This window comes from Thunnus maccoyii, chromosome 23, assembly GCF_910596095.1.
Source record: "Thunnus maccoyii chromosome 23, fThuMac1.1, whole genome shotgun sequence".
Lineage (NCBI taxonomy): Eukaryota > Metazoa > Chordata > Actinopteri > Scombriformes > Scombridae > Thunnus > Thunnus maccoyii.
In genome coordinates, this window is record NC_056555.1 from 5,060,562 (window position 1) to 5,168,524 (window position 107,963).

The following is a 107,963-nucleotide window of genomic DNA, read 5'->3' on the forward strand; positions in this document are numbered from 1 at the left end:
GGAATTCACTATTTCATGTATGTTTTTTGTTACTCCAATTAGATGAATTCATACTATGCCACAGGTATGGTTATAATCATCTTCAATGAACAAGGTAAGCAAGGTAAGATATTCTGTTGTTATTAGGCTACTAAATAGACCTATCAAATTGTTCTGTTTTTTTTTATAAGAAACTCTTGTTATGACAACATATCACTGTATGTCATCACACAGTGTTGTCATTATTTCACAAAATGTACTTACTTCATTATGATGACATAATCACTTATCTTACTTAAACAAGAAACTTTTCTTGTTTTACATGATTGGTTTGTTGTTATACTCAAAGACATGGTAGCCCAGCAGCCATATGCTATAATATGATTGATCAATCATAACATGATTGATCTATCTGGCAGGATGTTTCCATATAGCTGCGAGCTGCTTTCTTGCTGTTCTATGTGTCTGAGCGTAATTATGAGTGGATTTGGTGTCAAATTAAATAAGTGATTGTCACCGACCGGGCTCAGTACCGGTCTGTGCAGTGTTATCTACCGGACCACAGATATTATCCTCCTGACAGCACACAGATGATTGGATATTTATGATGTGTGCTCAGTGGTGGAAGAACTACTCAGATCCTTTACTGAACTAAAAGTATCAATACAGCAATGTAAAAATACTCCATTACAAGTAAAAGTCCTGCATGAAAAATTCTACATAAGTATTATGAGTTTGATGTAGTTAAAGTATTGCAGTAAAAGTAGTGGTTTGGTCCCTCTGACTGATATATTATTACATATGACATCATTAGATTATTAATACTGGAGCATCAGTGTTAGAGCAGCATGTTAATGTTGTAGCTGCTGGAGGTGGAGCTAGTTTCAACTACTTTATATACAGTTGGCTAGTTTAGTTCAGTGGTTCCCAACCTAGGGGCCGGGCCCCTCCAAAGGGTCACCAGATAAATCTGAGGGGTCGTGAGATGATTAATGGGAGAGGAAAGAAGAAAAAACAAAGTTCTGATACACAAATCTGTTTTCAGTTTTTGCACTTTTTCTCTAATCTTTGATTTTTGGTGAAATATTGGATCACTCGAACATTTATTGAAATGAAAACATGTGAGAAGTTTAGAGGGAAAAATCACTATTTGGTGGAGCTGTTAACAACTCATAGACATCTGAAATGTGACCCTGACTACACACTGCTTTATGTAAGATGTCAAAAGCCAAAAAGGTTGGAAAACACTGGTTTCATGTTTAACAATGTTTTGTTGAAATTCCCCTCTATATGTGTATTTTGCACCAACAATTCTATAATGAAGATTTTAAAGATTAAAATAACTGAATAATACAAAAAGAGCTTTGCTAATATTTCACCAGTAAAATTGTAATATAAACTTACAAAAACTAAGGAAATTTGTGTTTGGTAGATTATTTCTTTGTTGTAACAATGCTTCTTGGCAATAAATCTTATACCGTTGGAAAGCCTGTTTATTTCCCTTTTAAATGGTGCCACATTTGTAAGGAACATGCATTTGTGGGATGAGCAGCAGAGCTGAGTATGTGGGTTGCACCCATGAAAAAATTGCCAAATCTTCTCTGCCAATGCCAAACAGCTTATTTTGCTGTTGTTATTGACTCTTGTTTTGAGCTTCTGGTACCCCCAGGTGCTGCCAATCAGGTGCCTGATTGACACCTGATTGGCAGCACCTGGGAGCATGGGTTCTGCTACAGTGGTCAGCGGGTGTCTGCTCCAAGAATTGGCATGTCACGTTCAACTGATCTGGATAGGGCCCGTGAGATAGGGCAACTTAAAACTGGTGTTCCACAAAACCAAGTTGCGGCATTATTTGGAGAGGCGAACCATCTAATTTGTGGAGGAGGATTAGGAAGGAGGTAAAGGCTCAGTGTTTACCACCGGTGTTGAGCTCTCTGAAGTACAATTTGTGGGCGTTGAAGGAACTGGCCCCTTAATTGGGACACAGCTTGGAAGTGAACTTGCCTTTCATTTCTACAGTGTAAATGCAAGCCAAACTGGTAGTTTAAGACAGTAAAATGGAAGTGAGATCATCTTCAGCCTCAGTAACAATGTATTTCCGAGTGAAACAGATCCTCAGATGTGATTGGGTCGCTCAAACGAGAGCATGGCTTAGTGAATAGAGCGCAACAAGGAGCAGCAAAGGGACATGGAGCTGTAGGACTGTTCAACTCCACCCACACTTCCCTCATCCATGTTGTAAGATCAGGAGGGCGAGGATGGGGGTTAAACAAATCAATTATACCTCAACCACATTCTTTGGCGATGTATACAAAGTTTTTGCCAGCTGGAAACCAAACACACCTCCTACTATGATATATTGAGTTAGCTAGTTACACCAAACCACATTTGATTGCTTCTCTGTAACCGCCCCTGAGTTCAAGATGAGTCATAATCTTATATTTCTCATGAAGAAAAGAGGGGTTTTGATATTAAAAAATATACAAAATTAGTTTTTTAAACACTTATTTAGCATGTAACAGCAGATAAATAAAAGAATGACACAACCACACAGGATTAGAATGAGCATGTCAGCTATTTTTTTTATGTTTAAATAATTTGGTTGATTGATAAAGAAAACATTGAGATATATTACTTTCAAGTTAGTGTGATGCAGAAAATGTAAAAAATTATGTCCATTCAGGAAAACTGCCTGAGGTAGTGTTTTCTTTTCATATCAGGGCCAGTTTCAAACAGCCATGAATCCAGCTCTCCCTCACTTATCTCCTCATCTGACTCCCTACTCTCCTTTCCTGCTTGTAATCCTGTTTGTTCCCTTTTTCCCCTTCTACCCTGCTTCCAATTTTTGTCTCTTCCTGCTTTTTTGCCTTCCATCCTTCTCTTTACCTCTAACTACTCCTTTCACTGCCACAAAATCTCATCCACCCCCGTATTCCATACTATATACCCTTTTTCTCTCCCTGCCTCCTTTCCTGCCCTCCCTCCTGCTCTATCTCCCAAAATGTCTTCCTTCCTCCTTCCTCTCCCCCTCACTCCATCCTCCATTCCCAGTCCCACATCTGCTTCTTTTGCCTACTCTGCCTTTTTTCCTTCCTTATCAGTCACCTTCTTTCCCTGCCAAACTCTTCATTCCTCCTTCCAGATTTTCCTCTCTTCCCACATTCCTTCTTTCTCCATCCCTGCATGGGCAGACCTAGCAGTACCAGGGCATTGATGCAAAGCCAAGTAGGAAAGGGACAGAGTGGGGATTGATATCAGATGTTTTGTTATCTGAGAGGGACAGGGAGGACTGTTCTGCTCGCTCGACCTTCGTCAATGTCCTTGGCTCAGGAAATGACACCAAGCCAACAAAATCAAACAACTGTTTGGACAGATCCATGCTTCTCAAGCTTACTTGGACATCACTTTCAAAGACTTTCTAGGTGCAGTTTTGGCGAAATTCAAGGACACTGGTTGGGTGTTTTTTTAATTTTTTTTTTTTAATTTAAGAATTAAGGATTTCAGAAGTTGGTTTCTCCCCAGGAGGTACTTTGAAATGAGTATATTTCTTTACCAGTACTTTTAAGGTTTAATGTTAACACTCTTATATCCCTCATGTGAAGATTTGAAGTGTGTAGGAACATGTGACAGATGTTGTGTCCCTACTATTCTGCCTCCTGTAATTGTCTCATCAGTGCATTTTTATTGTTTCTTGTCCTTTAAACTAACCGATAATGAATCAATGAATTAAGAGAGGTGAAAATATTTCATAAGTTTTCTGGTAAATCCTTGTTTTACATGCTCACCTTTCAGTGCTGCAGTCCCAGTCTTTTACCTCTGGTTGCTGGAAAAAAAAACTGGGGGTTAGCTACTGTATGTACAATTTTAAGGTAGTTGTACTTGTGTTCTTTTTATGTTTATACTTCTAATGTACTACATTTAAGAGGGAAATATTGTACTTTTTACGTCACTACATGTATTTGACAAACAAAAACCTATGGTGGGTTTACAAAGTGATACATTGTTAAGTACCTACCAAACAGTAACTAATATAAAGTGCTTTAGTTAAAATGGGCCCAACCTCAACCAGCTACATTAAAATGCTGCTTACATGTTAATAGCAATAGTAATCTGATAATATATGACGTGGTCACATTGCAGTGACAGAGGCCATTCTGCTGTCTAATGAGTACTTTTGTCAATACATGTGTTTTGTTGCTAATCCTGGAAAGACTCTACATCCCCATCTAATGGTGACCAACCTCTCCTACGATCAACTGAATGCTTTCAAACAAGGATGAGGAAGCTTTTATCTTTCTTGCCTATTATCACAAGTTCATTTGGTGTTTTAAAATTTAAATACAAACGTGGGACTCATTTACTGATAGTCTAAAAGCTTATATTTCAGATTTAAAAGCTTGCTGCATAAAGGTACCAAATGCACTTGCATGAGAGGAGAGAAGAGAGATTCTTTATTTTTCCTGTTATAATTGTCATAAATGTGAAATATCATAATTACTATTATTACTGGGTATTAATAAAGGGAATTTTTGAAATTGGAAGGGGCTTTTTATTTAATAAGATGGCAACCTAGTAAACAATTACTAATCCATCTGAAGTAAATCTGATTTAAATCTATGAAATTCATTTTTCTCTATCTGCCACACACACACACACACACACACACACACACTCATTCCATGCATCCATTTTCATTTTATGGATCTTATTGGTATTCATTTATTTCTTATTTCCATTTTGTTTTGCTGATGTTATTTAGATTCTTCTCTCCAATCCAGCCAAGTCTTGCTCTGCATTTGGACTTCTGTTTTATTTGTTAGGGTGAAATGTCTCCATAAGCATGACTTCACTTAAACTTCTTAGTCATCTGCATAATGATATAAATGATGTTCATGTGTTTTAATTGTATCACTGTTGCACCTCGCTGCAGTTACAAAATGAAACTTAAAATTGTAACGGACTATTTTTTTAACAGATAAACTAAACACTAGCGATAACCAACACCCCTTCATATAAAATCAATAAGCACAGAAGAAGTAATAAATGCAATATACAGTTGCTTTGGACAATGATGTGTCCGTACACCAAACACAGACAAAAGACGCAGGATGTCATTTGTTTTTATTCTGTGTTATGTTACATGTGACCATAAACTTCCAGGAAGTTATAGTTGCCATGGGGATACAGTAAATATATTCATGTACTCTGATAGGAAAAAGTGTATTTTGTGTTTGTGTATGTGTGTGTGTGTGTGTTAGGGTAGGAGGGGGCAGTGGCAAGAGTGCACGAGTTGAGGAAAGTCGCTTGTGTGTGCCATCGAGTGACGAGGAGTGGAATAAAACCAACTGTTTTAAAAATTTTTCAATCAGTTTTGAAAAACAAACAAGAAAAGAAAAAAAGTGGTCTAATGCTACAAGCAGAAAAAAACAACCCACATACAAAAGAGGAATAAATAAAATGTATTATCTTACAGAAACAGCAACAACAGACAGCAGAGATGTTTATTTCCCTCTGAATTTGGTGTGAGAGAGAGTGAGAGAGAGACAAAGACGACAACGGACAGTGGAGTTATCTCTCGTTCCCTCTCTCTCCTGTGGCAGGAATCAGCATCCGGAAATCTACGGGTGCGTTACTATGGCGACGCTTTTGGGTGGGGAGGCAGGAGCTGGGTGGGGCTGCGAGCTGTGGAGCTGGAGTCAGATTCTTTTCTAAGGCTTCGTATGGCACGTCCGCTCTAAAACACTACAGTGACTACAGCTGCAGCCAGTCCCAACAACGCCTTTCATCCAGATCATTCCCCTCGCCTTAAGACTGGGACTCAGGCTACATCTGTATGCTCCACACCACATCCCCCCACATCCCTGCCACCCTCCTATCACCTCCCCATAACCCCTAATCTACACCCCATCCCCAGTCCAACTCTAGAAGGCACTGGTATATACTTATTTCTCCACATTCTAACATCTGGATTCTATATTAAGATGAGCGATCGAGGCAATGAGGATACACGAAAATACACGTACAGATACACACGGGCCAGCCGGGTAACTTATGGGGGTGCAGCTGGCTCCCGACAATGCTACCAGTCTTTCTTTATAACTGTGTTAGAGTTTTCATCGCTTAACAGTCTGCTGACGGCGGAGGCAACCGGATATGTAAACATCGACAAGGCTAACATCATGACAGGCGAAGAGAGATACAAAATCAATGTTCAGATATTGTCCATAAGTGGTTTGTAACTTTTTAAATGGCCTCAAATTGTTTCACTTACTTGCATCTTGGGGAAAAATCCTGACAGACTGTGTGGAAGAAGGGTCAGGGTCTAATATGTTGCCTTCATCCTTGAAAATGGATACACCTTTAGCTCAGTTTCACTTTCCAAACTAACTTTTTAATATACAAATGAGACTGCTGGGACCAGAGTTTGTTTTTCTATGTAATAGTGCTAAAGTTACTCTGTCCTCATAAGCCATGGTCCTCATAAGTCATGGTCCTCATAAGCCATGGTCCTCATAAGCCTGTCAATTATTCAAGCTATTATGTCTGCCATTTAGTACCATATTTCCAAAGAGGAAGGCGACAGATAGGAACCACAATGTACGCTGACAAATTTCAAAAAATTCCCAATTACGTTTGGACTAAAGCTGCGAAATGAATAAATACTGCTAAATAACTGCAACTTCTTCTTGAGGCCATGTGGACACATTTCTGATGGGAGTCTAAGTGTGCACCCCATTTAACTGTTTTTCATCCATGTGTATCTACAGAGCAGTGGACAGAAGGACACACTGGGTTCAAGAGACTGGCTTGTGCACGGAGCGCGGGAGTGTCTATATTGCCAACCTTGGTGTTGAAACGCCACGCGCTTCTTGCGAGGAACGAGTCGTCCCGTTGGATATATACACAGTGAACAGGAGCGACTACTACTCTACACACTGAGTTTGGCTGGTACTTGCGTACATTTGGAATGATTTACTATGGTGATAGTAGTTAATTAGAAAAAGTCTATCGCCTCCTCTCACTAGTAGCTTACTAAAGTGTCTACTCTACATTTCCTGGTTTACATCTGAGGCGCAAAAGCACTGGAAGCTATGATCGATGCTCTGAATTATCTTTGCCAAGAAGAAGAGTTTCTGCTCTCACGGCTTGGTCTGGTGTCTGTTTTGAAATTTGGAGACCATCCTGTAGACCAGCTAGTCTAAACACCTTTCGTATTATGAACATATAGCAGCTAACTTACCTCTAAATGCACTTTTAGTTTTCTTGCTGAGAGTGAGATGAGAGGATTGATACCACTCTGAGATAATAGAGTGGTATTGATCTTCTCATCTAATAATGCGGCAAGAAATTGAATGAGGGTATTTCCCAAATCTCAAACTACTCCTTCAACTTGTCATTACCTCCAAGAGGGCAGTTTTCTGACTGCGTCACTCAGAATCCATGTTTTGCCATCTTCTCACTAAGAACACTTTGATTAAAATGATTCATCAAGTCCCTTTACCTGAATCTACGGCAGTGGTCACTAGCTGATGAAATATCATAAAAATCATCTTCTTTGGCCATCTGTTGACCCTCCAAACTTCCTCAGAGCAGAAATGTTGAATCAGTGTGACGTCCACTGTAAGCGCACAATGTTAGTAAAAACATTGGACATTTCCAGTGCGTTTGTGCCTTAAAACAGAATACTGTACATAGGGCTAATGTCCTAACCACGCTCCTCTAGCTGTACATGCTACCTATACAATGACATTGTGTCAAATATCTGACTTTTTTTTTTTAAAACATTGACTTTGTATGAAAAAGATGGAGTTATAATATACAGCAGAAATTATAGCTTCTGTTCCTTTTGACAATATCACGTGTTGTTTGTCTTCCTCATCCATTTCCACTTGTGGGAACCCCAGCTGATATGAAAGTGTCTGATAAAAAAATAAAATAAAAAATAAAAGTCACACAGATTGGACCACTTTGTTTTTCTCTCCCTTATCAACGCTTTTTGTCCCGGGCAGACCTCTATTCACAAAGGACACACCAAGCAAAGAAACAAAACAATTTAAAAACAAAACATTAAAACATTAAAGATTTCTTTTTTTTAAAACCTGTGTTACCATCTGAGTCGTGGTTCTCGTATCCGTGTTAAAAGGTTCCCTGTTGTTTGAGGTGAAATGTGAATCAACAGAGTGGTTTCACTCCATCAGAAAAGAACACAAACAGCAGCTGAAACGGCTGCTGTTTCCTTTGCCTCTTACGTCGAGGCAAGTCGATAACCTCCAGAGTGGCAGTCGAGACTTCATCACACCAAACTCCAACAACTTCTCCTCATCAGCTCGCTCTCCGCTTTGAAATCTGTGGATCTCTCCAAAGTTTTGGAATGGACTGGTTAAAAATAAATAAGAGTTTGTTTTTTTTTTAAAGTCTCTTTTTCTGTGGAAGTCTTTGCTTTTTTGGACGTGTGTAGTCGGATTTAATAAAGACAGAGAAGACGAGAACTGCGGGAGCCCGTCATCGCTGTCCTCCGCTTTAACACCCAATGTTCAGAGAGTGTGTCTGTGTGTGTGTGTGTGTGTGTGTGTGAGTGCATCACTCTCTCTGTGGGGGTTATGGCTGCTACTTGAAGACATAGTTGATCAGGACCTGAAGGAGGATGAGGAAAATGATGATGACGTAGTCGCGCTGCTGGAGGAAGGAGCCGCCCTCCACCCGGCCTGCCGCACGACTCCGCAGCACGCTGATGCTCCTACAAACACACAGGAGTTATGAGCAGCTGCTCTACAGATGTACATCACATCACGCTGAAGATACAGTGTGAATGATGTTCTTCTCACCTGTTAATGTCCTCCTGCGTCTGCTTTATAGATTCAATGGCACTTTGAAGTTCACTGAGGTCTGCTCCTTTTTTCCTCAGCCGACTGTTATGCTTGCTTTTGTGTCCTGTAACAAAGTATGTTTGAGTGGATGTGAAAGAAACTCTCAAGAGGGTTTTTATGACAAAAAATGCAATAGAAACTTGGGGATCACACAGACTCTAAGGTTGTTGGACACTTGAACTGAAGCGTATAAGCAAAGAGTCGAGTCCCTTCACCACCACCTCCAGAAGAAATCACTAATGACCACCAGAGTGTGCTGTTTATTCACTTTCATAGCCTCTAACATCAGAAGTTGTCCATTGAAAACTCCCACTGAGCAATGATCTGGTGTTTTTGCAGGTTAAAGACTTGTAGGTTTTAACACGGCTATATTTGGTTGAAAAGTTAACGATTTTTAGATATCTAGATAACATATAATTGTCATTTCAACAGAATTTTATAATATTTCAATATGTAGTGAGGACCTGCTTCACACTGAAACATAGTGAGTTAAAGAACTAACTGATATTTGTAAAACAAAACCTTCAATTTTCAGATTTTACCAGTTTTTTGGGCTATTAACTTGAATTGTCTATTTGTACTAGTAACATTGTACAACATGTGTAAAATTTAGACTATATGCTGTAGTTCAGTACACCCAAATGTTGACTTTTACCATTAAATATACAGTTAATAGCCAGTTTTATTCATGTGTGTGTGGTTTGTGACTCACGTTCGCTGCCAGATGAGTCTTGGCGGTCGGGTTCGGGTGACGAGCAGCCACTCTCTGGGCTCTTGGGCTTGTCGCTCTTGTGTTTCCTCTTTGGCACCGTTACCTACACACGCCCACACAAACAGTCACACACAAACACACAGAGAGAAACAGGTCAACAAATATGCCGCAAACACCAGCTACAACAAAATAAAATTACATACTTACTGTATATACAAAGGATACAAAACAGAAATACATACAAGTGTTCAAACACACACGGCCAGAACAAAATGGTGCTTGATGCACACGCACTCTACCTTCACACACACACACACACACACACACATTCCCTCACAAACATGGTAGTCAGTGTTGGTGCAGTAATGACAGCAGTAGCAGTACAAGGCATGCTGGTGCATCAGTGAGTCACATCCATTTAAAGCACTCAGGCAAATGACACAAGCTGCGCCTGACATGAACCAAACCTGCCAAGACCCTTTAGTTTACTTCTGATTTAGTTGAAAGGGATTAAATTCTGACTGGATTGCAGCTCTTTTTCTAAAAGCTTCATTTAATGTGATGCGGTTTTGCAGCACTGAGGTCTTAGTCGGCCAAAAGAGGTTAAACGGTTGATTTAATGTTGGTAGCGTGTGAACATTTCAGGTTTGGCCTGACAAAGACCACAGAACGAAAATGTCCTTTTCAACTATTTTTATCACTCTGGATGATGTTTTAAAAGAATATTCCTCCCAAGAATGATTTTTCCTTTGTCTACTGTAATAACTCCACTGCTTCAATTTCTTGCAAATTCAAGAGTTGATTTTGTTTAAGCAGGAATGGATGTTAATGCTGTGTAGAGTCATGAAACCAGCAGCTGATCAGAAACTGATACAGAGGCACTGTTTTACTTCTCAGTGCATCGTAGTTGTTTTACAAAAGCTAAACCAAACATTTTTGACGGTGACAGTTACTGATATGAAGAGGAAGAGGCCTGGGGCGCTTGGCAGGTGGTTACTTTGAACACACACACTCCCAAAAAAAACAAACAAAAAAAAAATACATCGACAGACCATTACATGGACTGCACCACAGCAGCCTTCAGCTACTCAACATTACATGAACCAGGAGCAGCACAGTAGAAGTTTAGACTCAGTGAATGAACACAAGACACATAGAAACAAATCAAATGGAGATGAGAACAGACACAGGTGAAGGGTGAAGCGACCAGGTGTTGATGGCTGGTGGTTGGTCTGTTGATGTAATGGATGGAGCTGTTCTCTGTTTTGTACTTTGTATGGGAGAAAACTGAGGTGCAAAAATATATATATATATGTATACTGTGTGTATATATATATACATATCAAAAATGCGAAGCTCACTCCATACTGATATCAGTCTTAGAAGAAGAATACCAATTAAACACTCACAAGGGTTTATTACAGTATCATTTCATTTCACATTGGGCATTTCATTTGCAGCTAGAGATGCTACCTCCACTTTTATTGTAAGGAGATTGTTGGAACACAGTTTAAAAAAGGCAACTTTTTATTGAGTAACATGACAAAAAAAAGTGTCTGCTGGGTTAAATAATGTGTGTTTAAAAATCAAGATTGTTCCAATCCGTTTTCTAAAAGGTGTAAATAAGTGGTAAATGACAGTAAATTGAGTTTTAACATCCTTTGCAGACACTCTACCAAGTACTGGGAAAGTGCCTGACAACATTGTGTAGCAGTACGGATACTTGCTGCAGCCTTAATTACTCAGAAACTGACTTGTCCGGAGCCTCCAGGGACAGACTGTCTCAAAATACTGCTGGTGTGGCACATGTAGTCCTTCGTGATGAATTATCAGAGGGAGAAGTGTATTATCTTGTTATCCGCTTACTTCAGCATGCAGTTGGACATAACCTTCCCTCCCATACAGAGAGAACGGCAGGCAAGAAAAGAGCAAAACAGAAGCAGAGAGACAAAGAAACACGGAGCGGAGGCGACGACGGCGGTGGCAGCACAGAGATGTGGACACACAGAGAAGAAGCGACAATGAAGACGGTGCACCGGGTGCTGCGCAGAAGGTGGCTGAGGCGGCGAGATGCTTTTTAAAAAATGTTTTGATCGGGACGACCTACCTGGCACTTGCAATTGTCCCTCCGCGGCCCCTGGTTACTCAGACTAATAAGACTGCCAGAACGTACCATAGGGGTGCGGTGTCGGACCTTGGTCTGGATGCAGCCGTCTTTCTCAAACTGGATCAGGTCATTGAGTGGATCCCATGGCCTCGTGCTGTGGAGGGAGGAGAGACACAGAGACAGAGATGAGAAGACAAGACAGAAAGAACAAAATGGTGAAAATAGTGAGACAGACATAGGTGAAGTATAGGAGAGATGACAGAGACAAACATATACATTAATGCAAGTATCGAATGCAGGAAGAGAGAAAGAGAAAATACGAGATAAAGAAACAAAGAATGAGAGTAAAGAAAGGCAGTAGATTGACAGTAAATAAAAATATCACAGGGATCACATTATTTCATCTGATATGACTGCATAACATTGACACTATTAAAAAATGTGGTTGTCTTATCCAACATACAATAAAAACTATTTACAGAATCCATTGACTCTCCTGCTGTTATAATAAATCACCACCAGATGGCGCCCTGTCACACTGGTCAATCCAACATGGAAGACTGGGGTAGCAGCTTTGCTTTGAACTAAAGCATCTTATGTTAGAGCTTTGTTATAAGACTTTGTTTTTGAGTCCTGAGGTGGTCTTGGATGTCACTGAATTTAATGCAAGTTCTATAATTCTAATTATAGCGACCGCAGCTTTATTAAAATTACAACTGCAACATTTTTGTATTGCAAGTTTTGCTTTTTGTTTTCTTTAAAAGTACAATGTTTTCAATCCAGTGTTTGACAGAAAGCTGAGCATGGATGTCTCTCTATAGGTTTGGTGAACTGAATATGTTGTTTCAGTTTCTGTGTGTTACAAGATATCCAGGATTTTTATATTGAGTACCCAAGTGTCTTCATGTAATATCAGCTTGACCTTTTTATGGTAATTTCATTGTCAAATGTTTATGAGTTTCTTATTTGTAAGCAGAGCACATTATACTGATATTATTGGCCGACATTACCTCCTCGTAGATATGTTGTATTGGCACATACTGTATGTCTGCCAACAAGAGCAAGAAGTTACAGCACATTAATGCCAAAGATATGTTTGTGGTATTTAGAGACAGTGTGTCAATGACACAGTTTGTCCACCACAGAAGAGTGACAAGTTGATTTTTACACTGTAAAATGTGCTACTCAGTACAAATTGAATATTGGTCACAATTTTCTTTATTTAAGAGATCTTTTTCAAAAATGTGTTTAAAAAACTATTACAGGCCAAAAATGCAGTTGGTTCTATTAATCAGGTATACTGTAGGACATTCTGCTTTAGCATAGAAAACCTATCAAATGTATTCATAAGTGAAACGATTTGGTACTAAGGTATGACTTGATTTTTCATTATAACTCTTTGATTTGCAACACTCATTGACTAATAACTGCTGCTGAACCCGTTTCACCTGTTAAAATTCTGTTTGTTTCACCAGATATGAAGTAGTCACCTTTTATTGCCTGTACTTTACTCTATTCTGACTCCAAACCTCATGAGCTCACAGGCAGCAGGAGAACAATCACTCACTCGGCATATCTGTAATGCCACTCTCCAGTGACGGGGTCCTGCTCGAACAGGGCCGGGATCCACTCCTCGCATTTGGCTTTCCGCTCGCGGGCTGATTTCCTCTGAACTTCCTCCAGCATGAACTTCTCGTTGGTGGCCTCAGTCTGGTCCTTGTTGTTGATGGCGCGGGTCACATGCTGCCACAGTCTGACAGATGGAGAGAGAACAGGGCCAATAAGTTTAGATTATCAGAAGGAGAGACGATGAATGGGTGCAACAAAAAAGAGAAATCTGAAAATGAATCAATATGCCAAAAAGTGGCAGACGGTAAATCAGAAGTTACAGCAGATACTGTGATCACAGTCTAGTCACCTTTCTGATTCAAACTCTCCCTGCTCCTCTGGGGGGACAGTGCAGCGGGTCAGACGGCTCTGCCTCAGCTCCGGTGTCGGGTCCCAGAACGTGTCCATCGTCCCAGTCTTCTTATCGTTGATGAAGATCTCGCTGTCCTGTGAATCAGAAAGTCAAAATGTTCCAAATGATTCTACATCTGCCATGAGGTAACTAAGGAAACAGATGAAAGTGAGGCTGAACCCGAAAGTGAGCACCAGGGTAAAAATAACATTTTTCACAGTGTATTTGAGACACAGACGTACCTCATTTTCACTCTACATCCCCTTGTCTTCTATTTTAATAACATTTTTTTTACTAAAGACTGTAGAGTAACCATAAAGAGCAATGATAAATCGATCAACAGAAAATTAATTGGCAATTTTTTTGATAGTCAATTGATCATTTCACTTATTTTTCAAGCAAAAATGCCAAATATTCTCTCTTTTCAGCTTTTAAAATGAGGGGATTTACTTCTTTTCTTTGTCATATGACCATAAACTGTATATCTTTGGGTTCTGGACTATTCATCAGACTAAACCACCATCACAGGTGCCAAGAAATTGTGATTGTACTTTTTCCCTAAAAATATTACAACTTTATTTTCAAAATATTAGACTTTTTTCTGTCAGCATGGCTGCAGACTTTTAGTCTTTTTATTCCTGCAGTAACAAGCAAACAGTCAGTCAGTAGAGGACCTTACCCAGTGTCCTTCCAGTGTAGCCAACACCTCCTTTCCCAGTTTGATCTTTCCAGAGATCTGATTGACACTGTCACTGCTGCCCAGGAATGGCTGGAGGAGAGAGAGAGAGAGGGAGAGGAGAGACAGGAGGAACAGGAGAGGAAAGAGTAGGATATGGTAGGAAAGGAAATAAAGAGGAGCAAGAGAAGAAGGATATGACAGCGAGCGAAAAACAAAGAAAAGCGTAGAAGTAGAGAAGCGAAGGAAGGGAGAGAGAGGGAATGGACAAAGCAAGTGAAGGATTTAAAGGAGGGGAAGGCAAGGAGAGATACACGTTCATGAAGTTTACTTGCTCCAATTACTGCTGCACAAAAAAAAAGCACTGAGCTTTATTACGTGTCATTCTGTCTCCATTTATGGAGACAGCACAATCTTTCCCTTTCAAACAGGGAAAGCTTTCTTCTGCTGATGCAGCAGAATAAATGTGTCATAAGGACAAGATTTCAACTGTAGTTTCCAACTTTTAAAAGATCTTTCTAATGCCACCATATTTTAATTTACGAACATTTTAACAACAAAAGAAAGCTACAACCATCAACTTCCAATTAAGCTTAGATAATTCAAGTTCTTAATCTAAATGGTTCAAACAGGTAAATACTGCAGTACTGCAGCAAAAAGATGTGTCAATGTAGGCTGAAAATAACAATAATTGTAAGAACTGGATTTATTGTTTTGAATTATTGAGATAATGATTCACCCATCACTACTTCAGACTAGTTAAGGACCCAAACATATCCAGATTAGTATTTTAAATGGAAATGTACTGATTGCACTGCTCGTTCTCTCTGACATGTACCTGTCGCTAGGTCATGATGGGATAGCGCAGCATGTGAATCATGGTATGGAGGATGGGATGTTTTTCAGGGCAGGGTGAGGGAGTGGATTGGTGGTGATGGCGCGGGGGAGTGAGACATTCAGAAAAGTCACGTGAGAAACTGGTTTTTTTTTTAATTAAAAAAAATAGTCTTAACAGTATTGTATCTCTAAAGGATTTGAGGAGCTCACGTCTAAGAAGTGTAAAGCCAACAAAGGAGTGTAGTTATCTCTATTAATTAAATAAACACACTTATTTTAAACCACAAAACACAGTCATACCTTGAGTTTAAACTCCAGCTGAGCGCTGTAGCCTGTTTTCTCACATGCAATGGTGATCTGACCACCCAGCTCCAGGGTCATGGTGCCGTACAGGATCCCTAGCAGAGTGAAAAAAAGAGAAACGCCAGTCAGCACAAACAACTGGAAACTCCAACACATACTCAAAATTTATGACTGGGTTGTATGATATTCTGTCTTTTTCCAACAGAGCTGACACTCCAAAGAAAAAAGTATCAACTAGATTAAAAGTAAATCAAAATGCGGACTCTGAATACTCAGAAAAAGTCAAGTATTGGACTAAGTGGACACAAAACTTTCCAAGTAAGCAGCATTAATGTAAAATCTATATCATCTATTATTTCACTGCTGCAATGCAGTTGTTGTTTTAACTCTGCATTCCTCTACTCCGCTTTTAAGTTCTCTGTGAGGCTGTCAGGATGAAAACATCTCAGCAGCGGATCAAACTTGCGATGGAAATTGATGATGCGGCACTAATGCCGACATAGTGGTGCAATCGGTTTCATCTCGGTGAATCTGAGCAACAACACGCAGTTCACATATTGTACAGATTTTACAGCAACATAAACACAAAGCATCCTGACCTTTGCAGTGAGCGTAGGGCATGTTCATCACGTAGTCTTCTCCTCGGTTGAGGAAAGTGAGCCGAGCCTCTCCGTCTAATATGGCTGACAGTGAGTTTCCTACAATGTGGAGGATCATTAGTAGTCAGTGGACAGAAATAATAAAAACCCTCAGCTGGGTACTTTTTAATTAATTTTTTATTAGAGTTTTAAGGTGCCTGGGGGTGACATTAATTGGATTTTAATAATTTGTGTGCGTGTGTGTGTGTGTGCGTGTCCGTACCATAGAACTTGGACTTGGCAAGGATGCTGCCACTGAGGCAGAAACCATCCTTCCTGTTGCTGACATAAAAGGCTGATACTGGAGGATGATGGGATACCTAAAGGAAAACGCACAGTGAATGAGTCAGCTTGAATTTGGCAGAAATGTCAGATCCTTTCACCCTGTACTTGTCCTATGGCTCCAACCCAATACAATATGCTTTATGAGATGTATCTGATACTTTTGGAAAGAGCTGTTCAGATTGCTTTTGCTGAAATCAAAATTATTACCTGTTCTGCGATGTAGAACGTCTTACTGTTGGTCTTTTGGTGGAGCCACATGCAGCGGTATGTCTCTCCAATAATGGGGTTGTAAGGCTTCTTCAACCCCTGTGGTATAAAAAGCAACATTAAACATGGTTTTAGTGAGATTGTACATGTAAAGCATGTGTACTGTAACATTAGGTATGTCGTGGCTTTGGGGATCATGTTCAGCATCCTGACCTTTGGCTTTTTGTAAAACCCGGAGATGTACCACTTCACCACTTTCTTCATCCGGTTGTAAGCGTTCTCTTCAACTGCAGCCCTGAGAGTGAAATATACAAATTTAGACTGGTGCTGCTGTGTAACACAAGCTGTTTAACTCAGCGGGTAGATGATAGTACCATCTGCTATTACAGCATTATCTTGATTATTTTAGCAGCTTTTCTATAGTTTTCATCCTGCGGTAAAGTATCCACAGAACATCTTTACAGTAAAGACATCCTGAATGTGTCTTACATTCTTCAGTGAAAGCATCCATGTGTCACATTATATATAGGACAGTCAGTCATTGAACTTAAAAGTATAAATACCGACTGCACACACAAGAAACCACTGATTCATTATTGAAATAAAATAAAATATGAATATGGAGGTTGAATACAGAGTAAAAAAGTGATGGGAACAAATGGGAAAACACTTATATACCTTATTGCTGAAAAAGAATAAGACCACATCATGACCACCTAAACATTACTAAAACTGTCTGCATGGATTTCTCTAAGAAGACTGACTCTTGTCAACCTGGAGAAAAACTAAAAATTGTTTTAAATTTGACTTGAAAGCCCAATTGTTATCACCATTGTCATATTATTGAGATACAATTTATGCAGTATGTTTTAGACGTTATATGGACTTGTGTCTCATATTTAAGAGTCTGCATGAACGGCACCTCCTCCTTTAAACCACTTCATTAAACTCATGGACAGTAGTTGCCGGAGGTGACTGTATTGTCCCATATACAGTAGATGCAGCAAACTTGAACAATCAGCTTTTTCTGTGAGAGCCGCAATACGGTAATTAGGAGCTGTGCTGCATACAACATTACACAACATACACAAAATCAAACTTTAAATATGTCTAAAATCTACTCAGATATGAATTCATGAATTCCGTTTTTAAAGATTGACTCTAACTTATTAACAAAGTTTTGATACATTTGCTCCAGTTTTTGCTGTTGCAACTGCACTGTATATAAAGTTATTATCTGTTTTATAATGTTGTCCAAATGAGCTGATGAGCTAATCCCAGCACATTTACATTGATGTTGTAAAAATATAAATATGCACTGGTGTGCATTATCACATAAATGAACACAATGTTTCTTTAACATGACAGTTTCTAAAAAAAAAAACCCTTAAGTTGCAACATTTTTGCACTTACCTATTTTTTTCTCATTTTCAAGTCAGACAATCTCAAAATAGAAATATATTTGTCCTATATATATATATATATATATATAAGGTGCTATCTCAGCACTGCAACATCATGTCCTTACCATCAAGAGCCTGGTGCCTTAAGTCAGCAGTTTAGAGACTCTTTATTCAGTTTTAAAGGACTTTCAAGCAATTTCATACTAATGTAGCACCCCTTCGGAGGGTAAAAATGACCTTAGTTTAGGAAGTCTGTTAAATGACAGTGAGTTCAATCTAAAAAGGACAAACAGGAAATGGAAGGTTCTTACTCTGACAGGAAGTCTGCATGGTAGTAGTAGTCAGAGAGTTTGTCCAGAAAGGACCTTGGCTCCAGGATGAATGTGGGCAGCACCACCTTGGACAGATCCATGCCGGGCCGCACCTGCTTCAGCAGAGTCCATATCAGAGATTTATTCTCCTCTGACACCGTCTCTGTCTGGGCAGCCTCACCAGCCTGGAGAAGGAGACATGTACAATGGTAGAGAGGTTATATCATTTTCTTATTCATGTACCAGTGTCCACATGCTCCAATTTAACGTGGCTGTTTGTGCAAAAGGACGTTTTAAAGGACGACTCCATCTGCATTTTTTCCTGTGTTGTTCAAATGGAAACGCCCAGTTAGAGTGCTGATGCCCCCACAACTTACACACACAAGCAGTTCGCAGTGTCTTCCTAACATACTCACTTGCTGTAAGAGCATGAAAAATTGTCCAGATATACTACGAGTGATGTCGCAGCACTGAGTGTTTAATTAGTGAGCTGTCAAACTCAGATTTCATCAGTATGGAAAAGCACATTAGCACTTTAACACTAGTCATCACACCGTTGCAGTCCCTTACAGATACCCATGCACACCAACCCACACAGAAAGTGATCAAAGCCTGTCCACATTACAGCTTTCTTAATAGCCCCAGCAGAGGAACATGCTAATTTGTCCTCATTATGCAGAAAACCTTAAGCTGAGAAGTTTTTATTCAAGCCAAAGATGAAAATGGTTGCAAGAAAACCCATGAAATTATGGCATACTGCTGCAATCACACTTCATCTACAATGTTTTTTTATTAAAAGGTCTTTGTTCCCTACCTCTCCCAGTTCCTCGTGGGACTGTTCCAGGTACGGGGTTTCCCGCAGATGTTCGTTAGGGTCCAGGTCGATGTATGAGTCGTCTTGGCGCTCTGATGTGTCGCTGTCGCTCTCCTCACTCTTCTCCAGGCCTTCTGGGTCTGACTCCTCGTGGTCCTGCTCTCCCTCTCTGTCTGACTTGTCAGAGTACAGGTCCGGGTCTTTCAAATGATCACTGTCATTGAACCTGGAGGAAGGGAGGATTGGCTGGTAAGATGTTTACTACACCAAATAATGACAAAGAGCAAGAAGCTTGACTTTAACAAAGATGGAGCATATTTTCTACTCACTGGAAACCGTGTATGTTATGGGCTCGGAGGAGGCTGTAGAAATTAATGGAGTGTTCTCCTCCAGTGGCTACGGTGCTCATGTCCTCCTTCCCCTCACGGATCATGGTCCTCTTCAGCAGGCTGGAGCACTTCAGGGCCAGCTCTAAGGCGTCCATCCAGCATCGGCCTGGAGAGGAGATTTAGATTCAATACTTGGCTAAAGACAGCTAAAGGGCTGGAAATTCATATTGACCATTAGTTTATTAATCATTCTTTCATAATGAACAAAAACTGTTCAGGTTGTTTAAGTGTTTTTTGAAAATGATTTTGGTTCTGGGCCCCATGATCCTGGTACGATTCCTGGACTAGTTCTGAATGATCCTTTAATTTGACAATTACAATGAAGTCTTGAAAAGTCTTTAGGATGCTTGATGCAGGAGCAAAATATTCAGAGGAGGTTTTTATTGGGCTTTTAAAGGCAATATAAAGTACTTAAAATGTACATATCAAATGAAGATAGTGGAAAAAATGAGCAGACAGTAATTATTGTGCATTACAATATGTAGAGAATAGGAAATCATTTTGGACATGGCTTCTGTTTGACTGTTCCAGCACCACGGACAGAGACTCAGAGTGGGAGAGCCTGGATCGGATGTTTCAGCACCATGGACAGAGACACATGGACAGATGGCTGTGTCATAAACCATTCACTCATTAGTTCACTTTTCACTTACTCACTATCAAGAATTGTAGAGGGCAACTATTAAACCATTTTGAATAATATATTATATTATTATATTATTATTATAGATTTTTTTGCTAGCTCTGGTTGTGAGCTGTATTTTTTTCAATTAGTACAAGACAGTAATACAATATTATTATGACCAAAAAAAGACAAATGACTGACAAGATAACAAGAAATCAGTGTACAGGAATGTATTATTACACAAATGATTAAATTATCAGTGCCAACGCTGGTGAGAAATAAGACAGAAGAAAAGAAAAAGAAAAGACATCAGTAAACTTAAGTGAAGTAACAAGTGGTTCTGGGTATAAGTTGGATGTTCTACTTTAGAGCTGCAATGAAATGAAAATAATGAACATTTGCTGGTTGCAGCTTCTCAAATGTGAAGATTTGAGGTTTTTCTGTGTCACACATGACAGTAGACTGAATATCTTTGAATTTTGGACTGATGACCAGACAAAATCAGACATTTGATCATGACATGCCATGCCATCATGACATTCACTGTTTTCTGACATTTTATAAACACAATGAGATTGAGAAAATATTCAACAGATTAATGGATAATGAAAATAATCGTTAGTTGCAGCAAAATTCTATTTGCAGTAGTGTGTGTGTGACCGCGTGTGCGTAGGGCTGTGGATCGCCATTATTCTGTGTGCTGGAGTGTTTAAGGGTTGAAGAAAGAGAGAGAAAGAGACTGTCTGTTGAAGGATTGTACTGTATATTCAAACAAGGTGTCTGCAGTGGATACTAACTTTCTTTTATACCCCTCACTGCTGTACTGTTCATGTTTATGCACCATTTATCACCATACAGACATGAGTGGTCGATTTTCTCATCTAAAACTATAAATAGAAATATAATAATAAAACGTATACCAGTGTTATGCCAATTTATGGGTTTATATCTCCCACTCAATGCAATCTGCTGCTGACAAAACAAATAGTTTAAGCGTGAATGACAGCTTGTCTCTTACCATCAGACTCAGAAGCAGCACGGAAGATGAGGTGGCTGCTGGGTAACGGCTGTGTGATGGAGCCCACTGCTTCTCCTTTAGGACCCTGTAGACGAAAGGGAGGAGACAGATGTTACACAACAGGCTCAGTGTTAAAGGCTCAGGTGGGTGTTATTTCCCAGTCAGTGTCTGGATTGCGCATTAGTCATTTTGATCTTTGTCTCTTTTCTTTTGAGATGGTTTTATGAGCTCCTTTGTGATTTCTTCATTCCACCCGCAGAGGTTGTATTCTTTTTTTTCATTTTTTAATCATTTATATTTGCAAGTAGAGGAAGTATAGACTCCCCAGTATGTTATTATGCAGATGAGCTATGAGAGAGGACAGAGGGGACGGAAACTAAATGAGTGAAGTGTTTGTTTTGATAGTGAAGAGCACGATGGAGAGAGTAAGAACGCTGTGATTGAAAACACAGACAACTAATTGTGATTTGAGTCTTTTCATAACGCTAACAAAAGGGAAAACACTTGAAATGCGAGGTCAGTGATGAATACCAAATCACAGTTGGAGTGGACTTGTGAACAAAGCTAAACAACAGGAACAAATGGACAATGTGTGCTGCCAAATACGAAAATGGCTGGCTGGACGCATTGTTTTCTGTGTGTGTCCTAAATGAAACAAGGATGAGCTCTTAATTATACAGTTTAACATCCACATCAGTTTCACCTTTTAATTTAACTGCTGGGCACAAAGGATTTGGTTTTTTCCTGGAAGATCCTCTTCCATTAAGTGTCTGTTTTTGTTCGTTTTGTTTTTGTTCATCACCGGAGAGCAAAACAGGCTGCATTCAATACACTCATCTGCTTAACAAACCACTGCTATCCACTTAACAATCCATTATGATTAAATCTGGGACGTGATTAATATAAGACAACTGAGGTCATGGGTGGCAGATTTAACACCATTATTAAAGGGTCACTTGATGTAACACATGAAGTTCAGTTTACTAATCACAAGGAGTGCTACTCTGTCTGTGAACAGATGTCTTGTGTGGCCCCAAAGGGAGCTTTCTAAAGTTTATAAAAATATATGTATATTTTTTGCATTTAAGAGGCAGATACCTAGTTTCATTATGGGAAATGTAGGATCCAGCAAATCAACTTCACTTTAAAGTGCAATACTACATTGCTGGAGTTGTTACTGTATGGAATTTTCTGTGAGAAAAGAAAAAAACTGAAGTCTTTCTGTCTGCATTTACTATTCTATTTCATCTTTTTCAAGCCTTTCATTTATTCACATTGGTACCTTTTACTCTGATGGCTTAACCCTGTGCTTTGCTTCTGTAACCAACTACAGTACCTCTTCAACTGCTCAGTCCTGAGCAGTTTCAAGTTTCCATGACGTTTCTATTCCTTTCTGTAAGTCAGCCCACTTCCATTGCCTGTAAATGTTTGTCCTTACTTGTTTGTTAATGTTAACCGGTGAACAGTCTAATTAACTAATTAAATAAATACCAGAAAAAAAGTTGAGAAACAGAATCTGTGACAATAATTATTTGTCTAAGAAATTCCTCTATTCTCTTATGTTCCCCAGTGTAGGATACACCAACTCAACGCTCCATGGTATTATTGATAATATTGTATTCCTGTATCTTAAGGTATATTCTGACCTTGACGGCCCAGATGGACTGCTCCAGCGGGTGGAAGAGCTTGAAGCAGAAGCCGTCCTTCTTGGAGGGCCTCTCGATCAGCTCGCAGGCGTTGAGCAGCACGGTTCCCACCCACTGACCGTTTTTGTGAGTTTTGTAGATGAGCAGGACACCAGGTTTCAGCACGCACCACAGCTTGGTCCAGCTCTTCAGAGTGCCACGGATCTGGAGACACCAATTACAGATTCATGTCAGAGAGCTGAAGGCTTCGTATTACTAAAATTACCTTCTGTATTATATTGTGTGAGGAGTTTGAGGATTTTGGGGTATAATATTCAAAGTGTATTGGTTTGTTTCTTTTGGCCAGGTGGAAAACAATTTAGACATGTGCATTATATAAGCACACAAGAGGAAAACGTGTGGCTGACGTTCCCACCTTTAGCCAGTCGGCCATGACGATGACAGAAGGATCAGTGATGGTGCTGAGCAGCTCCTTGGTTGCCCTCTTCTTTTCTTCCCTGTAGTTTTTCTTCTGCACCTACAGGGAGAGCACAGAGAGACGGACTATGCCTTAGAACAACTGTGAATATTAATATTCCACACTTGGTTCGTGACTGAATTACATTTGGCAGCAAATAATAAGACTGGGATCACACTCCTTAGTGTCTTTGTTAAAGCAGCACCTGGTGCCTTCTCACTGTATCTCACCACCCCGATATTTAATATATCCTGGTGACACTGATGCACGACAGTAAAATTATGACTCACAAAGTTAACACAGTGTAAAATGACAGTCCCTGACAAGCATCAGCAATTACGCTATACATGACACTCTCCATTTAAGGGTATTTTAACTTATTATGCCTGCCTTGATAATTAGTATCTGGATACATAAGACTTAAACAGACTTAAGATCACTTACCTTGAGGGACTCTTTTTTGGTGAGCTTTCCTCCAGACGCCGACACATCCTTGTCTGAGCCATTGTACAGCTTGGTTTCAGACTGTGAATACACGATAAGCAGGGGTTTAATTGCAAAAACGTTGAAGACATCAATATCCCTCAACTTGAGACAGTGAAAAATCTGAATATTTATCTGAAAAACACAACTCTTGACTCTCAGACAATACATGTCTGTTCATCATAGCCATAAATATCCTGTGTGGATTTGTGCCCGGTCTATTTAACAATAATCCGTACTAATAGTTGTCTTTATTGTTGGTGATTCAGGAATTGTGGCTTGTTTTCCTGCAGCACTCTGTGCAAGCTGTTCTGGATAAGAACATCCACTAAATGACTAAATGCAATCTAGGCTACAAAGTGTTCCCTCTTAATGACAAATCCACTTCCACTAATAGTGCAATTAACTGAGTCAACAGGAAGAAATATGACACATAACATTAGATGTTTTATAATAACATTAGCAGATTGTCATTGTTTCCATGCCTTTCCTTTTCCTCTGAAACTCAATTGCTTCTATGGTAACCCAAACTTAGCTCGTTTAGCCGAATGAAGCCTATAAATGCCAGTGCAGTTGTGTCTCTGCCAGCTTTCTGCACAAGCCAATTGGAGGGATGTATAGGGAACCTAAAGCAGGGCTACTTAAGGCCTTAAACACCCACAGGCAGGGACGGAGAAAGACTGAAGGTACATGATACTCGTTATCATGTACCTTCAGTCTTTCTCCGTTTCCATTGAAGCTAAAATCTTCTCTTCCGTGTCCTATGGCTGAGACCGCATCGAGTCAGATTAATTAAAGTCCACAGATAAGGATTCATCCAAATCTTGCTTTTGGGAAGCCTTGGTGAGAGAGAATCATATGCCTTCATACTACTACACAATCATAACAAAATATTTAATAGGATTCCTGTCCGATGCAAGCGTTTCCGCTGTGACTCAGACGCCCACGTTTGCACTGACAGACGTGTTTGATGTGGACAGATAACTAGCTGGGCCTCCTCCACACTCACTCACTTGAAAGAGGGGCTGAGTTTGATTTTTTCTTGTTAAATGTTTGATGTGTACAGTGTATATGATATGTGAGTCATCTCAATGTAGGCTATCTGACGCCTGAGGCCAGACTGGGAAAGAGAGAGAAGACATGCAGTAATTCCCATATTCTCTGGTCTCATTACAACACAGACACCAAAGCACCCAGTCAGTTCTACCCACCAATCACAGCACATAAACTGATGGGAGTGTTGTTTTTTTTTGTTGTTTTTTTTACCTTGCTCTTAGATATGGAATGTGAGTCCTCTTTCAAAGGCAGAGGCAAGAGGTCCTCCTTCCCTCTCTCGAAACCTGCAACAAAAAACACAACCGTTTAAGGAAATGCTCGGTCCATCAATGTGTCTCTCCATATCAGGAAATTATGTTTTTTTTTTATTCTCCAGGCAACCGATCTCATTCCAGTCGGTTACCAAGCTGCTGTGGATTCAGACAGACCCGGTGCCATGGGCGGCTGCCAGGGGGTCAAAACAAAACAGGACTTCATTACAAGTTTCTATCAGGCCTCGAGTTAAAAAAAAAAGAAAAAAAAAGAAAGAGTGTTTTTCACAAAAAGAATGGTAAGTGGTAAATGGGCTTTTCTAGTCTTCAGAACACTCAAAGCATTTTACACTGCATGCCAACCTTCACTCATTCACACACACACACACACATTCATACACTGATGGCAGAGGCTACCTGCTCATCAGGAGGAGTTTATAATGTACATTTACACACACACACACACACAACACACACACACACACACACACACACACACACACACACACACACACACACACACACACACACACACACACACACACACACACACACACACTCTGATGACACAGCCTAGAGGAGCAATTTGGAGTTCAGTATGTTTCCCAAGGACACTGACAGGTGGATTGGAGGAGCTGGGGATTGAACCACCAATCGATTATTGGACGACCTGCTCTACCTCTTAGCCACAGCCGCCCCCAAAGACAGTATGAACAGGCAGCACGGTGAAGAGAATGAATCACCAGGCCTCAAGAAGTTGGATTAGTGCACATCTTTTCTTTTTAAAACCAAATAGGCACACTTAAATTGTGATACAGTGCTCATTTTTCCAAGTTGATATGTGTGAGGAATGAACGGAAAACCAAGACCCAGGTCTGTAATATGGAAAATGAATAGGTTTTAATAAAGTGGTGGATGCTTTTGAGGAGAAGGAGCAGAAAAAATGACTTGGTTCAAGGTGAGACAGCTCAGTCACCTTGTAGTTTACAATAAGAAATTAAATGTACAAAACTCAGAACATGCCCTGTCTTTGCTTTTCTCTCTTTACAGCTCCACCGGGTTTGCCTTCAAATCCTAGCTCTACCAACAGGTCAGGGTGTATGTTCAGAAGTTCTAAACCAAATATATGTTGCTTACTTTATATTTTATAGTTTGCTCTAGTGCTAAAACAGAAAGTGACAGAAAGACAGCAATTTTGATAATCAACTAAAGGTCATTTATCAGCCAAAAATACCAGACATTCTCTTGTTCCAGCTTCTCCACTGAAGATTTGCTGCTTTTCTCTGTTATACATCATTGTGAATTGAAAATCATAAATTGTTAGATTGGGCTCTGGGAACTTATAGGTATTTTCCACAGTCTTTTAACATGATATATAATTAGGGATTAATCAATTAATTAATAAAACAATAAATAGATTAAATGAGAAATATGCTGATTGATGAGATCCGTAGCAACTGGATATCAGATGTGTTTGAAAACAGTTGCAGGGACATGCAAATGTCTGAGTAGGCAACTAGAATCTCATTATGTAATGTCAGTCACGGGAGCAGACTGTCCTCCTAAGCAATTGAAAACCAGCCACAGAATCTTGATGGCAACAAGCTGGCGCCTGAGCTCAAAAGTTAGATAAGTTGGCTGGTGAAAGGAGATACCTGGCTTAAATCCACAGTTTGGCAGGGACAGAGTGGGTGTGGAAGGTAATTTGGAAATAAAGAACATCATCAAAAACACCATTTAGTGAGAAATTTAACCTTAAGTGCTCCGGTGGCTGAAGGGACTGTGTATTTCTGTATATGTGAAACAGGATAATGCTGAAAATGTGCATTAACGCAGAGTCAGTTCCAACCTAAGAAGGAAGAGATTCGCTGTTCTTCATTTGAGCTCCACCTCTCCATTTCTAATCTTTATTAGTGAGCTTATTTCCGACCAATCAGTGTTGCGATTCCAGCTGCCTCGCAAGGTAAATCAGTGATAGACAGATGGTTCATCCAATCACGTGCCGAGTATTTTTTTTGATGAGTTGGCCCTTTTCCAAACAGTTTCCATGGACGACTTCTCAGATGGTTCTGTGTAACAAACCATCTGGTGCGTCAGGTTACTAGTTGCCTACCAATTAGTCTAACCTCAGCAACAGATTCCCCGCTGGGATCCTGGCGGCTGGTGACACCGGTGGTCTCAAAGTGAGAGGCAGTAAATATTTGATAGTTTCCGTCTCCTATCCACAGGCCATCAGTTTTCAGCCTTGAGAGGGAAGGAATTGCTTCTGAGGTTCATTACCAAAAGAGATATTTATCATTGCAAAAAGGATGACATCATATTTCACTGACAATTTGCTTTAGAGTTTCATTTTCTGCTGCAGACAAATCATCATGGATCATAAATTCTTAAATGACTATTGTTAAAGAAAACCCAAGTTTCAAACTCCACATTTGGATACTTCTAATAACAACAATATGATGTTCAGTGAATTCCTGGAATGACTTGTTTTATTCACTTATTATTAACCCGCCTTCATCTACCCTGCTTCTTCAATTTTCTGTTATGCATTTCAACAACCCTTCCTGTGTTGCTGCAGGTGTTTTATGTATACATAGAGAAAGCAATATTTGTGATAGCGACAGTAAAGAGCTTCCAGTGAAACACAGTTCTGTCTTGATCATTGAAAGTCTGGACAAAATGGTGACACTAGACACAATATATTACCCAAATTAAGTCAGCATACTAAAAAACACTTAGATTTTTCAACACTGTTCTGCCATTTAACTACGTTGAAGGACTGTCTATGTTTGGCTATTTATATGTGAAAAGAAGACAAGTGCAAACATTTTGCAAGTAGAAATGGAAGGTACAATAGTGTCTTTGTGCTTCATAAGTAGTATTTTCTAGCTTGTTAACAGGAACTTTTCATGGCTTGAAACATATCATTCCTCTTTTTTCCCACAAGCAATAGCTCTCAGGAATGGAACAAAGAGTGCAGAAGGTCAACAACCATGCTGTACAAGTGCTACTTGAGCAAGAGTTAAATGTATACATGCATTTTTGTTTGAGAACACTTCAGCAGGTTGAATGATTGTTGCAGTGAAAGCATACTATCTATGTTTCTTTCTTGTATCTTTCCATCCAGCTGATTGCATCCAATGCCAGAGCTACACAATATTAGCCTGAATTTGCTTAAGTTCCAATAATAAAACAGTGATATACAGCCAGAAATGATGCCATGTAATTGTTTTTTGTTGCCTTATCAGTGCTGCCTTCTGTTTAATACAGATCCAGTTTCAGTGATCCCATCGGACCATCTGCGCCCACTTGACAGACGCATCTCCATGTCAACTTCAGCAGGAAAACAACTCAAGGGCAATTCACCCACTATAGCAAGCCACAAGAGGATACATGAGTCATAATCTCCTTCCCTCAATTTCAATTTATAGGGAGGAAACTGAAGATCATAATAGAATTAATTAAAATATATATATAATTAAAATATATACATATATATATATATTATTTAAGAGAGGCAAAGCACCATCAAACCTGAAACTGAATCAAATCTATTGATAAAAGCCCAACTTGTGGGCAATGAACTTATTATTTACAATCAAGCAGTCTGACTAAATTAATGTGGTCTGTGATCAAGTGTTCCGTTTCAATTTGAGACACCTTATTGGTGTCACTCCTATGCCCTGTTAAAACCTATGTTCAGAGACCTGAACACACACACACACATACACATGTGACAGAATCATTTCATTATGGTAGAAGGAGCTAGACAGATAAGGCTTGAGGCGGCTTATTAACTCATTACAGCTAAAGTTGAGCTTTAGATGGAAAAACAAAATCACTCAAATTTAATTTGTCTATGTGTCTAAAATAAGGAAGGAAACATTATGTACAAAAGTGGTCATTGCTATCCAAAAATTTGAAAATCATGTGCAGTCAGTGTTTTCAAGTGTCAGTTTTATCAACATGTACCTTATTTTGGAAGCACACACTTAAACTGAAGTTTCTTTCATTACTAGAAAACACTTCTAAAATGGTCCAGCAGGTTATAAGGTATCGTTCATGAGTAATGTTAATCCTAATTAGCCCACATGAACCATTTTTGGATTATGCAATATGTCAACTTCAATACTTAGACTTAGAAGCGGGCTTTGTACCACAGTAAGATTTTGATAAGCCCTCTTCCTCCTAAGGACAATGGCAGACGAGGGAGGCAAATCGTCGTGTGAAACCACCAGAGGATTTAAGGTACAGAGGGTTTTAGTGGTGTGCATTTCACAGAAAAGTGTGTGAGCGGGTTGTGATTTTCAAAAAGGCAGGCATAGTACATTGTTTTTCACAAAATTATGGATTTTTCTTCACACCATTTTCGGCGCTGACGCTGTTTGACTTACTGTAAGAGGCTGATATGACTGTGAATATCTTTTAGCTGTTGAATGTGTCCAGTGAAGTCTGCTGTAGTATATTAATATGTATTTACACAGTACTTATCAAAGCAGTGTTACAAGAAGCATTCTGTGTTTTATACTGATATTAAAATTAAACGTTTTTCAGACCTACAAGAGCAAAGATCAGCTGGCAAGATTTTTTTTGGTTTTGTTTTTTGATCCTATGTCAAAGATCATGGTGACACTGTTGACAGATGCCGCAGGGGCCGGCTAAAGTCAGAGCCCAGTCTACCAAACCGAGACTTTTCACATCTGCTTTATTTTGTGGCCTGGTAGAGACAAGAGGTGGACGTGTGCTAATGAGCTAATCTAAAATCAGTATCTTCTGATGCAGTGTTATCAGATCATTATGGCATTTTGGCAGCCAACTACTTGTAATTTTTGTAACTTAGGAATTCAAGACTGATCTTTGATCTACAGTAAAATTTTACATTGTTTTGGCATGTATCTGACATTCCTATCCGCAATTACTCCCCATAAATGAGGTGACCCATAGTAGCAGTTTTATGCCCAAATTTAATATACTACAACCATCATTTGCAGCCAAAATCCCAACATGGGGCTGCAAGAGAGGAAAAAAATCACTTCTACTTCAGTTTTTATGTCATTTGTTTCCTCATTGCATATATAACTTTCTTATTTGTATCTGAAATTTCTTAACTTCACATAGGTCTTTTAGTCTGCACTGCACAATATACATTGTACATATTTTCATGACATTCTGTGTGGAAATGTGCTAAATCTAACCCTTGCTGTATGAGAATTAATGTCAGGGAGTACATGTGAGTGTGTCTGTGTGTATGGCTGAAGTAGTAGGCGGATCACGCCCCACTGCAGGCTGACTAGGGCTTTTTCCTTTGAGAAAAAAAAAATGGAGCTGCAGTGATCTCACTCTGCATCAAAGATCATAGACAGAAAGAGAGGCATAACAGTAAAGACAGAGAAAAGAGAAAGAGAGAGAGAGGAAGAGCTGTATGTTGCTACATTCAGTGTCTTTCCACATTAATGTTCTGCCTCACAAAATGAATAGAGTCTGAGTCACCAAACACCTACATCCCACCAACTGCAGACGCAAAGACAGAGGTAAGAGAAAAATCATGATAAACACACTTCACTCCTAATCAAACCGTCTGTTTTTTATTTAATTGAACAATTTTCATGATTGACTGTGTCCTCTATCAAGTCAATAAAATTCTTATAACTTTGTAATGTCACAAAATAAACAGACTGATCTATTGTGAGGCAGTTGCTGTAAGCAGCTAGCAAGGCTGGCCAGTGTATATTGTCATTGGAGGCTGATATAGGTTTGCTTCAGCTAGAAACGCTGCTTGTGTTATTGATTAATAATTTACTGCTCTATTCCTGTGGAGGTGCTGCTGGTACTTTGGGTCCTTACACAACACACATCAAACCAGTCCAGTTTATTTCATGCTTATACTGGTGCTAAACCAGATTGATTAAAAGAAAGAAACAGTGCAGGTGGGTAGAATGCTACACCTCTACTCTTCTTTAAAAACACGCCAAAAATCAATGTACAGAACCTTAAATGAAGCTGTGTTTTATAGGAAATCTAAAGGCTGCCATGGCAACAGGTGACTTAAGAAGAACAAATGGTGGGAAAAGCTGTCAGCCCTGTTACTAAGAATGCATCAATTTTAGGGAGCAAATTGCCTGTGTGTCTACTAGTGTGGGAAACTTGCCATAGCAACAGCGTCTCTACTATTTTGGTTCTAGATTTATGAAAAATGAAAGATGGCAGACCCACTGAAGGGAGAAGGAGTACAGTAATATCTGTACAAAACTGTTAGTTTTAGTGAGAGTACAGTCAGTTGTCAGGATGACATTTATCCAAGGATATATTAGATTTAGTTAACTTACAAACTAAAATGTAACAACTACAAGCTATATACATTCTTGGACATGTGTCTACTGAGTAGGACATATCGTATAAGCACAATTCATCCTTGTTGTTGCTCAGAATGAATGTTGGGTAAGTACACAGTGCTCCAAACCATCAAATGAAAATCCTGTCATATTTACCTATGCGCTGCTACATATTTTGATGTAAAATGGTGGAAAGGAATCATTTTCGCATACAAAATATCTGACTGCAACATCTGAAGGGAGCTTGGATAGTTGGGATTCAAGTCAGCATGGCAACATGGGATCACAGGGAGTGGAGAGGTATCCTTTTGGCATTTACAGAAAAGAAACAGCTTGCTGTAATGCTACAAGGTCGAATTTGACAGACTACATTTTGGACAGTAAACTTGTCACATTTTAGGGATAGTGTAGCAATTAGGTGAAAGAATGAAGTAGTTTTCCTTATTGTGTCATGCATAAAACTATGTCCAGCCTGCATGGATGTACAAGACATCACAAATTCATAAAAGCCAGATCCAGAATGCTGCATATTTTTCCAAACTTTTGAGACAAAGAAAATTTAAAACACATCAAAATCAGTATTGCACTTTGATTAAGTTTGGGGACTTGTGAGAAACAGGTTACAAAGAGAACAGACACTTTAATACCCCTTTAGATCTCTTTTCCAATTCACAGCACTTCTCTTCTTTATTACTGTAGAGCACCATTTCCTCTTGGGAATCAAAAACCCATCTTGTCTAAGACAATCTTTATGGTCCAAGACTCCACTGAATGTTCCAACATGCAGTACGCCAAGTCATGCTGACCTCAGGATGAGCCACGATTTCATCTAATCATTGACCACAAGGATACAGCTTTTTCCACTCTCTTATAGCTGCATAAAGGACCTAATTGCAACCTCCAAATCCATTTCCCTTGCAGTTAGTCCCTAGCTACGGAATAAACAACAGTAAACAACACAGCTAAAAGAGACCAGTCTACATAAAAGGGTACATCCACTAGCTTAATGGGAGATAATGGGCAGCAATTTCACAAATGACATTTTATTAATTTTTTTTATTAATCTGGGATCAAGCTTCTTTGTGTTCAAGGGTTCCTGTCCTCATTTCAGGCCTTCAAAGCTGTTCGTTATGCTGCCTGTCAGAGTAATGCACAAAACAACAAGGGAGAATATTTTTGACCAGTTACACATGTCAGTCTATAGGTTAATTTGCATACACACTCCTTTAATGGCTGGGCAATTATATGTTCACAATATCAGATATTCTTTTTGAATGGATAAAGTACCAGTGTAAAACTGACTTCTACACAGAGTGTTACATTATGGGTTGTTTGTAGCATTAATGTTGCTAGGCTAGCGAGGGTCTTAAAGTCTGTTCATGGTGAGTGTGTTACAGTCAGTCAGCCCTAAAAATGTTTCAATAGTCCAGTTTAACCTGCTGGAGTTTCTGAAGCCTCTTGTAATGTGTTTTCTGCCACAGAGGAAATAAATTCATGACAAGTGAAAATGAGTCCAAAGCGTCTTCTGACGTCTCTACTGCAGAAACAGAATATGTCAAGCTGCCAAGTACCACTGTCAAGACAAGACAAGACAAGGTTTGTCAAGACAAGACAAGGTGTGTCTTTTTGAGCTCCAAGATAAGGAGCTCAAAAAGACAAACAGGCAATCGTATAAATGCTAACTGCTGGAGAAAATCATTTTTGACTGCTTCCAAGAGCCTGGCAGGAGAGTGTATACTATGATGTAAGTTGCATTCAAAAAGTAACATTTTTCCAAAAACATCTGTTGGAGAAGGGGGGGGGGGGGGGGGTTATGCCATCATGAGCTGCTGTGACTAAATACACTTAAAAAACACTATGAGGAGAAAAAGTATGAGCTTAAAGTCAAGCTTTTATTACTTTTATTCTGTCTGCACACAGTCAGCCCGATGAGACTAAAGACCATCATCTCTTGGAAAAAGGGTGATATTTCAAACAGGATGTGTCTGGATGAGAGCGGGGGCATTAGGCTGGTTGTATTACGGTGGCCTCTGTTTTGTGTTGGTGTTCTATTTATAGTCCATTGGGGTCGAGTTCATGTGCACTGTCAGTTACTGGCCTCTTCCTTGGTCCGTAGTAAAGACTGCAGGCAATGACCTATTGTCTTGTCTTCTGATATTTTAGATGGAAGTTTAGGAGGGTCAAACTGCTATGTATTCTACGAAAAGGGTACCAGAAAAAATGAACAGTCACATTTATTGAACTTTTGACCATCAAAGCACTTTAAGTGGAATTTATATTAAATGGCTTTGAAATGAACCCCAATGTAAAGAGTCTGTAGCACCATGTCTTGAAAAACAGTCAAGTGAGATATAGTCAGTTTATCTTAAAAATGTTTTTTAGGGTGCAACTAACATTATCTTTATTACAGAGTTCAATTTGCCAATTATTTTACCAATTATTTTCTCCATTCATTAATCATTAGGTATATAAAACGTCAGAAAATAGAGAAAAACGCCCATCACAATTACCTGGTGCTAATGGTGACATCTTCAAATGAGCTGGTTTCACGTTCTCAAATGTGATGATTTAATACTTTTCTTTATCTACCATAATGGTAAAACTGAGCATCTGAGTTTTGTACTGTTAACTGGACAAAACAAGATGCTTGAAGACGTCACCTTGGACTGTGGGGATGTATAGCAAATATTTTTCACTATTTTTTCACTATTTGACAAAATAATTGGTAGTTACAGTCCAACTTCAAATAGCTTTTTTTTGTCTTACATATAGTTAAAACCCAAATATTATTTATTATAGTATTTATTATAAAGGTATGACAAAGTAAAGCAGCATATTATCATGGTTGAGAAGTTGAAACCATCAAATATTATTTTTGTTTGATTGCTTGCTTGATCACTGATGAAATTGTCAGTTAATTCTATTTTAGCCCTAAAGGGTTTTGTAGAAAAATATAAGTATATTTTTATTTTGGTACTGAAACTAAGGCATCATGCTGCAGCTGTAAGCACATTTTTAAAAAGATAACCAGCACAAGTCACAACAGTAAATAAAATGTTTAGAGACTGTCAGTGGACTGGCGAACATAACTAAAAAGAAGAGCCTTTGACAGCACCACACACATTGCCAGCATACAAATAAAAAGGACTCAAGCATCGGTGAGCAATTTTCCATGAGACACAGTCTCAAAGACTACAAATCCTGAATATGTTAAAGCTACACAAGAGTAGGCACAATCATGTCAGCAGACTCCACTGTGGAGCCTATGTGGGTGTAAAAAGCAGAGATAGACGTAGAAAGAGAAGGTAAAAAAAAATCCCAAAAACAAAGTGAGTAAGTGTAACCCGTCTGCATCAGCTGTCTCCTGCAGTGTCTCTTAAAGCCGGTGCCTGTTAGCAGAGAGTCTAAAATAATGATGAATGGAGCTAAGGCTGGAGCTGAGAGAGAAAAACACCATGACTCAGACAACGTCTCACAGCTCGAATTATTTGTACTGCTAGAGGACGTGCTGGTTTAAAGGGGAAAGAAATGGGCAGGGCTTGTGGCCAAAAGGTCACCAGCCCAAATCCCTGGACACGGAAAGGTCTGAGCAAAGAAAGACGATGACGAACATACTCCCCCAACCTCAACAACTGCTGCTGAAAAGTCCTTGAGCAAGGCATCGAACTAACAGAGCTACTCAGTGGAAAAAGAGCAAAGAACTGGGGTTGTACTGAGTGTGAGCATTTGTGCACAGTCAGCCATTCCTGGATTAATAAAAGTTAAAAACCAGTCATCAGTCAGCAAAGGTGGAACAGAGAACATCCATTCTTTCAAAGCTTCAGTGGCTGCCAGCTGTCTGCCTCCAGGTCTGTGTCCTTTTGGGCAGGACAAACAAAGGGGAAGAACACAGGGGCAGTGATTTTACGAATGAACACTAAACTGATTTAATCCTAAATGTTCTGTGGGATTAGGTGTACTTCTAGAGGATTATCACTGCACTCTCATAGAGGTATCACTCGAACCTGAGTAAAATAAGCCAGTTGAGCTAAGGCCTGAGCTCTGCTTCATTCATCAAACAGGTTGCACCAGCCTGTTTAAACTACAACAGCCCATCAATGGTTATCTGTTTTGTTCTGCAATTGTGGGGAGAGAGGACAGAGAGTTCTTGAGTTAAGAAGATATAACCATCTCACAGCTATGACCAAGTAAAATTCTTAAAAGAAAAAAAAGGCAGACATTGTGTGTTTGCTGTCTTATTCAAAGCATTTCAAACTCAACCAATATTAGGATGAATGGAGCCGCTGCTGGGTGCTGACTAAGAAAAATATTCAGTTGCTTGACCAGAACTGAAATTGAAATTCATGTTTGCTAAGAAATCAGTTTATATAAGGGTGTTTTCAAACCTCTGTTGTTTAGTCGGGTTTTCTCTGCTTGGTACGATTCATTTGGGCAGATCTTAACACTCTTAACAGTAATTGTACTCTGGTTCAGACCAAAACAACCGCACATAGACCCTTTAGATGAAGTGTTCTTGTTCTGGTCCCAAATGAATTATGGAATGGTTCCAACCTTGATCTCAGCCAACTACAAGATGCATTCAGCAAGTCTGAACTAAACAGCTCCTGTAGCCAGGTGCACTTTGCATTCTGAAATACAGATGAGCAAATCAACAGTTGCTGGCAGCTAGCTGGAAAATGAATCAAAGTCCAACCTGAACTAGCAACAAAATACATTAGATTCTTGATATTTGGGCAGATAGGAGCCTCTTCAGGACCTTCTTCTTGTATTTATGTTCTTGCTCCTGCCCCAGACACTCATCTGATCAATGAGAGGAGTGAATGTTCTCACATGGATTTTAAAGAGGCATTTTGGTTCACTCTGTGTGAAAAGAAATGAACCAAGGGGAAAATTCAACAAGTTCACCAACTGATCCACTGATTCAGTCCAGAGAAAATCGACTATTGGCTTGAAAATGCCCAAATAATAGCTAGGCCCCCTCTTTTCAGTAATGTGTGACAAACACAGCACTGAGTGTGCAGGAGCTGCTGATGATTCAGCAGGTGTTGATATAACGTGAACAAAAAGTAAAGTCTAGTAAGAATCACTGATAACATTAACAAGCTAGGCTAACAAGTTTCCACTTTCTAAGTGGAAAACAAACTGAACAGCACGACATGTCCTCTTTGTGTTGAATGTTGTAAAACATTTTATAGATAATGCTATGTGGGCTTGTTGAAAAAGACGGAAGAATGTCTTGCATCAGCGTTCACAGGATATGATTATGACATTCTTCAGTCAGTAGCACCATCATAGAAGTTGACAGCGCATATCCATGCAACAGCAGTTCTCATATGTCAGTCAACTGCTGTCATGGGAGAAGCCCACCCAGAGGATTAAACACTTAGATGCTGTTTCCATGATCAAAATCTTAACAGATCTCTAAAAAATCCTACAAAGACATATTAATCTGCAGTTACTACATTTGTGTATATAATGAATTACACTGTAATTCTAAATTTAAAATATATACAGTAAGAAAAAGTAGCCCCTCTACTGAGGTACTGCATTCAATTGTGCAGATTTTTAGGTTCCCGTGCCAACATGAACAATCGTTTTTTGTTGCAGAAACTTAAGAGCAGTGAAGTAAGATAGTCAGCAGACCCACATCAGTCCAAACCAGCAGACACTGATCACATAACTGTCAATGTTCAGTTTGAAGGAGTGATATAATGGAAGGCACTGACAGTCAACAGGTCATCTGAAACGAAACTTGGCCACAGTAGAGAATTATTTGTGATCCACTTCACGTCAGTCTGAACACTTGAAATGAGTAACAGAAGTCATTTTTCTCACTACTACTACTACTACAGCAGAGACACTAGTCAATCACAAGGTAAAACTACAGGATCTACTAATAATCCAGCAACAATTTCAGCTCCAACAAAGAGTCTCCACATCATTATACACCCACCTGGCAGCGAGATGGGTGACAGCTCATTATAGCCCCCGAAGGAGGCATTACGGATGAGTTTGCGTCCGTCCGGGTGTGGAGGTCGAAGCGACGCTGTCCCGCCGCACGTGGAGAAACGGCGGCGACTCAGCAGGCCCTCCTCTTTCATCATGGGGCCGGTGGTTTGGAAGGAGGGGTCGGGGGGTGGTAAAGAAACTCAAGGGTGGAGGGTCGAGGGAGGGGGGGTCAGGAAACAGTTCGATCCGTCCCACGCAGCTAGTGAGCCAAGCGAATACACCAACACACACACAGAGCAGAGTAGCTCAAACACCAGGCATTAAACCAGTGCAGTATGCTGCTTTCCTCTACGCTTCCACCAGTCGACTGCTCCCTTTCTCCCTCACACACCCTCTCTCTCTCTCTCTCTCTCTGTGAGTGTGTATGAAAGCAGCAGCCTGTAAGTACTTAATAACGAATAAGCCGAGCCCCTCCTACCTCCCTCTCCTCCGGATGGGTAGGAGAGCTGCATCTTAGCTTGAAAATAGCTCTAATGTTCCACATCTCATCTTTCTCTTCTCTGCTCAACCAATCTCTCGCTGCATTTTTAATTCATCATTTTACATTAAAAAAGGGACACTTCACCACTTTTCAACCTGATTTCAATAGGTTAGTCATAGAGGTGGCAGCTCTATGACGTCCACAGTACTTGATAATACTTTGTAAATATTGCTCCAGCTGAATTTAGTTGCATGTATGACATTAGTGCTTTATGGAAAAACCACAGGGAGAATTTAGCTATGATAAGTGTCATCTTCTTCTCTCTGATGGTTGCACACCACAGCTCAATCTGCCGTGAGAGTTCAAAAGTTCCAAATTTTCACATATAGAGGATGTCCTCCACATATTTTAGCATGTTTCAGAGTCAAAACAGATTTGTATAAGCTACAGATTGCAGATAACAAACTGCGACAAGCAGATGCAGAGGCTCAAGCTGCTGTCGATAAAGCTGCTTTCAAAGTTTGTGATCGTTAAGTGGACGGCCCAACCGGCAGCATTGGTGCTGCTAAGCAAGCATAACAGTAAAGCCAATGGGAGTGAAGATGCCTAGTCACCATGCTGAACAATTTTTCTACTAATTTTTCTACTTTGCTGGATGCTGCACAGTTTGAAAAATAAAAATGTACAAGAAACTACTTTAGTTTCAGTAACTTTAACTCTTGCAGAATCCCATGGTCACGATTTAATAGCATTGCATCTGAATCCAGTATTAAATTTACTTTCCAAATTCAAATCCTTATGAATCCCTTATTTAATCTATTGAAGTTTCCCTTTCAACAAATAACAAACCCTAAGAAACAAAATACTATAAATAATATTTAAAAACTAAAACTCAAAGATTTGCATTCAAATACTCAATAGAGCTAAAACACTTAGTTAATTCACAAGAGAAAATTAACATTGGCACCCTTTAGCAACATTTTTGATAAACGACCAATCGTTTAAGTTGTTTATTCGGGGAAAAATGCCAAATATTTGCTGAGTCCAGCTTGTCAAATGTGAGGATTTACTGCTTTTCTATCATTTTAAATCTTTGAGTTATGGACTGTTGGATGGACAAAAGAAGGGCTCTAAGAACTTTTTTTTTTTTTTTTACTTCTACTGGACTGAAGGATAATTAATTAACTGAAAACGTACCTTACGTACCTAATGAAAACTACTTAAATTACAAATTTGCCATTGAGCCACAGTAAATAAATACATGAATATTTTGTACCATGAGGCCAATGAGAGATTATTTTTACACTGTTTTTGGAACCAGATATAAACTGGAACCAGCTAACAGATACTCTATGTGTTCAGCATTATAATTCCTGATAACGTGACAGCTAATGTACAGCAGGTACACACAGATAGTGTCCCACTGTTGTTTCTTTATAGAGGCACAGGCAATGCACCTGTGTTTGCAAATTTATCAGACAAGCAGCAGCAATGCTTGCTTTCTGGATAAGAAGTTAAGCATACAGTCAGACAAACAGTCAGTGTTTACCACCGTCTGACTCACATGCAATACATTCAAGTACTGCACGTGTAGGCTCTTTGTACAGAGGAACAGATTGCTTTGTCATAATGAATGACTCTTAAGAGGTTGTAGTGTTATTGGCCTACATAAACTACCAGTAGTTATTGTAATGAATATCCACAATAATAGCAGTGAAATGTCCCTTTAAGACAACTTAATGTACATCTTCTCCCTGTTTTAACCACTCTTGTCCTTTGTCTTCAATACATTTGTAACTGTGACTGCTATGTAGACCTAATTCATCAGTGTGCACACACATACACACTAGAGCACATACAATCACCAAAGACGAGCTTTACCGAGGACAGAAGGAAGATCTTTATCACACCAGTGTTTAGATGATCCTACTATATTCCGGAAAATATAAACAAAATATAACAACTGTACAATGCAGTGTTTTTTTCTTCTGACAATATTTGTTTAAATGAACAAAATCATGAAATATAAATTAGCAGTTGCATCGTTCATGTATCAATTTTTTTGTTTAAAAAAGCAATAAATCCATGTTCATATAAGCATATTTCCTATTTACTGCATTCAGCTTTTACAGCTGGAGCTTAAGAATTATGATTTACATAAAATATCAGATGAATAAGGCATTGAAACGTTTGCTTCTCCTGAATACAGTTAAAACCAAATGCTGTTGGCAGACATTAGTGACACGGTTTCCTACAAACGTTATATGAACAGTGAAAATGCAGCTAGATTTTGTGATCAAATGTGGTTCAGATCAGGATAAGGATTTAAATTCATTTGAGAAAATGAGTTTCTTCACGCTGTTAAATATCCATGCTATGCTGTTTTTGGTTTGTCCAGATTTATCCAAATAAAAACTTGTTTAGTTTCTGTGCTGAGGGCTGTGAAAGATAATAAATAAAAGTCATCAGGAGGGTTCACACCAAGTGACAAGATAGTGAGCCTTGAAAAAGGATTGTGCAAGGGCACCCATGGTTACTGTATCTGTGCAGGGATGAATAGGCTTGGCATTGGGTTTTATCTTTAAAACCCAATCTGTGAGGCACATTGTCTGCTGCTGATCCTTCCACGGTCCACTGGCATCTTCATCTGTCTTCCTGCTGACCTGCCCTTTTTACTCTTTCAATTCAGCCCCTCCAAATATTCCGCTAACTGATGAATCTACAACAGATAAATCTGCAATCCAATGTGCTTTAATTAACACAGGTAATTAGGATGTTCTGTCTGTATCATTCAGATCCCAGACCTAATTAACCTGCTTGCAGAGGAAAAGTCGATTTCTGCTAGTCCAATGGCATTTGAGAGGTGCTTGAGAAACATTTGCTAAGTATAGTCACCATCTGGGTCATTTTTCAAGTTATTTCTAGTAAATTTAGGACTAACTCCCATTAATAAAGTACTGACTGTGAGAAATATGCACTTAAAAGATTTTCAGATGTGGACAGATGCAAATAAAACATTTTAATCACTCACAAACAGCCAAGAGATTTATCTCTCCTTCTCTAAAAGCATTCCTGTCACAGAGACGTGCAGCACCATCAGTTACGCCTACAGATGCCAGCATTGTTGGGAGTATCAGGCTGGATGATGTTACTCGTGCACTGCGTCTGCCTCCTCCAATACTCTGTGTCTCATGTTTATCAGGTGGGTTGGTGTCAGGTATAGAGTGTGCTGCTAATCCAAACAGGCCAGTACAGGGGTGAGTCAAGCCAGTGAGAAGCTATTGCTGCCCTGTGGAGCAGTAACCCAACACAGATATTGATTCTCACTGGAGGGGCCAGAGTTATTGCTAGATTTGTGTTCCTAGAGGTAGACTACATCTACCCATCTTTACTTTATACTTACTCAGTATCCAATTTCAGAAACTGTACTGTATGTATTGTTTTTTTTGTTTGTATTGTATAAGTTCACTCTGAAATATGGATTCTCTTCAGAAAAATCAGCTGCGGTATGTGATGGTTGAAGAAACAACAAAGTTCTGTGAGATGATACTTATTCTTACGTTACGTTACGTTATTCTTGTGTGCTTTAAAGGGTAAGTCTGGTGAAACTATGTTTTTCTTATTGTCAACTAATTCCATATATTGACCAAAACCAACAGTGAATTGATTTAATTAACAAGAATTGTCTGTGTAGCTAATGCCTGATTTAGCTTATTCCTCTGTGCTATAGAGCTCTGTTGTTGTCCTTATATTATTAAAAACATGTCAATGAGCGACACGGTTGCACTGACATGTTCCTTCATTCCTTCACAAATATGTGCACTGTAGTTTATTTTGCCTCAACATAGCCAACATAGACCATACTGGTGCCATAACACTCAGTAGTGCACCAATTCTGCAGCTGGAAATTGTCCCTCAAAATGCACAATTTCCTCCAGTTTGAGTATTATTTTATAACATCTACAGTGTCAAGCTGTTTTGGGAAATTACTGAGCCTTTTTTAAAAATGACACTATACATGTGTGACTGGTATGTAAAGATTGACATTAGGCTGAGTGCCTGGGTGCTGGGTGTAAGTCAGGAACTTTTGTAGGATGTATTAACTCATAGTTGGTCTTGATCTTTAGTATCAAAAAGATACTTTTTCATCTTGACAGCACTGATGGGAACATAAAAGTCACCACTTGAGAATTATAATCTTGCTTCATAGTTATCATGAGATTTATAATGAATAAAATATTGTTTAAAGAACACTGAAGTTCAAAGAAACTTCCTTGAGGGTCACATGTCAGGCAAAAAAATCTCAAACTGACACACAAGCCCACAAGCTAAAATTCATCTGATACCATGCAGTGCGAGTAATACATACACTGCAGACTGTAGGTCACATGCAGACAAACATCTCTAGTCTTACATAAAGGCTACAAGGAGACCCTGTAAGCCTGGGATTAGCTTTCTAACAAAGAGGCTTTTTGAACGCTGTCCTACAGGCATCTTCTGCTGTATTCCTCTCTTTCTCTGACTGGAAGAACAGTCAGGCACTTTGAAGAAGCGCTTCTGTCCGCATGACACTTTGGCCAGTAAAAGCCATTTTACATTGGTGTGATATTCCTTCTATCCTCATAAAAGCCCCCTCACATACACAAAACGCACACTGAGGAAAGCAGCAATGAAGAAAGTCACCAGGTCAGATATCGTCAAAGGGTTGATTTCATGTGAGTAGATACAACTAAGACAAATGAGATGTCAAGCTGTTGCTCTAGCCGAAACACTAAGCGCTACCTTGTCATTGGTATTACTTCATACTGTACCTTGATTTACTTCAGGCTAAAACTTAAGGAAAAGTGCCCCAAGGTCAAGTGCTATCAGCGGTCTAATCTTCTGAATCATGCTCACACCACTCCTGCTTTAGATCTTGACTGCGTCAGTCCAGACAAGCCTTCGGCCATCCGAGCAGACTCCAGGCCCTGAGGCCAGGATATTCTCCATCATGTCGTCCCGTCTGAGGTTACTTCCACAGGCCCTTGGTCATCTATAGTACATATCTACACTGTCAAGCCTTGTCCCTCTTAGCAATCAGGCCTCCCAGGGCTCAGTCACTCATTGGATGGGAGCATAAGCGGAAGAAGGAACACTGGATTGCAAGTGGCTGAAGGTGCAGATAAGACCGGCCCCCTCCCATGTTGTTAACCCCGTCTGACAGGGCATAATCCCTGAAGCTGAGCTTAAATCCATGCTGACCCTACCTGCTCTCCCGCTCTTACACTCCTTGCTTGCTTGCTTGCTTGCCATCTCTCTCCTCAATTCAACTCACTCCCCTTCCGTATGTTTTCTTCATTTCCACATCTGCCCTCCATTTCTTTATTTCTACTGTCTGTCTCAGCTCTCTCTCATCTTATCCTCATAACACCATGACCTCGCCATGTTTCATTCTCGTTCTCCGTCTCTGTCTGACTCTCTAGCACAGGTAGACTCTCTGTTTACCTGGAGAGAGGACAGCAAGTCAGTGAAAGGCGGTTAAAGCGAGAGCAGCTTCAAAGACAACTTAAGAAGCCTTGTCAAACAACCTCCTGGGTTTATTTTTGTTCTCAGTGAGTCATAAAGAAAATAAGTCTCGCTTGGAGACCATAGACACCCTGGTTTGTCTGTGCGTATGTGATGATACAACAAAACTCAGATTCAACTAAATAATCCATAAACACCGACTACATTATGAATGGAGGCTGAATCATGAATTAATGATACACAACATTTTACTATAAATAAACAATTTTGCCACTACTGCAACTTCAACAAAAAATCTCAAAAAGCCAAACAAAAAGCAACACCTCAAGAATGATTATTTTACGAGCAGCTGCAAGCTGGAAAACCAAAACAATGAGCTGGGGCTAAAGGGCTAAATCTCTCTGAAGGGCTGAGGGGGAACTGCAGTCCATAGTAAATATAGATAGCAGCCTTCCATTTGTTTACATTGGGAATATGTACATGGAAAACCCCCATATAAGTGTGTAAGTAACAAAAATAAACTGCTATGCTCAGGTAATAGCTAACTGTGATTTAAGAACAGTGGGGAGAACATAGTCTTCACTATTTGTTTTATGCAGCCCATTTATCTTTACAGTAACATTTATAGACTGATACTAATGATGCTTTTGAATGGGTAGAGGGGAAGTTTGATCACTGACCAGCACCCATGTAAAAAAGAGTTATAGATCAACGGCATCTCAGAGTGATTGCTTGTCTGTGTGAATGAAACAAAGTGATAAGCCAGAGGTGAGGCCCTTCACTCCTTGGGTTCAATCAAACATAATTATGTTTCAACAGAACTTGTGAGAGTCATCCCCTAGAAATCATGTCTACTGAGCAATATCAAGTTACTAAAATGAGTTGTGAAAAAAAGATAGCTAACCATCTTCACACCTAAGCTGTGAATTTTCACACCACTCCAGTCATCACCATGTGACTGTGTACATCTCAGAGAGATGCAGCAGAAGCCCACATTAAACATTTCACTCATTTATGACTATAACATTCAGTGAAAGGGACAATAATCACAGTTTTTTTTAAAACATTGGTCAAGAAAAACAAATCAAAGCATACACAGGCATCACTTTGACGCAAGACCAAGGGCTAGCTGAAGTAAATTGTGTTGCCATGGATACCCATTTTGGGCTCTGGGGAGTCGTGGATCACACAATGCGTTAATGCTCTCTTATTGACCCTTGTTTCACAGATGCAGTTATGCTAAAAGAGTGAGGTTGCTGGACAGATGACAGACATGTATACTTGTATTATCATGTTGTATAGAATATTCCGCAGGATGGATGCAGAAAAACTGCTCAAAGGGGGTCTTTAGCTATGATGTACAATGCCTCAAGATGGGTTTTATTTTTGATAAACAGACATAACTACACATTCAGGCAGCAGTCTGGTCCACTTATTTGTCCTGAGACCTGAGGCAGTGAAGCCGATCAAGCTTTTATTGAAGCTATCACAAGTGATTGTAGATAAAGTTTGCATGAGTGCACACACACACACACACATGTATCACATTTACAAAACGTGTGCAAAAACTTGAATGAACCTTATCAGGATCAGTTTATTATGTGTGCTATACAGTATGTCGTGTGTAAGCCAATGACGGTGGATAGTTCTCTATGATGCTTACACCCTCTTGTGGCAGAAGCAGGCTCACACCCCTATAAAACAAATATAAAAACACACTGAACTGAACTGTTGAACATGTATTAACATCAATAGATTCAACTTTTCTTGGGGCAATAAACCATGGATTATCACATCTACCCAAAACATAAGCTGCAATCACATGTAAAATCTTACATTGAAGCATTTGAATCATCCAAAGATAACTAGTTAATGTATTTAATATCCAGTCAAGGCTGCAACATTCTCACAATTAATCAAAGAACAGAAGACATGCGCTCGGTCTTCCTTCCCAGCTTTAAATCAATCCTTAACCTGTCTTGTGGATTGGACAGACTATGCAAGTAATGTAAAGAATCATTATGAGATGTTCAATATCTCAAGTAGTATAACAGCAGCCAGCAGTGAGAAATATTCTGTGCATTATTTATTTTCAATATGGACATACTGTACTTTGCAGGTAACTAATAAACCACAATTCAGATGTTTTCTAATCTCAAATGTAATCTACCTGATCAAAAAGTAAAATTAAACAAAATCTATTTTTTATTTAAACTCCCCATTCTCACCATGCTGTGATAAAACAAGACCTAACTGCGTGAATTGTTGAAAAAGACAGATGTTGAGGACATGCACATCAAAATCTTTCTCTGACAAGCAGTTCACTAACAACACCAGAGAATCCACAAGAGGGCACTGCAACACAAGAGCAGCAGTACAGCAGTGTGAGGGGGTGATGTAAGACCCTGATCAAATCTACCCTTGAGCTTAGTTCTCCACAGATACACATCCTCTGTTTGATGTGCTGGAGACCTCCAGCATTATGACTATTAGTAATCCATAATAAGGGTCAATAATACAAAATAGGATTTCCAACCCTACAGCCGGACTCTGACGGTCTTTAGCAGTGACAGGGTAAAGGGCTTTTATAGAGCACCATCAGTGGAATGATGCCCCTGTTAATACTTACATATAAAAGTGAAAATAAACTGTGGTATCTGGTATTTATGATGTATCACAAAGTACACCTGCTGGTTTACAAGCTACTTTGATTTTTTTTATTTTCCCTCTCTAATAAGTGGAATACATCATTTTTACCTGATTTTTATTTTTTGTCCCTTTAAAATAAATGACAGAAACAGCACAATAAGGGAAAATATAAATGTGATCATCCTACAGGATCCTGGCTGTAACAATGTATCAGGAAGTAAAGACAGGCAGGATGACAAGCACTCAAGAGTGTATGAGTCACTGTTTCTCCACCAGAAGTGTCTGGGAAAGGTAAAGACCACAGCGTAACACCGACAGTCCGATGTCACCAGCTGTCTCCGAGAGTTATCGTAAACCTTCTAATGCATAAACAAAAGGCATGTAGCTGGTGCTATCATCCTGTACATTAAGTGAGGAGGGGGCTTGCTCATTCCCAGTCAGATATAAAACTGCTGCATGGATCCAGTCTGTGACCTTTCTGTTATGAGACAGCTGTTCTGATCGTTCAGCAACCAATTAATATTCATGTGTTTCCCCCAGTACAACGTCTGCACAAGAACTGGAATCCTGCCTTCAACCTCATCACATAGAACTACAATTACTAGAAAATGTGAAGTGTGAAGGGTTCATAAAAATCTGAAATCATCAGAATTCATTGACAAATTGAACCCAATATCAATCTGCCATGTATGCAATTTCTAGAAAAAAAGGGAGTATATCTCTGAAACTGCTGATTGACTTTTAATGTGAAACACTGGCAGGAAGTGTTTAGTTTCACTGAGAGAAAGAACAGCAAAGTAGAGATTATAATTATAATTATATTAATTATAATAAGTAGTACTAAGTATGGTATAAATAAGTTTTATTTCTGATGTAAAAGATGCTGTGGAAATGTACATTATGCTGTATTTTACTGTGACAACGAGAAAACATGGAGTGAGTTTGCATAATCTGCAAACTACAGCTAATTAAAAGGGCAAATGGAAGCATTCGTCATTATGAAATATGATTAATTGTACTTATAAAACATTAAAATGAGAAATGCAGGCCTGTCTCCAGTAATGGCCTGTCTGAAATAAAGACCTGGTTCTCACTGCAATCGAGGTAAATAAAATCCCCAGCCGCTATTTGTGAATTTGTATGTTTTTGCCACAATACATCATTCTCCAATCTAAATATTTAATCTCCCACTTCCACAATTGAGAAATATGGGATATACAAGACTCTTGTGGTGAGTGCTCTGAGTTTCATGAGTAGTTAATCATATGAGGTTTAAGTCCTGTTTTTTTCATCTGTAAGTAATTCAATGCTATACAAACAAAGCTGAACAATAAGTTTAACTGAGAAATTGTACAGCTTTTGCACTTGCTGTAAACTGTGGTTTGCGAAAGGAGTCTCGATCTTACCGTGGGTGTAGCTGACCCCTGGGCTGAGGGTAGAGGGGGTGGCTACGTGCTCCCTGTTGGGCGTAAGGAGGCCTGCCTCCTTCTCCCTCTCTTTGTCTCGCTCCTTCACCTGGCGCTGGCTCATCCTGCCTGGGGTCAGAAGGACGGTGTCATCCCCGCACACTACAGCAGCTACAAACACAGAGAGACACGGAGAAAAAATTACACGGGAGGTGAGAGATGAAAATGACATGAGAGAGATCAGACATGTTGTCAGAGAGCATCTACAGACAGCCCTCTTGTGGAGCATCTGCTAGGTGCAGCCCTTCTGTTTCATAACACATTTTGATATCTTATATAACATTCGTTTTTATCGACGTGTTGCGATTGGAAAAAGAAGTGCTGATAACCTCAATATGTGCACTTGTTCTCCTTATCACTCCACCTTGTTTACCTGGTGCTTATTGCTTAGCAATGGGAGCTCATTTTGGCTGACTGAGAGCTAAAATAAATGTTTGAATTTTAAACATTTATCTTTGTTTAAAGAGATACTCTTTGATTTTTTTAAAGTGCCTGACAGCCCCACATATACAGTAAAAGTCAGTTACATATGACCACAGTGAGCTGAGATGAGATTTTGCTTAAAAGCCACAATAGGGCCTCTATTGATTTTTTTATTGTTTTTTCTCCACACCTATTGACTTTTTTTTCCTAGGGAACAAACAGTATACGTTTGGAGTCCCTCTTAGGGAAAAGAATGAACTAATATCATCGATGCATTCCTCAAATGTTGTATGCTGTCCTGAACATTTCTGTCACTATATTGTCCTAGCAGCTTTTCTTCATTAACATAATTGTGTACAATAATGCAGTTGTTTATTGTTGAGGTACTCTTTAAACCAGAGGAAAGACACCTTCTAGATAAACTTGTCTACTGTTGTATAGAAAAATTGACCAATTTCGCCCAGATATGAGTACAGATATCATATCACATTAGTGGTATACTTGACATTACTCAGTATCATTCAAACATAATCATGACATTCAAAAGTGGCATTACAACAGCTGCATAATTGTTATGGTAATAATGACAAACCGCTGGTAAGTCTGCTGGTGATAGCTCTGCACTGTAACAGCTTCAGCTAATGTTAGCTTCACAGGCTGGGAGGACGAGATGTTTCACAACCCCAAATCCTAAAGATGTCTATTCAGAGCTTTTAATGTGTTAAACTAAATGATGATATGATGAGTTTAAACGCTTAAGCAGGAGACACATCTGTCAACCACCTGTCTGTCAGTTACACTTGGAAACTACCAACCTACATGTTTCCTGTCGGAAATTGACGTGGGCAACCACCTTCATCATTTACATAGATGAAGTATCACCACTCTATTAGCCGTAACAAAATATAGCTTACTCCCTATTCAAACTTCAGAAGAGATACAGAGTGGTGTTTCTCCTTCCATAAAACCATTTTTTTGCCACCAGCATGCAGAAAGCATATCAAGCAGACAAAAATGTATTGCTTTTACTGTTGCTTGCTGTAGCTTGTTAAAGGACCAGTATGTGGCATCGAGCAGAATGGACTTGGCAGCAATGGAATATCATATTCATAAGTATGTTTTAATTAGTGTATAATCACTGAAAATAAGAATCGTTGTGTTTTCGTTATCTTAGAATGAGCCCTTTATATCTACATAGGGAGCGGGTCCTCTTCCACCGAGGCCGCCATGTTGCACCGCCATGTTTCTACAGTAGCCCAGAATGGACAAACCAAACACTGGCTCTAGAGAGGGCCCTTTTGCATTTTTTGTGAGTTTCACAGCCACCGTAGTTTCTCCTACACGCTTGGGAGGGGAGGGTGAGTGAAGGGGTATTCAGTTGGTTTCAATCTGCACCCTCACCAATAGATGCTACTAAATCTTACACACTGGTCCTTTAAGACACTATTTATTAGGCAAGTCATGATGTGAATTCCAGCTCCTGCGATTTTAAATTTTCAAATCACGATTTTAATATAAAAACAATTAACTAACAAAATAAGTGAATGCTTTTAAACCCTCTGTTGTTGCAATGCATCCTTAGGGCACAAACAACATATGAATGAAGGTTATGCACACAGGTGCACAAAAACATTGCACAGTGTGTGTGCAGCTAGTGAGTCATTGTGGACATGCGGCTGCATACATGTAAAGTATTTGTGCTCTCGTGTGTGTATGTGTACACCACATATACGTGCTGACACTCTTTCCACACAGACACCACTAATTTATAACAGAGTTTAAAGGCTGTACTAAAGTGAAAAACCAGGTGGCAAAACCACATAATAGAAGCTAAAATGCATTTTTTTAAAGATACGGTTTATTTGGTTATTTTTGAGCATTTTTGTCTTTAATGGACAGCTGATGGTGGAGACAGGAAATAAGGGGAGAGAAAGGGGCATGACGTGCAACAAGGTTCCACAGCTGGAGTCGAACCAGGGAGGTTGCAGTTATGTGGCATGCACTGTAACCATCTGGCTACCATACCTTGCGAGGCAGCTGGATTCGTGAGATCACAAGATCAGACGAGAATCCACTTTTTTTTTAAGTTATGCGCTTGTGTCTGATCCGACGGTGGTTCGGACCAATCAGTGTCCTATGAAGATTCCCATGTGATCTCACGAATCCAGCTGCTTCTCAAGGTAAGACGCTGATAGATGATTCATCCGATCACCTGCCAAGTATTTTTTGACAGTGCCCTTTTCCCAAACAGTTTCCAAGGACGACTTCTCAGATGGTTCTGTCTATCAAACCATCTGGCGCGTCAGGTTATCGGCTACCAGGGCGCATGCATGCAATGCATTTTTAAGGAGGCAATGATGTTTCAGACAGTGAGCCTAAACAACTCAAAACACCTGCAAGTACAGAGACAGCCCAGAGCAAAGAAACTGTATGCAAATCCAGCTCCATGACAGAGTGCAGCTAATGGTTTATTAATGAGGGTGAACCTCTGCTGGAGAAATCAAGGTGCTGGCAGGGCAATTAAAATAACTTAAGTTTGTGTAGTTAGCAGTCTGAGAACACTTTACATACATTATACCATGGCAAAATGAAAAGTTAACACATAAAAGAACATGTCATATAATTACATCACTATGTCCCATCTACCCATAAATACCAGCCCTGGCCCTTCCCCGCCTGTGTTAACTGCCCTTAGCCCTTCCTCTAAAAGGTCACTGGCTTACCGGAGGTGGCATGATGCTCTCTCAACTCTGCATGGTGCTAACAGGGGGAGAAGAATGGAGATGGAAAAAGTACAAGAGGAAGAAAAAAAAGTAATTGTAAGGAGGAAAACAGAGAGAACATGAAAGAGAGTGAGAGATTGAAAGAGTGTGTCAGAGGTTTTGGAAAAGATTAAAGGAGGGAAGGGGAAGAGGGGGTGTCGACCATGTGTTGTTGACCAGATGTTGGCAGAGGTGGGTTTGCGTGCAGCGGGGGTTGGCCATAGTAGGCAGCATCAGCGACAGCAGGAGAAGCCGCAGCCACACAGGACGACAACCAAAAAAAAATAATGCAAAAAAAAAAAGAGGAGACAAGAGACAGAAAACAAAAGAAAAAACAGACATTAGTTTAACCAAAATGTTAACAGAGGACACAACAGACCGGGGGTAACGGGAGGGACAGAAGACAGGGGATTGGGTAATAAAAGATGAATGAATAAGCTGACACAACACTAATTGCTGCTACATCCATCCATAACAACTAAAGCAACACTTAGGGTGCTTTCCGATCGTCTGGTAGTTCCCTGTGAAGTGGACTGCACAGGGAATTCAGCCATGTTCAGTAAGATTCCAGACCGCAGGGAGCAAAAAATGCTCACTTCAAAAGGGAGCTGGGAACTGTGTAGGGAAGAACTGAACAGCGGTCTATCAGTTCGCTGAAAGTTGACAAGCAAGATTACCCATCAGTCATTGCACCTCACTGGAGCGGTGAAGTATGCCAGGGGAAAAGCAGTGAGAAGTTTTACCTTAGAAGTGTCAGGTTGAACATAGTGACAACAACAGGACGCATGAGATCTGGCATTAATTTCATGCAGTATTCATAATTATCAAGGACGACATAATATTATCATTACATAATAACAATCTGTAAATACTCTCTCTTTAGGAATAAATCTTCTACATTAATCATATCACATTTATTCACACTTACATATATTTCAATAGAATAGGTTTTGTAATGGTATCAGTTTTTGTTTCAATACAGTATATATTCAATATTTTTTTCTACAGTGGCAGCAACAGGTATCTGTGGTGTTTATGTTACCGTGGTAACGCACAGAGGAAGTGAGCAGGGTGTTCCGAATGGAGGAATTTTGTCAAGGGAAGTTCTCTTACCAGACATTCCCTGAACAGGGAGCAGGGAGTAACTGTTTATGTTCACTGTGGAACAGAATGCAGCCATTTCTTTGCTCTAACTGCTAATCTAGTCTCTAATTACTAGATGGAAGCTGCTATTGGAATAATTAAGACTTTTCCAGTGAAGTGTTTTGTCTATGAAATGTCAGAGTAGTGGAAAAATACCACTGACAATTTCCCAGAGCCCAGCGTGACATATTCAAATTGCTTGTTTCACTTGTCTAAAACCCCCCAAAATTCCATTTATTCTCATACGTGCTAAAGAAAAGCATCAAATCTTCACATCTTAAAAATATAACCAGTGAATGTTCAGTAGTTTTACTTGAAAAATGATTAAAATTATTCATTGGTGAGAGCTGTAACAATTAGTTAAAAATAGAAAATGAAACATTAACTATTTATCAGCAACTATTTTCATAATCAACTAATCATTCAAGTCATTTTCCAACTGAAAATGTATATTTCCTACATTTGTCTTATGTGATCAGAAAATGAATATCTTTGCATTTTGAACTACTGTCAGACAAACAAAGCGATTTGAAGATGTCGTCTTGGGTTTAAGGAAACTGTGGTTGTGAAAAAAAAAAAAAAATCAGTCAATGATGAAAACAACTTTTTGCCCTATACTCTATCAAAATAGTTGCCATTAATTACCCATTAATTTTCTGTCAATTCATGAATTAATTTAACAGATCATTTCAGTTTTAGCAAATTCATTAAAATAGAATTTTAAAAAGTTAGAAAATATAAAGAATATTAGATTTGTTTTTAATAAATTCTCTCTTCTTGTGTCTTTAAATTATGAATTAATAATTCAATATAATCAGCAGTATTTTTGGCATTTTTGTTTACAATTGTACTGTACAATTATAGGGGAAACACTGATCAGGGAATGTCTAAATTAATCTTTAAAATACTTTGTTATCCTATTTACTGTCTGTCAATCTAAACACATCTCACAATTAATTTTTCTCCAATCTCAACAATACCCAGTTTGTTGAGATTAGAGTTCATTATTATAAGGCTTGTATGAGTCCATTTCAACATTTCCAAGTCCAACCCACAGAGCAGCAACTGGAGGGTCTGATTGGCCAGATATTGAACTCTGGCCCCACAAATACCTCCTTCCACCTGTTCCTGTTCACAACAGCAGACAGCAGCACTGTACACCACACACACACAGCTGACCAAAAAATATCCCCTACCCCCTGCAAGTGACACCTTCACATACATTTACAGTCATCTCTCAGACTCACTAAATACAACACATTGCAGAATTTTCCCAATCTCTCCAGCAAAAGCACAACATTTAGCTCTCATAAAGGTTTAGTATGAACTGCTCATTTAACAAAATCCCAATAAACATACGATGGCGATCCGTACGGCTGCAGCAGGTAGCAGGGAAAACTGACGTAAATCGGGATTCCCTAATCCTCAGTCAGATGAAACACGACCACAGGGTTTCTCAGTAAGAAGAAAGACAAAGAAAACAATGCTACTGATTGGATATTGCTCAGTTAATCAGGAAAAGGAAATAAAGTCACTAAGTTCTGATTGGTTAGAACCCATAGAGCCGCTGGCTGAGAGGATAGACGACTCTAAGAGCTGCTTACAACAATAAGGCAAGGATTAAGAAACTGTCACTGAACGTCAGAGGCTTTGTGGGGAGGCATCAACAGAGTGGTTTTCTAATTTAATCCCGGCTGAGCTCATTGTCTCCAAGAGACAGCGCAGTTACACTTTGACCACTCCCTTCAGTGTTGCGAAACACTGACCTACAGTCACTGGGGGGGGGGGGGGGCTTGGAGGTTAGAGGAGCTTGTGATCGGAAGGCTGGGAGGATTCCTAGAGAGTTCTTCCTAGGAAGTCTAGAGAATCACACCAACAATCTCCTGTTTACATGCTCGCTTCTCCAAACTGTGCGATAAAGCTGTCTAATCCCAAAACAAGCCTCAATCATATTCTCTGTTTGTTTCAGCGACAGATCATCTGTCAAACTGACAGACTGACAGGTGAACCCGGGGTGGATGCTCTTAAAAAAGCCTGCCAGCCTCACCTGATGACTAGTGCTGATTAACTATGCAGAGAGACTGACAGAGAGACAAAGTGAAGGGCTAGGAATAATCTGAAAGTGTCACTAAGGAAAACATATAAACTGTGACAGGCAGCCTGAGGAGAACTTGGTTGGTACAGTGTAATGGAGCACACAGTTGGATCACTCCATGTGGCAAGCCTACATTAGCATCTGAAAAGCTTTCTCGACTATAAATTGATGATCAAGCAGTGGAGGCTAGTAGATGACTCGACTGCAGAGGGGTGGGAGGTAGATCTAAAAACATGACAGATCAATCCAAGGGCTTCAAACAGCTGGCTACAGTTTGACTCACAGGGAAATTAGTTTGATGTTTTGCAGAACCTGGAAGTATTAAAAGTAGTTCACAAAATTCTATGTATTGAGTGTCTGCATTTCTAATCCAACAACTACTCAAAGGCCTTTAATGGTTTTTAGGTGTTTGAGGTTCCACGGTTGATTTCCCACAAGCCTGCTGTCAGAAGATCTTGTAAATTTTAGTGAGCTTGTTTCAGTATTACTGGAGTAGTATTTAACATGTTGTAACTGAGACTGTGTTGTAATGGAAATAAAACAACATCCAGAAGTGTAAATGAGAGAATTTTACTATTTTTTCTTTAAAAAATGATGAAACGACCATTTGAATATAAAAATAGTTGGCGGTTAATTTTATGACAATCAACAATCAAATAATCGACTATAATGGTTGATGCTCTGGTACAGTTCATGCTCAGCTTAGAGGTAGCGCGCACACACACACACACACACACACACCCCAGATCTGATTACGGACAGTGGAAAAGATGACAGCTGACAATCACATTGTTTGTTCCGGATGAACTTTTCATACAGTCTCGCATATCTACATGTGAGCTTCCCATTACCACCAGATACTTTAATTAGACAGTGAGCTCACAGCTGAGTACTTTTATATCAAGGCCACCTTGACAGAAACACAAAGACAATCTTTATCATTCACTTTCCTTGCAGTTACAAGCCTTTTTCTGTATCTCACTAACAAGAGATGTGAGCATATTTATAATAATTCTGTGCTGGAATCAGTAGGAATGAATACTGGGGACTCAAGATGTTCATGAAGACATTTAAAGTCTTTGTTTGTGTCACTGTAACATAGAATTATGTTGCTGGTGATAATAGTAGTCGCAGTAAAGAAGAGTACTGTTCAAAATGAAGCTGTAGAGAAGTTCACATAGCTGGTGATGCAATCCTGGGTTATGTTGTAAGACTCTCCAGACATACTGGTTATACTATAACAGGTTAAGTATCCTTTTACTAAAATGTTTGCCAGTTTCAATTTAAGGGTCGACTAAACAGCTAATCTTAGATAAACTCGAGGAGTTGAGTTATCAGTGGCACCAGGATGTTAGTGAATAATATCACAGATGTACATGTATGATTATGAGACTCAAAGGTGATATCATCAGCTAAAAAAAACAAACTGAAAACAAGGCTGGGCATGGCAGGTGTTGGTGCAATACAAGACCGCAAGCAAACCACAGCTTGATGTGCTTGATTAGATTAAATTCCTGTGAATTCCTGAGAAGTCTGTTCTACCATGAAAACCAAAAGATGATTTAAGTCTGAAGTTTGCACTTATTGCATCACATCACTCGCAACTTTGAGGTGTGAATGAATCAAATGAATCACTGAATCATTGTATGACTGTCAGTTAATCTTCTCTGGATTAACAAAGGTAAAACATTTAGCAAAGCGGACCAACGTCATTTCTAGGAGTAGTGTCTTTCTAAAGGGATGAAACCAAGAGGGTCGCATTTTAACATGGCAAGGTGACATTTTGCTATCTGATTTTTGGGGGCTTTTTGTCTGACGTTTATCAAACCAAAGCCAGCAGCCTGCTGTGTTGATGAGGGGACACTCAAGGACAAAGGAGGAGATACGATTTTTTTTTACAGTTTGGAGAGACATTGATTTTGTGGGTCACTTGGGAGGTTTTTTTTTTTTTTTTTCATTTTATCTGTGCAAAAAGCAATTTCGTCTCCGATATCTGGGCTTTTATCATCATATTTTAAAGCTATGTTGTTGCTACTTTGCTTCTGTTTGACACCTTGTAAATCATTTAAAAAGCACATAGTCCATTTTATTCTTAAAGTGTATTTTTTTTAATATGCAGTATATTTCAGGTGGCAGTGCCTTTGTGGCAAAGGCTTCAAATTACTCAGTTAGATCAGCTTTTGACCAACAGAGGGAGACCACACCGAAACTGGAAGCAATTGATTTTGATGCATAATCTTGCCGTTTTCAATGCTGGTGTGGCCAAATAAAAAAAATAAAAATGATAACACTGTATACACATATATGAAGCTCATGAGTAAACTACGATTTCCAATAGTTCAGTTGCTTTGCATGAACTGCTATTTAATTTCCTCACCTGCACATTCTCATTGCATCCCAACTCCCATCTACACAAGTTTAGTACCGTATTTTAACAATTCACCATCTAGTCTCATTTATCATCCCACAACAAAACTATATGAAGCTATTACTACAAAAATGACAGCTGAAATATCCATGATCATGATATAAATATTTAATACTACATCACATTGTTCTGCTAAGAAGACACGCTGGAACAGAAATGACCCTCATCTTCTCCAAAGCTTCAAAAGCTCTACAGGAAACACTGCCATAAACACAGCACGCTCTCTGCCTCTGAAAAGATGAAGAGTGCTTACGCAGGATAAAATGCCATGACATATTACATAATGTTTAAACATCACTCCCAGCATATCTCTGACCTAGTTCCTTTTTAGTAGCAGGGAAGTAGGAGATAACAACAACAGCTTTTTTTTTTTTTCCTTTTTTTCCATGTATCTGAAGGGCACCTTTTGCCATTTATTCAGCAATGTTATGAACACTGTTATGAAGGCAAAAGCTAAAACAAGCCTGACACTAAATGAACTTTTCTGTGTATTCAACGATACTAATTTCTTAAGAATGTACATTCTAACTAAATTCTCCAGTCTAGTGTGTGTAAGTTGATGCTAGAGCGTGAATACATTACAGAATAGAAAAAGATCAGAGATTAAGGAGAAAAAGAAAAGATAAAAGAAAAGACAAAGAAAGAGACTTGGAGAGAGAGAGTGAGAGAGAAACATATTTCTAGGTGCTAGACTGCTGCTGAACAGCTGAGTCATCACTGGCAGCTATTAGTTCAGTTAACACTACATTCTTGGAAATACGGCGACTGTGTGGTTACAAACTTTATCACTTTATTGGTTTGTTTAGTATATTAGCTTGTTTTATATATATGTCTGAAAGTGTGAATCATATTTCTCGGTGGTTCATATGGTCCCTGTAAATACAGATGGTGGAAAAAATGACAGGACATATAGGACAAACCAACATAAAGTGTCTTAGTAAGGTGTTGGTCCACCATGAGCCTCCAGAACAGCTTCACTTCTCCCTCATCATAGATCCTCCAAATCTCACAACTCTACCAGAGGGATGAACACCATTCTTCCAAAAGATATTCCCACATTTGGTGTTTTGGTGATGGTGGTGGGGAGCGCTGTCTTAACACGTCGCTGCACAAAAAAAATCTTTAATGTGAAGTTATTTTTATATAAACATGTTGGTTTGTGCAGCGTTAACTTGAAGATTCATCCCCGGTTAAAGTTAGCCAATAAGTTCATGATGTTCAGTTGACTTGTCATGAAGAGTACTCACCGCTCAGTTTGTGAAAACAATGGTTATCTTTCATGGTTTCATGGTTATCTTGGCTTGGGCTAGAGACTTAAAAAATTCAAAGCCTGCATTACAAAACTGAGATTTGGGGTTTGAAATAGGTAGCAATGTAGGAGGCGAGGAGCTAACGAGACACTATCCAGTTGTACTTTGGGAAACGCAAGACTGGGTGTTTTTTCAGCTTGACCCGTGCCAGGAAAGACAGGATATCTCGGCCTCTGCTGCTTCGATTTTGTCACCAAACTTTATTAAAGTGCAGTTCGGAATCAGGTGTTTGTATTATTGAAAGTGTTTCCATGTATTCCAACTGGAGATCAATCAAACATTTTACAGCGTCACAAAAATGCCATTGAACTTCTCAAAGTTCAATTGTTGGATAGCAGTCTTGACTACCTGCTCACCATGTTAATGTAGAATGGTGACTTGCTATTGTGTTCTTATTGGGGTTGGGCCCTACGAGTAAATGAACCAGCACTTTCGTTAAAAGGAAAGTCACCCGCCTACCACACACTATAATGAAGTTTCTCACAGCTGCTGTTGTGACACAGGATTAATCAGCAGTGTTTGCTCACAATGACTAAGAGCTAATGAATGGTTCATATGTAATGGGATTTATCTCTTGTAGTGGTTCCATGTACTGTATGTTTAAACATTTCCAAGAGCTTTGGCGTTTCTTCTGAACGGTTTCCCTGATAAAAACACCTCATGTTCTTTACAAAATTTCAAGGACCCATCTATCCACAACACCTGACACTTGTACTCACTACCGAAACGCACGGTTTGCAAATAAACAACTCATTTTGTAGTTTCCAGGAAACCACAGCACACATGATAACACTTTGTTTCATCCTCCTGTGCTCGTCTTAATTAAGCAACCTGATAGAAGCTACATCTTGTAAGGGTGTCGTGATCAAGAGTGTTTCACCCTGATTCTAATCTTATTACTGGTGATCAACATTGACTCAAAAACAACTGCAATGTGAATTCAATTCGGTCTTATTTCCTGCAGTAAAATAATCACTAACTAAAAGCTACTGACGTCAAAACAGCTCAACAAAGAAGAAGCATTCATAATCAAGTTTATGAGAAAGCACTTTCTGATTGCTGAATAAATTGTTTCTGTAGCACAAAAATAGGTTTTGAAGATAAACAAATAAACTATTAGCAAGTTAATCAGAAATGCTATAATTTTGTGATATCAGTACCAGAACAAAAGTGTTTTGTATAGGCACCAGTTTCAGAAAATATCAAACCCAGCCTAAATGATCGCTTTGTTCAATCAAAATATGTCAAACAGGATATATTAATTGCTGTGCAAGACAGAAAGAGACGGTGTAAAAGTGATCAATCTAGCTTATTCAGACTTTCTCTTGTGGCTGCACTCATGGATAGAAAGAAAAACCAAAAGTTTTATTCTGCCAGACAAATGGCTTCATGTAGTTCAAGACTTCGCAGCCTCTCTCTAAAGTCAACCCTGCTACATGCGACACCATAGCATCAACCATTTATAGTACACCAGGGAATACAAAGCACTCATGCTGAAAGGTTGGGCTAATTATTCTACTGTGGTTAAGGTCTGGATTTGTTTATTCGCAGTGATGAAACATGGGAGCGAAGTGACGAAAAACTGATGATAAATGATAAACCAGGAAGAAAAAGTTGTGCGGATAAAATAATAGCTATAGATCTCCTATGGGCAAACAACCCAGTCAGAGAGAAACTTGTTCAATTTGGTTTCACCACATTCATTTTGCCAGATTAGCATGGCGCTACTTCCACCAAATCCTAAACCAACCTCACCATTTAGTGCTGGTTGGGTGTGAAGACAAAGTGCCACATCTGACACATCTGTCAGCAGGACGTAGGTGCACTGGCAAACCCTCAGTGTGGGCGGGCAGGGAGTTATTAGGTGCAGGTGGGTGCTACCCTTATGTTGGCTGATTTACATCTCGAGTGGAGCTGCAACAAGCACCATAAATAAAACGTCTAATCATAAGGGGGCAGGGAAAATGGCCAGAGTCAGCTCCATCGGCTGAGATACTGTACAAAGTTAAGACCTGAGCCAAGATTGTCAATACTGATCACTTTGAGACAGCTGTGCCAAATGTATTCATAAATTTCTAAATTGGAGTTACAATCTTGCAGTCTATCGGCATGAGCTGTCTTAACAGTATTCAAGTTTGTGTGTCTACTGCATAGAAAGACGGGTACATGCGGAGCAGGTGAGCACAGTTCACAGAGTTCACATTTCCTTCCTGGTTAGTGTTAAAAAAAAAAGTTATAGCCAGACTTGTCAACAGTTCGTCATCACTTGAGCAGTTTTTAGTGTATCCACAGAAATGAAGGTGTGAGCAGGAAGTGATGGATGTGTAATGACTGCTGGGACAAAGTGGCAACGGCCTCACTACTACAATCCAAAACTGGTTAAGTCAGTGCAGCTTTTTTACCCACTCTGCTAGGGATCAGGTGTGGAGAACTTGGCACCATCATTGAAGAGCTTTTTTTCTACTACACCTCATCATTTGCTTACATAAGGTCATGACCTGACTCTTTTGTTCATTACTAATGAAAAATACTGTCCACTGAGAGCAACATGTACCAGTCCATCCTTTTTTAATTCAAATATTTTTCAGTAAATGGCTTTAAAGGGTTTTTTTTTAAGGTAGTGCTTTCTAAATGAAGAAAAAAAGAGTATGTTGCCCCAAGTGTTAATGAGGCTTTAAGAAACTACCAAAAAGCAGTACTTTAGTGATTCATTGTCCCTGCATGACAGTCAATGCAGTCTTTACAGTCCAGACTCTAGGAACGGTACATTTTCTGCTACAGAACAGCTTTCTGGAGACAATTACAGTTAAGTGCTTAAGGAAATAACAATACATATAAAGATAAATGCCGAAATGTGGATGCTGAACTACAGTTAAATGTCGAGTACATAACTTCTGCTACAGTTAAGGGTGGAGGAGGACAGAAAGGAAATCGGAGGCCTTGTATGGCCCGACAGGAAATCCATAAAAAGATAATTCTCAGCAGCAGGGCAAATTCCGACAGTAAAGCAAACAGGAGCAATCCCGATGGATTTTTTTGTTTTTCATCGTCTCCATTGCTAACATAAAACCTAATGATGTCACCTCACAGGCAACCAGGGAGAAAGTAGATTAAGAAATGTTGGTTTTAGGGCATACATAGCTAGCTGATGTTTTATTTTTCATGAGGGAGCTGTGGAGGGGGACTTATACGCGACACTCAACCTCACACAGGCTGCAGACAGCATTTCATTAGACATCTCAGCGTATCTGTCTTCATATGGTGGAGGTGGGGGGGAGGGGGGGAGGGTAGCGGGTCGGGTCCATGGGCCTCACGCAGAGCGGAGTCTCGATTTCATCCCTGCAGGGGGGCTCGAGTCTCAGGGACGGCGTGGAGGTGACAGCATAGTTGTTCTTAAAAGGAAGAGTGGTTGCGATATTGAAGATCTAAAATGGTGATAAGATAGGAATCAGGTGCTATACTTCAACTAAATGAGGTCAAATGGCATTTTGTGATTGTTATCATTCAAAGGACCTTGCAATAGTGTGAGCGAATACATTTTAGTACAAACAACTGAAGTGGGAATGAGCTAGTCCTCATCATAGCCTTCATCAAAGGCAATGCCGTACGCAATTTGGCCCGGTGTCAATTTGACTCAGTTGTGAGCTAGACCGCTGTTTGACGACTCAGATAGCTGGAGTGTCCGGCAAATATGTTTACACTTTTTAGTATTTTGAGTTGTGGTTTCACATGAGACTCTTAACACAAATAGTAGGTGTTAACTCATATAGGGTGCTGTTACCTTGGAAGAACTTCTTGAGAAGTGCTGAAATACCAAGAGCTACATATGTTATCCCTTCTTATATTCAAATGCTTGTTGCAACATATACACTGGAGTCTGGTAAAAAGATTACAGTGGTTGTTCTTACTTATTTTTTTTTACCATTTACAGCTGTTTATTTATCCTGCTATAGCCATTAAATGTATTTACACTCATTTGTTTCCTCTCTACAAAGTAGTCTGCATTGTTAGTGGAGGAGGCTGCCATTCCCGGACTGAATTCAAATAACATTATCTGTAACAGCAAAAAAGGCAGTCCCAGATGTTATGAGGAGGAGACATCTGCATTAGTACAAACATTGCTACAGAATTTTATAAAGAAGACATCGGATTTTCATCATGGCCGAACGACCACAGAAAAGAAAAAAATTACCATCTGAAGGTCATGAGTTATCGGTACATTTCCTGTCCCCAGTGATTGATAAACGTGTCATTTCGAAGAAACTCTGGAACTTCTTAGTATTACCACCAGGAAGCACAGGTGTCACCAAAATAAACCAGAGTTCATATCCTACGGATTATAAATCAAATTTTATTTCCTCTCTAGATTTGAGAAGTAAATATACTTCAGTGTACTTGTGGCATTTAATATAAACATCATGACTATGACTCAAAAATCTGTCACTAAATAAAATATTTCAATACAGCTGACGTGCCTATATTATAAAACTACTATATTAAATGAAGAATGTATGATGACTATATATTATCACACAAAAGTCTTTCGGCAACTTGAATTTAAAAATCAGTTAATACTATTCTAAAGCTGTTTAAAATTACTCCTCTTGTGGGAAGGGGCATCAAGCCAATCTCCGGCCTCCAGCAGCTGTTCACAATGAATTAAAACAGGCCTAGGCTACTACTATTAATCTGATTACACTCCAACCCAGCTGTCTGCAACTCTGAGCTTTAGCAAATACTACTGCAGAGCCTCTTTTGTGGGAAAAAAAGAAAAACACAATCATCCCTGGAAAACTGCTGTTACATAACTGCATCTAACTGTAAAGGAAGGAATCTGTCTGTCTGTATGTCTGTATGTATGTATGTATGTATAAGTGGTGTAACGGATCATAGTTGATCTGTGATCCGTACGGATCACCCCCCACGGTTCTGCATGCATGTGAACCACAGATTAATTGCAAAATTTAATGTCTCATTTAAGACAAAGAAAACAAACTGCTGTAGGTACAAGTCATAGACAGACAGCACGTCGCTAACAGAGATTTTGAAGAGCAACGACTAAATCAGCATCTAATGGGTCCAAAGTGACATTTGCAGGTATGTTTACATGATGTTTAATGTGTTCCTGCTGAGCAGCTAATTAGCTATCTAGCTGCTAACTGACGTTAGCGGTGCACTTTTCCCTGGTGAATGTTTGTTTGGTGGCTCCGTTCAACAAGCTGAGCTGCGGGAGAAGACGTGTGTTCATATTTATAAATTATCATCCCAGTTTTGGTGATGTGAGCACAGGCTGTTGTTTCATTCACTACTATGTTTAAAAGAGGAAGGTATCACGCCTTATATTGCATTTTAATTTAACTACTGAGCATTGAATATTTTATATATTTTAAGATTTTATGTAAACATTGGACATCTTTTCATTTAAGACCATGGGTAAATGTTAAGTTCCATGCTGTAAGTGTTTTACAGAATATATGGAAAACAAAGTTTTATTTGTCTTTTTTTTTTTTTGCTGATCCGAAAAAAGATCTGATCCGTGACTAAAATCCGTGATACGATCTGAACCTTGAGTTCTGTGATCCGTTGCACCCCTAGCATGTATGTATGTGTGTCCTTTATGTATCTCGACTACCGTTCATCTGATTGACTTCACACTTGGCGGGTGTATTGCAGAAGACCCAAGATGAGTGTTTCATTTTGGTGCAATTTGGACACACGACACGTTCAATATCGATAAACTTTGAATAAACAAGTGATCAGCGACCTGCTCCGCTCTGCAGCAGCGGGGCAGTGCTTCTGGGCTCTGCGACTGCATGTCATGATCAGAGCTCTACAACCCTGCCATGAGAGAGAGGAGGGCACGACATCTCTCTTTGTTTGATAACATTAAAAGTAAACCTTTGTTGTGGGTTTCCTGACCCGTTTTAAAAAAGACCCAAAGAAAGAGAGAGAGAGAGGGCAGGCAAGCGGAGACATTGAGCAAGCTTTCTCTGAGAGAGAGAGAATGACAAAAATGTGTCATTTTCTGATTGTTTCACAGCGATTACGTTCTTTCGTTCTATGTTCACAAATAAACAACCATCAAACACTCAACAAGTGATTTACTGTGGAGACAGATGACTAGTTTATGTCTCATTTTCCTCCTCTGTATTTCTCCTTTTCATTCATTCATTACATCCAACAAATGCAGCAGTGAATACAAAGAACAACAGGACAAATCTGATAACATAACTGGTAGGTGAAATAAATGGTCGGCAACCACAAGTTAACTGCATTAATTAATTAATTATTTCATTAATTAGACAGCACCGTACAGTTTCCTGTCTGTATGAGAATAACAAACTGAGGGGGAGGAGGAGGAGTGCTCCGCTGTGTTGTTATTAACGTCATGTCTCCAGCAGTGGAGAGCAGCCTCTCTGCTGCGCCGTTAGCTCCGGGGAAAGCCATCGCTGTCCAACACGCTGAACGGACGCAGGGTTTCTGAGGTGAAACAGACTGAGCACTGAGTTATGTTCTTCACCTCAGAGTTGGCTCAAGATGTTTAATGCTGCAGTGTGTGTTGGTCGGCTGGTCTCGTTTGTTTCTACCGATCGCTGCTCCGCTCCGCTCCGCTAACGTTAGACTCTGAGTGACGGCATAGAAAGTTCACAGAATACTTCACGTTTGTCTCTCAAAGGTAATTATTTACTCTAATGCTTGCAACCGCTGCCTTTTTTGAAGATGAATTACAAGATAGTCGAATGTAACTCTAGCATGTGTGCGCTGTAGACAGTCTGGAGGATGCACAACTGAGTTCCGCCTTTTTCGTTCTGATAACATCACATGCCCGGGCATCGGTAAGAGGAACTGATAAGCTCGGAGGTATACGATTCTGATGGATTGGACAATTTGGAACCGGTTTTCAACTAGATCTTCTCGAGTCCCATCTCTATATAAGCACAACTGGTTTCAGCACTCGAATGATCCTAACTGAAGCCACTGAAAATAAACAATCTAAGAGCCCAATACGATCAATCCACTTTATTTTAGGATGCCAATTTTTACAAAAGCTCTCTGTTATGTATTTTATTTTAAATGCAGCCCTCTTTATACTTGAAATGAGAAAAGAATCTCTATCACAGTACTTAACATCTGTGTATTATAGAAAGTTTCTTTCATGTTGTTGGTGTATATACTCATTCACACATCACTATATTCATTTTTATATGCGTTGAAGCAGCAATACCAGAGGCCAAGCAATCAGCCCGTTTCAAACATGCACATTTTGAACGGGCACTGAACTAGTCCTAACAATAGATAATTGGTTAATTTGCCCTCATTCAAATGAGCCACACATAGTAAAACATTTAGGTAACAATTAAGAATCTTGATTCTTGCAGTTAATTTATGTGATTGCCAGATAGAAAATAAAAGCTTTTCATTGTGTTTTAACTTGAAAGCCTCATTGGGTTTTTTAATTGGGAGAGCTGCATTAAGGAGCTATCATGTTTCTATGTCTCCCTGCCTGTAGCTGTCTGACGTGGGTCCTTCTTCTGTTGCAAGCAACCAGAAACAGACCTCCCCCTCTGTCATTAGCCCTGATTAGATCCATGCTTTGACTATCAGCCTGCAGCAGCCTTCCCAGTTCAGATAAATACAAGAAGCACTGTGAAGTCACTTGAAGCATCAAATACTGAGCCATGCGACTCTCTCTCCTATGCTAATAGAAAGAGCATGATCTGCGTTAGCTGTACACGTAGCCCTTCTTCATTCAGCGGTAACATACTGAGCAAACAACAAGCTGTTAGAGTGGAAACGCAGTAGACTATGTTCAAGTGTCAAGCTTGAAAAAAAACTTTTTCTGACACCACCACATGACCACGTATTTATTTTCTACGATCAAATCAAGTCAGACTTTTAAAGATGTCTACATATTACAGCTGAAAACAATTCTTCAAATGCAACTCTACACAGTATGATCTACTTCAGACTTGCATCAGCCAGCCAGCCACTCAGACTGACATACAGTCTAATCCACCCACTCCTGTTTCCCGTTTTAAGAGCAGACAGCGTTAAGGTTGACTTACAGAGACGGAGGAAATGTGCGCCGTGTGTCAGTCGAGGGAGGTGAGCTTGTCGCTGCTACTCCGTCTTGGTCGGACTAAACCTGGTACGACAAGCCACTGAGCTCAGCCCTGTCTCTCCCCCACACACACATACACACACACACACGCACACACACACACACGCACACACACACACAGAAACACTGAAGGGAGGAGACAAGGCAGAGGGAACAAGCATGCAAGAGAATTTGAGCCTCCCTCCCTTTCTCTCTCTCTCTCTCTCTCTCTCTCTGATGAGTGCTCTTCCCTCTCTTTTACTTCTTCTGTCATCACTCGCAGCCTTCTTTAATTTTCTTCTTTTTCCTACTCTGTAAAATTTGTTACATCACCAGCATTTGTTTACTCTTCCTCAGCTCTTTCTCAGGCCTCAAAGCTTGCTGTGCTTTTCAAAGCACCAAACAATCCATCCATCCATATTTCATCCACTATTCTCCCTCTACATTAAGGAACCACCAATCAGGCATTTAAATACAAGCATACTTTTCAGACAAACATCATCTGAAACACAAACTAGCAAAACACCCCATGACCACAAAAACAAGGAAGTAGGCTGTCGCTGTTTGTAAAGGGGCTGAACTGAAAGCCACAATCAGATTTTGAGTGTACTGAAGCAGTTATTAGAGCAAGCTATAGCTCTGTGTACGCCCTGGAGGACAGCTACTGTAACCACACGGCTCTTCCTCATGCTCTTGTTGACTGAGGCCCTTCTGCACCAATACACCAAAGCGAGCGAGCCAATCTCCCCAGCCATCATGGAAAATCACCCCAGAGGACGACGTGCTCACGACACACAGCCACCCCACTACCTTATTATGGGCCCAATATCGCAAGCTTTAATGCACTCTCCTCTGCTACCGTTTCCATTAACTCAACTGTTTTCCCCACACACCACACGACTGGGGCCACTTTAAGATACAACACAGTGTTTTGTAGTTGCGGCAACACGCTAAATTGAATTTCGTTCAATAAAAGTAAAAGAAGACTCGATGCGCGCCTCGACAACAAACACATTTAGACTCCCCGGGCAAGGTGAAACGGAGGTCTGCTGTGTTTACATTTCACAACACTTTCACATTTTTGGGAGTATTCTGTACTGCAATTAGGATGAGGAGGATGGGAAATGGGGAAAACACAGAGCACAAGCAGTTCAATAGTCAACAGTGGCTGTTCTCAGCAAACAGTACTATTAGACTGCAGCCCATAGTCGTGCTCACCAAATCACCAGCTAGCTTAAGATATGATTTAGAGCTTGATAACAGTTGGCAGCAGTATAAAGTATTCTGAACACATGACCGTGTGAAAATTCAATGTTTCACATCTTTGTTTTCTAATCTCCTTGGCAAGACACTTCAAAGGCACAGTCTGCTCTGACAGATTTTGTTTTTTTTGCAGAGATATTATGTCTGTTTCCAGGTGAATTTTTAAGTGGAGTCATTCATTCTGGGACCCGACATCACTGATTAACAAAGCAAAGTGAGTTTATGACTAAAAGGGCAAAAGTTCAAACTAGGAAAAATCTCAAGGAATGAGAGTTTCTCTTCCTGTCCTCAGCTGTGATGTTAAAGGCAGCATTAATTGACTTTTAGCCACTTGGGGGCAATGGAACAAGCTGTAAAGACTACACTGACATATCATCTCCTTTTAAAGTTGTTAAGGTGAAAGTTAGCTAACAGTTGTGAAGTGAACACCCTGCAGCCATGGAGCAACATTAGCATTCATTTGGAGTCATGTTTCTGGCCACTCTTGTTTCTGGAAACCAGTGTTAATGTCGTTGATGAGTAATTTTCATCATAGTTTTCGTCAACAACATTTTTTCACTGACGAAAACAAGACAATAAGTAAATGAAGACTAATTTATGATGACAAAAACTATCTATTGACACTTTTGTCAATGAATAAAAATTAGACAAAAATGTTGGGGAGAGATGAGATGTGAAGATATCAGACATATGCATAAATTTCACATTTGATGTCAAGCAAAACAAGACCCTGAAAGACCCTTTGTAGACCGTGTGGAGCCACAATCACCGGTAAAAACACAACGATCTTGAAGTGACATTTGGAGAAGAGTCATCCTGAAAGCACCGTTGTCCTGTACTGATTAGAGAGGTGAATGACCCAGAGTTGCTAATCTTAGATTGTAAATTAAAAGATTGATTGACACACTAAAGATAATAAGTGTAAAGTTTCACTGTCCTCAAATTGAAACAAATAGAACAAACAGAAGAATGCATGTCTGAAGAAATGTTTACATTGAGCTTTCAGTACCACACCAACATGTCAAAAATATAATAATAATGTTGAACTTATTGTTATTGTTAACTTAATGTTAGACCTATGATGGGAGAAAGGAGCAGAAATGTAGTATGCTGTGTGAGAGAGGGGAGGGGAGGGGGTGAGAGAGAAAAATCACAACTGGATTTTTTTCCCCTTATTCAACCTCACGGATACTGGGATGACAGCGAAGGGCCGCAGAGTGCAAATAAAGCTAGTGTATCTCAGCAGAATATTTTAACAGCTCTTCTAAGTACAAAAGTGACTCTACAGAACAACAAGGAGGAGGGCAAAGCTAAAAGGATTGGGCGCATAGGATTACTGGTCACAACAAGTGAAGATGAGGACTTTGTTCTAATGATGGAGACAGTAGAGGTTATCTAATTATTCAGGGAGAACAGGCCTAATGCTCATTGGTGTTATTTTGTTATTGTCTGAGATGGTCTTTTGCAAAAAAGCAAGGCCATATTCTTGTTTGTTTGATATGAGACTTGGTTTTATTTGTATTTGTATATTTGTAAGACATGTTTCATATCACAACAGTTAAATATGTGTCTGTATTGCACATTCAAACCTTCATAACATTCCATAGTAACAGGTAAATAGATGTTTCCTCCAGGAGTCTATAATGAGTTTGTAGAGCAATCTGTGTATATACATAAAATTAACTGGAAATTCTAGAGAAACATTTACATAATGCATTACACTTTAACTAAACCTGTTGGATTTAAGTCAAATCTACTGTAGATTTAGTCACTAAAATCTTATGATGTTTAGTCAACTAAAACTAGACTGAACCTTAAACAATTCAGATGACTAAAATATGACTAAAACTGCATGGCATTTTAGTCAGAAGACTCTGACTAAAACCAAATTAAAATTTACTGTCAAAACAAACACTGCTGGGAACTCAAAGAATGTAAGTCCCAAAGTCCAATGCCTGCTCTGGCTGCAAACAAGGTTGATGAGTGTGCTGAGAGTAAAACAAAACAGGAAATTGCTGGTAAAACCAAAACAATGAGCTGAAAGACGCTAAAATTCTCTGTTGAGCTGAGAGGAACTGCAGAGTTGGGTGATAATTCTCAGTGGATTTGTTACTATAAGCAACAACTTTCACACTACACCTAGTCATTTAATCCACTATTAATATAAAAATATTGATTAGTGCAGCTTTAAAATGGGACAATAAAAACAAACCCAGTTTTAAAATGATGGCCTTTTATAACAGCTTTGACCATCAGGGCATGAGCAGTCAGACAATCATACAGGTTGTAAGCAAGCAAACAGTTTAAATAGATGATCTAAACCACTTGATTTGAAGATAAAACCATTAGTCAACATTTTACATGCATCATTTACATTGGCTTCTTCTTCATCTTCTTCTTCCTGTTTATTGGCACACTTCTACATTTAACAACTCGTCAAAACACATATTACCAGTGTTAACAAGGCATCAACCGTTAGAGACTGTGGTTGGATTAAGCAGCTCCTAGATGCAAATGAGTCAAGCGTAAGAGCGTGCAGATCTTGTATTTTGAAGATACTTGCTGTTTCATGTTTTGGAAACCGTCTTTCACATATGTTTAGAGGAGTGGTGCACATTGAAAAAGTTGACTGTTCTGTTCTAATTGAGGAAATGGGCTAAATGTTTCTTAACAGGCCTACAAAAGAGCAATTGTAATGGAGAAGTCTACATCTAGTCTGCTGAGAGAGATGACCATGATTCACATCATGGGGTTAGATGAGAGAAATGATTTGCTTCTGGGAAAAAAAGACCTGTTTCTCGCACTGTACTGTGGTTGCAGACTAAGTCAAACAAACTAGAACATCCTTCGGTGAGACTGAAAGTAAGAGAATCAACCAAATGAACAACATCCACCACATCCAGAAGTGTAAAGTTCATTTGCAATGGAACATTGGTTATTTTAATTAGACCAAAGAGCTCAGCTGCAGGCAGGAAACTCCTGCTGAGCGTGATTCAGTCTGACTTTGACAATGTTTTCATGAAGAAGAAGGAACAACAAAGCGCCCATTTATGGTAGTAACTGTGGGGACAGCACAAGACTAGTAACAGTAGTCCGAAGTGCAGAGAATTAGGTTTTCTGTTATTTTTTCTTGAGAAAATGTTGCAACTCAGTCATTTGGAGAAAAGCAGAACCTTCTACAACAGTATTAACAGGGTAACCTAATTTAAATATCACAAGAAAAAAAAACAAATTTCAGATTATTTTCAGCCTTTACATTTGTGTCAAACACTGCTTGGGCTTTTAACTGTTTTGTTTGTATTCGGCTCTATATGCTCTATATGTGGAAGCTCGTTCAGCACAGAAAACATCTCAACTTTAAACACAAAGAGCTGCTGTGGATAAAGCAGGTAACAAGATACTTGAGTTACTTAAAGATTAAAAAGGGGCTACTTAAAGTCTGAAATGAAACAAATAAGTTGTGTATATTGGTAAGTAAGCTGAAAACCTCTGCCAACAAGGATAGTTGTAGCAATTACACAAGCAATTTACCACATCCCCTGAAACAAACAGCACAGCACTAAGACAAACTAACAACTAACATTATCTGCTTTTAATGCTGTTAATCGACCAAACAAATCTATGACAAAACACTGCCAAACGGGTTTAAAACCTAGCGTTTGAACCAGGAAATAAACAACGTAGCAATTTACAGAAATTGGTAAGATAATACATAATTAACGGCAGTTAAGCAAATACAAATTCACAATTTTGAGTGTATCTGTAAGCTCAACAGAAATTGTGACTTATGTATATATCATCAAAAAACTGATAAAAATTGTTGATTACATTTTTTGCCATATCACTCAGCCTTATTTCATAGCATTCATTTCAATATCTGCTATATCTCACTCATACTCATAGAACAAGGGTTGTACAAGTTCTACTGTTCTTTCTCAACCATTGCCGCACTGTCTCCATCTCTAAGAGATAAACATCACAAAGAGTATATTATTCTATAGCTCCTGTAGTATATGACATTCTGTATACTTTGCAGTCAGTGGAGGATAAATGTATGCATGCTTGAATGGCTCTCAACTATGAGAACGACTGTATATAGGGGCGGTATACAGTGCCAGTGTATGTCAGCTACAGGATACATTTGTAAAAGGGGACATACATAATGGTTGCCGCTGTATTATTGTGAAGATGGTTGCCACTCCTCTCACTTCTCAGTGCTGAAGCAAGCAGAAAACATACTTTTATCATCATTGCAGCCCATGGGCTGACACACCATATAAATCACCGTCCTCCAACCAAAGGAACTGGATACTCTGAGCGGGAATGTGTGTCAGTTCATGGTTCATGTATGCACTCACTGATTTACATGTAGAGCTTCCACTGCGGTCAGAAAAATGGGTGCATTGTAATTATATGGACTAAAGATGAGAGGACAGGCGCATTCTTTAACCAGAGGTCACTTTATTTACTGAGGACAAGAAGACAAAACATTTTTGGCTATACAACCTTCATCAATGTCATCCATGGACATCAATATGCGCTCACTGATTCACAGAGAGCTTTGTGACAATTCGTATAGAGCCCTATAGTAAAAAGCAATACTTTAATGGCTGTATTTTTAAGGGGAACACACACACATCTTTCCCACAAATTATCCAATCTATGTGTTGCTACGTGTCCCTGCCTTTTTCCTTCTCAGTGTCAATAAATCCATACCGTCCTGATTACTGCCCTCAAATCAACAGCCCACCCACTACCTTGGCCCAGCAAAGAGACTGATTTCTCCATCAGGGAGAAGAACTGGACAAATCTTGGCAGGAGACACTCCATTTCTATACTGCACGAGCTCAAAACCTGAATGCTACAATTTGCAACTGCCCCCACATCATCTAAAGTACACTTTGTCAAGTCTTTTCAAAGTTAGTGCACATTTTCACTTTCATTTGCAGTTTTTCCAAGTCTGGAGCCAAGCTAAAAACCGTGGAGGATAAGCTTGCTTTTCCTGTTTATCTTAACCCATTTACTTTAGTGGTGGGAATGTGTCTCATGAGCCCAGGCTGTCAGCTCGGCTCTGTCAACAGCACCCTGAGTCCACTGATGTACAGAAGTTGATGCAGCCTCAGTTTCTCACTCCCTAAGAGCAGCCTGGAGCCAATTTTCACCTCTGGCTTCTTGCAGCCTCCTGTGGCTCATTCCTGTCACATTATGTGGTGAAACAGAGAGTGTACCTAGCTCTGACGGTTAGAAATATCTTTTAAACAGCAGAACCAAAAATAAAAAGGATGTGTTTACATTTTTCAAGTCTATCTTCATAAAATACTCCCATGCCAAGATGTACACTGGTTGCTTAACCCTGTAAAGCCCACTGTTGCAATATTACAACAATCACTTTTAGCTATCCTAAAAAAAAATCTGTAAATGTTTTTTTTTTTAAAAGACCACATTTACATAGCCTATTGTTTATCCTTGCAATGCTATTGGATACTAAATGTGTTTATAGGTCACATCATTTCTTTGATGATTCACTATAACTAAGCTCTAAATTTGTTTTCTCTGTTAAAATTTGGAGTTTAGACAAGAATTGAACAAATGAATAAACTGTTTCTGGTTGCAGTATTTGAAGCTCTATCTGTAGCAGAAACTGTATCTGTAACTTATCAGTTAAAAATAGATTTAACTGATCCTGGGCTTTTTTCTGGGCTTTGTTTGTTTGCCCAAATAGTTGCCTGTTACATTAGTTAGAAACAGGTTCTGACTGTTCTGAATGTTTTGGGGGATGGTTGTTGCATTGTTCAGGGACATGTGTGAGGATGTAAATGTTCTGGGTACTCCTTTACTCCTTTAGGTATGATAGGTAGAGAGCATAATAGGCTAGTCAGACAGTATTGTGAGAATTTAGTGGAATGTGTAAATAGGATTAGGATTAATTGGCACTGATATTATTTAGCCTGGAAAATACTTGGCTCTCAATCCTGAACACTTGGTCCACCACCCTATCTATTCCTTCAGGTTATCTAATACAATATAATACTTATATATATCATTAATACATATATTTATTATTATTTGTTTTTACTTTTTCCATTTCTGAATGCAACCAGCAAAGGCAGGTCCTCTATACAGTGTGCAGGATGTGATTGTTGCCATCCAAAATGGAAAGAGTGACTTTGAAACGGAATCAGACAACACTGACGCGAGTGATGAAGAGGCAGATGAAGATGCCAGTGAAGTGGACGAAAAAACCAACAACCCACTGACTTCCCAGCCGGTGATTATGTGGACATCGAGCCCCAATCAAACAAACACACCGTGCCCTGTGACAAGGTATCGCTCGCTGAAAAATCGAACATTTTCCAGTGAAGACGAAGAGGACGCTGCAGACCCTGCAATAAAGGATAAACCAACACGCTATGCAGCAAGTGTGATGTTCATCTTTACTTTTCAGAGGAAAAGAAGTCTTTGGGACCATCACTGCAAATGAACATGGCTGAATACTGGGACAGAGACGAAATTTACTTTTGCAAATACAATTTTGTTCTGTTTTTTTTAATTAATAAATGACTGTTCATAAAAAATATGTCTGTTGTGTAATTATTATTCATGGCATATACTGTTATGGGGCTATATAAGAAGTCAACCCTGCAAATTAACCCTTAGTTGTTCTGTGTATTTGTTCAGAGGATGTGAGTACGAATACAGAAATTCTGCTCCCAGCTAAGCCCAACGTTGTAATATTACAACATTTCCCTAAAAACTTACTAAAACGTAAAAAATTTGAAAACTCTTTAATTTCTGCATCAGAGGCCTCTTAAAACAACATCTGAAAGGTGAAAAAAAAATTTGCTAATTTTTTTCTATATTTGGGCTTCACAGGGTATAATGTGTAAGAATTGGCCTCCTGATCCAAACAAATAGGGGGCAGCATATCATCAGATATTATTTGGATAAACTGACCACATATTGGGAGTCTACAAGGTTACTTTCTCACCTGAAAAAATATTTAAACTTAATAAAGTGACATATTAACAGTCCTACAGTGAAAATTTCAACAGCATTCAGCCTGACAAGAGACAAGACAGGCTGGACGGGGGCAGGAGCTAGCTGGTTAGCATGCTAACTTAATTAGATATCTGTACAACAAAATATATATAGGTCTTTGACATAACATCAAAACTGTTATTTCTGTTGATAATTTAAGTTAATTTGGGAATGTTTTAAACTAAAATTCTGGCCAATTCTTACATGTTATATCTTACAGTATTTTGGTCACTTTGTAAAAATTATTTTTAGTGTGAAATTCCCCTTGGGTTTTGCATTTTCCCCACTGAGCCGTGAGGAAGTCAAAGGTAGAAGTTTGTCACTTCTTGTGGAGCAACCAAAACATGTGAGTACACATGTTAAAATTGACTTGACTCTTTCTCGGTACTGTAATATTAAATGTTACTGTATATTTGGATGACTTGGCACTGTGTCTTGCATTTTGGTGGCATTTTGGTTTTGTTTAATTGTGCCTCTTTGAATTGTGTTGATAACTGGGCTCAAGTAGACAATAGGATGTCATATTACAGCTATTTCTAGCATAGCTTGCGTATTTTATATCTTATCTGTAACATCATTGGGAAACATCAAGTCTTAAAGGTGCAGTGTGTAGGATTTAGTGGCATCTAGTGGTGAGGTTTCTGCCAAGTCTGTTCTGCTAGATGCCACTAAATTCTACACACTGCACCTTTAATGTCACTAACAAAGTAAATTAGTTCTTTCATGTTCAGCATGACCAGGACAAATCCATGACAGACGCGGCAAAGATATCAGCTTCTTTGCCACATTAGCTTCAAATAACTATAATGCAATGCAGACACAAGGCGTGTGATGAGCATCACATATAACCACAGCAAAATTATCACTTTCAAGATGTTTATGTGGGTATTCACCAACCCACTGAAACTAAAGTTATTACAATTCATCCTGAGGGGACCATGAGTCTCTACCAAATGTCATTGCAATCCATCATATAGTTGTGAGGACATTTCACTAAAAGCCACAAATGTTAACCTTAAATCCTCAAATTAACTCAAATTTAATGGCAATTCATCCAACAGTTCTTGAGATATTTTAGTCTGGACCAAAGTGGTGGACAGGCAGACCATATTGCTATTCTGTGGGCCACACCACTAGTGTAGCTTGAAAGTGCTCTCTGAATACACCTGACTCCATGCATATTGGGAAACTAACAACTCAGCAAATTTCATATTGATTTAGATTTTCATATTTATGATTCATTGAATAGCAAAGGGCCTCCAGACATGCATGAAAAGAGTCCATTAACAGGGTTTACACCATTTGTCGATTTTTATTATGAAAGCAATCTTGGCCTCCAGGGACTGTCGTTATAGGTATTTTTCTGCAATAAACAAGAAAAATGCACACTTCGGTCAGAATCCTTTATCTCATTCCTTTTAATAGCAGACTTTCAAACTCAAGTTCTGTACTACTTTCCTGTAGCTTCAGGGGTAGTGTATTGTATTGTATAGGACTGATTGGTGTTGAAAGAAGAGTTGGGGGCATGGGGATGATTCTGGGATATGAAGACTCGATCATGAGCCATCCAGAGGCATTATGGGCCTAACTATGTTTTATGCATACCTATTGATGGCACAGGGTGTAGTTGCACCAGAAGGAAATTGTAGATATCTTGTTCTTGAGACTGCATCGACTTTTTTTTTTTTCATAAAAAAGAATTGAGCTTATCTCTTTTCCCAGCAATATCCTGCCTTTCATTCACACCTGGAAGCTTCCCAGCACAACCAGCCTTGTACTGTTGGCAACTGTAAAGCTCCTCTGGAACAAATGGGGTTGAAGTGCCTTGCCAAAGGGCATTTCAAGTCCTAGTCACAGATCCTCTTCTCTTACCTCTAAGCTACCTCACATCCATTGTCCAAGTGCATAATGGTTGCCTATGTGCCTTTTCATTGCTGCCTATTCTGAACAGCAGGTCACCAGCACTTTCATTAAAGTATGTACAATGCAAATGACAGCAGACTGAATGGTGGTGGATGTTTGAATCAGGAAGGGGGCTGGCTGCCATCAACCTTCCTGAAGAGTCTCCTGACTGTGAGGATGTCAGAGCGAGGGGAGAAGCGGCAGACACCTGGCATGCTTCCCAGAGGCTTTCATCTCATGTTGGTAGCCATCCTCCCTACCGACGGGCCCTTTCAGCAAACAGCAGGATATGCCAGCAACACAATACGTCCCACAGTCTATGTCTCACACCATCCTGGCACAGCGATCGCTCATAATGTGTGATCCAAGTGATAACATGCTGCCCTAGAGCATCCACAAAGGAGGTTTATTGCTAAATCGCAGAGAAGTACACATTCATCAAATTCAATTCAATCCGAAAGAAAGCATTCAAAAGAAACTGTAAATACAACGACATGGCTTTCAAACCAATTTATGCATCAGCAGTTTAATTATGCAGCCACTGAAGTAGGCTCTGGAGAAGGCGGGGTGAGAAATTAGCTTGCACTAATAACGGAGATTGAGTGTTATTAAAATTCACTCCCACTCTAAGCAAGACTCAAAGAAATAGGAAAGGACTTTCAGCTCTGCTCCCATACAATCCCATTGTGTGTCATTATGTGTGGAGGCCTGTGGGAGAGATGGCCAATGCTGTTATCACCTTAAGTATCTGCAATTATAATTGCCCTCCTGCTCACTGCAAAAATGGCTACTGAGGACTATGATTACGGTGAAATGAATCAGAATTGTGGGAGTTGAGAGGAGGGAAGTGGTATTTTATGTGTGTGGGTGTGTGTGTGGGTGTGCTGACTGGACTTGCCACTGCTTCCCATCCTTGCTCTGTTATATTTGAATATGTTGAGGTTCTTGAATGAGATTATAGGTGAGGATATGGGGTGCTCTTGCTCAGAACTGGTTCCACATATTTATCTGATAGAACACAGGCGATCTGTACCGACTGTCTCAGATCAAATTCCCCTGTAAAAACTGAGGGGTACCACAAGGTTCTGTGCTTGTTCCATTATTATTTACAATCAAAACTTATAATATCCATTTTTTATGCAGATGATGCAATCTTGTATGCATGTGACTTCTCCAACTCAAGATGCGTCTAGATTACAGTCTGCCTTTAACATTCTCACGACATCTCTGCATTACCTTAACCTTGTACTGAATGCCAAGAAGACAAAATGTGTTGTATTCACAAGAATGCATAATTCCATCGTACATCCTCTTTCCATTCACACACTTAATGGTACTGAAATTGAAGTTGTTCAATCGTACAAACACCTGGGAATTTAGTTAGATAGCAGTCTTACTTTTAAACCTCATGTGGAACTGGCAGATCGTAGATACACATTAGGGCTGCAACTAATGATTATTTTCATTATCAATTAATCTCTGATTATTTTCTCGATTAATCGATCAGTTGTTTGGTCTATAAAATGGTGAAAAACATCAATCACCATCTCCCAAAGCCCAAGGTGATGTCCTCAAAGGTCTTGTTTTGTCCCGACCAACAGTCCACAACCCAAAGATATTCATTTTACTGTCATAGACTAAAGAACCCAGAAAAAGAAAATATTCACATTTTGAGAATTTTGACTTTTTTTCTTTAAAAAAAAAAAAAAAAAAGAAGATGATGCCTGATAGAAGATGATAGAAGATGCCTCACACACACACAAACACACACAAACACAGAAGTTTAATTACATGCAACAAAGTGCAGTGTCTGCCTCTGTGAGCCTGACAAGCCTGTGGCAGGTTAGCAATATTAGCACCTTAGGGTAATCATTAAGGTTCAGACAGTGTGCTTCTGGAGCGGACGTCGTGTCACTAATGCCAACGGGAAACAGGAACCCTTTCCGACTTATAGCTATACACAGTTGCTGATTAAAGACCACCGATAATTAGGGGCAATTATCAGTGCCTAACAGTTAAGGAGACAGGGTGGTTGGGTGGGTTTAAGAATACTTGCTTGCCCTTAGCTGGAGCCTACAGAATATATATTACATATGATTTACTTGTACATGTATGTTTGTGTGTATAGACAGAATATGTAGAAGATCATTCCAAAACACAAAAAAATTTACTTAAAATTCTTAAGTCCCAATTTTTTCCACTTTTCCCCTTTAAAAACCCCATAACTTTTAAAAAATGTATTCACATCCTTTATTTTGGAAGTGTGGGTGAGACTGTTTTGGAATTGAAAACTGTGCCTATAGTACATATGTGTGTGTTGACTCACCAAAGTTTTCTCAGGCTCCTGCTGGGACTCAGAGGAGGACTCCATGATAGTGTTAAACCAGAGTCTGGCCTGTCAGCGCCACTCTGACGACTGCATATCTGTCAGGAGAAAGGTAATGTGTTACCACAGCACAACAATAATGTACCATAACTTTCAATGTGCATAAAATGATGTATAAAATGGCTTTCTCTTCATCATTTGCAGGTTTTAAGTGTTCAAAATTCAGTCCTCTAAACCTTGGAGTTGGTTTGTAAGCAGTTACTTTTTGGCTTGGAATAGCACCGCATTTTTCAAAGTACCCTTTAACCTAATGTGGGATGCCCAGTTTGCAAGATTAGTTATGTGCAACATCATGCCTACTCATCTGTCGAATTTCAGAAAAACTGTATTGGCTATTTACAGTGCAGAAGCAGGGCGTCATGGTATACTAAATGCTGCAGAAACCTGCTCACCATCCCCCTACTACCTTTTTCCACCCAAACAAAGGTGGAAGCTGTAGCTTCAGGCCTTCAATAAACAGACTGTTTCTAGTTCAAGCAGAGGAGAGGATGGAGGATCAGCCAGCCTGTCAGTTGCCTTCCCCAGAGAGTGCTGAAAAATTCATTCTTTCAATCTATCTATCTGTCCGCCCTCAGCTTGTTTTCCCTATAGAAGTGCTGGAGCATGACACTGTTTTTAACCTTTATCCACCCAGGGAAAGTTTCAGATGGTTGCCACTTAGTCGCTCCACTAGACCAGACGAGGAGTTACTCAAGGGTACGTCAGAGACGGTCCCCTGGTGTAGGTTGCTTTATGAATCCACTGAAATTTGGCCAGACTGTGTTTTCTGTACTAGATTGTGTAGATCAAAAGAAAGTTCTTCTAACAAAACAGTATCACAAAGTCAAAGTGTGGTATGTGTGTGTGAGAAAAAAAAAGGATACAATAATTAAACATGAACAAACTGTACAATATGTTCTGTGACTGACTCACAGGAGCTCAGAGTGCCCTTCCATACACAACTGTAAACATGGTGAGGGATATATGATGCAATATCTAACATCACATTATTCAGGAGCATGACACCAAATGGATGAAGTGGATGTGACATCACACTCTGCACACACATGATTCGTAGGTTGCTCAGCCACACTCTACCAGATGGGAAAGAAAAAGAAAGTCCGCCAAGTGGCCACGAATGGCTCCAGGTTCATTTTTCATAAAACCAGATTTACATATGTTAAGTTTCATTGAAAGTGCTGTCAGGTGGAACAATGAAGTTGGTCCCTGGCACCTCTATACTGGTTGCCCCTATCAGAAAAAAAAAGTGGCACCATCTGTTAATTACACTATGCTTTCGGGGAGATTATTTTGGGTGGAGCAGCTGCCTGCCAACACGTGGTTGTCCTAAAAATGCTTTCAACATGATAGGAGGCAGCCACTTATGCTGATTGCTGTTTTGTGTGGGTATTTTGGATTGCATGAACTCTGTGGCCCCACCTGAGATTACACCTGATGCACCTACATGGTGATGCAGAGGCCAAGAGGCTACTTCAGAAAGGATCAGTATTATGACCCACATGTTGACAGTGTAGATCATATGAAGAAAAAAACATACCGTTCTCTCCTTAAACAAGCATATCGTGACGACCTCTATGATATTATCTGAACTGGGATTAGAGCTGTGGAAATCAGTGTAACTGAAGGTGATGCAGCTCTCTGGGTGAGAGTCAATATAGCTTAACATGCACATTATTTTTCTTTAGTACCAATCAAAAACTACCCAACCCAGATACTTCAGTTGCACCGCTGCATGACTTTGGATTTAATGGGCAATTTATGAAAACAAAGCTGTGGTGTGGTGTACGCTGTTTCCCTGCATAAATAAAGGTTTAAAATACATAATTTGATTTGCCCCTGCTTGCCTTTATGCCTTTATTACTTTAGACCAGTAATTTGATCATTAGAAGGGTAATCTCATCCAGACCAATCGGAGCTCTGAAACAGTGCCTTGGATGCTTTATGGGGACGTGGCAGGGCTCTCTCAGGTTCAAATCATGACAGCCACAGACTAGCGATAAAAGAAAATGGAGTGTAGGGATTCAAATAATTCTAGGAAATAAGAACAGGCTGAGGTTGTATTGTACTGAGAACCAGTACTAAGAAAGCGTGATCTTGTGCAGACAAGATTAATGAAAATACAGTGCAGGTTTCCTACAAGCTGCTCTCCATTTTATTGAGTTTCAAATCAATATAGCGTTTCTATGAAATTCTCCCTCATCCACACAACACCAGACCTTATAAAATTGTTTTAATACTCACAGACCATTCGAGGGAGAAACTATAATCCAGTATATTTCCCCCAAAAATCATTTGTGGTATATTTGCACTTATGGGCTTTTGTTTATAGCAGCATTTAGGGAACAGGTAGACAGCTCTTGTCAATATTAGTTCATGAGCTTCCTTAGGAAGATGCCAAAAAAAGAGCAGAAGGAAGGTAGCAGGAAGGAAGCAGCTTTAGGATACTCTTAAGAGTCAAATAATTCCTCAGACAGCGGACAGCAGACAGGAGACAGATGACGAGACAGTCTCAAAAAAACCTCCACCAGTCATCCTAGTAATGTAACGCTCCGGTGCTCCAATAGCCTCTTGGCTTCAGCCAGCACACACACACTTCATATGGCCTCCACTCTCAAGGACCCGTCATACTGAGACAGATGCTTTCCACTCTTTCTCAAAACCAGCTTTAGCAATCAGTCCATGACTCAGCCGGGATCAGTGGCCACACAGCCGAGGTGGGAAAATAACAGAAATCAAGACCTGTGACTACAGGGAATGTATGATAAACCCTTTTTTTTTTTTAAAGTGGGTGGGCAGAATGTTTGAAAATATGTGTTGATCTGAAGTGCTATCGGCCTGGTCAAAGAAAACCCTGCATTACAGACCAAGCTATTGTTTTCCAGTGTGGGACATGATGACACCCATCTCACTGCAAGGCTACCACTGGCCTTGCCATCTACATGAAAGTGCCATTGAGGTATTTCTATATAAGTTTAATTGATTTTAGCTTAAACCATTGTTTAAAAAGGTGATGTATGGCACAAAGTAGCACAATGGTGAAAAGTATTTTTCCCTTTGTCTGTGAGCAATATTAGCATTTGATACCTAATTGTTACTGTGTATAATTACGTCCATTGTGCCAAACTCTAATTACAGGTGTGTAGGAGTCTTAAGTATTTAAACAATGGGTAAGCCAATGACAGACAATCCACGCTGCTATGTTTGTATTATCTTCATTTTCTCCCACAATTTACTGACACTGCCCCTTCACACAAGTTGACACATCTGTCTCAGTCGTACCACAGCAGTCTGTGAGCTAAGAGCTATGAATCACTGCCAAAGATAAGAGGGCAAATGCGCAGGGAATCCTAAACTTGTGGCTTGGCAGTGGCCCCAAAACGAAGCAGGAAACACTGGCTGAGGGGTTTCTCCACAGAGCCAAAACAGAGCAGGGAACCTCACACACTGTTTGCATCATGCAGTAAGTCGTGCTAGTCGCCCAGCACAAGGTCAACTTATTTGTCGAATGGAAAAGAAAAACACAGAACGTATTTGTTCCCAAAACTGCTACAATAAAATTCTGTTCAGTGTACAAGTTTGACAACCTGAAGATAATTTCATAAAACTCACAAAGTATGTTTTCAGTTGACAGATTTTCCTATTTATAGTCCAGTGTAAGTGTGGGATTATGAAAATGTATCACTATCTACTTTCCACCCATTATTGGATTTTTAGATAAGCAAATGACCACATCATGTTGTGCCAAGCAAGGCATATATTAGCACATCTTTGATGCATCAGGTGATGTTTTCATCCAAAGTTTTAAGACCGCTATCGATGCTGTTACCAATTTTTATGTTCAGTAGATTCATAGTTTCACTGTATGTGATGCTATATTTACTTGCACCTCTGGAGGTAGAAGTTAAAAATAGTATTAAGAGGTTTAGATAGACACAGCAGCTATATTTCTCCTGACAGTGAATGTCAGACAAGAATGGTCTACCTTGATCCCAGTGTTGCTAAACACATACTGAAACAAATGTGTGGACCTCATTCTCTCACTACAAGCTATTACTGATGGCCACCCAAGATTAAGGCTAATGGCTAAATGGTTGTTTTGTGAGACAATACCAGTATAATAAATGCAAAAAAAGTTTCTGTTCTGAAACAAAATCACCAGCATTAAATACAACTGACCTCCATTACAGGTTATTTAGGCCAACTGCTGACTACCTTTTGTATACTTTCAGAGTAATAAATATGTAAACCATATATTTTTTACTGTCAACAGTTTTGAATAGAGTTGATTGCTTGTGTCTAATTCCAGTTATAGTAATGGTCTCATTATGATGATAATTTTCCTCTAATTCAGGCTGCACAAATACTCTGTTAGTCTGTCAAATATTACAAATATCACAAAATATGAAGCATATAAAGTTTGTTTTTAAAAAGCAGGATCTTTACCAAAAACGCGCATTACAGAAAGAGGATTAAAGCAGATTAGAAAGTTTGTTTGGCCTGCTGGTCGCTATTTTTTTTTTTCAATGTTCTGCAGTGAATATCATGATGCTGATTGTTTTTAGATTAACAGAGGAGATCTGCTGAAGGGCAGGCAAAGACAGCAACAATATCGCCTTTTGGTCCCTGATCTTTTCCCCACTTCAGTAATAGATTTCCTACATCAGACTACTGAACAGACAGTTATTTCTTTGTTTCTGTCTGATGATTCAGTCTCTCCTTCATCATCAATCCTTGAGGCAACTGCCAGCCACTCTAATATTTCTGAACAAGGCCTTGATTGTCTGCTCAGTGACGATAAAGATTTTAGGATAATCTCCATCGAGAATATCTCACAGCAAAGCCTTTTTCAATATTTTTAAAAACATGTGCTGATAAGCACTGTTTTCTCCAGAGAGCAATGGACATTTGTTGCAATATTAACAGCTAAAAGTTCTTCTTGGTTAATATTTTTTTCCATACAATATGACATATGTTATCAGCCTGAAAGCGTCATTTCATTGGCCAGTGATTAGTTAATTAAGGGCTATCACAGTGCAGCTGAATGTGAAGCTACAGTAAATGTGCTGTAGATAAGACCTTTATTAAAAAAAAAACACATTAAATATCAGCAGTGCTTTGCTGACTGTCTGCTGTTTTGACACCTGTGCTGGCTCATCTCATGCTAAACACACTCAAGCTAACTTCTGACGGTATCTGTATAAACAATGTATATATTTATGCAAATCATTTGATGACTATGCACATCAGCACAGAGCAAGTATTTTACCTCATCATTCAGCAAGTCAGGAGCAGTTTAAACTGCACTGTGCTGTTCTTGTATCCTACTCTGTGTACATTGGCTGTTTATTAAATCTTTTAAAAAGTGCGTGACATAGCAATCCCACAGTAATCCCTTATTATGTTCCTGTACTAGACGCGCCTTTTTCTGCCTGTGTCTGCCATTTGTCATTTTTCCATGTGCACACCGATTTGCAGTCTAATAATCCTAATAATGCCCACAGTCAGTTATTTCATTGTGACACCAGAGAACATAAACCCATAAGAAGCATTAAAGTGCTGCATTACCTGCTGTCAGTTGCCAGTATTTGATTTTCCCTTGTGCATCTAGCGCTGATGATGCAGGATGACAGCCATCAAATTGTCCAATCAATGAGTTACCAGTCAGTCTGTATGACATGTTTACAGCTCTTCGTTCATTTGAATAAAGCCAACATGAACTGGGCCGGAGCTAGAGGGAAAACAACTGATCATTTTCTCCCTCGGTCTGGACCAAATGAACTGAACTACAGGTGTGAAAGCGGCCCGAGTTTCATCAAGTCACATCAAGATGACTGACAAGTGATGGGGCATGAACATGATCAACTATGCGGAGGAAGGGCAGGACTAACCACATACATCTACCCTGCCTGGAGGGGAATGGCTCAACACCAAGAATCTAGAGCTGGTGCTTCAGTTGATTGTAATGGATGTGCTCTGCTGCGGCCATGCTGCGGCAGAAGTGTTGCGCCACATCTGTGCCTGGTGTGCATATGTTGCAGAGTTGTAAAATCCTGTCTCAGAGTGTTATAAACCCCTGTTCAGTGTTTCGGCATCTGATAAGCCTTCAAACCCATGATCTATTACCCTAGACTGGACAATCTGGATCAGGAAACGAGTACAAGGAGAACAGGAATACAAGAATGCGCACTAACTGATGCATCAAAGTAAGTCTCTCTGCAGAATAGGAATTTTAGCTAAATTACAAAAATTGAACCCTCATGCAGACAGTTAATAAATCTTGTTCTGAAATGAACTCAAGTGTGAATAAAGCTTTCTATTCCCTATTGTACTGTATGTAGATAAAGCACCATTTTTACTTCATTGCTTCAAGCTCATTTACACACATATTCAAACAACAGAGCTCTGAAATGTACTGAGCATCAGTTTTTAAAAGTTAAAACAGGGTCATTCCATGTCGAACCAGATAATGTTGTTGCAGCACCTTCTCAGATTCTGTTGAAACCTTGTCCATTATCAGGAATGGGTCCCAAAACCAAGGTATGTACAATTTTTCTGTTCAAATCCTATGTTTTCATATTTTGTCAGCCCTTGATATTATTTCATTTATAAATCCTCAAAAACATCTTATCTGGGAAGCCATGTTTGGGCATTAATATTAAAAAGTATTGTTCCTAGCCTCACCAGACTTTGTAGGATGGAAGACAACCATGTGTTCTGTATGCCAAAACCATTTTAAGCATAAGCAAAACCATTCTGCAAATACAATCTTTTATTAACTTTGTGCCAATATTTGAGATGTCTACCACTAATGGACATGAATAAAATAAGGTGTGGTAATATATTTTGGTCATTTTCATGGGACCAAAACGGTATGTGGGGAACTAGTGGGAACATAAAAACATACATGGAAATTGTTTGATGTATGGTTATTAAGGGTACAAAGTGCCAATGTCCTTCCGTTTCTCCTTCATACAAAAATAGACACAGATTTGAGAGATATTTTACCTATGGCAGAAAACATCCATTTCAGGATTACATATTTTTTCCCCTCAGTATCTCCATGATGATTGAATTCCTGTGTAATAGGAATTGTGAGAGATAAAGGATAAAGAGTATGCTCATTGGAATAGAGGGCATTTGAGATGGGAATGGTTTTGGGACCCAAACATTATGCAGACAAACAGACTTTGAACACAATCTGAGACAGCACTGCAACCACTTTCCTGGATTCTGTCTGATTTGACACGGAATGACCCCATAGCTCAAGCAGGCTAGGTGCAATTTCCTGTGGAGACAAATCAAACATGAGGCTAGACTAAAATGTCTTCTTGTCAGGCTGATGGTCAAACTATGTTTTCAGAAATACTCTGTGTAATATGAAAAAATGTAAATGGAAAAAAAAAAACAAGGCAAAGAAAAAGACACCAAGACAACAAGATAGTTGAAATGGGAAATGTATGTTGCTTGGTCTGATGCTTCTTCTGCCTGTCCCAGTTTGGTGCTGTGCTTGGGGGGGAAGACATCTTTAAACAGAATTAATCCATGTAGGTCAGGGAGTGAGGAATATTAATCAACCATACAAGCAGAGGCAGAGGACTGCCATGGCAGACCACTGAGTATCAAACGCTGTTTTACCAGATGAAGAATCACTTTTTATCCCACAAGTAGAGAAATGTAGCAATGTCAAAGGAAGTGTGTAGCAATCTGTAAATCTACATGTAGAAACAGTAGAACCAGTTTTAATGTGAGAAGATGATGCAAGACATAACAGTTACGAACTCATTCTATGATTGAGAAAGAAGAACTTGCAGATCTAAGAGCATTGCAACACAAGTAAATATGATCAGGCAACCATTCCTGATGCACAGATGAAGTCTTTTACATGTGGACAGGGTGTATATAACTATCCAATAAAGCAGAAACAGTTTTTATAAAGCGGGTTGACTCACTCGGGAGCCTTGCTTTGGCTTGAGTTACACCAAATCGCAGTGACCAGAAATAGCTAACAGCACTGTTGAAAATAGCCTTGGTTATTTCCCCTCTTTATGTTTAAGCACTGTTGGCCCGCCCCGTCCTTGAGGAGAGATGTTGGGTGCCCTCCAAAACCTGCCCGGTACGGTTTTGGTTTGTGCTGGATGGGACTTGACTTCTAATCCATTCAAATTCCGTACATGAAATGACACGTGTTGCTTATGCCAAATTGGTTTATAGCTGTGGCCAACTTTAACAACTGTCACAACAATAGTGAGGCCTGAATGATAGGAGTGAAGGTTGCATACACACCAACAGGCAGAAGTTTAAAGGTTAAAGCTATCATTTTGCTATATTTCCTTGTGAAATGACCAAAGTCAACAATCCATTAGTGGCGTTCTGACCAAAAACAGCCCACTGTTAAAAATTACAAGGAGCTGCATTAGTGGGAGTCAATCAGACAATGAAATACAATCCAGGAAGTCCAGTTTGAGTAATAGATTCACAAGTTTGAGGGCTTTTCACATGCCAAAACACTGCACAGAGTATGTGCACTTGCACATATTTGATTGGATTGCCCGATGATGTTGGACTGTAGCAAAAGTTGAGGCAAGTAAATTGTTTTTTGCCAGACGCCCTCTGCACCGGCACCCCTGCTGCATTGATGAGTGACCACACTGAAATGATGAGGGGACTGAGTTTTATTATGCACAACAAGTCCTTCTGAACACACCCTAAGTCTGTTTCTCAATACTTCCCCATTTCCTCAGCCTGTCTATGGCTCTCAGCCCCGAGCCTGTTTGTTCCAACTGAAGACATAAATCTTTAAAAAGTCAACACACTATTCATTGAATTGGTTTTAAAAGGCTACATAATCACTTAAAAGAGCTGGTGGGTATTTATGGCAGCAGGACGGTGAGTGTGGAACTGAGTTAAAATTAACTACATTGTGAAGACCCTGACTATAAGTTGCGCATATATATATACACCCAGCTTACTCTTGTGTTTTCTTATTCTATTGGTTTAGTAGTTCCTCAAACTTCAGTAGTGTGTGATAAAGTTGAAGCACTTTAAACAGCCATGTTCACGGTAACATGTCACCTAGTGCAACAGTGAGGCTCACTGAGGAGCTATAGTTTGTGTAGTTCTATTGCACACAGCAATAACATGATATCAGGTAATATTTGTTAAACAGGATCAGTTCATTGTTGGTTTTGGTCTTTTTATGAGAATTGATAACAATGAGGAAAAATTAAAATATCACCAGACTTCTTTTAACATGTTTATAATGGTGCTCTGCCTGATATTTATGAATTTCTAGTTCACACTGGTACAGCTCATCCTCAGTTCTTACCTGTTACAACATCAGCTGACAGTATTACAGCCGGTTACCTTGCCACTACGTAACATTCTGCACACCAGATAAGCCAAATGGATCACAGACAATAGCTCGTCAACTAAAGACAACACTATTATCATGTAAATAAACTTGATTCAGAATTACATAATGAACATCGTCCAAATGTTGAAACAGTGTTCCTGTGTTTCTTTCGCATCATCTCTGACAGCAAAATTTCCTACATCACACAGAACCTATTTTCTCTCTATAATATCTCTACTTTGATGTAGAAGAATGATGTCTGTAGCACCGGCATCAAGCGTGTCACCTTGTAAAATTAAAATCATATTACGCTTTAGAAACGCAACAAGGTGACTCAGCGTTCACTAACATCCATTTATCTGATCTACCGGAGCGACATGTGGATGAGAATGCTGATGAGGAGGAGGAGGAGGAGGAGGAGAAGGAGGAGGAGGACTGAACTCCTGTGGTGTCAAGGAGACTGTGGTGACCTCAGAGTGTTCAATCCCCTCATAGTTGAAACACTGCGGTTGCTTTTTAATTGACTGGTGGCACACGGAATAGCACGAAACCACCGGAGACCGAGTGGCGAAATCACAGGGTGAGAGCAGAGCCACAGCTACGCTACAGAGCTGAAAATGTGTGACGCACGCAGCCCGAGTTGAATAAATACATGTGTCTGTGTGATACCTCTCGCACAACAGAAAAAAGGAGAAAAGATGTGAGGCTGAGATACTGGCACATTAGGCCTAAAGATGCAACCGTTCATATGTTTTAAAAAAAAGATCTGTGGACATTCACAAGGAAGCGAAAAGAAGTGCAAAGGTCAGAATGGCAGGTGATATTCCTGTGACCCGAGAGCGACCTTTTCGTAAAAGAGCGCACGGGGAAAGCTGGAGGACAGGATCATATAGATGGTCTGTACTGAATACGATTGGAGCTGTCAGCAGCTGGACAAACATGATTCACCTCCTCATCTCAGCCTGAGATTTTGAGGGTTATCTGCAATCTTAACACCGGACACATTCTGAGCAGCTAACCCGGTATCGGGTCGCATCTAACATCTGATGTGTCCTCAATGTATTAGCATCAGTGAGCAGCCCTCCCTACACACACCCAAAACAAGCAACAAGAGTGAGACTATTCCACACACAGGTACGTAAACAGACAACATCTGTCCAGATCAAGTGCAGGTAAATTTAAACACAAGAAGCGTGAGAGGCAGCCGGACTAATGCAGCACGCGCGTGTGTGTGTGTGTTTGTGTGAGAGATCGAGGACGGGGGTGAATGAAGGACCTACCTCATGCAGCTCGGGCAGCAGAAAGCACCATTACCTTCACAGCCACTGAGAGGGAAAGAGAGGGAGGGAGAGAGACATAGAGATGACATCACCATATTTTTTTCTCCCTCCTCCTCTGAAATGTAGGCTAGTGCTGCAGGGCTGCCGGTGTCTGCGGCGGAGCAGCAGTGAGAGCTCCCTCTGTGTGTGTGCGACGACAGAGAAGAAGAGTGTGCTCTACATACTGTATAAGCCTTCGCTGCCGGTCAATACTGATGTGACCTCGATGTAGTGTGTGCTACGCCAACAGAGGCCCCAAACACACACACACATACACACACACAGTGCTAAAACACCTAACATAAAGTATTTTTATTTACAGAAATAACTTTAACGCATCTCTTTTTATCTTAAACATACGTGCAGAAGATGCACAGGCAGTAATTTAAGAGTACTAGAGAATTTCTAAAAATAGGATGTACTTGAGACCTGACAAAAGGACAGGAATGCATTGTGTGTCATGAATAGATCTACTTTGAAACAGCATACAGAGTGCCAGAGGCTTTGCAATTAGGCTTGGGGTCGGATTGCATTTTGTCCAATTTGAATCCAGTAACGAATCCTCGTACTGAATCTATTTTCAGTATTGAATCTGCTTATCAAATCTGAATCAATTCAAGCTCTTTATTGAATCCGTTTAGGTTTAAAGTTCAACTTTTGAAAGTAACTAAGCTTATAAATAACTAAAACTGAAAAGATTCAGTTGAAATCTCTAAGCTGAGAGGTCAGAAACAGATTTGAGTGTTTTAATGTTCACTCCAACTGATCCAAATACATTTTAGTGCCAAAGATGCTCAGTATACATAGTGAAATAAATATTGAACAACAACAGAAGCAACAGAAGATATCAAATGTGTGATTATGTAATTAAAGTTTAAATTAATACTATAGTATGAATGAACATGAAGCGATGAGCTAGATTCCTTGACTAAAGAAGAGGTATCACTCTGTTGGAAATGTTGAAACTACAAAAAAGCTCAGTTCACTTGTCACTCCCTCACAAACAATCTCTGGCTTAGTCCAGCGAGCACACAAACCCAACAACAGTTAAGTTTCATTTTGGCCTGTCATCAAGTTACTCACAGAATTGACGTTAATTGGTGACAGCTGATATCATAATCTGCCGCCAGCTACGTATGTCATTTTGACTGGCAAAGGAGTCAGTCAGCACAGGCTAAAAATGAAGACCTGCTAGCTGAATATTTTGTGCACTGCTGCTCTTTGCTATTATGAAAGAGATTCAGTAACAGATTTGTTAAGAGTGAATTTGTGTGTTTTGACAATCCGGGTGTATGCAACCAAGTAATTGTTCACATTTTCCCTCTCATAGGAATGCAAAATGCTCCCACTGTAGAGCCCTGGATATTATTCTACTCAGAAAAACTCTCCACACTCTCCTATGAAAGCAAGAACAGGTGAATTTGAAGAGAAACCACTTCAAATATATTCAATGCAAAGACGCTCACATACAGTTGAACCTGCGTAGATGACTGAGAATGCAGTGACAGGCAAAGCCAGAAGGCTGCTGCTGCTGCTGCTGCTGATGCTGCTGCTTCAGATGCTATTTTTCATTTCAGGAGGGAATCAAACCTGAGTACCACATCAACAAACAACCAAAAGTCCTACAATACAATAAGAAACAGCGGCCAGCACAGACTGCACTGCATCTTAACGGGCAAACATATTCAGCCACTGAAAGGCTTTTGCTTTCTCTGTCTCTTTTATTGCTTGTCCAAGGACACTCAAAGAATACTTTATGAGTTGGAGTTTATCTTTGGTGATATTTTGTCATGACTCACCAGTTGCTTTATGCTTAACTATGTATTGATTCAGTGCCTTTTGGCCCTTTGTAAACCCTATGCTACTGCTATACTTCTACATAATTCTGTTTTTATTTAAGCAAGTAGCAGTTTTTATTATACACAAGCAGCCCTTTAGGAGGAATAATGGCTAAATTTAATAACCAGTAAGAAAATCTCTCTTTCAGATGAACTTCAGTTTCAACATTATCTCTGTTATAATTCATAAGGCAGAACAAGGCTTCTTCTTTATGGGCATGTTTAGTTTGTCCTGATTTGGACAGGAAGGAGTGGAGGAAAGCATTTATATTTAATAAAAGGTCATTTTTATAATTATGACAAATGCCCAAATGGAGCCCACACTAATGTCTTTACATTCGCAATTTGTCTTCACGTCTGCTCGCTCACCACATTAAGGTTCGATGTGTCACCAGGAAGCTGCTCGTTCTAAACTCACAAATAAAACCCACATAATAGGATCTTGTGTCTCGTAACGTCCAAATGAAGCCTTTCTTCCTATCTTTTCCAAAACGTCCTATTTCTACACCGAGCTTCCATATTACTGTGGTGCATCACTGAGGGGCCTCTCAACATCATGCTCTAAACACTTTCATGTATTTTCAATAAATCTCTGTGATTAAGTCAGACAACTTTCATGAACTACCATAACTTTACTTTTTTGACTTATGGGGTTCACAAAAACCTATCAAGTTTTTTTTTCTATATTTCAGTATTAAGTAATATTTTGTAAATTCCCCAAAACTAATTCAACTTCCCTAGAAAATCTAATGCCCTTTTTGAATTTACCTCAAAACTCTATAAAACATTTGAGATATTTACTGACTGATGGGGAAGAAATCACCTAAATATATAAATATAGTCCCCTCTGTAGAAGAAATCCCCAAAACATTCTATCTCACCCTCCCCTGTTCACCCTCCATTGGCTAGATGCAATGCATTAAACTGTATTACACAGTTGCATGGAGCTTGAAGCACCACTGTGAACCGTCTCATTTGCCTGCCTATGGTAGATAGACTGTGAGGAAAAGTGCAGCAACACAGATGATCTAAGCCAGCAGCAGATGATCAAAGAACACATACATTATATAGGCCTGTAACCTCTTCAAAGAAATGACTACTTTTATCAAAAAGTGCGTAGTTAAATAAGGGATTATTACTCAAAAATGAAATAGAATAAGCAGAATGTGTGAGGTATGAGGACTGTTGATGAGTGGCTTGATTACTACGTCTGCTTCTAAGATTTCTGGCTGCAGAAACCTATTTGTCAACCAGCATTCTGTCTTGGAATTAAAACTCACTTTTCAAATGCTTGAAGATAGTGCTAAGCATGTGTTTAAATATATATAATTCTGGCTGGAAAAAATACAAATGATGAAAATGGACTATGATTCTAATCTTTAAAATAATATACTTCCTCATAATTATATTTCTTTTTATTGGATTTAATTATAAGTCCCTCCTGAGCAAAGGTGACTTTGCTGGATTGTGTCAAGTACAGGCCAGTGTAACTGAGGGAGAGATACACTGACTGTGGGTGATTCTCTAGATTATGAAGATAATGAAATGGATGAATAATGATTTCCTACTGACATGAATAGAGTGTTATTGTTGGCTCAGCATCGAGTCCCTCTTGAACCATCTCCCTCAGTACTTTCCTACATCCAACAAATGAGCTTTCGAATGAGGCTGGGGGAGCCTGTCTGACCTTGCTAGATGGTGCACACTTCCTGGCCACGGAAGGAGACTGCAGCATTGAGATAAAATGTCATCTTCAAGAGGATTCATGAGAACAAAAGTGAGTAATGTGGAGCTAATTTGCACACACTTAGTACAAGTTCTGCTAGAGTTTCGAGTCGGGTGGAGGGTAGAGCCCAGCCAAAGGCTCAATTCTCCAACAATACCTCAAAGTTAAAAATCTCTTTGTTGAAGGAGAAGGCAGGTCACACCACAAATAACTGCTATTATCAGCCCAAATCCTTGTCAAGAGACTCTGCAAAGCCTGCCCAACCTGAATAGAAGGTGGAGAGATGGGCCTGCAAAGATAACTTATCTCAACAGTGATAAAAACACAGGCCAGAGGAATTCTGAGAAAACAAAAATGGTGATAAGAACTGCACAGTTGGGAAATAAGAAAGTAATATTCAAAACATCTCATCTCAGAGGAAATTCTATTTTGATTTATGTTTAACGGAGATTGAGGATACATAGAAACATTTTGTTATCGTCTGTCTTTAAAGTTTCTTTTTTATGTGCTATCCTGACATTTCAGGAGGACGCGTTATGACTCATAATAATTCGCTGTGAATAGTCGTATCAGCTAAACGCCATCTAGTTATTCAGCCTTCCTCGTTGGTCTGTCGTGATTGGCCCGAGTCATGTGTGGCTTAAGAAGTTACTTAGATCTGCAAGTTTCCATTGCAGAGGAAGTTCTGTGTGAATTATGCAAGTGACATAGGTATGTGAGTTTGCATCACAGCCACCGTCTCTTTCCCCTCAAGCTACGGCTTAGCCCAAAGGGATTATCATAGCCGGACCTTGTGGTGATTTTTTGCCAGTTCAGAAGAGACAGCGTCTGAAATGTCCTTTCAAAAGCTCAAAGATGGCACAACTTATTGACCACAACACTGGGTGCTAGCTTTCTAGTATGATATGAAAATGTATCACTGCTCAACACTGAGCGAAGCAAAGCATCACCATCCGCCTGTATCAAACAGGCTCATCAAAAGCAATGAGTTGTGAGTCCCTCAAAGAGATGCAGCTGCACACAGGATACTGGAGTTGGCATGAGTGAATTAGGACACTAGAAAACAGAGCATGCAGGTCTGAGCTGAGTAGATACTTGTAACTTTATCCTTAATTAAATCATGCCAAGACTCATAAATTAAAGTTTTATTGCAAACAGATGCATATTCTGTCATTTTTAGCTTAAATGATCGCAAAAAAAGATCATGGAATGACTGATTAAACATTAAAGTTACTTATAAGTACTACTTTCAATATTAAAGATACATTCACACTGATGCAGAGCAAAACGATAGCTTTGTCTTTATCTCGCTTTATCTTATACACACACCCACCTACTTCCGCGGCAGTAAAACACAACTACCCACCCATACTAAGATCAATGTCTACTGAGCTGGGCAAAGAGGCTTGGTGTGCAAGCTGACACCCTTTAACACCCGCTAAGGGCAAGGCTGTAAGCTTTAATGCTGCGGTTTTCAGTGGTATAGATGTATGTCATTCACGCCTGCATTTTAAGCAACCATCTGAGTGTTTGGAGGAAAATAGCAGTCATGACTTTTTGCTAGGTCAGATTGTGGTTAACCTGTTTAAAACAAGGCCGTCTTGTTCACTTTTCATTTCGAAAACCTAAAGCGTGCTAAGCTCTCAGGGTCGTCTGATCTGCATAACTGATCCCTTGTTTTAAAATAAGGGGTGAAAGAAGCCAGGCTGGGAAAAAATGAGAATTGTATCCCCCCACTGAGAGTGTAACTAGAACATCATGAGCAGCGGGAACCAGCAAGTTACTCACACAACAAAAGCGCAGGTCCTGTGCTTCTCATCAAACACCCGTATGAGATCATTTTTCCATTCTTTTGTTTACTACAAGTGTATTCCTTTGTTCCTGCAAGAAATATTTATACTCAGCTTCAACACCTTAAAAAACAGATGCCTAAGGCACGTAAGTGGAATAATACAGCAACAGAAAAGGCAGACTCCAGTGCCTTTGTTTCCATCGTATCCAAACAACACAGGGACATATTCCACTAATCTTTTCAGAAAGCTGCACCAGAGGATTGTAGTCAATCATTTGCACCACCTGTCAAATGTTTTATTCAGGATGGAGGTTTTTTTTTTTCCTTACAGTTTTTCCTTTTTTGCGGCTTTTCTGTGGTGCAAGCCGACATGCTCAGTACAACGTTAGGTGTGGTCAATAGCTGCACCTACAGTCCCACACCTTGTGCTGAGCAAAGCTTTATTTCTGTCTGGCATTCATGAGTCAACTCATGACACAATGGTTTTTGGGGTGGACTGGCAGTGTTATCGTCTGCCAGTCTGATGCCTGGTAATGAAAGTTATGCAGCAAAGCAAGATTCCTCTGAGAGGGACTCGACATAGCAAGAAGACTCATGTCCTATTATGACAAAACAGACAATTTTGAAGGGATGTTTTATTCTACAAGGTCTTTCAAAAGGCCAATATAACTGACCTAAAAATGGCTACTTTAAGGGACTTAGAAATGTTGTTAAAAAAAAAATGGATATATCTAAAGTGGACATAGCCTTTGTTCAGGAAACACATTTAAATAAGAAAGAATTCCTTAAAGCTGAGGTGCTGTCGGGTGGGGAAGGTTTTTTCAAGCCCAGGAAATGGCAAAAGAAGAGAGGTCTCCATTTTGACTGATAAGAATTATTTTTGATGAAACAGAAGTGTTAACTGACTCAGATGGCTGCTATGTACACACCAGTTGTTCTCTAATATTTATGCACCTAATTCGGTTAGGAGTTTTTCATAACCTATCACAACTTCTCTTGGAACTAGGGATTATTCAGATAATATTAGGTGTTGATTTTAATCAAATACTGGATCAGGATCTTGATAGATCCCTGCCTAGATGTAACACAGAGAGAAGATCAGCTGTTGCTATTAGACAGTTAGCCTCTGATTTGGGTCTAAAAGACATCTGGAGATTAATGCATCCAAATAGAAGAGATTACTCGTTTTTCTCTTCCCCCCCATAATATCTACACCAGAATTGATTATTTTCTCTAATCTCTCAGTCATTAGTGGACTATTCTGTTAGCTCTAATACAGGCAATATAGTCATTTCAGACCATGCTCCAGTTTTCCAGACACCTAAAAGCTGGTGATGGCATTTTAATGTATCCTTGCTGAAAGACAGTCCATTCCCTTAAATGATTAGAAATGATTCTTTGCTTTTAGAGGAAACTAAATATAAAGCAGTGCCCTTGCCATCTGGTGGGACACTCTGAAAGCCTATTGGAGAGGAAGAATCATTTCCTATGCTTCCTTTAAGAAGATGTCAGCTAATGAGAAATTCACTGAATTAGAGAGCAAACTTAAAATACTTGGAACTCTCAAACCAAGGACAGGTCCACACTAAAGATAATTTCCACTAAATATCAATTAAACAAATTACATCATAAGAACCAACCAGACATACTGGAAAATGGGTGAAAAGCCTGGTCGGCTTCTGGCCTGCCACTTAAAACAACAAAAGTATGAACCATATACCAGTATACAGCAGCCAGATGGAAATATCTCTACCTCCTCTAAGCAGATAAATGATAGATTTAGATCTTCATTCATCACATGGTGACTTACATAAACAAAAGTTTGACAGCTTTCTTGCTGATCTTAATCTTCCACAACTCTCTGACAGTGACAGAGACTTCTTGGAGGCACCACTAAAAATAGAAGAGATCTCTCAGGCGATTAAAAGCATGTCACTAAACAAATCCCCCAGGCTAGATGGACTTCCTGCCGATTTTTACAGAGCCTTTGAAGATATTATAAGTCTTGCTTGAGGTTTATAACGATACATTTAAAGCTGGCACCTTGCCAAAATCCATGTACACCACGGTTATATCTTTCATTCACAAAAAAGGCAAAGATGCCTTAGATCCTAGTGGCTATCAGCCTAATTCTCTACTAAACTGCAATTGCCCATCTACCCTGTTCCATCAGAGGAAGTTTTGTTGGTCCTTGAAAGGTATCAAATACCTGGGCATTCAAGTAACTCCTGATTATAAAGATATGGTCTTTCAATCCATTACTTCAGAAGATGAAATCTGATTTTGGTAGATGGACTAAAATTCATCTTTTGCTTTGGGGGAAAATACACTGTTAAAATGATGACTGCGTCTGTGATTTATTACATACTATCCCACGTTCTTCTGAATATTCCCAACTCCTACTTCAGAGATTTTGATACTCTTATTTTAGATTTCCTTTGGAGCAATTCATAGCACCGTTTAGGAATAAAGAAACTACAAGCTCATACAAAGAAAGGGGGATTTTCTCTTGCCATCCTAAAGGGTACTACTTGGCTATCAATACAAAGTATATTGGAACATGGTTACCAAGTAGTGAGGAAAGAGATAAACCAAGCTGGTTCCAGATAGAGACTGACGTTAGTGGTGGGCTATCTCCCTGGTCCGAACAATTTGGCACAAAATTGCTACAACAGAAGGATCATCTAATTATCACTAATACTAAATCAATGTGGTACAAACTGCATAGAGCTGGCCATTGGGACTTTTTCAAGCCCCTTTGAGCACATTTATGGAATAATAAGCAAATTTTAATTGGAGACAGTTAATTAGACACCATGGTGAAAAGCTGGGATAACCTACGTTTTGCATTTATTTAACAGCCACACTAACCTTCAACCAAATTGTAGATAGATATAAATTATCACATAATCAATTTGGAGGTATGTCCAAATGCAAAGTGCCTAAATGGTTAGGAAGCCCTCTTACCCGCCCCACAGGCAGCCTGATTGAAGAACTGCTGATTAGATCATTATCATGTGGGGGCATCGCTCCCAAGATCTATCAACAACTATGTGACCCCTTGCTCAAGATCAAAAAACATGGGACAGGAGACCTGGCTGTGGAAATATCTCCTGAGGAAGTTATGTTTAAATAACATTAATACAATTCACAAGGAAATGGGCAATAGGTTTATTCAACTGAAAATAATACACAGATGACATCGGACACCACCACAACTATATAAATAGAACCTAATGCTGGTAGATGCCTGCTGGAGATGTGAAGGAAACAGTAATTCTATGTTACATATACATTGGACATGTCCAACACTTAAAGACTGGTGGAATAATATCCAAGAGATTATGTTTGAAGTCCTTAAGAAAAAATTCAAAATCTCTGCAAAACTGTCTTTCTTGGGCTCAAACACCAAGCTCCAAGACTTCTCCTCCTTCAAAAAGAGATGGATTATTCTGGCTTCAGCCAAACAGATACTAATGAGACACTGGAGGAAGAAAACCCGCCCCATTACGAAGAATGGTCTACAATGGCACAGTTAGCTTCTTATGAGAGAGTGACATGCTCTCTACTGAATAAGCTTGATCATGTTTACATGGGGCCCTAACCTTGCAGTCAACTTGGTAATCCAGTGTTATCAATGGACTGTTGTGCTCATCATTGGAGAAAATGCCACCGTGGTGGTCTGTGATTTGTTTTTTTGTTTTTTAAAATTTGATATTATCTCCCTATTTTATGAATGAGTAGGTATTTAGTTTTGATAGTTATCTGATTAAGTGATTCGATCTGTCTGTCTTATTTTTGTGTTTAAGTTTTCAATAAAATGTTCATTACAAAAAAAAGGCAAACATCACCCTTACAACACGTTCACACCAAAGGCATGAGCATGCTGACCTTATACACATTCCTGCTGATGGTTTCACACTACTTCACTAATTGAAAGCTGGTGGCAGTAAAACACCAAAAAACATAGCAATATGCCTACAAAGGTAAAGAAGCAAACATAGATGGAAATGCATGTAAAATGATTGTTAGACTGCATTGATACACTTTGTGTTTTGGTTAAAAACTCTGAATGTAAATACAACTTTAGCTCTGAAGAAGAGCGGAAGAATTATGACAAAATGAATTATGAAAAAATGGCATAAAAAAATCTAAATCCAGGCACTCAAGGTGGGTTGGAAACATAAAAGGCCTTTGTTTCAGTGGGCATTAAAAAACACACCAACGCGTGTGGGCACAATCCATGCACACTGCAGTTATATCTTTCATTCACAAAAAAGGCAAAGGTGCCTTAGATCGGTGTGCATGGATTTTTTATGCCATTTTTTGGTCATGATTCTTCCACTCCTCTTAAAAATGATTCCCTTCCATGAGCACCGGTGGTTTGAGGGACACCACCAGCGCTCTCTTTTACATAACTTTAGCCCTGTTTTGACCAAAAAGTTCCAGGAACAATGGAACCAGAGGAACTAATCTCAGGAACAAACTAGGAATTAAAAGTCCCTGTTGTGTAATCCTGTCTGCGTTTCCACTACATCTGAAGAACTAGGTACATTATGCAAATTAGACCCATGATGAAATTAAAAAACAGCAGCATTTGAAACACAGTGTTACCACAGTCATACTGTTTGTATTTACTGTTGATGCCTGACGTTTGAGTTAGATGTGATGAATGAATGAAAAGGTGAAATACAGAGGAGGAAAAGGAGACTGAAAACTGTGACGGCCTCCACAGTTAATGATTTGTGTTTGATGGTTTTTCATTTCTGCTTTATAACATAACCCCCATCAAACAAACAATCAGAAAATAAAGTTTTATTTCTTTCATTCGCCGTCTTTATTCTCTGTACCGCCACTCTCTGTTCCTCATTCACTCATTTGTGCTCTCAGCTCGTTCGCACTCTTTTTTAAAGTGAGTCAGCTGTTTTAACTTTAACGATGAGAAATGTCCACCTCATATTGATACTTCCTTGTTTGGTGAATGAAGCTAGAGCTGCCAGTATATGTGTTTGACCAATCAGCAACGATCATGCCTGCAAACCCTCGCCCCTACAGTTCCTGCATTTTGGAAAGTTCTACCCCTGGACGAGGGAGTTTTTTAGCACCTTGGACTATCCTACAGGAACTAAATTTGGTCCTTGGTTCCTCCGGTCGAAACGCAGGTTTGGTCCTTGAATTCAAAAGGTTCTTGGTCTCCCTGGAAAGTTCCTGCAGTGTAAACGCTCTATTTATATACATGAAAACTCCACAGGGTATCTTTAATTTTGTGTATATCTGAATTCCCAGAGTTATGCAATTGTGCTCTAATCTACCAGGACTAGGCGTTAAAAAAAGCAAGCATTGCAGACAGGAGGAGATTAGGAAAATTAATATTGTGATTGTTACCATTCTGATGTAGTCCATAGCATCCAACTTAGCTGTTTAATAGGACATATAATCCTTTTATACAACACTTAACCTTTAAAATACGCACGACACGCACATGTTTGGTGTCAAAGATGGGTAAGGCCATTTGCAAATAATCATCTTGCTTGTTCTCTATCTTTAAAGAGCTACTCATCCCTGTTCTGGATGCTAAAACACTGGGTAAATTAATCAATTCATAGTCAACCCCATCCTTTCTAAATTAATTTAAAGTTTTAAACTGAGGCTCAGTGTCTCCACACATCATTTCTTGTTATGCTAGAACTGTGATCTCCAATCACAAGTTAGAGCTTTGGAGGAATTAATAAGTGGCTCGCTAAGCAGCAGATCAAAGGCTTTGCTCCTGTATCTCTGTATTGATGTCATTCTCAATATGTGATCAGTGTTTGAAACATACATAACTGTAGAGGTGACACTTTATATCTACAGCACAGAGCTATACTCAAAGTCGCTTCTTATTTGAATGTTACAGATTATGTGTAGGTTTGAAAGCAGCGGATCTCTCCGTGATGCAGGAAGATGCTGTGGTCCAGGTGGGCAGTCATAAACATCTCCTTCCTCTGAAGCTATCCTTTGGGGGCTTGACGAGGGTGGACACTGAAGTTAATGGGCTGGGACACTCGTAAAGGGCTAGACGCGCCCACGCTCCTTTATCAAATAACAAATCCTGCTCAGCAGTGGACCTGGTGCGCACACAAGAAACCACACTTAACAAAAGCCTTTCATCACTGGAGACAGGTGCAAATTAAAGGCATGTTTGTTCAGTGTTGTTTGATGTATGGGAGCCAACGGCAGTAAGCTCGTCAGTAAAATGAAGCCTGAGACAATGAAATTAAAAAGGTACAGGATAATATGGTTTCGTTGAAATAAAAACAGCTGTTTTCATTGGTAAGCCTGAGCTCACCCTCTCACAGATTGTAATAAAAGCCATTGAATTAAACGTTAAAGAAAAGCAGGCCAAAATGTAACCTGATTTGTGTGTCGCTGCTGGATAAATCCACACTGACAAGAAGTGAGAGGCAACTATCTCACTTTGAGCACATCTGGCATTTGTCGGAGCGAATGCATCCAATCAGCCAACCCACAGCCAGTGGCCTGAGTGTCCCAGCTGGGAAGATTACGCTGCAGTGATGCACTGGCCTTGGCATTTCAATAACTTCATGAGCAACACAGCATTTATTATGGCTCTTAATAGTCCTACAGTATGGGGGTAGAAAGAAAAGGCTGTTGTGAGACTACAGCCTTGCTGACAGGTCAATATTTGCTCAGTGAGAGACTGAAGATGAGGGGTTCTTTCATAATGTTGTCACTGTGAAGCCCTTTAAAAGAGAGTAACTGATTAAATGCACCCTTTAATTCCCAGGGCTGAGACAGTGGAGATAAGCACTAACTGTGTGTGTTTTAATTGTTTCAGTTTCTGCCATTTCCAAAGCATGTTCTGATTAAAATATATATACATTTGTGTATAAAACTCAATACATCACCACTGCTGAATGACAAATACTACAGGAAAGCACCACACCCAGATCAAAATGCAACTTCCCAAAGATGTTAAAAAAAAAACAGTCCCCACTCCCAATAGCTTCTGGCTGTGACAGTACCATATGGCATTTCAACACAATATGAAATTCATCACTCTGGTGACTAAGTGTTTACATGGTAGGACAACAGGCTTTATAACAGAACAAATTCAGCCTCCAGTATATGACATTTTACAGCAGCAGAGACCAGATAAGCTGTTGTAAATGACAGTCATAGGCTTCTGGCTGACCATCTTTGTGTAACTGAGTGATTCATGTTTTACTGGAAAGCAATAACCCACTGAGAAACACAATAGCAATTTTCAGATACTTAGGAATTCTTTCTGTATCAGCTGAAATGAAACATAGGAAATTGGAACAACACAATCCTCCCTTTACAGATTTTACCAGCACTGTTATTTTTCATTATAGGAGGACAATAAGAATTGTGTTTGTATTGGAAGAACAAAGTGGTCAAGACAAAGAGCTTTTAGCTCAGCAAGCCATTACTGGTCAAATAAGAGTCTAAAAAAAATTCTGTCAAACCTGCTCATCAAATTTTGTCCTACCCATTTTACCCACATTACCTGCATGCATGTGCAAGCACACGAAAACCTAGTGTGGACACAACAACCCCACAGCTCTGTAAAAACAAGCATAGAGGCTAATGTGGATGAACAGCACACCTTACAACCGCAGGGTTGATTTGTAATATGCTTAGTGCCTCATGCATGCACCTCATCTACATAATGTATGACTAGAAATAATGATTACTGTATAAAGCAGGAATGTAGCAGCAACACCCAGCAGCCGCTCAAAGCACTCTCTGCACACAGAGCCTTGTTAAGTGGTTAGCATCCAAAGAAGAGTCTCTCTCCTTGTGTCAGTCCAACAGTTTAGTCCTCTAGTCTGGACCAGCACTTGACATAATTAATCAGCTTCATTAACAAAACTGAGCATCTCCAGGTAAATGTTCTGCTAAAGCCTTATTTTCCATGGCCTAAAGACTTTTAAACAAGTAGCAATAACTAGAAATTGCAGTTATATGTGATTTTTTTTCTGCAAACAAAACATTTTAACTCAGCATGAGCAAACTTTTGCTCATGATTCACCTTGTTTAAAAGCTGTTTTTGTAGTGTGTCAGTTACATAATGCATCAGAATACAGTCTCAGCACCAGAATAACACATTCAGGATCCATGCTGAGCATTTGGAAACTAATGTATTTATTTATAATGCAATTTTTCCACTTTTTACAAATAACTAGGCTAGAGTTTAAACGATTCATCAGTTAGTAAATCAACAATTCAATCTGCAACGATTAACTGATATTTTTCAAGCGAAGACACCAGACATGCTCTGGTTCCCTGGTTTTTTTTTTATGAGGATATTCGGCGTTTCTCTATTTTATATCATTGTTAACTTAACGGGTTTTGGACTGTTTGTCAGATAAAACAAGAAATTTGAAGACAAAATAATCTGCATATTTATTGCCATTTTCCTTTTGCATATCAGTATTAATATATTGCTGGTGCTACCAAAGTAGATCATGCATTCAAATGTAGAGCTATGTGTGTCTACCAGAGCAGTGTGCAGGACACGAGCTGTGGTTTGAGAAGGGCTGAATGGAAACTCCATTTGCCTGGGAAATGAGCTAGTTGCTCTTGTGACCCTGGATTGCGAGCCTCACCTCAACAAAAGTTTGGCATGGAAAGTCTGGGATTACCCTTCATTCACATGCAAATGCAGAGAGGATGGAAAATATGGAAATACATCACCGACTGAACCCAAGTTGGCACAAGTACACAGAATGGACTGACCGGTGTTTTCATCATGGACTCAAATCACCTCAAACTACAAGTTTGAAACATCTAAATCTGACCATTTCCTGCTGTGAAATATGAAATCATACTTGATGCATCCAGCAGACTTTCATGCTTCTCATTACACCTATAAACTGATATTTGAGGCCTTTAAATGTAGAATTAGCTTCCAACTGTAAAACCTAAATGAGGTTCTTTATAACATACACACATCAAGCAAAAGAGTACAAGTTGGAGGGAAGAGCCTCAGTGAAATCGAAAGGCTGATAACGTTACAGGCTCATATCAGATATCCGAACAGTCCAGGATCTGCCGGATGCATCAGCTGTCTGACACAATTAGGAACAGTTCTCTAGTCTCCTGTTTCTGCTCCTGACTCCTGTCAAGTGAAAGTGGTAACAGAGCACCAAGGCTGAGGTGGGTGCAGACATGCAACACTGCAGCAGGATCATATGTTAAAGGCTGATGCAGGGGGGTAATATCTAGTCAAGTGGGAGTGGGGTCAGGTAAGAAAAGAGGCAACACCTTACCCTTAAGTGAACAAACCTTGAGGTCTAAACAAAGTGAGACTAGTTGTAGGTTTACAGCTGCTTCCATAATGAGGCAGATACAGTATGTCATACTCACCGCTTTGATGCAGAGCACACAGAGTCCTGACTACACGGCTGCAAATACACACCGCTAACTAAATGTTGGCTAACCTAGTCCTCAAAAATGTTCACCCTGGAGCAGGAGATGGGACATACGCAGAGACGTGTGGAGATGGAGAAGCTGTTTAACTCAACGCCTCGGCTCTCTCTAACCGTAGTTTATTACATAATAGTCTTGCTCTGCTGCAGTCACGGCTGTCAACTCGCCATATACACACGCAGCGAATTAGCAAGGAAGCTAGCTTTGTTTAGTCAACATTGTTAGAAGGTGGTGGAAGGCGGCGTTAAATGGTCAGTTTTTGTTATTTTGTCTGTGTGGTACTCACCTTTGCTTCGCTTCGGGTTGTCTGGCTGGCCCACAGAAAGGAAGGAAAACACTGGCTGTGAATATTCAGGGACGACTGTCCGTTAGCTGTTAGCTAACGAGCTGGAAATGTTTAATTCTGAGCATTAACGTTAGTGGCTCGCGTCCTCCTCAACCCAGCGGCGTCATGTAGGTCCAATATTAATGTTTACAAAGTTCAAATAGACTCCAGTAACAGTGGTGGATTTTGTACTGACTATTAGCCACCGATATTCAGTCAACTTGTTAGCTACTAGCCCGCCTGCACGGCTCTGTAGTGGGTTTGAGTCATCGGGCAAACGTTAACTGAAACGGAACAGTACTGCCGGTTACAGATTTCAAAATAACAGCCACAGAAATATCAAAATGTATGTGGATGAACACCCTTTCTGAGACTGTTGTTCACTGTTTGGTTATTGATTCCTGACCTCAGGGTGGTGCCCCGTAATTATTAATTCATATTAATAATTTTATTGATTTTAAATAATTATCTTCGATAATTATTACTTATTGCTAATAACCAAACCTGCTCCTACTGAGTCCCAGCAGCTGTATTATGTCATGGTAAATCTATAGGCTAGCTTCGTATATTGCTGTATGGTAGGAGCAGTGTTTTTCGTGCGTTATGTAATATGATGTCAAAGTGAGAAAACACACAGAGAAATACTGTGCTGCAATGTGACATTATGGCTCTAAATTCTCTGCTGGACCTCAGACTTTATCATGAGCCTGACATCTTTGTAGGTCCATTTTTAAGCTTTGGTATTTCTTCCTGCATTTTCTGTGCTCATGATAGTTCTGACTGATGAGTCACCTGTTACGCATCAGTGTTCAGGTATGTATTGGTTTTACACCAGTGTTTACAGAGACAAGCGTTATCAACAGATCAATGTTTGTTTTTCTCTCCACAAAATGTTTCAAATACTCTATTTACAACACTACATATGAACCGCTTGCAGTGTAGATTAGTAAGACGATTTTGCTGTTTAACTACAAAAATTCACAGTGCATCAGTAATGCAACTTCAGTGCTATGATAATAATGTCAATATTATGACCATAAATTATATATTCTATTTGAGGTTTTGAAGTTGTATGAGTATATTAGATTTCCTTCATACTCTATCTGTCTGCATCTCAAAGCCCTGACAGCACTTTTTATTTAACTTAGACTTTTATTTTTCTAGAAATTCCCCTTCCTGTACTTGCTATGTGCAGCTACATACCATCAGAGGAGAACAGGTACTATTGAGATTTTATTGGATTTAGTTTTACAGTAAATCTTCATCTCTTTGTTTCAGTGTCAAATCAACAGGTGAACCAAAAAGCCAAAACTCAAAACGGGCATACATGCAAGATTACTGAGACATTTCAAACTTGTCCTTCTACATACATCCTCTTCTTTTTTCTTCTTTAACAAATTATTTTACAATTTATACAAATTATTGTCCATATAAGTATTTGAACTTATCAATGAATTGGTTACAGTGAACATAATTGCTGAAATTCTTGCAGCATAACTTGTAGAGATGTGACTGATATATCCTGCTATATCTGGGGAGCAGATACACAAGAAAAGCAAAACAGAAAAATAATTCTTGAACAAAACCAGCCGTACAAGGTTTGCACAGTTGTAAGGACTAAACTGGAGAAAGCATGAACTTCCTCCCCCCTCATTCACCGATGACCTCAACTCATTGTATTCTATTGCAACAGAGAAATCCTAAAATATATCTCCCTGTTTTGCTTTCTTAATTCTTATTTTATACATCCAGCCTGTTCGCTCTCCCTTAAGTGCGGTTGCTCTGGGCATCACCATCACTGATGCCCTTAGCAACTGAACTTAAGGGAGTGTGAACTGACTGCTTTCTCATACAACCAGTCTGGATCACTGATGCAGCATCCTGCATGTCACTTCATGTTTGACCTCCTGCCTCAGTAACAGGCTCTGCAGTTTGAGTTGTATCCTTTTCGAAAATGCAGGACTCCACCTGCTGGTGGAATGCTGTAACAAACAGTAAAGTCATCAATGTTCATTCTTAACAATGTGTTGTATTTTAAAACCTTGTTATATTATCCATTGTGTCAAATCTTCATCTGAAAAGTAACTAAAGCTGTCAAATAAATGTAGTGGAGTAGAAAGTACTGCTTTGTGGTGGTGGAATGGAAGTATAAAGTAGCATCAAGTGGAAATACTCAAGTAAAGTACAAGTACCTAAAATTGTACTTAAGCACAGTACTTGAGTAAATGTAGGCCTACGTAGTTACTGTCCACCACTTTCTAACAATAAAGTCATAATACTGGAGCAAGGGAGCTTTTGAAGGTAGGTAAAATGAACTGTGTGATAAAACTGAGTATTTCAAACATACCTCTAACCTTAACTTGCTCACCACCTATTTTGGGTTGTGACACTATTTCAAAAGAACACAAAAGTTTTTTCCACACAAGTTTGGCCCGAATGAAACTGAATCAGCATAACCTCCATCTGATTTAAATATTTAGAGCTTTGACTGCAAATGATAAGAAAAAAAAGATTTCGGAGCAGATATTACAATTGAAACACTTTTCTTTTCATGAAACCAAGCTTTTTGGGGGCAATGTAGGGTGTCCAATTGATGAATAGTTTTGAAGAGAAGTGGGAGGAAACCAGAGAACTCGGGGTAAACCCACACCACCTCAGTAGACAACACACAGACTCAGAAAGGCTCACAACTGGGACTTGAACCCTTGCCTTCTAGATGTGAAGAAACACTGTTGACCACTGAAGTGACCCTGAGACCCCCAAGTCCTGCCCCACATGGAGGTAACCTGAATGTGAGGCAGGGCTGAAGCTCTTTACTGCGTTCATGTTGAAGGAAAAAAGTTAACCCCAGTTCACTTTTTCCCTTCAAGATGAAGGCTACTCGCCCCCTAAATAACCCCAACAACTAGTTCTACATCTGAAGGAGTAGCAGTATATCATTTCGATGAGTTCTTTGATGACCACCACAACGTCTTTCTGTTTGTCCTCATCCTCAAATAGAGATGCCAACAGAGAGTTGACACCATCGATGAGCGACTCCATCGACTGGCTGCTTTCAGCTTCAGAATTTGGTGGAATTTTTCTTTCACTTGGGCCACGATTTAATGAATAAACACTTTGGCCAGGTGCTTCAAAAAGTTTGTTATCATGTTGCCGACTCCTTTCAGAGACACTTTGCGCATGTGTATGCACTCTGGACGTGTTACCTATTCCTTAACCGCACTGGCGATGGTTTGCAGGATGTCATTTGCCAAAAGCTCAGCCTCTAAAAACAAGTCAGACCGCAGCAGCTTCAACAAGATCCTTATCACACTGTTCCATCCTTTCCAACACACTTTGTGCTTGTGTTTGGACTCTGGTCTTGCTGCCCATTCTTTGAACTCCCTGGCAATGATTAATGCAATGTCGTTTGCCAAAACCTTATTGTCAAGAAAAAATTCAGCAGCTCATAGTCTCAGTCTGCCACGTCCTGCAAAAGTCACTCTAAGATGCCATTCAGATCCTCTTCAATAAACTGCTGGATTATTTTAGCTGTTGTCTTTTGCTGATTATTTACTAAACTGGAAATATGCCGCAGTTAAAATGATAAAACATAGCAAAGAAACAATTTATTTCTCCTTAAGTGTTTTACAATTTCTTCGGCTCAATTTTCACAAGTTTCAGTTTTCAAATTGTCACAAAATGAAAACATCTTCATTGCAGTTATTTTTACGAGTGGTTAGATGCATGGTTCATTACTGAGTCCACATCTTCACAGCAGCTCATTTTACACACAAAAGCAAATCCTTCCAGCAAACATGAACACAACAACTCATGTGTCAATCAGACACACTGAAATAAACACCAACAACAGGCAGCACATCTTTATATAGCAGTCTGTGAAGTTAAATCACCTTTT

At 39.5% G+C, this 107,963-nt stretch overlaps 1 protein-coding gene across 6 annotated transcripts; it reads right to left on the minus strand.

Annotated features, from left to right (window-relative positions):
* Positions 1–8,016: 8,016 nt before the first annotated feature.
* osbpl8 (oxysterol binding protein-like 8) lies at positions 8,017–104,357 on the minus strand. Of its 6 annotated transcripts, XM_042403244.1 has the most exons (25): positions 104,027–104,357; positions 88,890–88,934; positions 78,198–78,295; positions 50,553–50,589; positions 47,347–47,517; positions 24,984–25,057; positions 23,679–23,759; positions 23,193–23,294; positions 22,778–22,981; positions 21,132–21,216; positions 19,429–19,594; positions 19,100–19,325; positions 18,286–18,470; positions 16,785–16,866; positions 16,572–16,670; positions 16,303–16,399; positions 16,041–16,139; positions 15,439–15,536; positions 14,305–14,394; positions 13,584–13,720; positions 13,233–13,418; positions 11,666–11,819; positions 9,559–9,661; positions 8,805–8,910; positions 8,017–8,716 (listed from the first exon to the last, which is right to left on the minus strand). In XM_042403244.1, the coding sequence occupies exons 3-25, from the start codon at positions 78,240–78,242 to the stop codon at positions 8,587–8,589; spliced, it is 2,757 nt and encodes a 918-aa protein (XP_042259178.1). In that variant the 5' UTR covers positions 78,243–78,295; positions 88,890–88,934; positions 104,027–104,357; the 3' UTR covers positions 8,017–8,586. The 6 variants fall into 6 exon arrangements, with proteins under 6 accessions (XP_042259178.1, XP_042259177.1, XP_042259179.1 ...); XM_042403243.1 differs by lacking the exon at positions 88,890–88,934; XM_042403245.1 differs by lacking the exon at positions 88,890–88,934 and having other exon boundaries at positions 11,732–11,819; positions 104,027–104,356.
* Between the last annotated feature and the right edge of the window lie 3,606 nt (positions 104,358–107,963).

What these genes read in the sequence shown, in the direction of transcription:
- osbpl8 (XM_042403243.1), bottom strand. Translation starts at nt 78,242, where the DNA reads ATGGAGTCCTCCTCTGAGTCCCAGCAGGAGCCTGAGAAAACTTTG. An exon ending in TCATGGCCGACTGGCTAAAG is followed by an intron (nt 22,982 to 23,192) that starts GTGGGAACGTCA and finishes TGGTGTCTCCAG; the next exon opens with ATCCGTGGCACTCTGAAGAG. An exon ending in ACGCAGGAGGACATTAACAG is followed by an intron (nt 8,717 to 8,804) that starts GTGAGAAGAACA and finishes GTGTGTTTGTAG; the next exon opens with GAGCATCAGCGTGCTGCGGA.